The sequence below is a fragment of the Amphiprion ocellaris genome, chromosome 16 (genome assembly GCF_022539595.1).
Source record: "Amphiprion ocellaris isolate individual 3 ecotype Okinawa chromosome 16, ASM2253959v1, whole genome shotgun sequence".
In the NCBI taxonomy this organism is placed as follows: Eukaryota; Metazoa; Chordata; class Actinopteri; family Pomacentridae; genus Amphiprion; species Amphiprion ocellaris.
Genome location: NC_072781.1, coordinates 7,545,116 through 7,663,206, shown reverse-complemented (window position 1 = coordinate 7,663,206; position 118,091 = coordinate 7,545,116). Strand labels below are relative to the sequence as shown.

Sequence of the window (118,091 nt, the reverse complement as noted above, 5' to 3'; positions counted from 1 at the left end):
TGAAATAAAATCCGTTGTTTGCCTGTTGCTTGAATTATTTTACTCAAGCACAGTGGTACAAATCAAACTTGTTCCAGTTCAATGTTATGGGTTACATCTGTTTTCAAAAGCAGCTAATCATTTGCACTGACTGTGATTATGAGCTCTAAGTGATGCATTGTGATAGTGTTGTGGCCGTTGGTTTTATTTGCTTTCTGCATCTACAGATTGTCCTGGAGGTGGCAAGAGAATAAAGAAGGATGTACCCTGAAAGACCTGCACCAGATCTCACCAACATCTTCTCCCTGATATCTCCTGAGCTGCACATCCTTCTCATCACTCACTCAGAGTCCCACGGGAAGCAGCAGAGCAGCCTGGAGGTTAGGAAAACTATATATATCAATAAGATGGACCAACTTGTACCTGCAGTGCTGGTACAAGTTGGCTGGTCTGACGCTCCTCCACATATGACATGAGAACACATAATAAGTGTAAATTTAACATTTTACATGTACAGTTGAATAGTGTTTGAACACAGTTAATCCCTATTAAGCTGCATCTCAATCAAATTTGCAGATGATAGGTTGAAATTAACAAAAGATAGCTTGTAAAGCCACCATTAATTTAATAATCACTTAAAAATGCCATTGATTTCTGAATGGTAAACTCAGTGGGTTTGCTGTCTTTAATGCTTCGATAGTTTTAACCTCTGACTAAATAGAACAGTGTGATGCTGTTTGTCACTATTTGCTGAAAATATTACAAACAAGCAGTAGATGTGGGTATAAAGACACCACTATCAGCCAAGTCGGAACAAAGGCTACTAAATACTGCTTTTTAAATTTAATACCTTGTCGAAACAAGGGGTTTTACATTTTACGTGATTTTGCTTGCATTTTAAAATGTCTGTCTTTATGTCAGAGTATAGAAAATTGTTACTCTGACTAATACTGCAACAAAAGAAAAGACTGCTATTCTCTATCGCTGTATGAAGATGAAATGTTTAACTGTAACCTCATTTGTGATTTAATACACCATCAGGCTTAATTGTTGTGTAGATTAGATCTTGTACATTTGTACAAGTTCTGTGTTGTGGCTGTGACTGTGTGTGTGAGTGTGCTGCCGTGCCGTAGCTTCATCAGGTATAAGGAGAGGTGTTGACTTTATTCCGAGCCTCCAGTAACACCACTGACTCTGATAGTTCCCCATCCCTGTGGGAATTCATTATAAGACAGCTAGAGGCTGCTTGTGGATGGTTACTGTGCTGCCCGTATGTTAACTTGTCGCTATCGCGCAAGGCAAACATGTGGTGCAGCTGCTTTCTCTGGCTGTGGGCAACCTGGAGAGATTGATTGGTGAGCCTTCTGTTTTATCCAGGATCAGGGCCACATTCAGTAGACATGGTGCCTCCGGAGAAGCAGCCATTTTCCCCAGAAAATATGGCTCATTACCAGCGCAGACAAAATGAAGGTATATTGACTTTTTAACATCTTACAACACACCTATTCCTGAGCCGTTTAACAACGAGCTTTTGTTATCCTGGAAATCTTTACTTCGTTTTAGTCTCATTTAAACCAAACTTAAAAGTAGAATTTATCGTGACCTAATCGTGTCCAAGTTTCACAAAAATCTGTCCTCTTCTATTTCAGATTTACACACAGAGGCATGGGCATAAATACCAATACACACTCATTTGCAGCCAACACACACACACACACACACACACACACACACACACACACACACACACACACACACACACACACACACACACACACACACACACATTCCCTTCCCCCCACATTTGGTCCATCAGACAGTTTTTAACACAAACCATTGGCCAGTGGATGTGTCTGCTCTGCTCAGGGGCATAAGCTGTGTCCAGACCCTCAGCCTTAACTCTCCCTCACACACACACACACACACACACACACACACACACACACACACACACACACACACACACACACACACACACACACACACACACACACACACACACACACACACACACACACACACACACACACACACACACACACACACAGGCACAGCAAAGACAAACACAATCAATTATTCAACACTCTTGTTTTGGCTCCTGTGTTTTTTCTTATTATTTCTGTTCTGCTGCTTCTATAGCATCCTCTGGCATCCTAACAGCCAGGAGGCCAGATGAGTGAGATATGAGGCCTGATGACTTGAGGTCTGTGTATGTCTTTGTAATTTAGATGGCAGAGTATAATTTGCATGCACAGCCTTCAACATTGTCTCATTGTCTGAAGGAGATTATCCTCGCGGCTTTCCACTACTGAGGGTTGTCAAACACTTGGCTTGGAAGACAAACCTTTGTCTCCGTGTTTATTTCCCCCATGAGTGGAAATTTTCAGTGTGGTCATTTAGTGTAGTTAAACCTCGCGCCGAAGCGCACAGGCAGTCAGTGTAAACAGGGCACTGTGTTTTACTTATTTATTTTTTTATTATTTCTTTATCACTTGCACCTCTTAAGCTCTGTGTGTGCGCTGCGTTATGTATTGTATAGTTTCCATACAGGGACTGTCATTTTTCAGTGTGCAAATTTGTGCACTAGATGGCACTATGGCACTTATTATTCAATGCCAATAGATAATTTCCATTTTGGAGGGTAAGTGTGTGTATTGCTGACACAAGCGATGATCACAAACAGCTTGTTTTCCCTGAGCTGATGTTGATAGTATCATAAAGAACTCCATATCCAGCCGTATTTATCAACTGTACTGACCTTTAATCACAAAGCAGTTGTTTTGATTCAGAGTTTCACGTGGAATATGCATGGAAATACAAAGCTGGACTGGTGTAGATAAAGTTTTCAGCTAATCGCTAAGTCTGCTCTAACTTGACGGATTCAGGGATTTTATTTTTTTTTAATGGCTCAACCGAACATCAAACATAATATGCTCTCCTGAATCAATGAAAACAGAAAAGAATCGCATTGAGGGGGATGTATTAGATGCGAACCCTTGCAGTGATGATGTCCTTGTAACAGATCATATTGTAAATAAGATGGGTTAAATTGCACTTGTAGCTTCCCTTCAAACAGCCATGCTAGTCTCTCAGGGGGACAGAGAGTGCGGCAGACTCTTCCTCTAATAACGCTAGACAATGAGATCCCAGCTCATAACATAGGCCTCCACTATATAGAACAAGTAGTGGGGGCTTAGCAGCTAATAAAGTGGCAAGTCTTCAAATCCATGTCAGAAGAGCAGAGCGCCACGGGGACCTTTCATAACACTTGTATGTGCAGGTTCCAGTGCAGTGTAAAGGTTACACATCCACATTGTACTGATCTAACCTGATGAATTGCCTTAAGCCCCACAAATTTCAAGGCTGTGTTTCTTATTTAAAGAAGCAGAACTGAATAATTCTCCCACTCTCTGAAAAGATGACAGGCGAAGACAGGAGTGTGGAATGAATGTTTGAGATGCAGTACAAAATCTACTGTGTATACTCTTCTTTATTAAATGTGCGTGAAGCAGTGACAAATTTAAAAACTCACTGTTAGATTTAATTAAATTTAGCTTTTGTTTGATATCTGTTAAGCCTATTTTGACACAATTTTTGCAGAGGCAATTTTAGGTTTTCGCAAAATTATGATGCGCATCAGTTTTGTTAATTGAATCACGCTGCCCTCCGAGTTCACAAAACACAGTCTCAGTAATTAGCCTTGATTGCCTGGTCTGTGTTTCATAAATTGTCATTCCCGCTTTCTCTCTAGTGAACCTGTCCTTCACTTGAGCACAGACACTCCTCCAGCATTTCCACCCACTTTGTTTGTGAGTCTTTGATCCACAGTATTCCAGTTAAAGTTACACCCATGTGCTGCAAGTTGAAACTTTCAGTATTGTTGCTCAGGGGAACCTTATACCCGTGGCGCCTTCTGCTTTTGTCCTTCCCTTTAGCAACAGAACTCTCCTATGGTCCTGGACAAAAGACTACTCACGACACCATTTTATGATCTCTGTGATGATACCGTTTCCTTCTCCTGCTTGCATGTTACCTCGCTCGACTCATTTTAATCCAGAATGTAATGTCAAAAAACATCATTAGGGATTCTCCCTTCCCTTGAGACAATTGTTGATTTGGAGGAAGAGATGAGGAATTAAGAAAAGAGGCATCTTTTATTCTGCGATACAACAAGAAAACCAATTTAAATCAGTACTCTTTTTTTACATGCACAATAACATTAAAGTGTAAAAACAGATGCCACCAACTTGGAAATTGAATCATAAAACCAAAAACTAATTTATGTTTAAAAACAAATTATGTTAATTCACACAGCTGGACAACGCTATACAGTGATTCTCATACTGTGGATGATTGTGTTTGTGCACATACATAACTTGCATATAAATTTGTTTGTGTGTCAAGTCACACATGCACATTAAATATAACTCACTTAAAATAAAAAACAGCCTTTTTTCTATCACAACAGTGCAATCTGGTGCATAAAACACTTAAAGGCAAGACCAACAAATACAGTATATTAAAGCGGAGTGTAAAGTGCTGCAATGTCTTGCCTCTCCTGTCTGTCTAATCACTATGTGAGTGAAACATTCATGGTACACTAGATCAGTTCAATATTTAATTTCTCAACAAAGACTACATGATGGAACAGATGCTCAAACTTTGTATGTTTCTCAGGAGAGCAAAACTCACTTTCGGGGAGCTATTGAGTACAGAGATTGTGATTGTGTAAAAGCTCTTGTGTTGACTTCTCTGGGCTCTTCACCTATGCACTAAACGTACAGTCATGGATAAAAAGATGCTCAAACATACTAAGAGTGCGCAGTGACTCAGTGTTCAAACCACGGGCTGAATACATCAATTGTTTACATCCAGGGGCGCTGAAAACTCATGTGTGGAAGCACATTAGTGATGCACCGAGCCTGCCCTTTGCCTTTATGTCACATTTCAAGTGAAAATTTGACTTGGCATGTTTACATAGGATTTCATCTCTCTTTTAAACCCCTATGGGCAAGCTGAAGGTGAGGGGAACTAAGATTATTATCCCCCGTTTCTCTGAGAAGCTTTTCTTTATGCACACCCTCACAGATGTCGACATTTGGTTAGGCGGTGTACATAGAAGCCCCAGATTATCTAGCGCTTCAGGAAGTCTGTTTAGCTAAAGTTAGGAGTGGTTACTTTCCTGCACCTTTTCTAATTTGCTCTTGTGTTTTGTAACCCAGAGACCCCCATGCTTAGTCATACATCTGTGTTAAATAGTGTGCAAGAGGAAAATATTAGCGGTTGAATATTGCTGCCCATTCAAAACCGTAGGTCTTAGTTGTACTGATGTTCACATCAATAGGCTCCACTTGTGCAGATGTAGACCTAGTCACAGGAAGCGTAACAGATGGTGTACTATATGTCATAATGCTATAAAATCCAACAGGAATTGACAATTGAAATCCCACCCTGGAGTTTGCCTCTTTTAGCTTTGGCATAATCTTCTCAGGATTTCAATTGCAAAGTCAAAGAGAATAGTCTAGCACATGGGGACTAGTTATCTGGGGCAAATGCAGTCTAAGGTTGACAATGCAAAGGCTATGTTTATGTGCATCACACTTGCTATACTGAATGTTTCCCAGAGTGCAAGAACATCCTCCCCTGAATTCTATTCCTCTTCCCACGTCCCTGTGCTGCCGTGGAAAGTAGGCCAAGTGAGCACCAGGGCGTTGCTTTTTTAAGATGATCAGTTTGTCAGTGTGTTTTTGTGTGTGCTCAGGACGGCTATTCATGTGGCTTGACTCTGTAGAACAAAGACCAGCATTATACAATTTGCAGCACTTCCAATAGCAAGGAAAAGGGAGAGGTTGGAAAATAGGGACAGGACAAGTGTGGATGAAACAAAGACAAAAATTCTGGCTTGTACTCTAATTCATTTACTTCCTCTTTTCCACTTCTTTGTTGCAGCAAAAAGGTCCCTTGCCAGTAACACTCCTCTGCAGGATCATACTGTACTCTGGCTGGCATGGATTATTTTTAGCTATTGCTGTGCAGCTTTCACCTTGACTCCCTCCATCTTGACATCATAATTAACATTTCTGTTAATAGTAACACAGTTCAATATTAATAAGGATCTGTGGCTAAAATCAAAATTCAGTTGTGGAGCGGTAATGAATTGTGGTGCGCTGCTCATATGTGAGACACCCTGTCAATCTGCATCAAACATGGATCTCCTTAATGATGGTAATCCCTGCAGAAGTCATTTAGAGGTACTGATGCAACACGTTGAAAAATATACATTTTGATGGGAGTGACTGGAGAATTATTGGACTCTTGCAGGTGGGGCAGTATCACAGTAAGTTGGCAACCCCTCCATCACGGGGGTCAACAGGCAAATTAAAGTTCTCTTGAGTGCTGAGGCAAAGGCTGCAGCCTGTTTGGGCATGCACGCACAGCCACTGGGAAAAAAAGAAGAAGAAGAAGGAAGAGAGACCAAGGTTAAAGCTGATGCCTCCCGTTTGGAGGCCACGTTGCCCGATGCAACATGTGCCCACATCATACTTACTGATGAGATTTTTAAATGACCTTTAAAGCCAGATAGATTTTTGCACCTATTTTCCAGGTGCCACAGCCTGTTTGGCAGCAGGGCGCCTGGATTAGAAGAGCTCCCGATTTAGGGGCTGAATAATCAAATTTACCTCACTTCCATCAACGCCACGGAGAAATATGAGGCGGCGTGATAACTTTTTTTTCTTATTATTTAAATAAAGGATTTTAGATATGCCCACAAAACAGTGATGGACGCAATCAAGACGGGGCTGCGCTGTAAGAGCGAAGGTATCCTGGGTATTTGGTCATGTGTATTTTGGTCTAAATTTCCAGGGGATATTTTAGATGTTAATAGCCCTGAAGTGGTCTCGGTTTCTTATTTAATTTCTCTCGCCTTCTTTAAATGTAATTCGCCCACAGACTGCGCCGCGAGGCTCTAAACCGCGCAGAAACTCTCTCATCATTTCCACAGCAGAATGGAAATGCAAATTGTGCGCACGGGCAATGCCCTTGACAGAACTCACCACTGCACACAATTAACATGAGCACTCTGACAGAAGTTAGTGACGAAATGTGAAGTCACACCAGCAGTGCGTCAAATAAAACGCATGGCTTTTATTTTTATTTTTTTTCCTCCAGGCAATCCCACAAAAACGCACCTGAACGCAACACAAGTAACTAATAAAAATAATAACAACAATAATAATAATATGGTTTAAAGTAATTTACAAAACAGTAACATAATTTCCTTTCTGGGTCTTTTTGCTCTACAAATATGTATTTTAATTTCATTATTTTTTTTATTAGCAGGTACGTTGTTTTGCACATTTTTAGGAATTATATTCTATTTTTTGCATTTTTTAAATTTTAAATAATTTCTCCTAAATAAAAACAATTTCTGTCGCAGTGTGGGGGCCAAAGAGGGGGGTCTCCTAGATAAAAAACCCAAGTTGAGATTTTGCTATCTTGTCACTAAAGAACACAGCTGCCTCATATCGACACAATGATCTCAAGTGTAACCAACGAGGGGCGCTGTCCGTCTATCAGCCACAAACTACTTGACATGGATACAGCCTACATGATTGATCTCATCACTCTCAGCCGTTTGTGTTTTGCTCCTATAATTAAAAATAACGCGCAAGCTGCGTTTTAATATCATCTTTGAATATGTCACGTCAAATTCCGGACGTGCATTTATTAGGCCCTGCAACTGATAATGAACCCAAAGTTTGCAAAGAGGATTTTATTCCAATGCGCAATTGGGCATTTAAAAAAACAATAATAATAATAAAAAATCAAAATGCATGCATAAGTGTTGTTTAATTTCTCCCACTTTTGTGAAAAAATTAAAAGTATGTGCATAAAATTAACTGAGCTTTTATCATGCAGCTACAAGTGACGAAAAAATTAAAACAAAGGCTGCGTCTCTTCTTTTTTTGCGCACTAACTTGCACATGTCGCATACAAATAAATAAATAAATCTATACATTTCAAGTTCATGGAAAATCCTAGGTCTAAACAATGTTAGTTGCAGTAAACAATAAGTGGGCTGACTGCCTTTTTTTTTTTTTGCTCCATATGGAATTTGGAATGATGCGTAACTGTAGGCGTATTTGATTAATATTTAATCGAAAAAAAGGCTCACTTTAAAACAACCTCTGTGATAAAGCCGTGAGCGAACTTGCTTGCTGGGTTGCTAATAAGATTTCCTTTATTTCCCCCCCTTCTTCTTCTTCTTCTTTTTTTTTTGCCAATCAATCCATTAGGAAACAATGCAGGTGAGCATAATGAAAGTGTTGTCCCAATAAAGTGCATCGATGGACAGCTGGGCAGCGGCCGGCTGATTGACTTTGCCTTGACATCTGGGAGGCCCGCTGGCCCCTGGCACGCGTATAGGCTGATGTCGCCATTTACATGCAAATTTAAGGAGATCATGAGGGCCTCGCCCCGTAAATTCACACAAAAAAGAAGACGTCACCCTCAATACGGAGGAGGCTCGTCCCGGCGAGACGGGAGGTCTTCCAAGTCACCCTGCACATTTCTGTTTTTTTTTTTTTTTTTTAAATTATTATTATTGGAAACCACGCGTCCCGAGGAGTTTGGTTTTGTATCAGTGGCCAGGGCCCAAATCTTTGGGGGTTCATTCATTGTGGTCACTGAATAGGAGAATGAGATAACAGGCCCCCGTGTCATCAGCCGGTCATTTAAACGAGCATTCAATGCGGCCAAGATACAGAGATCAGACAAATAGTTTGTTCCCCTTCTTGTCACCCATCACTTACCTCCATCACGCAGCTGAGAAACTGCTTTTTTTTTAAATAAAAAAAAGAAAAGAAAATGTGCCTCTAATCCCACTCCCGTGCAAAGTTTTCATGCATGCAACCACTAAAACAAACGGGGATCAGCATTTCCTTTTTTTATTTTGATGGTAACATTTCACCTAATGATGAAGAGCGCATTTTCCACGGTGTAAGCCCACCACGCAGATGATCCCACAGAATGAGCTGAGACGGATTCAGGCTCCGCGCCTCAGTGTGTGGAGCAGCTGACTCCCTCTCTCCACGTCCAGATGGCTCCTGCACACAGATTTGCATTCATTTTCCTTTAATATCTTCTGAAATAGCGGGGCAGCTGCATTTGTTGTCAAATACGGTTTAAAACTCCCTTTCAGGACAGCATCGTTACCTACGTGACGGGTGTGGAGATCCATTTTCCCTCTCCAGTCAACAGTATCAGATCTAAGAGGATTTGTCTCAAAGTCTCCTAATTTGATAATCAGATTTAAATCGCCTTGGTGCGTGTAATCAGGGGTTAAGTTCTAATAAGCGACTTGAAACTGTGCAAAAAGCATAGTGAGTTCTGTGCAAAAAAGATATTTGCAATCTCGGTAGAACAGACAAAAACATCTCCAACATGCGCCTCGGTTTGTCTCATCTAAGAGAAAAATACAATTAACAAAGAGCCCACTTTTTCCTTTGAGTTTTCCCTGATATTTATTTTTTTTATTTGTGCCACAAATTGAAGCTTGGATTTCTCTTAAATATTATTAATAATAATAGCAAAAAAAAAAAAAAAAAAAAAATAATAATCTACACTCTCATTTTGTGACTGGGCAATTTGGCAATAGATTGTGTAGAGGTGAAAGCAACAGCTTATAATTCACTTATCTTTGGCAGCAGCTATTAACCCTCAGCACCAGCTAGATAGATTGCTCAGGATATAGCACACATCTCTCTTCCTCGCTCCCTCCCCTCTCTCTCCCTCCATCCTCTCCCCCTTTTCACCACTAATGAACCGAATTGCTTGCTTGTCCCTCTCGGACAGAAGTCGGACATGTAGGCAGTTGGCTCTTTAAAAATGATTAAGATGTTTCTGATTATTACTGATTTTACGGGACGTGCATGAAATAAGGAGGACACAGAAGCATGGATTTCCTCAAGTTTGTTTAATGCCATGAGACACTGATTTTTTAAATTTTTTTTAGTCCATAAAGGTCAAAAGATCTGACTCTATCTCCACATAAATGGCGCTGGAATATCACTGATTTATTTTGACGTTAATTGATTATCAAACTTTGCTCAGATTTTATTATTTTTTTAGCACAGCAACTAAAGAAATGATCTGATCTATATATATATATATATATATATATATATATATATATATATATATATATATATATATATATATAAAAATAAAAAGCTGCACAGCGAGGCAGCTGGAATGCAATCTTGCGTTTGTTAAAAAAAATTCCCAATGATAAGTTAATGCAGAATAAATAGATTTATAATCATGTCCCATCATGATTCCCTGCAAATCAGCGATCTATTAATTCCATTTTAATTGCAATAAATAATAAGCAGCAGCGTAGGGTTAAAATGCACCATAGAAATATATCAATTATACACAGAAACATGATCTGCCATTATTGAAATATGATTTATGGCCTGTCTTTCTCGCAGCTATTGAGATGCTTTCGATACATGAGTGAGCGAACGAGTCAATTTGTAGCCACATGTAATCAAATAAATATACCAAATGCTGTTAATTTCACTCCCAATATAGTAATTGCAATCATTAGAACAGCTCAAGTAATAATACTAATAATAATAATAATAATAATAATAATAATAATAATAAGCGATGAATCTTGAGTTGTTATTAGTATGTATTGTTATTTTATTAAAATTATTATTTTTCCTCATTATGTGTGATGGTTACACCCGGTTGAATTTTTGTCCATATCATTAAAAAAGTCAAACTCACCACATATAGGGCCTAAGCAAGAGGAAAAGTGGAGCGAATGAGTGTTCTCAGGCTTGCTGCACTATAGGGCTGGACCCGTACAGTGGAGCGCCACTGCCTGACAGGAAGCGTCAGCGCTCCATATATGGTCAAAACCCCGCCCCTTCAGCGTCATATTCTGACAGCGCCTCTCCCGTGGGTTTAGAGTTTTGGCTCCCGGGAAAGATTTCAGTCCTCGGGGAAAGAGGGCTTAGTTTTGCATGTTCCCATCCATCCTGCACGACGCGAAAGGGCCCCTTATCCACCTCTCCTGTGTACTAGGAACACCTCCACTGGTGATCAGCCTTTGCCTGTGTTTGTCTTGTGGAGAAGCAGCAGCACCTTTTTCAGGAGTGGGTTTTTTATTCAACAAGAAGTCCTGAAGGTTTTGGATGCGGTGCTTCAGGGATGTGGGCACTTTGAGAGCAGCATCACCCACAAACACAAACAACTGCCATCGATTTTTCTGTGAATAGCACAAAAAAAAAAAAAAAACGAGAGAAGAAAAAAACAGAGGAACAATAGCAACACAAAAAAAATCTTGTCTATTGAACAATTCACTTTTCCAGTCTGTGGATACCGCTCTAACTAAGTACAGCACTTTGAGAATTGTTCACATCGGACGGACTGAAGAGGGAGGCAAGACCTGTGGACCGGGTTTTCCCTCGCAAGTCTGAATCGGCTCTCGCTACTTATCCCGTGAAAAAAAAAGAAAAAACACAGAAGCAACAACCCTGAAGGATAACACGCTTGGACGTTTATTTCCCTAATTTCGCAGGAGGCTCTTTTTCACGCAAATTGTCCTAAATGTTTGGGATTCAGGAAACTATACCGCGGGGTGGGACGACGATGAAGGAGGAACCGCTGGGTGGACTGAACTCGGTCCGCTCCTGGATGCACACAGCTGGGGTGGTGGATGCAAACACAGCCGCCCAAAGGTACGCATGCCAAAAAGCATCTGATTTTTCTCACGCATTCCCTCCTCATCATATCGACCCCTCAATCCCCTGAATACTCTGTATCAATTACGGTCTCCCAATAAATGCCCCCCCTTCGGCTTTTCCCTTCTTTCATTACATCAGATTACCCATTATTGTGACAAATCAAGAAATCTCCCCCGTATACTCAAAAGCGTGCTTCTGCATCTCCAATGTTTCCATCAGCTTCTTCTTCTTCTCCTTCCCCTCCATCATCTTAGTATCCCCGGTGTCCGGTGCTTAACCGAGATGGTCTCTTGTTTTCTCCCCGCAGCGGTGTCGGCTTGGCACGGGCACATTATGAAAAGCAGCCCCCTTCCAACCTCAGAAAATCCAATTTTTTCCATTTCGTCCTGGCGCTGTATGACAGACAGGGTCAGCCCGTGGAGATCGAAAGGACAGCTTTTGTGGACTTTGTGGAGAAAGAAAAAGTAAGCGGTGTATTTTAGAAATACATGCAAGCCCTGTACATAATCAGCACATGTGTCGAAATTATGTTCTCTAGAAATGGCAATGGGTTACTAGAAGGGGGGAAGTCACGTGTAATATTGATTTTTTTTTTTTAAAAGAAAAACTCAATTCGTTGATGACTCTGGCTCGTTTTTTTGCAACTAAAGCCGGTGCTCTTGTTTTGCACAGAATATATATATATAATAATCAGACATGTGGCAGTGATGGGCGAGTTGTTTTATTCATGCTGATTCTCACAAACTGTTGTCTTCTGCAGGAACCAACCAGTGAAAAAACTAACAATGGGATACATTACAAACTACAGTTATTGTACAGCAACGGTGAGTGAAAGTGTCACTAATATTTTTTGCAAACACCTGCAAATATATGGAGCAATGAGCTGAAAACACACACCTAATAATAATAATGATCATGATAATAATATTAATAATAATACTACTACTAATAATAATAATAGTAGTAGTAGTAGTAGAGTAGAATAATTTTCTTTCTTGTCTGATCTCTTTATATTTTTTATTATTTGTCACTCAACTTTTTAGTTTTTTGAGGGGCAGCTCTCTTTTTTTAATTTATTTTTTAATTTTATTTTTTAAATTACTGCCTGCAATTCTTTAAAATTCTTTAAAATTAACAACTCCTCCTCTTCTTTTTCTCTCCTCATTCAGGCGTCAGAACAGAACAGGATCTTTACATACGGTTAATCGATTCCATGACGAAGCAGGTAAGCTGCTGTTACACTTTTTTGCCCCCCTCTCTTCTTTACTCACAGTGCAACCTGTGTAAAAACCTTAACACGCCGTGCAAATTGTCACCCCTGAGATCCCATACACCCTCTCGGTTTTTCTCTTAAAGAAAAAAAAATTGCATGCAAAATGCAGTTGTGGCACAAAATAAAATCAAATTACCGGTGTAATAAGAAGAGACAGCTTCCATTTTGACTGTTTACGTTTGACCATATCATATTGCACGACTCCTAAAGTCAATTTCACTCCGCCAGAGTTCTTCTCTGTAGGCTCAGTTTGTCCAACATTAAAATTTAAACACTACCTCTGCTCCATATGATCTGATTTGACTTTCCCTGCAAAGAGTCAGAGGTGAAGCTCTAAACATGTTTTGAAAAAAAAATTGCATTAAGTGCTATTTTATTTTAAATAAATATAAATGTTCCTGCTGGGGTGCATTTCCATCATCCTCCTCATATGAAAACACATGGAGTGACTTTTAACCCAGTGCCTTTTACGCGCAAAAAAAAGACCTGATAAGTGCGTTTTAATCCAGCCAACTTAATTAGAATTCGAGGAGTAAAATCAGACGTGCAGATTGCAGCTTCCCCAGCTCGTGTTTTTTTTTTAATTTTTTATTATTAAACAGGAGGTTTAGGTAGAGCCTTTATTCCTGGATAGAGCCGTGAAAAGCCTGGACCACTGGTCACAGACAACATTCCTGTGCGAATGATCCGAGTCAATGACGCAGAACAAGCAATTTATGGATTTCTGTTTCTACAGCTGCAAATAGCGACATAAATCAAACCAATATAGATAATCGCCCAGTTCCCAGAAAGAGGGGAAAAAAAGGGGAAAAAAAACATCAGGTCAAGTAGGACATCTTTTAGAAGCGAGAGTGATGCGACCTGGTTCAGATATGTCACTTTTTCTCAAAGTCATTGGCCTGAAGCGTGCCAGTAAAAAAAAAAAAATACTGAATTTATTAATGGCAGCACAACATAAAATTAAAAAAAAAATGCATCATGTTTAAGTCTCGTATTTATTTTGTTTTCTTGTGATTATGTAAAAAATATTGTGTCAATAACGCGCTGCTTTGCTTGCATTTCCACTTGGTGCCGGTTCAGTACGAGGGAGTTAAAGTGTCTATCCTTAGAAATGGAAGAAGGAGGGAGGGAGATCGAGGGAGGGAGAGAAGAGCGGCAGAACTGATAGCTCCACGCCATCTGTTTCAGCCAATGCTCAAAAATTACTCAACCGTACCGCCAGACACCGCTTTTTATCCACAGAAAGATCATTGTTAGCGGCTCAAAATAAACAACAGATTGCCCATTAACACTTTCCCCCAAATATCCCCAGATTATAAGCATATTGATGACACTTCTATTGGATCTCTCCTTATGAAAATCTCTCCCTCTCTTTCTCTGTCTGTCTGTGTGAGCCACAGGATATTACTGAGATTAATAAAAAAAAAATACAGTTTAATATTTTTTTATTATAATTATAAGTGCCATTAATTTTATAATTATATTTTTTATTATCACTGCCACTAAAATGCTGTTTTTTGCTATTTATATTACTCATATTACTTATAATTGTCAGTTTATGCTTAAATAAATCAATACAATGTATAACACAAGGGATTGCTGGGATTATCTTAATCATATTTCTTGCTTAGCCTTTGCTCTCATCTAATATATTGTCTAGCATCATGTGCATTCATGCCTTGAGTTATTTTATTAATTACAAAAAAAAAACAGTAGATGTGTTTGTGTAATTATTATTTGCAAATTCATGTAAATGAGTTTTAATAGACGGCTGTGTTTTCATGTCATTTTTTGTTTCAAAGGCCATAGTTTATGAGGGTCAAGACAAGAATCCAGAAATGTGCAGAGTTCTTCTTACTCATGAAATTATGTGCAGGTAAGCACTATTATTTTTTTATTTCTTTATTTTTTTTTCTTCCTTTGCTTTGTCCGTTTTGCAGATCCAGGCAAAAAGTAATTCCCCTCCCCTTCAATAAGTTTTGACACTCATGATGTGATGCAGCAATCCAGACTGTCCTGTGGTCCTTCAGCAACCACAGAGAGGCAGAGAGCTGCTGTCATTTCCAACTTTGATATGATGTGATTCAACTTTGATATGAATATGACAGTGAAAATGAACTGACTGTCTTTCCTCACTGAGGGCAAATTGACTGTATAATAAACAGCCACTGACAATAAGTTATGCTTTTTAAAAATAATTCTACTTTATTTTTATATTTTAAGAATCGTATGTCAGCATTTAAAGCCTGCCAGAGACAATGTGTTTTCTGTCATGCATAAACACTACATGCTATGCAGGATTCTTTTTTTCTTCTTCTTCTTTTAAGCACTGAGTCAGTTCTCGGTTGATCCCACCTGTCAACAATGATCAGCGAGCCTTTTAGTGTCATTTAACCACGTAAATCTCAACTGCTCATATTGCGCTGCTATTCAGCGGTGTCATTGATACTAAAAGGAAAAACGCCTTTTGTTGTTATTGTTGAGCTCAGCATGAGCTTTGTGAACATTGAATTCGGATACTGTCGGTTAACCTCTCCTTTGTTGCACCGGTGCATTGTTCAAGTTACTGGTTGAGAGCAAGTGCAGCATGAGAGCTGAGAATGATTTGTCTTTTTCCATGCATAAACTCATCACTCACGCTCAATTTATACATGCATCCATCACTTATTTGTGACACGTTGAATATGGCCGTGCTCTAGAGGTAATTTTTTTTTTTTGTCAAGAAGAAGAAGTGCATTTTGCTGTTGAATAAAAAACTACTACAACTGCTGCCTATTATCACATAAGAAGATATACATAATAAGAGGGGAATTGATATATTATCTAGCTGGATGTCTTTTTTTAGTTTTTGAATTATTTTTGCTTTAATACTTTGCAGCTATAAAACATATCTTTATTACTGCCTCTAGGAAGTCATGTAAATCAGGGATATTTAAATAGCGTGGTTGACTGACAGTAGCTTTGCACAAAATCTTTGTTTTGCTTTCTGCGCCATATGGCATAAATCAATCTTATTCACATATGTTTATATGTTTTCATTTCAAATGGAAGCTGGGATGATGTATTTGTTTATTTTTGCAGTTTTGATTCAAGTCCCAATCAAAGAAGTGAAAGGCAGCTAGCTATAGGCTTAGGGAGGAGATGGCTGAAACATGTGGTGGAAGATAGATTAGTGCTTTTGAGGCCATAATTGATAAATGCCCTGCAGAAATATTGGTTGAGGGTGGCACCTTGCATCTCCCTCAGAAATAGCAGCTTGGCAATTAGAGGTAAACAAAAGCTGAAGCTGTGAAAAGTGACTCCCCTGCCTCCTGGCCCAATCCCCACTCCCCTCCCCTCCAACACTAAGCCAAACAACACAACATGTTGTTTTCACCATTTTTATCAGCCATCAGCATCAATGGAATGGATAGATTGAGTGAAGGAAATCTCATGGCAATTTTTTTTTTCTTCAAAGTATCAAAACCGCTCAGATGCACTTAATAAATGTATGTGGTTTTGTGTGCATTATTTATTTATTTTTATTTATTTAACAAAGTACTGCTGCTCCTAAAACGCTGCTTTCTATGTTTTCTGCAGCCGATGCTGTGACAAGAAAAGCTGTGGAAACAGGAACGAGACTCCATCAGACCCAGTGATCATTGACAGGTAGGCTGTGTGCAGCTTTTTCCTCTGTGTTTGTGAACGAGGAATGAGTAAGTGAATGAGTGAGTGTCAGACTGACTAAATGGATGAGTGACTGAGCGGATGAGCAGGCACATGGAAGAGCTAGTGAACAAATTAGTTCCCTCCCAGTGTACCAGACGGCCCAGTTGGGCTGACTTGCATCTTCTAGCCCACAGTGTGGGAACTGTGGGTGATTCTGTGTGAGAGGCTGAGGGGCGTCTTTCCCAGGTACCCGTGCACTGAGGGGCGGTCACCACCTGGATAGGGTTTGTTCAATCACAGGTGGTTCAATCACTAGAGGATCATGCTGGGAATACACCTAATTAGCTTAGGCAACTTCACATTTATTTGGCTGGCTTCCTTTCTTTGTTTATGACAGTGATGCTTACACTGTCAATAGTTGTTTTCGATTGACTGTTTCCTTCTCTCAAGTTAGCTGCGAGCTAGATGCCATTAAAGTTTTGTTTTAGGAGGGATAAACGTTTTATGTCGGCTGTTTTGTTCTGCACCTTCAGGGAAGTTACATCTGCCACATTTATATTACCTTCACCACTTTGCTAAAGAGGGAGAATAAATGGCCCTTCTTTCTGGCATTGACATTTTTCTCACATTGTGAAACTATAGGTCTTGGTCAGTGTGAATATGTTTATGTGTGTGTGTGTGGTGGATATAGAGGTGAGGCAGGGGGTGTAGTTTGAGCGTCGATCTCAATGTAACTCTCACCACGTAGTAGGGAGAGACAGCAATGCTAATGTTTGACTAGCCGGAATCACTGTTTGCTTAGTGGAGAATGCCTGGTATCTGACAGAGGGGACAACTCTCTTATTAGTAATCAAATAGGGCTGAGCAGTTGTTGCTGCCACTCCACTCCAGCGGCTTCTCATGCATCAGGAAGTAGGAGCTGGCTGCCCTGGGAGCCTGGATGGATTACCAGAGCTACTGCTGTCTGAACTCAAACTCACACAGACACACATGCAGATAAACGCAGATACACACTCAGACGAGGACACGAACGCAGACACACAGACACCTACACACTCGCGTGCACGTCCTCGGACACGCACGTTTATGTTGTTTATGCTGTTGCTGTGGTGAATGTTTATATTTTTTATGACAGTGCATGAAAAACTACTGAGGTGTTTAGGACAGTTTAGGGGATTGAGAGTTTATTTTTCTTTTCTCTGGATGTGCCTCCACGTGGGTTTCTTAATTCATTAGTCAGGTGCATTTATTCATGGCGGGATGATAGTGCGAACATTAACATATAACTTGAGACGTCTACTTCGCCTGATTTCCGCTGCTTTCATGTTTGCTTTGTGTTGCTCTGCTGCCTTTTACTGTTTAGAGTTTCGCACGCCATTGTTCTTCAATCTGCGGGACAAAACATGTAACTTAAGTACAATAAGCAAAATGAATGCATGGAGAATTAAAGTCAAGAAGAGGGGTGGGAAAAAAAAGAGCAGGGGAAAAAAGAAGCGGATGGATATTGTAAGCTCAACTGGCTCAGGGAGGGCTCGGATTTTCATTGTGACGAGTCTGAATAGGAGTAGAGTATCCCTTTCCTTGCACAATGAGCAGCTCTGTTGAAACACAAAAGCATATGTTCCTCATTAGACCCTCCCATTGTCTCCATGTCGTAACTATGAGCCCGTCAGCTCACCCTAACAGACCCACACAGGTTCCCAGTGACTGAAGGAGGCTTGCAGAGAGGGGTGCTTGTGAAAGGTTCCAGGGTTTAGCAAGAGTTACAGACATGACCAGAGCACGCTGTACGGCTTGCTACATAAGATTATTTACTGCAATTACCCGGCTATTCCCGCTGTGCATATGGGTAAGCTTTTAGTTAAAGCTTCCATGTTTTACAGCCATTTCTGTTACATCTGTCATTTTCTCATGCACATCATTACAGGCACCTGTGCTGCGGTCGCTGCTGGCAGAAACTGATTATTTCCAATTGAGTAGAACATAGTTGAGTGACATAAACCTAGAGGAGAGGTTTGATTGTTGGATCAGGCACGTCTCATCTGTCTACAATTACAGTATGAAAACCAGCTAGCACTGCCACATTTCCTAGAGAAACAGTAGCATGGCCGAAACCTTAAGAAACAGATTTGGAGTGAATCATTGATGGCATTCATTCTCTGTAACATTTTCCCAGATGGTAAGAGGGGAAAGCGCACACAGCTAGCTGGCATCTAGTGAGACATTAACTGGCGTTCCCATGGATCTGGCATATCCAACGGAGTTTGGGAAACTTATCATTCCAAATGTGTCCTATTTTCCTGCGGTCAAGCCAGACATCTGTTTACCCTATTTTCTCTCAGAGTTTTGATACAGATTTTCACTCAGATTTTTGAAGAGGAAGGATTCTCTTTAAAAAAAAGTTGGTTAGATATAGGCCCAACAGCTGTCACAAAGTTTCAGCGCTGCTTGGTCTTTAAATATTTCAGCACTTACATTTGATGCCCTTGCATTATTCATACTCATTTTTTGGATGAAGAAAGGCCCTATTTTTGTTGCATTAGGATGAGTTTATATGTTTCGAGACTCAAGTTTCAATGTCTTTTGAAAAAGTCACTACATATTACGCTCTACAAAAAAAGTCTATTGTGTAGTGTGTGAGTAGCGTGCTTTTTTTTCTCTCTCTCTTTCTCCTCCGACATCAAGTCAGAAAGTAAAACTGTCAAAGTCAGCCGGTGGTTAAATAAAAGAAAAAGTACATTTATCTGGTGTCTAATTGTAGCGCTGTAGCTCTCCTGCATCGCTTTGCAGTTTGGTATAATCATCTCTCCTCTTTATAAATCCAGCAGTGCTACAGATGTCACATTTATAAGTTAATGGTGCTTTAAAGTAAGTGAGGGTGTAGGTTTATTTAGTCGGTAATTTGAGTCTTTAGAATTATAGTGATGAGGTACCCAATATCTGATTAGATGGTTTTCCCATTTACAGTACACGTCGTGTATCGCCAAACATAACTCAATTTACGATGACTCTTCTCGTCTGGTATCTGTCTTCGCTCTTGCATATTGACTTTGTCTTCTCTTGTGTGAAAGATTAGATACACTGCTCAGGCTTACACATGGATTTTGTAATAAGACAGCACATGTTGTTGAAAGAGGAGAGAAAATGACTCATTCTGCCTGTCAGGGTTCAAAGGTCACATTTTACTCTGGGAAGCTGGAGCAATTTATGCAACCGGAATTGAGACAGACAGAGAGCAAATGCGCTATCAGTGTGTATTCGGCCCCGTATATGAATTTAGATTTGAATGCATGTTCATACAGTTTAACATCGTGTGTCAGTTTACGCTGCCATTCACAAATAGATTCTGGACCAGGCCTAAACATGTCAGCTCCATTTATTCCAGCGGCTACGGCACTCCCTTTCACTTCCTGTCACAAAGGTCAAAGAGCACTGACCTTTGGAGTGCAGCCCAGCCACTGAATAATTCATGACATTGACTTGTTTTTCCCCTTATTTTTTCCCCTTGTCTCTTTTTTTGGTCAGCACACATGGTTGTGCTGTGGGAGGCTTTTATTCATTTAGCTCATTTATAAAGGCCTCACCGCACCTGTTCGTGTGTTAATGCAATTAAATTTTGGCCTAATGTAAATTTTGCTTAGCTTTCTGTTGTGTCCCTCATTAGTGAGCCAGTATTTTCTAAATGACTTTGCGTTATCGTTCATTTGTGGAACACCTACGAGGTCATTTCCCAGAGTGCACTTGACTTGTTGTCAAGTTGTTTACCAGAAACAAAAGACCGCAGCCTTAGAACGTCTCACATGTGGTTCCCTCGGCCTTCTAAGAAACAAATCGGAAAATTTGTGTGCTCCCATCTGGTTTTTGCAAAACCGTGATTACCTCCAAAAGCTGAACAAATGCCAGTATTTATAAGGTCAGCCCTTTATGTGGAAATGTGATGTAAATGAGAATCAGCGAAAGGGGACATTAAACAAAATTAAATTCATTGTCTCCTTTAATGTCATTTACATTTTTGGCTAAGCCCTGGACTGTCAAAGAGGATTTCTAAAACCATTTTAATTGCACATCAGCATTGGAAAAGAGGGTGTGTTTTCACTGAGCGGCTGCCTTGATAACCTGCAAGGAGAAGTCTGTTTATGAACTACCTAAATGACATGTTTTCACTGCATCTGCAGAGGGGCAATTAAGATGGCACACGGTAGGTAGTGTTAATCTAGCATTGTGCTCCCACCATCCATAATGAAAATGATGCAGCGGATGAGGGTCACTGTTGTTGTGATTTAGAGTTGATTGCTGCAGGTGTTCGTTTTTTTTTCTCTCTTTTTTGAACATTGTGCCATCGAGCCGTGGGACCTGCACTGCAATGTTTCCTAGGCTCTACGGTGGATCTTTTAAGGGTGTTAATTTTTATAGGAAATGCTCTCTTAATATATTTGCACACGCATGCAAACACCTGCAAACACACCATTTTTTGCGGCTTCATAATACATCCGTCCCGGCGCTGCGCTCATGGCCTCGTGTTGTGTAATTCGTGTGACAGATGTGAGTTTTTTGACGCCCATTGAGAAATGCGAGAATAAACTGGCCACCCCTGCCTAAGTCCGACGTGATGTTTGAGTGAAGCCTGTCTCTTTCCGAGCCAGAGTAGGAAGAGCAGGAAGTGTTGAGAGTGAAAGCTGTACTTGGCAGCTCTCCTTTGGCTTGCACTTGCCGAAAAATGAAACCCAGACCCTCACTGCAGCCCCAGAGCCAGAACCTCCTTCCCAGTGCTCCGACATCCAGGATTGGGTAATACTGTTCACTAAGCAAAACATTACCTCAAATTATTCTCGCCCTGTTTTCTATTCCCTCCTCCCTCATGTCGGTTTTATCGCAGTTTGTAAATGTCAAGACACGTACAAAGACGCACAGTATAAATGATATTTTCCAAATTATGCTCACATGTTTGGGTTCACATGAGTGGCGGCTGAATGTAACGTGGTGCCTGACGTTCCCGAGGGAGACCCACCTCACTAGGGTAGGATTCCCCAGTGGCATCAGCTAATGGCAAGACTTGACAACAGCAGAGAAGCCGGGGGTGTTGTGTTTTACTAGCGCTGAGCAGGGGTGATGACTTTAACATGTGTGCAGAGAAAGACGGAGATGTTTGTGCGGTGTGTGTGTGTGTTTCGTGTGTGTCTGCACGCGTTCTCGTGTACGTGTGTGTCTGTGTGTGTGTGTGTCACAGCACTTGTGCATGTGTGTGCGTGCTGTGCTAAAGAGAGAGGTGTGCAGTACGAAAGAGTGGCGCGGGCCAACAGAGCGACGGATTCGGCTCCAGCTTGACGGCAGTGAAAGACGAAACATGGTTCCACATGTGTTGAGAAAGAGCAGTCCATCTGTCCATGGAGACAACCCCTCCCCCCTTCACCACCCCCTTCTCTTTCCCTCTTTCCTTCTCTTCCTCTCTCCTTCTCTTGCTCTCTCACCCCCTCCAACTCTTTACTCCCCTGGTTCACTGCTGACAGAAACAAGGCCAGAGCTGGGGTGATGGGATGAATGCTGGGCCAAGAGCAACACTGGACCTTGTATACACACGGTTACACACACACACACACACACACACACACACACACACACACACACACACACACATACACATACACATGCTGAAGAGCAGTAAGAAAAGGTTATCAAAGATTTAAAAAAAAAAAAAAAATCTTTTGGTGTGTGTGTGTTTTTATATGTTGCTAAAGTTTGCTATCTTCAGTTACATTCGCTGGCTTGCTTCTGATGCGGTGTTCATGCGATTCAAATCCAGCTGTGGAGCAATGTAAGTAATTTATTTTGATATTATGAAAGAAAATAAATCTATTAAGATTTATTCACATTTCCCCAACACAGTGCTGCAATAAGCCACCGCGGTGAAAATCTTACATTATTGAAATTAAATCTGAGGTAAATAAAACATGCCACTCTTCTTCAAATATTTAGCAGCTCTCCTTTATAATTAAGCTTTGTAGCTGTTTTGAAGATGTTGTTTGGTTTCCTAAAGCATTAATGACGCAAGAGCTTTGTCAAACAGCTCCCGAATCTGTGAATCACATTTAGGTCACTCAGACCTGTGTGTTTTTTTTGCCGTTTTTTCTTTTGAAAAAGGGTCTCCTTTCTTTCTCTTGGCATGTTCTCACTCCCATTCAATCCTTATTAGGTTTCCCCTAATTGTCAAACAAACTGTTGGGTCAACCTCAGTCGTATCTGGCCGTAAAACAGCACATTAGGCCCTGGTGAGGGATATATGTGGTATTTCATCGGAGACGGAGTAATGCTGGGGTTTTATGGTTAAGTACCAGTTCACGCCCACGCCATTTGTTTCGCATTAGAGTGGAGGTTTTGTAAATCAGATCAATATGTTCGCTGAGATGTGATTCCATGTTGGGATCTCCCGAGTCGTTCTTTCCTCAAGTATTTTTCTTAGGGGACTGGTTGTCGATGCACACTCCTTCCCTCTCTCCCCCCCACCTCCCGGCCCGTCCTTCCCTTTTTCCCTACCTCTGTCAGTCCCTCCCTCCACCTCCACCTCAATCTATTTCCATTTTCTGAATGTAGCAATTTGTAGTGTGACACAGGCAAGATTAGGATGGGAAGCAGTCTGAAGATTTCATCGGACATGGTCCTGCTCCCGCTGGTGTGAGGTCACAGGACAAAGATGGGGGAATTCAGGGATAGGGTCATCAGTTACCTCGGGGAAACGAGCTGGTCTGCTGGCTGCTCTGTTGGCCCCAGGGGTGCCTGGGATGTATCGGAGGAGAAGCCCCAGAGAAAGAGCCCTGAACCAGTGTCATTTATTAAAAGTGACAAGTTATTTCTAACTATAGCTCTGTTTTTATTGTTTTACAATGCTGTCATTTGGAACAGTACCGCTCTGTTCAGGAATCACAAACAAGTGATGAATGAACCAGGTGACCAGGTTTTTTCTCTCTCTTTTTTTAACATATACACATGGTCAATGCACTCCAGCGACACATGTGCTCTCTCAAATTATATCACGTATTTTGTTGCTGCGCTAAATTAAATAGATGTGCATGTTTAATAAAGATCGACCGTACGATAAGTGTAATAAAAATATTTCACCATTCACCAGTTTTCTCCAGGACATTTGTTCAGTAAATTAATAACAGCTTACAGTATGAATCTCAAGCTGACCTCTGCATAATCAGTACCAGAAGTCCCACAGAACATGACCGCACTGTGGTAATGTGTGCGCAGAGAGCACAGCTTCAGCTTTTACTGTTTGACTTGGTTAGAGTTCCTTTTTTTAATGCCGGAGTTTCTTTATGAAAAAACATAAAATTCACGCTAATAATGGAGCATTTATTCAATGTTTGACCAAAGCTCTTCATTGAGGGTCACTGAGGTACTCTGCTCCCCCTCTTTTTTTTTACTGCCTGCCCCAACTGCGTTAATGATATATGACAGAAATTTCCTTGTGCTGGTTCAGTGGCAAGAAAGGTCCTGGCTAGTCTATATCAATCCATCTGACTTATGTTCCCATGTCTTGAATTACCGCTTGATGGAAACCTGCTGCGGGCTTCTCTTGCCAATTGAAATCAGATCTCCTCCACAGCCTGGTGTGATATTGATCCATATTCAACGCCCAGGCTGCAGATCGATCAGTATTGATTTACAATAAAAAACACTCCTCTGCTTGTTCAGCACTGCGATCGATACTTTAAAGCAAAGGGAGGGAAGAAAAAAATTCTAAAAAGAAGAAAAACAGGACTCTGCTTTTTACCATGCAGTGACCAGCTGGAATATATAAAAATGTGGGGAGATGTTTCATTTCATTAGAGGAGTGTGAGTCTAAGTGACCAAACCTTGACCACAACAGCAGCCCTGTCCTCAGTGAACAATGATCCTCTCCCACCATGTGAGACAAACCAATAAAAATGGTTTAACAGGATGACACTTCTATAAGGACTCATTTATTGAAGGAGGTGTGTCTGTTTCTGAATTAGTGGCACATCTGCACTGCAGTGGGGAGTGCTAAAACTGTCATATCAAATCTATCAGAAATTGAAATGGAATGCTGAAAGTGGTGGATCACTTTAGCTTGATTTCCGTGTGTTAACACGATGACATGATTTCCTCTGGTTCTGATATTAATCCGTGTCTCTTTCTCTATCCCACCCGCACACATGCACCAGCCCCCTACCTCCCACACGGTCATCATTACGGCCCGGTACAACGCCGAACACACTGGAACAGACTAAGACGACCCATTGAGCTCCATCCAGATCCACTTTCCTCGCTGTCACATCTTAGTCCTAATCTCTCGGACTTCCTCCCCTCTGCCAAATAACTGTTCCCATCCAGCAGGTCCCAGCATTGGCCTGGGCTGCCAACATCTGAAAGTTATTATCCCCAATCTCTGACATCCAGGAGTTTACAGTTATATAATGATGGGGAAAACCACATGTCCCCAGAGGCAGAGAACATTTTTGAGATGCCTCCCCATCTGTTTTAGGGGAGCTGCCCACTTTGGGCCAAACTCAGAATGGCAAGCAGGCAGATATTTTTTGTAATCTTTTATTTTCGACCACTGGAACAGGCCAGTCTGGGAGTCATTATATGGGGTGATAAAGCAAATCCAATTGGGTCAGGTTCCCCTCCACACAGTGCTGGTGGCACCAGCTCTCCCTGCCTCACTGCTCGTCCCTGACTGTGTAAGTGGTGGTTGTTTGTTTGTCCTAGAGAGGCAGGGCTGGGGGACTAATGCAAGCCCGGGGGCCAGCCAGGTCGGAGGCGACGGTAAACCCGAGCTGCCTGGTGCAGCAGTGCTCCCTCGCTGCTGGCTCGGCCTTGTTTGGACTGCAGCTCCGGTTTGCTTTCTTAGAGGGAAGCTGAGCCTCCGTAATCATGGAGCCTTTCGCTCGGGTGGGGAGCGCAGTCGAGACCAGAGGGAGTGATGACATAGGTCCGCAGAGGCTTGGCCCGGTCCACCCCTGCTGCTCTTAGCATATTTATTTTCTCTTCTCGCTGTATAGTTTAAGTCACACCATATTATGTTCGGACCTTATGCACGTGCATAGGCACTCAGATGTGATGAGGTGCATGGCGTAAAGCTGTAGGCTTTGTTTTTACTAATAATGCTAGGGATTAGTGACTTGCTGACCTCAGTGTAATCTTTATTAGTCTGTTATCCGCATACTCTAGTTATGAAGCAGCCCTACCTGAGGTGAGAGCCGTCATACAGAGAGTGACACTTCAGATTTGAGGGAAACTAGCAAAATTTCATGCTATTTTTAAGTCAGTAAGTAAAACACTTTATATCATGTCTGGATAAATGTGTATTCCTGTAAAAGCATTCCAAAATTTCACAGATTTGGATCATTTAAGACCTCCATCTTGCCCCCTGGGCGCTCCTCAAAAATGTTTTATTCAACATCACCACTCTGTTCTGTTTTGTTACGTTATTGAAATGGGTTGTCGATTCGAATAGAGTCAACCTGGTGGGCCAATCTCATTGTAGCCAGTGGAGAGTGAAAGCCATCTCTGCAGCATAGGCTCACCAGAACACACACAGAGATTGGACGAGGGGGGCAGTGAGAGCGAGAGTGCGTTCTCCAGATGGAGATCCCAGATATGGGGGAAAATGTCCGGGCCATTTTCCAGGGTTTCCATAATGGGAATCTACCCCTTGCTTACTTATTAAGTTGTGCACACAAGGAGGAGTGAGGAGAGAGATGGAGAGGAGAGGAGATAAGGGCAGGCGAGGCGAGAGATGGACAACCTGCGTGCCGTCACCTCTCTGTTGTAAGTGTCAAGCAGACCCTGTCGGAGAAATCACAGGTCATGTGGATAGATGATTGTCAAAGCTCCACACTGATATAAGGGTTCTCTTTTTTTCTTTGAGCCGCGGAGGCGCATGATAAGATTTGTTTTTGTTTTCCGTTGGAGAGGGAGAAAGTATGACGTTCGGGTCAGGAAGGTCGGCTCTGGGGGTCACGGGGTCACAGCCTTTTTGGTACCTGAGTAACCTCACATGGCTAAGCCATTTCTCAGGCTCCCTGAAATGATGGTGGGTGCAGAGAGGAGGGGGTAGGTTGAAGGGGTGGGGAGGAGAGTGATCTATCAGCGGCAGCAGGAGACATGCAGACAGCATGGCAGCTACTGCAGCTAAACAGAGTGAGACAGATAGGCAGAAGTCTCTCATACGTAACACCAGGAGCTTTAAGAAGACAGCGCTGAGTGTTATGGATGCTTGACATTGACCCTTTATACAGAGATAGTGAATTTATCAAGGTTGTAGGACAATGGTGTATTTGTTTGTAAATTATTTAGTTCACTGGGTGAAGTGCTACTTTCCTCACATAACACTTGCCACTCTTGTAAGATAAGAACAATCTGTTTCCATTCTTCCTTTTGTGCTGCTTGTCGGCTGAGTTCTACAAGCCTTAGAATTTAGGTGATCATATTTTGAACACTGTCAGTTCTATCAAGTCAAATCTACTTTAAAAAGAAAGGAGGGGAAAAAAAGCTCTGAAGCTTACATTTTTCTCGAAGAGAAATATTTGTGTACAGATAGGCCTGTCATTCTGTGAAACAACATTCATGATTCTTTTATTGGTGCTCAGCCATCACCCCCTCTCTTCCTCTGTGGAAAAAAGGGCTAGTCTACAAAGTGGCTTTTTGTCGTTTGAGAGAAGTAAACTTCATCAGGTCGACGGCGAGGTGTGCTTCACATGTCACTCAGTCGAGCTCCCTCCTAATGAAATGCTGCATACAGATTTCTGCCTGCGGGCTCAGGGGGATAAGACCGTGGTAACAGAATGAAACAAACCCCTTCCCATTCCCTTCACTCACACACAAACACACACACACACATTCAAAAACATACACGCACACACACACACACACACACACACACACACACACACACACACACACACACACACACACGTTTATACAGCCGGATACACACACACACTTGCTGGAGAGCATCCATGTGAGGAGATCCAAATCTGCAATTTATTCAAATATTGATATTTCTACTTGTCAGGAGAAAGGTGCCTTGAAATTTCCTCTGAGTACTCCTGTCAAAAAAATAGCAGGAAATATGTCAGATAATTCATAAATGGAGTTCAGCGCTGCAAAGTCAGTAGGGAACAGCAAAAAATATATATGCTTGTCAATGAAGAATAGGAGCAATATTACAGAGCCTGCTGCTCATTCTTCCATCATGTCAAGCAAACAGCTTTTGCAGGCCCATAAGTGTATGTTTCACAGCCTGTGTGTGTTTGTGTATATGCATGTATATTTGTATATGTCCCCGTGTATGTACATGTGTATGTATATTTATGCATGTGAATGTGTGTGCGCTTTGGCTGTGTTGTGACTCCTACTTAGATGTGTTTGTTATCTTTTTCCATCAAGACACCCCATTTCCCGTCCTGAAGCAGCCAATGGGAATGTGTCCGTTTTTTTTTTTTCTGCAGAGGTCCGTAACCGGACGCTGGCCTCCATGTGGTTTGAATTAGGGCCCCCGAAACTGTGAAGGACGCCTCGAATGACGTGAGGCACTTGCAGACCAAATTCCATTCTGCTGAATGGTGGAGAAAAGAACTCTCCGGAATCCTCCGAGATTTTTTGGCTCGGGCCCGCCAGCGATTAAAACAGGGCGGAAACCAATAACTCAATGAATCATGGGGCAACGTCCCATGAAATCTTTCACTGCTCTGTCACACCCTCATGCAAACCCAAATCAACTTCAACTCTGCTGATTAGTCTTTTTTCCCCAAAGTGAGAAAAAGAAAATCAGACACACGTCTTGTTCCTTTCTCCTTTTTATCGAACGGAACTTTCAACACTTGGAGCAGAAAAGACACCCTCTCCCCTCGCTTCCTCTTTCGGTTGCGTACCTCCATTTTGACAAAGTGTCGGCTTCCTGATGATGCATCGCTTGACCATGTTGTGCCAAGGCGAGACAGAATAGGACTCCACATATCTGCTGCGGTCATGTGATGCCATAGTTCATAGCAGTTGATGAGATGCAGTTTGGCACAGCTTGGGACCCATCTGGGAGATGCAGATACGCAGACATGAGAAGTATTTTACAGCAATGCATCTGCGCGCTTGAAGAGCTATTTAGCATATGCTGCTATACAAGAGAATTTGCTTTGCTGTTGCCAGCTGCAGATTAGTCTTCATTTTTCAAAAATCCGACAAAACAGCTGATCCGTAGTCAAAGACGGCACTAGGCGAAAACAGCGAATGTTAACGCATCACGTAATTTAATATGTCACTTAACTACGGGTGCATTGTGTTGAATAATTTTTTGATAAAATAAGAGAGGAAAAAAGGGAAGTCTATTTCCAGTTTTTCTTGTATCAACAATAACAATTTCAAGCAGTGCAGTAATGCTGCTGCCAGCGCTGATCGTTTTGTTTCTGTTAGCTCTAGGAGAAGTCAAAGCCCATGCTGCTGCTCTAACTCAAGTGGCTGATATGTTAGGCCATCTAGGGCATGGCAGGCGGTTGACAGTCCATGCAGCCTGTCTACCCACAGGACATCTCCACATAGTGTGTCCACAGTGGGGCCAGTGCTGTCATCTGGGCCCACTATGGACCACTGCTCTGCTGACAGTGAGAGGGTAAACGTTTACCACCTCAATCCCCCATTAACTCGGTGAAGGCACTTCGATCCTCTGTGAAAATAATGATATTGATTGGAGCTTGGCTCTACAAACGAAACGGTTGCAACTAAAAGAGGGATGGGCCCTTGCATTAGAATATGGGATTTTCGAGGATAAAAGAGTGTTTGGATCTTGTTATATTTTTCCTCTCCTCCATCTCCCTCTAGCTTTCCCCCACCTCCTTGTCTCCTCTCTTTCTGCATTTTTATGTGTGTGCATGTAGTGTGAGAGCCTGCGTGTCTCCTAAGATTACCCTCCGCTATCCCCGCAATCAAACAACAAATGACAACATCATTGCTCAGGCCTTTCAAAATACGACACAAAAAAGTGTGTTGTAGCTACATTAACTTGCAACAACCCCCTAATAGACCCTTGTGGGTTTTGTATCTCTCCCCCTTCTCTCTCCTCTCTTCTCTCTGCTAGGCTGTCACATATCCACCCCCCTCACAGTGCGAGCCTCCGAGCCTCGGTGGAGATCAGGAGCTCCCTGTCGGAGGTGCTTTGTCACGTAGCCCAGGGAGCGTGGAACTCACCCAGAGCTGTTGAACAAACACAAGCACAGGGGCTGTCAATAGCAGCTCCGCAAACTAATTGCCTGTCAAATGAACCACCCTCGTTAAGCTGCCCTCACACACACACACACACCAACATGTGCGTGCACTGTGACATTCATGCGCTCACACACGCACACACACACACACGCATGCATGCACACACTCCCGCACACAAAGCCGATTTGATTCAAAGAGTAGTGATACCTTGTTAGAAGAAAAGACACACGAGTGGCACTTCTCTGTTTGCCGTCTTGTTTCTGCAATCGTTACCGGCGTGTGTAGTGCAGTCACCGTGAGATTGCCTTTTTGTTATTATTAAGGGGAACATAGCATTGTGTAGCATAGCTGATGTAATCCAAACACATCCCACACACCCTACAGTATATCAGCTGGTGTAATATTTCAGTTTTTAAAACCACTCATTAGATGGTAGCAGAGCTCCATAAGCCAAATGTTATTGTTTTTGTGTTTGTTTTGCTTTTGTTTTCCCTGTAGTCATTAGGCGGTAGCAGTGGAGTGCCCAGCGCCTTGTCTGGGTGCCTGTAACAGTGCTGTCGGATTGACACAGCTGGGGAGAGCAGCTTGAGGCTGCACGCTCAGGAATACACAGGGGTGTTCAAAGCCCCTCTCTGAATCCTGATCAGAGCGCTGCCCCGGCCAACTGATGGCCTATTAAATATACATGCGCAGAGGTCAGAGCTGGAGGTCCCGGCTTCCTCCCAGCCATGTGCACTTAAGCGGAAGGGCTGGGCAACAATAAAACCTCCTCTCTCTCCAGCGAGCTCTCCCCTGACACCCTCACCTCAGTGTGTACGTCAAGTACAGTGCTCACCTAGCGCTATATTACAACTGCCTTTGTGAAAAGGCCAAATGATGCATTTTTTACATGGTTATTATATATTTATATTCAATAACACCAAGGACCACTCTTGTGTCTGTGTGTCTCCCGTTATTTTTTTCCATTGTCACTGATAAATAGCCTTGCTCGATACAAGCACACACAGAGTGTAAAGTGAGTCCATCTCCATGGCCTTTGTAGTTTACCGGGGATTGAGACAAGGAGGTAGAGGGAAGAGCCCCATAATGGCGAGTCATGATTAACATATTCAGAGTGACACTCTCTCTGTGTTCGTTCGTTAAGCCCGGTCTGTCTGACTAATGAAGTGGAGCGGCAGTTTATCAATTAATCCAGCACTGAGCCATTTGTGCTGGGGATAACGCTCGTGCTGGGCGTCACGGTGATCCGGTTTGGTGCCCTTTAACCTCCGCGAGTGTCCAACAAGGCAGGACCGTGTGACAATGACAGCAAGACACACAAGTCGGCAACCGGAGATCCACTAAACAGGATTTGTGCTCGCTGCTCGTCGGCAGAATGCAGAGAAAAGGGTGCGGATTGATTGGGTAATAGGATCATGAAAAAAGATCTCTACAAACTAACATTGGAGGTTTTCAGCATTCTCCGTCTTCGCATAGATCATAGCAAACAACTTAGTGCTGTCTCTATTAAAACAAGCTCTCCCCTGCCATTATCTTTCCCCCCACTGCTCCTTCCTCCATTTCACATTGTTTGTGTTCATTAAGACATGGGCGACCTGCCTTATCCACACATCAGACCTAGCTCTCAAGAGTAATTGCGATGGTCTCGCAGAGGATAATGTGGTTTAAACTCAGTATAGCCTGTCTATTAGGAGAGACATGATGGCAACCACAAATAATAAAGAACTATTTATTCCTCTCTCTGTGACGCTAACTAGGTAACATATCAAGCCAGCCCCGCTAAGGGTCTCTCTTACTGTCAGAAATGGCACCCTTCATCCATTCCCAATGGCCCTTGCCTCGACATCTCTGCTCTTCATTTTCTACATGAGCTTGGTCATAAATGCACACACACCTCATATATATTTGATAGTTAATATTTATCCTCGCTAGGGAAGTGCACTTTACATGTGGTAACATACGATTACCTGCAATTCTTATAGCAAAGAAACAAAATCGATATGGATATATAATTCATGACGGAGGGGCTATCAGTTTTTATGGCTCTCTATCCAGGCTCATTAAAGTTTTATCGTAATTGACTGCAAGCAAGAGTTTTTAAGGCATGTTTCTCCCTCACTTTCTACCTTTAATAATTAAGTAAAGTTTAATTGGTTGTATTTTGAGGCACCTAGTGGATGATAGGAGTCTCCCAAATTCAGAAACATGAATTATAGAGTGATATGTTATGCATTAACCTGTCAGTTTGTTCATTTGTTAAGGCAGAAAAGTATGGTCCCAACCCCCCAAATCACATCCAGAAATCGAATAACTGGCCGGGCCCTTCAAAAAATTCCTTTTTATGTCTTTCATTGCCGTGTTAATGTAGTGACATGACGCTGTCACTCAGAATGCTCCCATCAACCGCCAGGCCCGAATCGACTCCCCTGATTGGTGGTCAACTTGTTCTCTTGAAGGGAGATTGACAGACGGAAAATTGCACTCTCAGATTTCACCCTTCATTCGTTGCAGTTGTTCTTCCACTCGTCAACTCTCCGCCATGCCTGAGACAGACAGAGGCTTTATCCATTAGCTGCTGGCTTGGCGGGTGGGTGGGCAGATTGAGGCGGGATGGAGGAGGAGATGGGGGTAGGAAGACAATCCTACATTTGAGCACTCTGAGGGAAAATCAATCATGTCATCATAAGTGAGAAGTATGGATGAATTTCATCAGCTGGTTCCTGTCCTGTTCACGCCGCTGGCTTTCTGACTGGCCTGTCCCTCTGATTGGCTTTCTCAATGACCCTTAAATCCGAAAAGGGAGAAGATTTTGAAAACACTTTAATAAGAGAAATCGGACAGCAGTTTCAGGGTTACAGTTTCCCACTTTGCCTGCTGCTACACTGTGAGAAACCTCAAGTGGTTTCTCTTGACAAAGTGGTAATAGATTTACCATACGATTTTGTGCCAAAGCAGCATTAGGCAGTTTTGTAAGAAAATGTTTCTCAACTATTTTCCGTCCGCAGCAGATATGATGAAGTGTTATAAAGGGCAACATCACTCTGCCACTGAAAATTTATTTTTATAATTTTCCCCATCATCTCGCAAGGTCACCGATGAGCACTAAAAGCATCATAGGTATAGGGTGTGAAGCAATCAAAAATGGATGAAAATGAAGACATGGGAATCACAGATGAGAAATTGACAGCCGTTTACAGCCTTGTTGTTGATGTGAGTGACAGAGTGAGGGAGAAAGTGAGAGGGACGGAGTGAGAAGGAGAAGAGGGGGAAAGGGAGAGTTAAAGTGGTGATAAATTTAATGGAAAAATCAAATACAAAACAAATTCATTCCTCTAAACTTGATGCTCCAGTCGTTCTTTTCTTGGCCTGTGCTAAGCCTTAGAATAAACTGTCACTCCTTATCGATCGCATCTGAATTGTTACCGAGATTTCTGAAAAGTAGTCTTGACACACACCCCGCGAATAGTAATCTTGGGAGATGAGAACATCCAGACTGAACAGCTAACACCCCTGACTTAAAATAAAAGAGGCTTTTCTTTTCACCCCCTTTTCAAATCCGAGCTAATACACTTTGGTGAATTACAAATTCAGTGATAAATATGTTGCTGTGAAAGATGTGCCCTCGTTGGATTTTGTTGTCTTTGCTGGTAACTGTGAATGCAGCGGGTGAGGTGGTGGTGGGGCTTAGTATTTTGTCACGGGGAATATTTCTAAACAGCAACTGAGCATGAAATGTTTGTACACGATTTGTTTGCCATTTGTGATGGAGATGACATGATCAAAAAATCAATTCACTTCACATTTGATTTCCAGCAAGTGCTTAAATGACTGCTGTCGACTGCACCCACTGAAATTCATGTGTCATGGTATGGTTCATTATATTCCAATGGTGTATTAATTATGGCTATAGATAGAGAGCTCTGCTGTGAGCGGTAGCCTAGCTGCTATGTGCCAGGGGGAGCTAGCCTGAGGAGGAAAGCTCTGCTTGTATCCACTCATCCCTCAGCTGACAGGCCTGCTCCAGGAGAAAAGGATTTCTCCGGATTGAGTGCCATTTTCTCTTCTTTAACAAGGAAATTAGTGTGTAAAGGAGATCTGTCAGGATAAAGTGCAGCTTGACTGCTGCCGCCCTCCCCTCCTCTCTGTCTTTCTTTCCCGCCCTTCTCTCTCTTCGCCATCCTGCAACTCGCTCTCCACCTCTCCCTCGCTTTCTCTCCCTCTATCTGCCTCTGTCCTTCCTTTCTCTTTCTTTTCCTTCTCCCCCACTCAATGGCTCCCTCAGGGGATCTTCCTTGAGCATTAGCAGAACACATCCAATGTCCCAGCTACATGATTTCATGATATGATTTGTACCGGGGATTTGCAATAATCCGCAAATAAAGTTGAAAGTGAATGACTCTCAATAAGAGACGCAGACAAGCAAAACCAAACCTTTTAAGATTTTCTTTATCTGTAATGGCATGAAAAATGAATTTGTTTTGCATTAGATCATAACAATTTAGCAATGGCCTGAGTATGTTGTTTTGTCTGTGGCTTTTATGATCATGACTAATTCCTGCACAGGAACCTCAGTGATATACATAATGCATCATTCGCTCATTTAAATGTTCAGTTCCTCTGCAGTGGCAGAGAGCTTGGTAGCTCATTACACATTACCCATGTGTGCCTGGGAGTTGGAGTATGCCAGTTTCTCACTTGTAGTCAAAGATACGGGATCTGCTGCTTTAGCAGGATGTCATGAATTGACGATACGATTAAGCTCAGATGTCATCTCGACCGAACCGGCTTTATTCACCTCATGTTAATCCCTTTATTTTGTCTCAACATTAGTGGGAACTAACTTTTTTACCTTGAGTAGATGGACAGGGATGAGCCCCACTGGCACATTTTAATAAGTCTGCTTCAAAGGTGTAGGGTGAGAAAAAAAAAAAAAATCAAAACATCCTGGGTTAATTTGAAATGTACTCTGCATCTGTGATGGGAAACAGCCTCACAGGTAAGTAAGGGAGACAATTAGGGAATATCCGTAAGTGCAGGAGCTGCATACTAAAAAACGCAAATCACTATTTCCCCATCTGGCCCCTACTGTGCCGAGAACTGCAGCTGAGGTCCGATTTCACCCGTCAATCACGGCCGCCTCGCTGTGGGGTGTGTGTCCTGGTGAGAGAGCCTACCCCCAAGTCATTAGCACACACAGTCAAACTGTACTGAGAACTGCCCTGCACCGCTCTGCTCTGCACCACGGTTTAAATATCCCCAGCCTGTGACAGGATCAGTTTAGCGATCTGTAGGATTGATCTCCTCTTTAAAGTTTTGCCTGAGGCGACTCTAATTGGGAACGAGGCTGCCTCCCACTCCCCTCACTCCCTTAACTGTCAGTCTTGGCTTTGTTTACTGAGGACATGCCCAAACCTATTTACTCAATAATGAGGAGACGTGGTGGGGATGCTGCTGATCACATTGAGGCCCCCAGCGGGACTTCTGCATGCTGGGAAGGGCGGGAACATCAGTTCAGACTTTTTGAGCTGGTAAAAGTTAGCCTACGCGTCGCTATATTGTAGTGTGGGGGATATTTTTCCTCCTTGTTTTCTCATCTGGCTCTCATTCCTTGATTTGCAGAGCACTTGTCTACCTCTGGGAATTTATTATTTTTTCTCTGTCACACCATGCAGTTAGCGAAAATAGAACAGCATTTAAAAGACAGAGCACATAAGTAGTACCATTTTACACTCATATAATGCCCTCCATGTGCTTTATGCCATCTAGAAAGAACTAAAGGAGACCTAAAAAAGCCCACTCTAAACATGTGAGGTATCACCAGCGCCTTGTTGTGGAGGGGACTATTCATGATTGGAGTGTTTTGGCCTATTGGGCCATTTCCTTGTCTCTTCAAGTGAATTCCTTAGATTCTCGCTCTCATTTAGGTTGTTTTCATTTGCGCTGAATGACAAAGCCTTTGGTGTGCATGGCGAGGCTGTAGAGTCCATTGATGCCCATTGGGATTATGAATGATGAAGTGGAGAAGCTGCCGCTATCAGAGGGACACAACACTGCTCTTAATAGAAAAGCATTTAGAAAGGCAGTGGGGAGGAGGTGGCGGTGCTGGGGGCTTTCTGACACTCGACTGATAAGAGGCAGCTCTTCAGAGGTGGTAGTGTGTACAATGAAACACGCTGATGGGGATACAATGACACACATGTTGCGTCTGACAGGCGCATGATTTAGATGTGGAGTCAAAAAAAAAAAAAAAAAAAGGAAAAACCTGGACCACACAACAGAGAGTTTCATGACGCAATACCCCCGGCACAGAATTTGCAAGTCTGTCTGTGCATGTTTCTACTTATTGGTTTGATTTGAGAGAAAACGCATTGTCATTACTCATATCCGGCCCTGACAGATTGAAGAGGGACAGAGAGAGGAGGAGAGAGAGAGGAGTTAGTAGTGTAGTGGCACTGGAGTGAAAGAGAGATATGCAGAAAGGGAGAGCTGTCAGTTTGAGGAATGAGTCTGATAAGAGGAAGGGACTTGGCAGATGGGCAGAAGAAACCGGCAGCACACTTCTCAATTAAACATGTAAATACCAAAAGCAGACAGCGACGGGGAAGAGAAAGTTAAATAAACACAGCACCGTGCTGTGATTACAAGCTCAAAACACCACCACCTTTGCCACTTTCTTAGTTCCTGCAACTCCAAGGAACTCTTTAATCCAGCTAAACTTCTGCTTTAACGTGTTATATAGCTCTCATCTTTTTTTTTTTCCTTTTTGTTTTTTATTGCCTCCCGTGGCTAAATTGATTCACGCAGAGTCAGATTCTTTGGGAAGTTGCACGCCCACCAGGAAATCTTAATATAGATCTAATTGAGCCATTCATCCATTCACTTTGCCCTTTGTTGCAATTTCTGTATTTTAATATTTTCTAATAATCGTTGTCCATCATTTTTACATACATGCCCCCACTTTGCGCCCCCCCCACCCACGTGCACCCTGCTGTGAACTACAGGGAGTATCTTAAATACTTCTGTAGGCAGTGTCCCTGACATTAATAACAATGAGCTTGGCATAACCACAGTGCATTCTTAGGGTAGATTCACAGTTTGACATTCAGCCCAGATGCTATCACGGAGCCTCGGTGTTTAAGACCGCAGAGAAGACAGACATCTGTCACTTGTTACCTTTGAAGTGAATGAGAGAGGGATGCAGAAAAACACAGTGGACAAAAGGCCATTCTGACCACAGACCCTCAGTGTTTACAAACGGAAAGGGAGAGTGACAGGAGAAACTCAAGATGAATGGATCACTGCTGTTGATCTCTCCTCCTCATTCCATGTGCTAAGTTATTCCGTGGCTGCTACCTCAGCGGGGGGTGTAGGGAAACAGGAAGTTGAGAGAGGCAGGCAGAGGCAGACAGAATGCCTCAAGGACTGTGGAGGAGCACAGCACTGCAGCCTGCATGGGAAGAAAAAAAACTCCCTAACAACTTACTGTACACTTCTCTAACCTGGGGTACCAAACATTACAAATGTGAACATAATCCACATTTTAATGAGTAGATGATGCTATATTAAGGCAATATTTGCAATAGTGTTGATTTGCCCTGTTGAAATAAGCGCATCTATTGCACTAGCTGTTGTCTGAGCCGAGCGCGGAGTAGTAATTGAAGTGTAAAGAACTGTATTTTTATACAATTATTAGAACAATGGCCGTATTAATTTATCTTCTGTCATGTCTCCTTAGACCTGTTTCTATTTCAGGTTGCACGTCAAGTGAGAGCAGCTATATCTGGCTGGCAATTAAGCTGGTCCTGCCTCCCCTTGATGCTTGATTAGTCCGATTGATGGAGGAGGCCATATGTGGCGGTGTCAAAACTTGGCAGCCAGTCTCCATCCTCTCAAATGAGAGGCAGGCAATAAAGAGGCAGGCTGCCCAGAGTGGGTGCATGTATGCGAGGCCTGCAGCGCCACGATTCGAGCCCCCTGATATGTCGCATTTTCTCTGGGGGTCTTCGGGGGCGCTGACCACTCCAGCCAAGTTCTGGTCGGGGCAGAGGTGGCCACCGGCTAGGCGTGTCACTGTACCGAGACCCTCTGGGGCACGAGCTCCAGGCAAGGCGTTGGGGTGGGTGTGTGTGTTGGGGGGATGGGGGGGTGTAGAGGAGTGGTAGATGGGGGGGTTGGGAGGTTTAGAAAGCTGAAAGATATGGCCCCCTTCCCAATCTCGCTCGGAGACAACAAAAAGGGAATGCTTGAGAAGGGGAAGCAGCGGGAGGAGAGCACAAAGACAAAGGCGCGGGCAAGGTCAGTCTAGCTAATGGGCCTGAGCCGTAGGCTGCCTGGGGCTAGGCACACTTCTGTTCTCTCTCACACACTGGGCCTTCAAAGACCCTTCAGTCCACCCCTCTCCTTCTCTCCTCTCTTCCTCCATCTCTTCCACTTCTCTTTTACTCATTTCCCCACTTCCATTGGTGACACTTCCTCCCTTCAAAAGCTCCCGCACAGGTGCCTTTAAAAACACATTTTCCACCCACTCCAATTATTGTATCAACAATTGGGATGATGATGAAAAAAAATGCCACGCAGCCTTTCCAAAAAATGACCGGGAAGATATTTTCCCTCCCAAAACTACGAGGTTGTGAAAATTCTCCCAGTTTATCCGCCGTCACCGGCCATCATTAGGTCCGAGGTGGGTCCCTGGAAGTGCTAAGAGGAACTGTTGGAAATGAGGAGGAGGTGGAGTGTTGTTGTCAGGTTGGCTGGCTGGCGTTGCTTGGCTCCACTCGAGGGCTCCTTTAATGTGCAGCGGAGTAGAATAAGTGAGTGGCTGTGGGCACCAGCTGAGCTCACTCTCGTCTTCGCCTGGTAGCTGAGGGGTGAGCCGCTGCCACCTGACACTGGGCACACGGCTCAGGGCTCCTCTTGGCAACATGGCACAGCACACATGTCCCCTCATTTGGATGGAGATTCAGACACAACACACAAAAGCCCCCCCCCCCAGGTCCTCCTCCTCCTCCTCCTCCTCCTCCCTTCCCTTCCTCCCTCACTCACTCACTCAGTCTCTCTTTTCCCCTCCTGCTTTTTTTCTCCTCTTCCTTTAGTTTTTGACAGCATCATAATAATCTGGGTATCTTCTTGATCATGCCCCATGTTTTTTTTTCTTCCCTTCTTTTCTTCCTCATCTTCTCAGAGACGAGTTTGAAATTGCCTGCGTCAGGACTTTGCTAATTAAAGTCATACTTTCAAAAATGCCATAATAACTGTTAATTAGCTTGATGCTATTTTCAGCATAATTTGCTAATTAGTGGAAAACCTGTACAGCGTTTCTCTCTAATTACAGTATGGCTCCGCACGGCGCATCTGTGCCTTGACTCCAAATGATACCATTACAAAGTCCCGTATTACGCATTCTCTCAAAACAGTTAATTGCCTCCACAGATAGTGAGATACTTCAGTCAGCTGATTTTTATGGTAATAAATGGACAGGCACAGACAAAAACCACCCTGGTTCATATTTATGAAATATGAAGAAGGAAAACAACCTCCTTATGAGATGCATGGAGTTAGTTTGGAATATAATCTGGCTGGTTCTGTGATGATTTTGTGTGCTCATGCGTTGAGTTGCTGAGACTTTTAATGAAGTTTGATTTATTCTTTGTTGTAACCTTGCAAGCAAGTAAGCCATAACATTGCAATTAAAGTGAAAAAATAGGGAGTAATGGCGTCGGCCTCATGTAAGGTAAAGGCAAAGCTCTGATGGATTGTACCTTCAGAGGTGGTTGCCATGTAAATACAAGCGGCAACATAATGTGGCTGTGCCACAGCTTATTACTGGGAATGTAGCTACCTTGTCGCCCCACCAGTTATTTTCATGTAGCCTTGCAAGGGGAGAGAATTATGGACATGACCACAGGTTGACCCTGATACATGTGTACACTAGACACAAATTATGACTCATTAAGTGTGGTGAGGAGCGTGATTGGCATGACCTGTGAACTCAGGACGTCAGCTGTGCCCATCCTCCGCTCTGCCCCGCTTTTGACAGCCACCAGTCTGACAGGGCTAGCATCGGCGCTGGCTAATTAATGCACCACTTCAGAGACCCTTTCATTTATGGCTTCTGAAAGGCATTATTAAATTAATTAAACCACCAAGAGTTAGTCATTATGAAATCAGGAGGTTTACATGGATGACAGCGTTTATGAATTAAACATCCCCAAAGTTCCTCGCAGGAGATACCCCGAGCTGCATGCGGGTACCTAGCGCGACAGATGTTTGCCCCCCCTTCCTCAAGCTAACCTGTATTGCAAGCGATTTAGGTCTCATTTGGGGGTTTGAAAACTAAAGGCAGGAGAGAAAGAGGTTCAGGATAGCTAATGAGCAGAGAAAGAGAGGGGAAAAGGAGGTCACTAGCTCTGTTCATCTGTAGACAGTGCAGATGGTTGTGTTTTAAACAATACAACAATGGCGTACATCAATTTGTTGATCGCTAATAGATAGCTTGTCTCAGATGAATTGCAGGCTGGGATCAGTTGTCTGTGGGTTTTAGCTGAGAACTCTACATTTATAGCCTCGAAACATTTAGAAGAGCTGTATGCTGTTTTTAACTCATCATGTGATGTGAAAACTACAAATGGTTCACGAGATAAATCCCATAAACTTGGGCTTAGCTGGAGAGCAGAGGGCAGAGATGAGTAGCTCACTCAGGAGCCTTGACGATAGACTCCTTTTCATCTGTGGACTGAGATTCACAGATTATCTCAAGAGGCTCTCTATCTCTGTCCTCGTCTCTATTTCTCTTTTTCTGTTGCACCCTCCCTTCCTCGCCCCTCGATTCAGGAAGTTTGCCAGCTACTGTCTTTGTTTACAATGCCAAGGGAAAATGTCAGAGCCGTTGAGAAAAATATCCTTAGAATCTTTTTTTTCATCTTCTTAATCTAACAGTTTACTGAACTTGATAAGTGTCCTATCAACATGCTAATCAAATTACTTCGGAACCAAAATTGACAGTTTTCATTAATTATACAAGATTATTCTAATTGCAATTCAAATTTATTCATTCCGAACAGAAGGTATTCAGTAATATTTTACAAAATTTGCATATTAAATGGAGGGAGTTGTGCATTATGCATGGTAATGTATGCACAGTTTCTTATTTTTAACTTCACGGCCATATGTGGTGTCGTTGTAGGAGCAGGTGAAAAGTCTAAGTGTGTTTAATTTGCTTGACAAACATTCGGCTGGAGCTTGTCAAGGGGAGTATTGTGAATGCCAATCTTTATTCCCTCTTTATTGATTACCCCAAACTCTAAACATCTGGAGGTAAATGGCACTGAGAGAGATGAACTGAATCATGGGATTAGTACCTTCAATGACTGAATCACTATCAATTACTTCAATAGCATAATTCAAGTGTACTGCATAAAAGCTGCGGTACCTTGGTTTGAGCCAGGATTAATATTGCAATTTAACGTAACAATGGAAGCATGGGAATGATATGGAAGGCGTCCAACTTTTTTACATTGATGTCATAAAGCTAATGCCGTTATCTAAATACGAATGTATTTAATTCCTAATTTAGGCTTTGTTTGTAGAATGAAAAGGCTCAACGCATTAGGCACATGTTTTAAAAGGTAATGGATTCTGTGAGTAAAACAACCTTATTTATTCACTGAGACGCAAAACCCCCAATTTGCTCTTTGTTTTTATTTCCTAGAGCGGGCAGTGAAGTGCAAACAGCTTACTGGGAAGCTGTTTACTACTGTATATGACAAAGGGTGTGTGTGTGTGTGTGTGTGTGTGTGTGTGTGTGTGTGTGTGTGTGTGTGTGTGTTTATGGGGAAGGGGGTGGCTCTTCCAGCTCCACAGGCAAGGTCTTGTGTTGTAATGTAAGCGTAATAATTATCAAACAGCATCGGGGGCTCTGGGTACGGGCTTTAACAGGGGGAGAGCATGTTTGATATGTAGAATCAGCCCATAGTGCATCCATAGAGGGTGACTAAATCGCACGGTTCATGGATCACATTAGTATTGCTCTGCATCCACCCTCACACTATAGGTGATTTCCATTTAGACACACATTTCCACATGAAGATAAATATGACTTGAATCGTAATTTCCCTGAAGTAAATATAATACAAATACAACATAATACAGTGTCAGGCCAGGCAGGCTAATAGATTACTAGCGTGTTTTCCATTTGTATGGTAAGTGGTGAACCTAGGTGGTGGTCTGGCGAGTAACAAATTGAATGTTTAATCCATCTCAGTGCAGATTGAGGGTATCAGAAAGATCGGTAGTCGTTGGAGTTCTCCTGTGACTGGTAGTATATTAGATATTTTTACTCTTTAGGGGTTTGAGGAATGTTGCTGGATTAACAAGAGGTGCGAAGTGGTAGATAAATTCAATTTCTTATCTTTTCTGAAGTCGTCTGTTATTTTTCAGATAGGTATTTGAATTTGACTCGCAGCATTTCCAGTCACTCAGTGGTGTAATCTGTGATGTTGGATCACAATAACACGAGCTCTGTTTGAGTTAGATACTTATACAATTTTTTTATTGCTTTTAATTACAGAATTTTATATTGCATTTTATATTATAGCACTGAATTATTAACTGGAGTCTCTCACCACACATATATATATATATATATATATATATGTGAAAGTTATTATACTTGGCTTTATGTTATTCTTTCAGAGCCTCCTTCATATGTTAGAGAGATCTTTGTAGAGAAACCAGGACAAATATGCAAAAGATATGCTTCCTTAATGTTACCAAACATTCTCTAAGTACATATTTAATTCTTTAATAAATGTTTGCTCTGGCATTTTGGAGAAGCTAGATTAGCGTCAACTGCACAGCATCTCATATAAGTGTGACAAATTGATATTTTTATATAGCTTAATCTGTTTACTATGATGTTTATGCGAGGAATTATTACAAACTAATTAAAGAAATCACTTTGATATAATTAGTCAGATTTCAGGAAGCTCATTAGTAGTAATTTGCATGAAAAATAAGCCCTGTAGTGGTGCTCAGACCCAGCTATCCGATCTGTGTTTTATCTGGTTACACATCAACCCCCATTGTTTGTTGTTTGAGGCTGTCTGAAGTGGCCCACAATATTTTCAGTCATTGCCCTGAGAAGCGGCGGGGTGTCTTTCAACAAATTCCTCCCCTAAAGCAAGTCAACCTGTATGTGGAAGCAGACACACGCCTCTGTGTACATAAGGCAGGAGGAGTGAGCGGCAAAACACTGTCTATTTATCTGTCAGGTTCCTGACAAAGAACTGAGCTGACAAGTAAGGGTTTCCCTCAGCAGAGCAGGGGGGCTTTATTCACCGTACTTACATGCCCAGTCTATGCCCAGAGACTCATGTTATTTGCAAATCACACTCTTTGAAAATTCACAAACGGGGCGAGACATGCCACGCTATGGGTTTGTCAGCTGCCTTCACAACAGCTAGCTATATCGCTAACAGTGTGCGGTTCGGTTAGGAAGCAGCTTTCTCTTAGCATTTGCCTCGCTGTCACTTTTTCCAACACATGCGTTCTGTGTCTTCATGCTTGGGGTCTCTCCTCCCTCAGAGGCTTGCCATCTTCCCTTTGGACTGACAAAACACCCACACTCCCGCAGAAATAAAAAAAGGAAGAAAAAAAAGAAAAGACATTCCTGGAATTACATCATTCTCTGCCGAAGCAGTTCTTCCAGAAACTGATGCATATACATTATATTCTTATAATTAGATAAAAGCAGCTATTTAAAAATGAATTGAAGTTATTTTAAATGCGCTTTTTTTTCCAGGATACCCCTGTCTTAGGCTGTGGGCTTCAAAATGCTGGTACAAAAACAAGACCTGTTTATTCTCTATACCCTTTTCCCACCATGGGCGAAATCCTTCCCTAAACATCCGGACAGAGAAGCACTTGTGTGGCGCTGATGTCACAGACCTACCTGGCCTCCCTCTCACAAAAGCTAAGGTATCATTAGCTAGGCCCACACAATGGCCATTCAACCAAGCCACTGCGCTCCTCAGGACTTGGGAACAATGTTATTTTTTGTCTCAGAATTATAAAGACAGAGTTTTGCAGGAAACCTGACAGACAAAACCTTTTAGAGGTAAATGCTCCAGGCGGCTTTTGGGTTTAATCTTTTCCCATTAGCATTTCGCCCCCCCATCCCTCTCCCCTTGCTCACACACAAAGACCATATTTACAGGGTCAAAAGTAAAGGCTCTGACTCTCTGGAGACTGCTTTTTGTGTAGATCTTTACTATATATTTGCAACACTTTTTACTTTTATTTTTTTTCCTCAAGTGTTTCATATGAGTAACTGAATAGCTTACAAAAACCATAAACAGGTACATTTGTTTATGGTGATAATTTTTTTTTTTTCAGAACGGGAAAAAACAGAAACTATGCAACAGTCTTTAACTAAATATTGTGAGAAATCACACATGTACACAAGATTATTAAAAATTATTAACCTATAAAAGCAGTTTATATAATATAATAGTTATATTGTCAACAATACAACAGCAATGCCAAGGGTTCATATGTGCTACCTTTGTGTGTGTGTTTGGGCGCATGTGTGCGTGTGCGCACATTCACTTACACTTGTGTGTGTATGTGTGTGTGACTCCATGTGTGTGATTCATTCCAGGGCAGTTTTAGTCCTTATAAAATATTCATTTTGGTTGTGCAGGGCCCTGTAATTGCCATCTCTCACCCTGAATTATTTATACCTCGCACAGACTGACAAAGCTTTGCCATACGGCCCCAGATGAATCAGAAAGCAGCCATCTCTGCTGCCAACAGCACTGGGCTTTCACACAAATATGGCAGCCACGTCTCTCTGCCTGGCCTCTCTTAATTTGACATTTTCTTTTTCCCCCTGCCTTTGTCCTAGGTGCACAGAAAGGTTACCTGTTAGCTTTAAGCGCCGACCTGCTCTCTGTCTTTCTGTCTCTATCCCTCCCCTCTACCTACATGACAGTCCACAGTGGGTGTTTTTTTTTTTTTTTCCGCCTCTTCTGAGAATGCGTTAATGTGGTGGCGATGTCAGAGTGGCTGCCTCATGTTTCATGATGACTGACCAGTCCTGACAGCCACTTTAGATGTATGTATTATACATTAGTAATAATATGATGTAGAGATACACTTGCGTACATTTGAGCATGCATGGACAGACAGCAAAAAAAAAAAAAACACTGACTCACTGACCTATATGTAGCTTACACACACATACACACACATGTAAATCAGGCCTGACTGACCTGCTGGGTCCAGCACGGCTGCCTGTAAATGGTCAAAGCCCTCCTGCTGCTCTTCCCTGTACAGCTGTGTTCCTCTGCATCCTGCCTGGCTCTGATCACTCCAAGGTGCCACGGGAGAGAGACGGTGCTGTATGGCTCTCATTGTAAACCAGCTCTGGGGCCTTTCAGAACCCCACGTTGAACACCCTAAATACTACTATTCACCCAGGCCGGTTACTCCAACATATGCTTATCTTCCATCTCACTAGTGCAGGGAGGTGCTGACTGGTATTTCCTCAAGGCCCCTAGCTCCAGTGCTGACCAGTAATCAAAGCACCATATTTCTCCTCCCGCGCAAAAATAACCTGGAGATACCTCTATGCCGTCCAGCTGGTGAGCAGAGTAAATATTCCTGAGAGCCGTATTGTTGAAGTGCGTGAGTATTTTTGTAATGTCAGCAACCTCATGACTAACATTGTCATAGTCATTATGGGTAATCATCATCACCCCTTGTTTTTGTGGTGCCGGCGATGATTCAGTAATATTTATGAATTCCACTTTGGATGTAGATGATGTTGGCTCTACAGCGGCAACCACTGTTTGATTCGTTTTTACAACAGGGTCGTGCAAGACAAAACAATGCAGAATTATTTATGTTTTGTGTCTTATTATATTGTGTTCAAAGTCCTGGTAGCGAAAAGCCATATTCGGAGTAAAACAAAGAACAGCGTGCAACAGTACACAGCCTCAGCAGTATCTTGATGTGAGGGGATGGGAGAGGCAGAGAGAAAGCTCGGGGCTAAACATGCAGTATGTGGCGGGCTGGAGCTAAAAGCTGCATAAAGCACACAGCCTTAGTCCACTGTTAGCAAGTGATGGATAGTTAGCAGGAGCTCAGAGTCTTCGTCTAATCTGTTACAGTAAACCTGTGCCAAAGCCTGAAGGGAATCAGTGGGGGCTAGCTAGGAGTGGGTTTGACGTGAAACCATTTGTGAAGACGAGCGATTCTCTTAAGTAAGAAACTAACAGTGTCCGGAGAGAGAGAGAGGCAGAGAGATAGCTGGAGAGCGAGCGAGACAGGAGGTGAGGAGAATGAGTGAGAGTGCGAGAAAGGGAGAAGGAGGAAGAGATACCATAATGAGTCCTGTAGCCATGGAGTAAATGAAGAGGGATTGACAGAGTGAGGGATCCTCAAGTGAAATAATGTCAATGCCACTCTGCCCATTAGAGAGAAAGGGGGATGGTGGAGGAGAGGGTAAAGAGGGATGAATGGAGAGACACAGCTACATCTTACGTTGCAGAGGAAGCACATAAATTATTTGTGACACCCCCTGCAACACACATACCACCAACAAAAATATGAAATATGAAACAACAGAATGAACTGACAATAGGGGCAGAAAAAATAAAGAAATAAAAACAAAAAAGGCCTTGGAAATACCCAATAAATTCTCCGAGACATGTAGTTGGGATATTTGATGTCGAACAATAATAATCACGGTGACATCTGCCTTGCTGCTCTCGGAGGAGACAGGCAGAGGCCGCGAGTGGAAGGGGTTAATCTTCCAAACCCAATAAGGTTGTATAGTGAGGCACTTGTTCCCTGATAAAGAAGTGATAGGATCTGTGGGTCTGGTCCCTTGGCGCTTGTACAGGGGTAGAGCAAATATTGTTAATGTGCTGTGGTTTACTTCAGCTAAGGCGAGAAAAACAGCTCTGCTTGACGAGAGAAGACAGTGGCAAACCAGAATACGACAGAAATGACCACGCGGCTCAGTTCGGCCTCCCAGGGACTCAACCGGCATACATATCCGAGCCCACTCAGTTGCATAAATAAGTGTTCGGGAAGATTAAGATCTGTAAGTGTCTCTATTTCTCGTTTTACCTGCTCCGCCTTGTCACAACAGGGATCTGAATGCAGTTCAGTGAAGTGCCTAATAACTGGAGCAGTAGGTAGGGAAGGCAGGAGGCTTGACATTAAGACCCTGGCGTTTTGGAAATCCGATACGCTATTGACCCGTGTACTACTATCTCAGCATAGAGATCTGGTGTCAGCAGATTGTAGTCTGGTGTTGGGAGCCGTTTCTTACAGGGCTCCTGTAACAGGGGCCCATTGAGTCTGGGAGGCAGCTGGGGCCTGATGGGCTGGAGCTGGGTGGTGATCGATACTCACCGCCCTGCAACGGATGACCTCACTGTCATGGCTGCCGGCTGTGGACACTGCATACTAGTCATTAGTGCCGGGGCACCAATCAGGAGCTTAGAGTTGTCAATACCTGACTCTTACAGATACTGTGGCCATCTGTCAGTGTATTGTGTAACAGCCTAAGTAAATACGGGGAAGCTCTTTTGAACAATAAGAACAAGGTGTATTATTGAAGAAGAAGAAAAAAACCCTCTCAAGTAAGTAGTTTAAGAAATCGGATCGGTGAGGGGGGAAAAATTGAAATAGCTCAGGCTTAACTTTTAATTTTTAACAAGTCATTAAAAATAATAAAAATCTGTGAGAAGGATGGATAAAAAAATGAATGAAATTGACAGGACAGCTAGCCTCCGCTGTCAATAGAGCCTTCTTAATAATACAACATTATCCTTATTTGCCCTCTTCACTCAAATCAAAGGGATGGACATTTATGCATGAGTGACATCAACCCGGCAATTAAGTTGGCCATTTAAATGAGAGAAGGCCTTCTACACCTCGCCTGTTTGTTTTTTCCCTCTCTTCTCTTCTTTTTTTTTCTATTCCGCCTCTGTTTGATGATGGGAGAGGGTGAGCTAGAATTAGGGCGATGGGTCTTCCTTTGAGTGTCAGCCTAAAATGATCAGAGTAAAGATAAGAGGGTCTAGCAGCCCTCAAATCAGTCAAAGTGCCAAAGTCGGCCTTTTTCTCCTCAATTACCGAGTCTGTGAAGCCAGGGAGTGGAAGGCGCAGAGCCTGCTGCATTACTAAAGAGACAATCTATTTCCCCTTTGACCAGAGGGAGAGAAATCATTATGGCATGATTAGTAGCTTCGGCAGTGGGCGAGCATGGAGGTACTACAGGAGAATCGTATTAATTGCCTTAGACCAAGGCATGAGCAGGATTGTTTTAACGTTGATTTGTGGACCTGTATGACTAGCTGTCGGAGATAAAAGCTGATGTCAGGTCTTAGTTATACTGGCAGACTTCGGGCATGCAGACAGAGAGGGTTGATGTCAAAATGAGCTTCCCTGGCTGCCCTGGAAGTCTTTCTCTATATGCCTGTCGATGTCTTCCTCTTTGTCTTTCTTCACACTTCATAGTTTTCCTTTACGCCTCCCACTATCCCTCCCTCTACTCCCCCTCTTCCCTCAGATGGACTACACCCCACCCCTTCCCACACTCCCTTTCTCTCTCTCCTCCAACTGATAGCTGCCTTGGCCGATTATTTCATCCAGTGCGGTCCACTGAGAGCCTCCTCTCCCGGCTTTGGAAGAGCTTTAATTAGCCATGTTAATATCCCCTTCATTGGCCTTAATATCACTCAACACCTTCCTCCATCTCAGCGGCCACCAGGGTCCCCCTGTCCTGTCAGAACAGCTGATTATTGAGAAGGATAGCTTTAATCAAACCTAATTGCAGTTCATTCTTTCTCTCTATCCCCCTTTGCCCTCCATTGCCAACATCTAATGGCAGCGACGACTTGATATCCCATTAAAAAACAATTAAACAACCTCCTTTTGTCTCTGTGCGTGCCAAAACACCAGCACAAACTTCTGTAGATATTTAAGAAGTAAAAGAGAGAGAGAGGGGCCTTGTCTTAATTGCTCTCCTTTTCACCAAGGACCAATTTGCACTGTGCTCATGGAGAATCTTAACCAACTCAAATGTAATGGATGCTATAGCACTGCCACTGCTGTGGACTATGAAAATTAAGCTTATCTTTTTAGGAGAGAAATTGTGCTTAATTGCCTTCATAACAGTAAACATAAAGGAGCTACTTTATGATTGCGTGGGCACTCAATTTCTTGTGTTTATTGTTTCTTAACTTTTGGTTTCGCTGTAGTAGAAACAGTATGTAAAAGCATTAAAGTATCCAAGAAAAGAGACAACAGACTAACTCTGAAAGTAATGTGTTTCTTTTATGAAGTCAATGCATTGCCTGGGAAATATATTCTATCTCTCGCGCTGACATAAATTGTCTACCAACGGGTGATGCATGTACATGCTCGCGCTCTCTCTGACACACACACGCAACACACACGTGCAACTGTGCACACGCGCAGACAAATACACACCGCTGGTCTTACCCAATCTGTATGAGAGGCGACAGACAAATAAAAGTCGTATTTCAGGTCTGCTTTCCGCAGATGTCTGCTGCTCTACATTATGACTCTTTGGGGAAATAAAAACAGGGTCAGGGAATTAGAGTACATAATGGTCATTTTGATGATCAGCCAACAGATGCAACCTGAAAACACAGTGAACACAATCAAGCGAAATGCACTAATGACAAGTCAGGTTTTTTATGGCCTCACCACACACCGACAGGCAATCAGCATTCTGGCATGGGTTAAAACGTCTTTTATTGATGTCCAAGCCAAAGCTCCTTGGATGTGGAGTGAAAATATTTTCTCACCTCTCCTCTCCCTCCTGGGCCCTCAGCGAAGCACAAGGTATAGGAGTCTATCGAAGAACGCTTCTAAATGACCAGTGCATGTGTTAATGTGGCCAGGGTTAGAAGGGTCATTTCAGACTCTGATTTATGGCCTGGCCAGGATCCCACTGGGCGAACGAGAAGTCTTAAGTGTTGTGAAAGCGTCCTCACAGGCCACACAAGCCACTGTATTTAGCTGAATGAAATGGCCATGCAATCTATGGTGCAATCTATGGTAATCCAATGAGCCGCTGTGATTCTGTGAGCCAAGTTAGTATTACAATAGAAACCACAGTATTGCATATAGTAATGCTAATGCAATGTGATGAAAAATAAATATCACAGCAGTGTATTTATAATGAATCGGGGAAAGCAAAGGCGCAATCAGTCACGATTCTGTGGGGAGAATTTGCAAAAAACAACAAGTCGATTTCATTGTTTATTCTGTGTGGTCATGCAAGATTTTTACACAATGGACTACATCTGAGATAATTTCTCTTATTGGCCTTGTTGTTAATTTTCCCCGCTTTAACTATTTTATGTCCGTGAGGCCACATCTGATATACAACTCTCAATGCGCGGCCTTATCAATAAATTCAGCGAGACCCAAGAGAAAGCGGCAGAAGAAGGCAGCTTACAAACTAACCAAGCCCAGATCTCACTCAGACGTGACATTTGTTCAGAGACGATTAGCCAGGTTGTAATTTGTGGCATAATTGCCTCACCCACCCACAAGTACATGGGTGTGTGTGTGTGTGTGTGTGTGTGTGTGTGTATGCGTTATGCGTGTGTCTGTGTGTGTGTGTGGCATACGGTGGTCCCAGGAGTGTCCGCCTAATTGCCTGACAGGACTATAAGTTTTGTGGCGCGCTCTCACCTTGTTAGGTCCTTTATCCCTGATGCTCTTCAAACAAGACCTGGTCACAGGTGGGCCTCATTTGCTTCCCTATTGAACAGGAGAACTTTAATTGCACAGGGGGTGTCCTGGGATTAAAGAGGTGGGTGGAATATCAAGTGACTTCCTGTATGTTAGTGGCAGATGGGTGTTGGGAAAGACCCATGAACTCAGGTGAGAGGATGAGATCACAGAAAAGGCGATCTTGATTTTGAAAGAATAATAAAGAGAATCCCAGCTGAAATAGTGTCTCGTCGTATCGGTTTCTGCCTGGCATGATGAATGAATGAATGAATGAATGTGGAACGCCAAAGTGTTCGAGGAACCTAATTTAAATATTCTATCAATTTGCAATTTGGCCTGTTTGCTTTAATAGTTTTGGCTTGTTTTTTTTTTTTCTCTTTTGCAGATTCTTCCTTAAGTTCTTTCTCAAGTGCAATCAGAACTGTCTGAAGAATGCAGGGAATCCACGAGACATGCGCAGATTCCAGGTGACTATCTATTTCACACATAAGCTGTCTATTTTTGTCTCCGTCTTTCACTGTCTTACTCGCCCCTTTTTTTGCAGACACACACATACACACAGGTGTGCAAAATGCACAGCTACAGCTGCTACACTACACTAAGTCACAGTGACACAGATTCACATATGAATACATTTTATTATTGGCACTGAAGGAGGCAAAAACCAGAGAAAGAAAGAGTGAGGGATTTTGTGTCCTGTGTGCTCTGGACAGAATATTTATTAGGGAATACCATCTGACACAAATAAGGATATAGGATTTAAGAGTGCCATCAATTGTGTTCCTGACAGCTTTCTGAGCCTTAGCGCAGAGGGGAGGACGATCCAACCACATGTAACAACAGTGTTAACTCAGGATCTGTCTGGCAGCGGAAACGCATACCTTCTTGCACACACATATGCGCAAGCACACACACGGAGACGCACGCACACATATGGATGCATGCACGTACACGCTAGCGGCGCATATGTTTGCTTTCTCTATATCCCTCTCTCAGTCTTAGCCACATATGCATACACTTAATGTCACACATATGCAGTTCTCTATATAACCAGTGAAAACCACCTTAAGCCATCTGAAAACCATCACTAGTGCGAGCTGACAAAATGCTGCGATTTACACTAACAGGACATGACCACTGAGCACTTTTACTGTTTCTTTAACCCTCTTGCATCTAAAGTGTCAAGTAGGCGAGCCTTAAAATGATTGGCCCCCCGCTGATCCATTTATCCAATCCTCCATCCATCCTAGCACGACGTTTTCACCAAAAGCAGCCAGCAAGGTCAAGGTGAGACAGTGAGAGTTTAGTGTGATTTGTCCTATCAGGGTAACGACAAACTACAGGAGGGCGTCCGTCACTGGCAGCACTGTTCTGTGATAGACACATAAGCCAGGCATCCTCCAGGAGGAAGCCCAGACATGAAACAGACAAGACAGGGTGTCCCCTCCTGATGTCACCACCATCAGACCTCCCCTGCCTCCTCAAATCTTCCCTCAGGGTGAATGTGGACTGAAGCATGACAGCCACCAAGAGCTTTCACCTTTCACTTGTCTGTGTCAAAAGGAATGCAAGAACTAAGTTTTAGCATGAGTCTTTTTGTGAAACTGTGTTGTGTTTAAAACAACTAGATTTGGGATTTTTTAAAAACATGTTGTTGTCTTAACTGCAGTCCAACAGTTAGTATCCCATTCCTCCCAAATAGATTTCCCAGATGCTCCACCATAGGTGTTTCTCTGGCCAAAGTTGTGTATTTTGCATGCCTTCCACTCTGCTTATTACCCCCCAAAACCAGCTGGAGGCCAGAAAGGGCCCAATCCATCATCCTCAGCTTGGCCCAGCTCTGAACCTGCTCACAAGAATGGAGCTCTTTCACTTCCCCTTCTCTCCCCCCCTATACCCCCACCCTTCCCAAACCAACCCAGAAAAAAAAAAAAAAAAAAAGCGCCCCCCTAAATTCCACTGCTACACCGAGGTCACTTACCGGCGAAGCAAACCTGAGAGGGGCTCTCTGTTTCCGGCTCAGAAACACTTTGGCCATTCACATGTGGACTCACTGTTTGGAATGCGGTAGCCAAAAAACAACAACAAAAATAAGCATTATGAAATATGGAGTGTGGCTTGGAATTTGATCCTAGTAAAATGTTTGTTGAGTGATGGGATGGAGTACGGTTCACTTGCTAATGACTCCAGTAACATTTTAAAAGGGAGGCCTTCCATCCTCAAACAGATGGACAAGCTGATCAATAATTCCGAGCTTCGGCTATGATGACAGTTGGTAGAGTGGGTAAACGGAAATGGTATTTTAGTGATCGAAAAGTCAATTAGCTGTACACAAATGCGAGACACTAAAAAGCAGAGACAAAATGGTTGAGAAGCGAGGTAACTGTAATGCGATATGTCCAAAGAGTACAACCACTTGACAATAGCAATCAATAGAAGCATGCACCTGGACACAAAAGAATTTCTAAAGCATTAATGTATCCCAGAATTAAACTATCACTCTGTCGTTATTCTTAGCCTTACTTGTTTTACTTTTACTCCTCCTGCAGGTTGTCGTATCGACGACCGTCAATGTGGACGGCCATGTCTTGGCTGTCTCTGACAACATGTTCGTACACAACAATTCCAAGCATGGGCGAAGGGCTCGCAGACTCGACCCTTCAGAAGGTACGCCTCCTTATCTGGAGAATGGTAGGCACATTTTTACATCTTATAATTTGCTACGCTCTTTTTTTTCCCTCTCAGTTCCTTTCCAGACATCCTCCCATTTTTTTCATATCACACAACGTAGCCGCTTCTAGTTCCTTACGATCTTTTGTTCCTTCATCACTTCACTCCATTTTTTAAACTTTTTCGTTGCTTTTTTGCCTCCTTCATACCTACTTTTATGGCTTGACTGGAAATAGTATGCATCGCCCCGTGTGTTTAGCATTTCAGCATCGCCAAGGACCATGATAATACTCGGACTAATTCATGATTTCAAAATGTTATACTACTTCCAGTCTCCAAATGCACCTACATTTGTCCTAAAAGCTTATGTGAAACATGATCAAATTGCTGAAGAATTTGGCTGTGAGGTCAATTTCCTGCCATTGGGTTCTGCAGATTTAGCTGTGAGAGAGCTGGAACAGGGGGAGGAAGCAGAAAGACAGAAAGGAGGGGGGAGGGAGGAGGTGAGGGTGGGTTGATGGTGTGTGTGTGTGTGTGTGTGTGTGTGTGTGTGTGTGTGTGTGTGTGTGTGTGTGTGTGTGTGTGTGTGTGTGTGGGTGTGCGGAGTGGGTTATTGGGGGGAGAGGGGGGCGGCCTATGAGAAAAACAGAACTTACTGTTTTTCTTCCAACTGATTCCATATGATAGACTGATTGCCTTCTCAGCCAAAAGAGAGAAAAGAAGGACCACCAAACCATGGGAAATCCAAAAAGTAAAATGCACTAAACATAACCTTTTGACCCTCATGGCCTCTACTTGCAGATGGGAGCACATGCAGCTGAAAGATTGTAAGAAAAAGTGGGGAAAAAAAAGGAAAGGAAAAGAAGTGAACTGACTTAGGCCAATTGTGCAAATTGCGTATCTTCAGATTTCAAGAGCCAATTATGGCTGGGTAAACAGTTTATATACACCACTGACTAAAACAAGCTTCTCTACACATTAATGGGCATTAATGGTTCTATCACCAAAAGCAAATGTAATGTTTAATACAACAACGACTAATACAAAAAAAAAAAAAAGGACTAGACAATTAATATATCTCAGTGCTCTCCCGTCCTAGTGGGGGAAAAAGCTAATCTATTTGTTTTTGTCTTTATTAATGACTCCTCTACTGGAGAACAAAATCAAATAATTAAAGTCCTGCCCGGAGCACCAAAGTCATTATGTTCGCTGACGTTCTGTTTGTGTGTTTCACGTTTATGACACGATAGGTGTGGATCGCCTAGCAACCAGTTTCTTAATGAGGAGAGCAATTAAAGAGGTTGAGCCCTCGCCTCCATGTTCCCCAGCTCCCGTGGGACCCCCTGTGTTTTGTGCGTGCGTGCGTGTGTGTATGCATGTGTGTGTGTGTGCGTTGTGTTCTTTACAGGTTACCCCAACCCATCCTTTTATTCCCCTCTTCACCACACTCTTCAAAGCAGCAGAGTGACGCCCCGTAAAGCAAGAAAAGAAGCTATTGTCAACCGCCCAGTTGAACATGTCTTTGTCTAATAACTTTAATACACCTTCCCTCTGCTTAACCGCGTGTGCTCTCACAAGTCGAGATCTGCTTTTTTTTTTTCTATCTGTTTATTTTTCCTCTCCCTCCCAGGCTCGGCTCCATAACAAACTAATTTAACATGCATCAGCAGCGATTGCTCACTTTGTTTGAGTCACCTTTAACAAACAGAGATGTGACACACGAGAAAAGGAGACCCGGTCATAAAATGTAATTCCAGCCATGTCCTCCATAGTGCTTTGACAACTAGCAGGCAGACAGACAGCGTGCTTTAAATTAGCAACACATTCTTCCCCGGGAGTTCACTGGGCGAGAAGCCTCAGATATGTGGCTGGCTGAAACAGAGAGGCAGGCATCCTTCCTCTCAGCTCACACTTGTACACACCGCCTCCCATTGATCAAGAAGTGCTGCCCCCTATTGGCACAGGGAAAGGACTGCCGGTCGATGACAGACTGAATCTAGCCATGTGACATTTTTGTTCGCTTGTGTGTACTGTCACACAACAAGCATATTATGCATTCAGACACGAATGTGCTTTGTGGCTGCCTGTCACTCAAACATGTATAGATTCAGGCTCAAAGGTGCATAAACATGCTCACAAATAGCTGAGTCTTTCACACACAGCATCACTCCTACACACACACAACGCAGCACCGACACACACAGAATCTATCGCTTATTCACACACACGCATAAAGTCATACACACACGTTCCTTAGCTCAGTTCCACCATTATAGAGCCCCAGACAATATAGGAGACTCAGCATAGAGCCTGCAGCGCCTGCCTCATTTGCATGCCAAGTGGCTGTAATGCTGTTAGGGTTTATGCAATAAAGACAAGTGAATCCAGACTGCCGGGCCTAAGAGGAAGAAAGAGAAGGAGGAAAGAAGGGGGGAAAAGGATAGGAGGAAAAAGGAGAACGAGAAGGAGAGAGTGTGAGAGAGAGAGGCTGAGAGTGAGGGAGGGAGAGAGAAAAAGAGAGAGAGAGAGTCAAAGGGAACAGATGGCCCAGGGAGAGGTAAAAGGTATAATCCCATCAGCTGCACTATCAACCGACCATCTGGACATCCCACAGCACAATTACAACACATTTCAGCAGGCAGAACAAAGGACGGCTTCACGGGGCCACATCAGACCTGTTTGAGTGTCACAATACTAGAGCTAGGACCTCCTCTGCTCAGATCTCGGATCAGTTTTGACGTCCTCCACGGCTAACCCCAACCACAGAGAAAAAGATTAGAACGGATCACAGATCGGCAAGCCTACGGTCATTTTCGCGGCGTGGGGAATCTGGAAATAAATTCGAGCCCACAAACAAAACAGAGCAATTCTATGCTACAAAATTTTTAAAAATAAAAAAAAGCCGTCTATTAAAATGGAGTTAATTTCCTCAACTGTGGGCCAAAGTTTGCAAACACTTAGTGATGCAACACTCAGACGGGGCTCTTTGCATCCTCATCCGTCCACTCCTCATGATGCCTATCATCTGCTGAGGGGGGCATTGTGCGTGTCTGTCATCAGATCGCCTGCACTGACTATGTAATCCACTTCGCCACGGTCCCCATTCAGCACATGCTCCCCTCTCTGTCTGTGCATTGAGACATATGCAAATTTTCAGGCAGAAGGGTGGACGGCTTAGGGCCTCAGTCGCTGCCTCTCCATGGGTCCTTCTGTGTGTGGGAGGGGGCACTGGGATTTCCGAGGTGGTGCGTCTGTGTGTGTGTGTGTGTGTGATTGTGTATGCCTGTCGTAGGTTTTCAGGCTGCAGCTGCCCCCCAACAGTCACCGTCACCATCAGGCCCTCTTCTTTGCCTCCTCCTCCTCCTCTTTCCTGCCCCCCCCCCCTCTCTCTCATCCCCAAAGTCAATTTGTTTACAGTAATTTTGAAGGGTGAATTATTTGCTGTAATCGTCCGCACTGATGAAGGTCAGGCCCTTAGAGGGGGCCCAGCATGCCCATAGAGGGTTGGTCCTCTTTCAGACGCTCTGCTTCGCAATTAAGGAAAGCAAATGTCACTCCTCCAGGCCTCACAAATGAAAATCTGTACGAGGTGATTAGCATGAAGTCAACAGCGCCTGTTAAAGTCAGATTCCCTGTAGTACCAATGTGTGTGTGTGCACTTTATGGGCCGGGAGAGAGAGCAAACATGACCTGAACAGACCCAACAGCAAGGCAAACAAAGGGAGATGTCTTGTCTGAGGTGATCCATACAACAATGGCTGACTGTGATTTACTTACTGGATGGAAAGGATAATAGAGGTTTAGAACTGAGCTTGTAAAAGAGAAAAAAAGAAAAGAAAAAGGAACTTGCTGAAATAGTTGCTCACATTTTGAGGAGCAGGAAAAACATGCACAATTCATAGTGTATTAAAAGATATTGATGGAAATAGATTAAATTTGATATTGCTATTTTATGGCGAGCTGTCATGCTATTTCTGTTGTAAACACGGTGTTGTGCCGAACAACATATTAAGGTAATGCATCAAATGACAGTGAATGTGAGGCACCAGATCACTCAAATTAGATTATAATAACAACCCAGACTGTTGATGAATGGCGGAGCTACGTAGCAGAAGTCATGCCAGATGAAAAGCATTGTAATAAACAATATGAAATGGATTGAATCGATCACAAAAAGAAAGAAAAAAAAAAGCTCAATCTGAATAATTCATGAGTGCATTTCACGTTATGAAACTTGAAACTACACTCAGTGTGCCGGCACTGTACTGCACATTCAGAACAAAGGTAATGAAATAACATGAACCAGCAAAGCTTTAGCTTGTCATTTCCACTTTAACAGCCTGTATTCTTGACTCATTTAAGATGTGTTCAACTTTGAAATTTTACTGTACTTGCGGGTGCATGCTTAATCAATTCTGATAGCTACATTTGCCCTGACACATAATTTGCTCCATCAAATCATTTTCCTGGCGAGCCTGGCGTTTAGCCTTTGTGAAGTGGACCATTTGAAGGGTCTGCTTAACTACACCACTCCAGCGCGCTGATAAATGATTTTGATTCTCGTGACTTAAAGGACAAATCCATCATTTTTTTTTTCCAGGGGCAATTTCCATGATATGTCTTTGTGAGAGAGACATGGAGGGCTGAACGTAGAGGTGATGCAGTAATGTGTCTGAGTGGAAAGAGACATGCGCCCGAGTGTTAAAGCCTAGGTGCTGAATTTGCTCTTCTCTTTGTCTTGGATAAGCAGCCACCCCATGCATCAAGGCTATCAGCCCCAGTGAGGGATGGACCACTGGAGGAGCCACTGTCATCATCATAGGGGACAACTTCTTTGATGGCCTACAAGTTGTCTTCGGCACCATGCTTGTATGGAGTGAGGTATGATGTCGAATTTCAGATTTCATTTTTCAGCCAGTGTATAATTTTTTAAAGCTTTTTAGAACATCTGTTTTAAAGTGTTTTAAAACTTCAAGATAACAGTACATGCCCTGTAGCTTGTTAGTGCAGAGGGCTCATTATTTCTTCTTTTTTCCCCCTAATTCAGCTGATAACTCCCCACGCCATCCGCGTCCAGACTCCACCTCGGCACATCCCCGGTGTTGTGGAAGTTACGCTGTCCTACAAGTCCAAGCAGTTCTGCAAAGGTGCCCCTGGGAGATTTGTCTATACTGGTGAGTCAAAACCTTCTCTTTCCCCTTCTCTTTTTCTACAGGCTTCTGCTGTACCTCCCACCCTTTCCTCCCCTCTCTTTGGATGGAGCCCTTAGCCCTGAGTCCAGGCACTAATAATGAACTAACCAGGGCCCCGCTTGCTGAATGTTAAATGTGTGAGACCTGCACTGCTAGTGAAAAGCTGTTTCGCGGAGGGGCTCCTGCAAGTGCAACTCGATCCGCCTCTGACCTGCCATCATACAAGGGCGTTGCCAAGCTCTGTTAAACTCAAGCTGTCAGGATACCTCTTTCTGCCAATTCTCTTTATCTATCCTTTAGCGAGACAGATAATGCTCTCTCCTAATTTGCTGATTTTGTGCGCCAAAATGTGGTTTCATTTTTTTATGACTCAGATCAGAGGAGCATTATCTAGGTTAAGTGCATGTCTGAGGTTATTCTCATGTGCGTGAATTCACCGGAGAGAAAGTGTGAGAGAGACGTGCATTGGAGAGAGTGAGGGGAGTGTGTGCGTCACACTCTGAGTAAAGGATCTGATTATCTTGGCTAACAGAAGGAAGTGGTGGTCTTATCTGTCATCATTGGTGAGGAGACAGAGGTTGCGGAGGTCAGAGCCTGTCTGACCTGGAAGCCTCCGTCTGTTCTAACTCTGATGGGCAGAATGAAACGGGTGCGTCGAAGTGCTCCCACTTCCCCCCAGCGCTCCCAGGCCTCCAGCACAGCCCTGGCCTTGAGCACAGCAAGGCCAGGGCTGTGCTGGATGCTACCCCCCCCTCCCGCCCCACGAAATCCCCATCCAGACCCCTCCATCCTGGGGCAGCTGTTTCTCATCAAGTCCCCCCACTCTCTCTCTCTCTCACTCCCCAAACCTCCACCTCCACCGCTGCTACCACCCCCAGCTATCCGTCCCCTTCTCTTCCAACCGTGCAGTCTGGCCCAGCTCTCCTGCATTTAACCTCCCTAGCAGGAGCAGAGCAGAGGCCAACAAGGCACCGGGATAATGAAACAGGAGTGTAGTGTGGCTGCGTAAGCGTATGTGTGTCTATTTGTGTGAGAGTGAGTGAGGGGGAGAAAGTCTGTGCGCGAGTGTGTGTGTGTGTGTGTGTGTGTGTGTGTGTGTGTGTGTGTGTAGATGTGTTACTGCACAGCCCTGAGAAGGTGTATAAGTTAAGACATTAATGGCCTCTATAGCACCCTAGTGAAAGTGCCAGGTCCCTTAAGAACAGACCCCATTAGTCACAGAGGCTAAGCGGATTGGGATGATTACCATCAGGTTTTACTGGGGAAACGTGTCCCCTTCTCTCTATCTTTGTTGATTCCCCCCCCATTCTTCCTCTCTGTCTTCTCTGGGTTCCTACTCACTTCCAGTTAGTATAAAGATACAATTACCCCTGGAGGCAACGGTGGTACAATTGATTAGTGTGCTGAATTAAAAGAGAAAGTCACCAATAGACAGGTCCGGCTCCTCTGCTCTGCTATTCCCTGTGTGGCTCACCCTGATTGTACAAGGGTTGACGCTTGAGAGAATGAACCGTTAAAGAGAGCAGAACGCATAACGCCAGAATTAGGCATCACTGATTCCATATGTACAGTAATTGCCGGGTAAAATGATGTTACCTAGTTCTTGCGGACGTTAAAATGTGAATTGGCTGAAGCATTGAGTGCAGGAGAGTGGATCATGTATTTAAGAGTGAAACAGCTCATTTCAAACCACAGCTTTTCTTTCTGTGCTACAGCACTTGAACAAATGGCACTACATGAGCAAACAGATTTGAAATGACCTGGAGTTACAATAGCGCATTACGTGGGCCGAAAAGGGCATGTAGTGACACGGTGCTGTCTAAAAGGCACAGAATGTTCCAGTGTCATATTGGAGAGAAGCATGTGCATATCAAAGGTCTAGTTATCAAAGCTTACAGCTTCAAGCGTGACTTGAGAGCATGGCTTGAGAGGAGTGCCTTTTTAGACTTTTTTTTCCCCTTCTTCTTCATGTTGACTCTTCTTGCACCACCACCCTAATTGTGGAGATTTAACTCGCTCAATTTAAGAAATTATCACAAATTACCAAGAGTCAACACAGAGGAGACTGCAGTCAATTCGAACAGCAGAGGGACACGTCCTCACTCAGGTTAGCACCCTGGAACCGTTCCAAAACTCACAATCCATTCTCAGAAAGAGAGCACCCTGTAGTGTATGTCAAATAATCCTGTTGGCATTGACTATCGAATGTTTAAAACACTAATGAGACAAGCAGACATACCATATAAAACTTTACTAGGATGTAGTTACTGACCGCTTCAAGGAGCTTATATCTGTTCTTTAATTGGCACATTTTTAAAGGAATGACATGTTGCCTATTTTTTGCTATTTTACAGTCTATACCTTTTACCTTCCAAGAGAGTGTTGTCCCTTGGAGCTTGCTAGCTTGTCCTCTGTCTAATCCATGTATTGGTTATCCATTGGTCAGGACAGGACTGGTAGAACCAACTGTCAGCAAGGTTGTAGAAAATCAAAAGGAGAAAGTCCTGGCTGTACCTGAGTCGATACTTTATTATACTTTGCACTTTATTAGGCACTGAAAATAGCACATGCTGGCTTGATAAAATATTTTTAAACAAAAAGCCGCAATTTTCAGCCTCATTTGCAGCACCGTAACCTTTTTACTACGCAGTTACAGAAGTGTATGAAAGAGTAAATCATAAATAAAAACTTGACCGTACAATTTATCCAATTTAAGCTCCTAATTGCATCAGAGCTTTTGGTTTTCTATCTTGGCCAAGTTTCCATGAGAGCTCCCCTCCAGGGGCAACGATGCAGGCCCTTGGTAATATGGTTCTGCAAGCAGTCCTAACACACTCAGCCACTATTTATCCTAATCAGTGACATCCACATAACCAGGATTGCTTAAAATGAACCCCTTCCGCACCCCAGAAAACGCACATTTACCGGGACCCCATTTGTCATGGGTAAATTGAGGGTCAGTAAACTTCGCCTGTATCCTCCAGTGGGGATCCAGGACATGCATCATAACGTTAGGAGAGAATGATTGGCGAAGGCGAGCTGTCACACATTTGTCAGGGGGAAGGGAACATTATTTGCTAATTTCCCAAGCTGGGCACTGACAGGGTGCTTCGTCTTCAGACCTTTGGTGACCAGTATGGCTTCTCAGCTATTAGTACAAGTCAAGTGTTTTTTCCGTCTTTTTTTTTCTCACTGTAAAGCGGCAGTAATAAGAGCCATTCGTTCGACCTCACAAGACTGCAGCACACTGGGTGAAGGATTTTGGATGAAGGAGATGCCCCATACAGTGAGCTGTTCTTGCCAGGCCTTCGTTGTGGCCAGACAGCCTTGAGGGCTGATGGATCACAAACTTTCCTCGTCAAGGTGACGCTATCGACTCCACTGCACCAAAATCTGACAAAATGGGTATGAGGCAGTCATTCATCAACATAAGGACAAAGGGGTCATGTGTGCTTCACTCAATACTGGTGGAGATCAAGAAATGTCAGCCTTGTACGGGATGGAAAAGGAAGATGTTGATAGTGCAGAAGTGAGGTATCATTATAGATACGCTTCAACTACAATTTCTTATTTTATGAATGTAAAGAAAAATCTTCATTTCTCTCTTATATGCATGTACAATGGCTGTCCAAACAAACTGATCTGGCTAAGCTTTTTGTGCAGCAATTCAAAGATATAAATAGTGATATCCAGCTTTTAAATCCAAAATTAACCTCACTTCCTCTTCCACTATTAGAAAGAGGAACAAAATGTTATGTAGTCTTGGAGCCTCCTCTCTCCCCTCCAAAAATTAAATAAACAAGCACAGACGTCTTTATCAGAGCACATCAGATAGGGCCTTGTGCTGTCCAGCTCGTGAATTGAGCCTATCCTTACGTTTCCTCTACGCCCTGCCGTCACTTTGAAGTCCCAGACTCAAGCTGATCAGATGGAGGGCTTCCTTTTCATTTCCTGTCCTGCAGGGTTGGGTTTGGTACTCGGCTGGTCGCTGGTCAGTGACGGGGTGTGACCTACAGCAAAGATATGCTATAATCAAAGGCATTCAAGGAGGTATGTAAACAGATCAGCTTTTGAGGAGGACTTACAAACACACAGCACATACTGCATATAGGACTCGTATATTTACAATCTTGAAACCTACTCCGCACAGACTTTTATATATTTTTTAAAGCAACCTTTTTTAAAATAATTCCCCCTTACAGTATGAGGTGCTACAATGAGAAAGGATGACATAGGCATTTATAAATGTCATCGCCACAGTCAAGTGGGTTGTAACCAGTTGGCACAACAGTTTTAGCATGTGTCAAAGCATGTTATCCACTAGCCATATCCCCATACCTGCCTGTCTCATTACAACTCTGGTATTTAGCACTAGCTCCACAGGAGTGGAGCAGACACTCGTTGCCAAGTTAGATGGGCCTGGTTTGAAGGCCTTGTGAGCTTGTGTGGAGCGCGACAAGGTTCCACAGAGGAAGGTCCTTGTGTCCAATTAGAGGGCTGACGTGACACGTGCTTGCACTCCCCCACTGTCAGGCAGCTTGTCAGGTAGGCTTTGAGAAGCACACTGTGGCATTATTCCACAGCGTGTTATCAGCAAGTGACCTGTGAAATCCAGCTCCGGGAAATTGATTGAAATAAGTACTTGCAGTTGAGCATGTATTTTCCCCCCATTACATCTCTCTGTGAAATGTATTGTGGTTATCGTTCAAAAGAAAAATGAAAGTATAGGTGTGTGTTTTTTTCTCCCAGTAAGGATGGTATTCATTGATTTAATTTTAATTGGACCCACTTTTTGTTCTTCAGTATCGTTAGAGGTCTGTTTTGTAATGGCTCTTAAAATGGATTGTCCTCACTAAGTCACAGCATCAGTCCTCTGCCACAGGAAAGATAGACAGAGGAGGCGAAGGGGGGGAGCTCTTGATAGACGAGGATCTTTCCCCTCCTCCTCCTCCTCCTCGTCTTGCCCCATTTTCAGTATGATCCACACCCAACGGGCTTTAAAAGAACTCCAGCTCCCCCCGTTCTCTCCTTCCACCCCCTCCGCTGCCGCATTTTGATTGAAATTCATCGGCAAGTTTATTGAGAAATGAATGAGGGAGGCAGCACGGTATTGACTTTGAGAGGAAAACACAACTCATCTTGAATGAGGGGGAAAATGCGGCCGTAATTTAGCCGTCATCGATCTGTGCCCCGTCCATGTATTGATCTTCATTTTACAATATTAATTTGCGCTTGCAATCAGCTGTGAAGGGAACCCATTTGATTTCTGTTGGCCGGTAATGTGTGAAAGTCCGCCGATGTCCTTAGAGAAGTGGCACACATACTTTAGATGTCATCTAAGAGGATTGAACAGGTGTCTTTGGCCCTTTCTAATAATACAGCCGATATGAAGGGAGTCTGAAATTATGGATGTGCAATCTGTAACATTGCTCCCTTTTAACCGTGTTAATTACATTTTATCTGTTGCAGGAGCAATATCTGCTGGAGACTGTAACTGTCTAGGTTTTTTTCATCTGTATTGGCTCAAAGTTCATGAAATTTCAATGAACATTGATCTGTCTCCATTGATTTATCTTAACTGCAGATCTTTGAAATTTTAATTTCCTGTTCATCTTGAGACTGCTGGAGATGGAATCACTGAGTGATAACTGGCTGCAGTGGATGGAGATGATATGGTCAGTGTTAAAACAGATGAGGTTTGCTTTGCGTGGGTTTGCTGTGAAAATTTCAATTTGGGTTGGTTTGGTTTGGGTTGTGTTCTTTTATTTGAAAGATGGTCTCTACATCTGCATGCGTGTTTTCTTGTTCTCTCAACCCTGGAACATATCTACGCTGAGCAGCAGCAGCATGACTTGTGAATATCTTGTATGCGCAGGATTCAGTTTTAACTCTTTGCAGTAACCCTGAGAAGATATTCACTCTCTCTGTGTCTCCAGTCGACTCTGCTGAATGCCGGCAAGAGGAGGTCATTATGTGAGCTGATGCTGTAGTGAACTGCATCCATCTAACAGACTGCAGGTGCCTAGAAGGCTTCAGTTAGACTGTTTGACAAGTCACAAATGCAATAACACTTGAATGAACTTCTGCCTGTGCTGTTTATCTGTCTCCCCCTTTCCAACTCCCACTCCACCTCTAATTTGTGTTAAGGGGAAAGAAAAAAATAACTGCTCAATGGTGTAGGAGGAGTGGAGATAAGCTCGAAGCAGTTAAGTATAATTAGCGAAAGTAATAGCTGGCAAATGGCAACAAGGCTAGGTTTTTATCTCCTGGAAAGATAGAGTTATCGTAATAAGCTGTAATGGCTGGCAGGAATGCTAGTACTCTGTGCAAGCTTCCATTCAGGCTCATAGACTTAACAAGGAACAATTTCCCTTAAATTTACTGCTTTGCTCAAACATTTCCCTATGTTTATACCCCGATACTGTAAGTCAATACATGTGTTCAATCCACTTTCATATAGACCGAGGGCACACAGGGGTGTATTGCCATGTAAGCACTTCTGGCTGCCAGCGTCGGCCATGTTACACTGTTCCTGTAGAGCGGTTACTCATGTCCTATTTCTAGAGAACATGGAGAAGGAGCAGCAGACCACACTCAGATGCCATGTACACGCCATCCACTCTACATTTAAAGTAAAGTGGCCGAACTGGGGCGGCTGAAGGAGCTCTCGGAGAAAATGTGTTAGTGGCATGAAAGGATGGCAGATTAAGGCGTCAGATCAAAATAAGATTGGGAAGTGCACATTCCAAGCAGAGGAATTCCACTGAAGGCTTGCCACGGACGCCGGTGCGCAGGCGCAGTATTCAAAATTGGGAATGATATGGTCACAGCTGCACACCGAGTCATGCATTCCATTTCTTCATATTCTGAAACATGATCATTCGCTCTCCAGAGAGAGAAAATTATTGAAATATTCATAAAAAATGTTCCTCCAAACCTTCATGAAGGAGAAGCACGCTCCTCAGCGGGTCCATTCTTTTGTCACTTATCACGTTAATTTTGCTCACATATGGCGATAATTCCTTTTATTTATTGGCCCTTTAATTTGAAACATATTTGCTGTCACTTTGTTGTCTCATTACATTCGTAAAATCTGAATCATCCCAGAAATTAAACAAGCGCGAGCCATCTCTGTGTATGTAACACAAGCGGGAGGAAAAAAGATATAAGCGATATAATTGAACAAAACATGTAACCTGTCTAAATCTGAGGAGAAAATGAGAGAAAATGAAAATTCTATTAGTCTCTAATGTTCCCTCTGCCCCCCTCCCATGTGCTCTTCATCTCTCCAGCAAAGTATTCAAATGCAAGCCCTGCCTTACCTCCCCGTGTCTCTTTTTCTCTAATTATCCATGAGGTCAGTAAGCAAAATGGGGAAGAAGCCAGGAGATCAATACAAATTATCCCTGAGCAAACCAGTGCTGACAGTTTGAATTGCAGCATATGTTTACCCAAAATCAGGCAATTTATCTTAATATCAGGCGAGTAATGCAGCAGGGGTGAGAGGTCACACAATCTCTCCACCTCATAATTACCCGCCTCTAAAACAGGAAAGTGGTATTGATTGGCCGCGGGCCGGGAAGCGGGCGTGACTGGAACGTGCCAGCGACCCCCCTCCACCCACCCCTATCATACCTCCCCCTGTATCCCCCCCACCTTCCTCGGTCCCTCCTCCCCTCGGCTAGACTCCCCACCCAGTTCAGGATTTATGGGATGTGTGCGGAGGGTTTCATGTTTCCTTGCAGCGATTGAGAAGCCTTACAGGAGGGGTATTAAGAAGGGAGGGGTGGGGGTGGGGGTGGGGGGTTCTTCCACACACCCCAACCCCTCCTCTCTCACCATATTGTGCTGGAAGGACATGCAGGACCAAACAAATTTTGGCATGCACGGAGTCATGCAAGGGCACCGCGGAGCTAGATTTGCTCTTTGGAAGAGAGTAAAGTTTACGACAGAGTGTGAAGTCGGAACATAATGATGTGTCAGGGATTAAAAAAGACGCGGGGTGAAGAGGTGGGGGTAAAACGCGGTGGAAAAGGCTGCTGTCAATGTGTGTGGTGTAAGAAAAAGTAAGAAGAGCAGTCCCAATGATTCTTGTAAGAGCTCAGCAGATGAAAGGAAATCTTTGCTGGGGAGAAAAAATGTGCGGAGCGATGCGATGAATACACACATAACACATTTATTGTCTAGATTGAATATAAGTGCTCAGTATATATCATCAGCAGCTCTTACAGGATTATTGACATTGTCTGTGTCTGTCTGCACCAGTGTACATGCTATGACTACAAAACTGTCAACTCATCAACTGACAGCACCGTTTAGCGCTAATGCAAGTCTCCATCAGCTGTCAAAAGCATTTGCATGAAATCAATAGCAGATGGCGGTCTGTGTCACCAATTTCATTACGCCGGGGTTGTTACAAAGATCATCTCCATGATAGATGAGATGGCGACATGTCGACATGTGGAGATCATGCCTGAAGCTTGGACTGCAACTGCGGAACATTTGGCCAAGTTTTAATGCAATTTTTGCTTAGTTTTTTGCTTCCTCCATATCTTGGCATGTAACACTTTGCATAAACTGTAAAAAACTGTTGATAGAGTAGAGTTTAAGTGGCTCAGGATACCCTACCCTCCAGATCACATTCATCGTTATCCTTAGGTTTGCATTTACAGTAGGGCATCATTATCATTGGAAAGACACATCAGACAGAACACCTCTCCCAACCTAGGTCTCGTCCTGTACTGTACGTCTCCCCGGCTGTGTTCCCAGCATGCCTGGCGGGTTGTGTAGGCCCCAGCTGAGGCAGAGGACAGGAGAGCGTGATGTATCACCCTGAGAGAGCCCACTGACAGCCTCTGATGATGGATGGCCTGATTATGGAGTGCTTTTTACACATACACAATTTACATCACACTGAGCAGCGGGGTCTGGCAGGGCTGCCGTGCACGTACGCTCTCTCAACCGGGCACGTGCACTCACACACACACACACACACACACTCATATGTGTACACATATACGAATGTACGGGACCGCCAGAGTGCATAGATAAGAAGGGGGGTGGAAATAACAAAAGAAAAGGGGCAAATTTCCTTGCTACAGCCTTGTCATGTACAATCAATACGGCAGATCAATCCTTTATTAAGGAGAAGATGGCTTTCCCCCACATTCCAACGCAGACCTTTGTCGTTTCGGGACACATGATGACATGTCAAATCAGATTTCCAGCAGTGAATGTTGTTGTGGCGTGGGGTTTATTCAGGTGTGTCTGGCCTATAGGGTTGAATACCACTGTATTTGTCGGCTAGATCCTTGCTATCGATTAGCACCCTGCATTGTCCATGCTTGAACACATAATTGCTCCATTTGATCACGGTCGAGCTGACAATTACTGTATTCAGGTTTTGGCACAGGCGGTGCATGTGTTCGATTGTACCTCTGTGTGTGTGAGCACTGTATATGCGTGAGTAGGCACAGGATATGTGTCTATAGGTTGTGTGTGAGGAAGCTTGCATGGGTATTTAGATGAGAGGGGACAAAAGAAAGAGTGAGAAACACAAATGTTCGCTTTCCTGCCGTGACTCCCCGGCTTGTGCTTCACTGGCCCTGCCTGCCTCTGTGTGTGTGCATGTGTGTGTGTATGTGAGTATAAGTGTGTGTGTGTGTGTGTTGGGGGGGTTCGCTTGCTTTCACATTCTCTGGTGTTCAGCAGGTTCAGCGAGCTGTGCGGTGTTAATGCTGAAATTACATGCTGAGTAATGAGTGATGGGCCAAATTACAGGCTGAACAATGAATAGAGGCAGGCAGCTCTTATTAGTCTCCATAGAAAGCCATTGATTTATGAAGCGCCTTGCTCGGCGGAGTTACTCTCCTGAAAATGATATCTACATTGAGAAGTGATGTTCTCTATTAAGTCGTTCCTTCCCCCTTTACACTGCTCTCCTCCTTTCTTCCCCTCCTCCCCCCCCCCACGCTCCGTCTCTCCCCCTGCCCTCCCTCCTTTGCCTCCCTGCCTTCCTCGCCTTGTCCTGCCTATGAGTGTACACATGATTGTTTAGAATCAGGCGGAGCTGTAAGGAAGCCTTCAATTACCCATTAGGACTGTCAGACATAAAACGCCCTGCTCTCACCAAAGTCTGGGTTATGATTCATTTACTTTGTGCCTCTGATTCATCGCCCAATATGCCTCATGCCCCAGATTACTATTTGAGGGGTGGGAGAGATTAATGGCTCTATGGGATCCGCTGCCGTATTTCACAGGCCCAGTGTTGCAGTACAGTAGGTGCAGAAGGGTGAAATGACAGCAACTTACACTAGATCAATGTGTGGACAGCCTTTCACAGATTATTAAAGCTCTGTTAGATTAAAAGACCCCCGCTATGTAGTTTGCTGTAGTCAATATTCTCAAGCAGATAAAAAGGGGGAGGGTCCCTCTGAAGGATCCTCAGACTGATGTAGGTCATCATGGCTGTTAATGGAATAGCACTTGGTGACACAAGTGTCAGAGGAACCTGTGTCATTTTCCATCGCTCGCCCCCAAGAGCCGCTGATGTTTCATAAAGCATTGTTTCGCCCCTGAGGTTTCTATGAAATTAGGCATTCTGAAATGACTTTTGTACTGTAAACTCTAACAGATTTCTCAATTAGTTTCTCCCCGTCTCTGGAAAAATTAGCCCTGAAATTGTTTTAATTTCCATCTTCCCTTTCTTTTTTCTTGCAGCCCTGAATGAGCCAACCATCGACTATGGTTTCCAGAGGCTGCAGAAGGTCATCCCCAGACACCCCGGAGATCCTGAGAGGTTACCAAAGGTCAGTACAGTGTTTCTGCAGTGACACAGGGCTGTCTGGGTAATAATGTCTTAATACGACTGACTGTGACGAATAAACAAAACAACATTACCATCAAGGCAGACCACTGTGACCCTAAACACTAACAGCTTTGCTTCACATATGTGGCTTACCCACTAACCAGTGTGGTAATGGTATTGGTTTTGTGTGTGGAGAGAGGCGTAAACTCTCTGTGTGGTAAAATAGCTCAATCAGGCGTTTTCCTCTCCAGTAGTCTGTGGAGATGGTAATCTGGTCAGAAACGACGTCTGCACCCTCATTACCCCACTCATGTTTTCCTTTCATTTTCTGCAGCTCGATTTGGTTTAATCTTTTGTTTACAGAACCCTGTGCCGTAAACCCCCTAGTCTTACTGCAGCTAATAGACAAAGACTGCATGTTATTATGCTTTGGCTTTCTTATTGTTTTCTTTTGAACCTGGGTGAAGCAGTTGAAAGCCACATCAGTTTTAGACACACTGGTGTGGCAAACAAATAGGCTGCCACACTGAAAGACCTGAGAAGGTGCACGTGTTTTATTTTAATTCCCCTCCCCTGCAGAATCTCTTTGATTCTTTTATTCTTTTGCCTCTCCTTTGATTCTTTTACTCTTTCCATTTCCGATTGATAAAATCTATCTGTGTGTTTTCACTAATTGCTACCCTGCCAGTAACCATTTTGATGACTGACGTTCCAGATGTGTCAAGTGTAATAATATGACTGATTAGTACATTCAAAAGCCCTCGGCATGTAGTGAAGTGGAGGCCACCTCAGAGTTTTAATAATACTGTAAAACCTTTAAAGACCTTATCTATTAAATCCCAGCATGCAACACAGCAATATCATTAATGTCCAACGGACAATTTAATAAAGAACAGACTGTGTGGTAGCTATAGACGTTTGACCAAGGCAATGTGGAGAAATGGAACATCACAGCTAGTCCCTGCTTCAGTATATGAAGTGTTTCAATTAGACTCGGTCCCTGTGGAGACAGGAAACAACACCTAGACATGAAATGTTACTCTAATTTCAACTGTAAACGTTAGACCAAAAGGTAAAGTACATTTACCTCTAATATCCACATGACTTGCTCTATCTCCGCAGGCATCACCGGTCAATCTAGCACCACTGTTTCTATTTTATAAAGTCACACAATGTCTTTGTAAAATCCACATCTTTTGAACAAAGAGAGCAACAATGTTAAACAGCTTTATTACAGAGAAACCGTTACTTCTTTCCGTGAATGCAAAGCATTGTTGGCTGCGAGACAGATTTTGACACTGAACCCGAGATTAGTTTCCTGGGTGTGCGTATACTTAATATAGCACGGTCTCCCAGCCTTTGCATGAAACAATCACAGAGTGAGATGAAACCGTGCACTTCCAATAAACAACATAAATATTTGATTTGCTCTCTAATGGACCCAAATATGGGGTTCAGGGGGCATGTAAATGATCCCACCAAGTGATTCGTCATTGTTAAGCCTGCCATCTGAGGGTCAGCTCTCGGGGTCAAAAGCACATTCCCAATAAAACAGCCTGCGGCGGGCTGAGGCTGGCATGTACATTTGGAATGAGAACAGAAACGGCATATAGAGAACAGCCATTACAGGGTGCAGGTGAGGCAGGGAGACTCTATAAAAAGAAGATAAAGCTGGAGGACGCGCAGTGTGCATTAGCAGAAAGGCAAATCGACACCAGGCCCACTCACCGCCTCTACCCCCCTACCACCTCCCCTCCCATGACTTCACCCTCCAGTTGATAATATTACTGCGCTATTGATTTCCACCAGCCTTCTCCCTGGGACCAGTAAGACACGTGGTAATTGTAAGGAGACAGAAAGCCAATATGGGAGTGCTCATGGATAGCAAGGGATGCACGCTAATATTGTTGCTACACAGAGAAAAAAGGGGGGAAGCTGCCTCTGATTGAAGTTTACCTCGTAATTCTAAGACAACATCGTAGATGACAGTCTGACCCTGTGGGAGGAGCGGAGATATAAAAATTCAATGCAAAGTCCAGGGTGAATATGAAAGTAATAAGTGTGAGCAGTCAAGTGATGAGAAAGGAGATTGGTTTGCGGGCATCGCGTTAAGTGAAGAGAGACTTTGGAATTCACCCTCCTTTTTAAGATCTTGTTATAAAACAATTTTCTATTCATAATATAAAAAAGACAATTTATAATACCATTTTGTGCCCTCTGGCAGTAATGGACAAATAGACTGGATATCACATTATATCACACTCAATTTCTCTCTTCTGTAACAAATTAGATTCATTATGAAATTAAAAGTGGAAACTCAATATTGTTTTATTATTAAGCTGATTGCTTTGGATTCTTTTCTTTCCTCCCAAAATGAGCATAAGCCCATTCTTTTCCAATTCTTTGTGTAATCCACAAGGAGAAAATATTACAAATGTGTTCATGTCAAGCAATTACCCATGTATTTAAATGAATCTCTCTTCCTGTGCTCTTTGAAGTACCTTCATCTAATGGCCCTATGCTTCTAAATGCATTCATTACCTCAGGCTAGAGCTAACAGAGTAATTGCCTTACAGTTTTATAATGGCATTAGCACTCCAAGCTACATAACCTAGGCCCTCTTTTATTAACTGTGATAATATAAATACAACATCCATGTTAATCTAGTGCTTGAAGAATCATGTTTGGGCTGTTTTAGACCACATCTCGTCATTGTTAGCTGTTTTTTTTATAACACGTAATTTGTTTCGACTTCCTCTCAAAAAAATTTTTTTTCTCAGCAATAACATAAAGCAGCTTCTAAATCTTAGGTGATCTGTCATCCGAGCAGCTCCGTTCAAACAGTTGTGGAACGTGAGACCTTTGTGCAAAGCATGGCAAACAATAGAAGAAATCTGTCACGCATTTGTCACAGAACAACAGAAATCATTTGAAGCCTTTAATTGTTTCAATTTAACATGGTGTGTTCTGATATGTCTCCATGACAAGAAAGCCAATTACACTTATGCTGGAGCAGTATTGAGATTTACATGGAAATGCCCTCAGAACACTATTCCGTGTTAATCGTATTCACAGCGTGAGCTGATACGCATGAAAGCGTCTCGTCAGAAGAAAACAAACTTCTTCCTTGATTGGGTGCAGCACTTCTCATCATCCTCGGATATGACTAGGTTGCCACTTAAGCATAGCCCTGCGAGTCAGCTTGGTTAGTTAAGACACCACGCGGTAAACGACAGATTAAGGATGAGAGGCAATATCGTTTTCTCTCCTCCTTTTTCCAAGCTGTCCTTATGTCACTGCTGCAAAGTACCATATGGACAAGGAGGGAGAGGACGTTTTACAGAGAATGAAACATGGCTTGCGAACGCGACAGTCTTAATTGCTTTAATTGTTGTTTAAAATTGAGAGCCATGTAGGAGATCTTGAAATATGATAGAATAGATTATTGGTAATTATTAACTGCAGACAAAAAGAAAGAAAACCACTTTATCTCACTCAGCAAGAGAGAGAGAAATCTGTTCTGCCTGATGAGAACACATCAAGACAGCTGGTCCTCTCATTTAGTCTACCTGCCTCACGACAACCATAATTCTTTATTTGTATGCAAACTAGATGCATGCAACGTTGAGCATACACACCAATTTCAGAGGTAAATGCCCATTCTAAGAGCCACCCATCCGGTAACTTGGGGTGGATTAAGCGATATGTTTCTATAAGAGAGCATGGCATACGCTGGAAGTGGCTTCTACAGTGATTCATCTTGATAAATCAAGGGCTGTGGTAGATATGCTCCTCGGGATGAAAGGGCCCATACACACACTCCGTACACACTACATACGCTGTGCCTTGGAAATGCAGGCCAAGTCTTGGAGGCCGCTGTTTGAAGGCGCGAAGGCTGTGTTTACATTCATTTACGGCAGCTGCCGTCTTAATCCCACACTGCTATTGCCAAGTGATGGAACACTTCAGACAAATTACCGAGGCCCGCAAAAGAAAACACAGCGAATGTGGGAAGAAAACAAGCGCCATCTGAGATGTTTCTGGTGACAGATTTGCATTGCTTTTAACCAGGGTTCTAACAGCACAGTCGACAAATCTCTGCTCTACAGCAGGTGACAACGAGCGAGCATTTTAAAAACACACGCAACAGCCATGTCTGCAACTTGCCTTTGTCAGATTAAATGCACTCTAAAAGGAGGAGAGGGTTTTCATAGAGCATATTGCCTTCTGTATTATAGAAAACAAAGAGAGCAGTCTGGATGCTTGAGAGGGATTTAATTGTAAGTGCTGAATTCAAAGAGCAGATAAAGACACACAAACGGGCCAAACCCCACCTAGCTGAAAGCCCGAAACTGAGTGGGGGGAACAGGATCCGGGGCCAACTCATTTTCAGTGTTAAGAGCCAAAGCAACACAGCTAATCCGCATTGTCAAGCGGGGGCAAGCATGCAGACATGGATAAGACCACATCCTGAGCATCCGTGTCCCCAAGGCACAAGCACCCAGCTCTTGCTGGATGGGAAGTCATTTGTGAAGTCCTTTGCAACAGCCAGTCAAAGAGGTTAATTGAAAAATTCCTTAATGTCATTACAACAGAACTAGATTAACCCAGAGCTAATTCACTTTATTGTTCTGAAGAGAGGGGACTCAGCGCTGAACTCCAGAGCAAACGTGAAGCCCAGAATCAGGGGTGAGGTGTTGTTTTTAAAGGACTATGCCAGTTTAATTAAGATAGGGAACATTATTCACTGCTCTGCATGGTTGGAAGGAGCAAAATGGTCGCACCGTATAAATGCAGCTCTGGTGCCTCTTAAATCAAGGTGGCTTTTATTTCGGCGGTTGAATATGTAAACATTTCCAAAGCTCTCTGCGATCCTGCTGTGCAATGTTGCTTCTCATATTGTTTGTTGCTGTATGTACCACTGGGGTCTCAGACATAATCTGTTTGGGTCTTAACATTTACTCTTCCTGTTTTCCTCATCAGGAGGTGTTACTGAAGAGGGCGGCCGATCTCGTCGAAGCCCTGTATGGAATGCCCCACAACAATCAGGTCCGCATCCACGCAACTGCTTTCTGCTCAATATGAAACAACTGAAAATTTACTGATAGTATCACCAAAGGGTATTTTCACCACTATATCTGGAGCAATGTAGGCTACATGCATTGTGAGTTAACCATATGGCCATGAACCATGCATCAAAGAAAAAAAAAGCACAGCTATAAAAAAACCATAAATAACAAAAGCTCTGCCTTCTCTGCGCTTCTCAGGAGATCATTCTGAAGAGGGCAGCTGACATCGCTGAGGCCCTGTACAGCGTTCCCCGCAACCACAACCAGATCCCCTCTCTCGCTAACACAGCCTCCCACGGCATGATGGGAGTCAACTCCTTCAGCAGCCAGCTAGCAGTCAATGTGTCTGAGTCACAAGGGAATGACCAAGGTATGTGATTTAGGGTATGGCTCCATAACTTCTCCAATGTGCGGTGCAGGGGCCTGCTGAGGGTCCTTGAGGGGATTTCAGAGGGCCTTGCAACAAAATGAGAAATAGTTAAATTTCACTCCTTTTTTCTCACTCATTAAAATGAGAGAATCGATAGAAATAATGTTTTTGAATACCGGATCCACCGGCCCCATCCTCACAGGCAGTTAAAGGGTCCAATTAAGTGCCAACTTCTTTTCTTATTAAACTGACATCTGCAGTATGTGCTGATATAAAAGGGTTTGACTGCAGCAGTAAATTTCCATTGTCATTAACTGCAATCAGTGAACATCTCGCTGGTAAATACTATCCAGAAGGAAAGAAATGAATGAATGTCCCTTTTCCATCTTCCACCCGTGTTATTCAGTGGGCTACAGCCGGAACACCAGCAGCGTGTCCCCCCGGGGCTACATCTCCAGCAGCACCCCACAGCAGTCGAGCTACAACACCGTCAGCAACAGCATGAATGGCTACGGCAATGCCGGTATGAACCTGGGAGTGCCAAGCTCCCCTGGGTTCCTCAACGGATCCTCTGCCAACTCCCCATATGGAAGTGAGTAGCTTGCCACTATTGCACGCTGTAGTAGCACTAAGCTGCTGCTGATTTAATTCCAGCTCCCACATTCGTTTTCACTTCTATGAATCATTTCTGACGGGGTTATAATATTATTGATGGCGATAATATATTATTGCTCATTCACGGAGGCTTGTTTAGTTTTAGTACTTCGGCGAACACACACGTGTGGCCGAGGAATCGGAGGAATATTCGTTTTTTTTTTATGTGTATTTCACAATATGCCACCTGTATTTGTTCAACCGGACAAGATGTTGATGGTAGGGGCCTGTGAGTACTGATCGTGTATCCCCCCTGGCAGTAATACTATCCCAGCCTTACCTTAACTGCCCTCTCCCTCTCGAGCACTACTCACAGCACGTTCTCACTCTCACCCTCCCTCCTTCCCTCTCCTTCCCTATCGTCTCTGCAGTTAAACAAAAGAGCGCCTTCGCCCCTGTGGTCCGACCCCAGGCCTCCCCACCCCCCTCCTGCACCAGCGCCAACGGCAACGGACTGCAAGGTGAGCCCCCCTCACCCCCTCATCCCTTCCCTACGGACTACTGGTCAGATACCGCTGCTCAGGCCTCTGTCCGGTTTGGTGAGGGATTAATCATTACAAATATATGCATTTTGACAGGCCAATTTACACCTTTCAGTTTACATTCAAGCACACACACACACACACACTACACAAACACACACACACTCTCACACAGGATCGCAATTGTCTGTGCAAACACTCGCGCAAACGTACATCCTTGTTGCCCTTTCATACAAATGATCCCCTCTGATGTCGCAGGAAAAGACCTTCCCAGAATTGTTTTAGTAATTATGTTTATTAGGTTTTGTGCATGTGTCATGACCAACATGATTGCTTTGAAAACAAGCTTAGCCGTAGTGTGTGCCCCAAGATTAATAACATTGGGCTTAATGAAGTGGGAAATTAAAGTTCATCTTGCTACACGTTCATACTTATTAATACATGTTGTGCAGAAATTAATGAGCAATGCCTTGCCATCATCTGCGCTGGCAAACTTAAAAGCATTTCAACCATGACTCTACAAATATACTCAGAGCAATATAATAATATATCATCCCAGCACTTCACTAGTCGCCTAATTGTTAAAACGTGTGAAAATACTGAATATATAAACTCTCAGGGTGAGGTACAGTTGCTAATGATATCCTAAGCAGATGGTCTTGGTAAAATAACGGAAGCTACCTTTGATCTTGCCTAATCTCTCTTGGATAATGACGCAGAGGCGCAACTTGGGGGAAACGTGGAAACGCAGGACTAATGTGCTGTACAGTGCTGGAGAGTGGAGGATAAAGAGATGAGGGGAAGAAAAAGGAAGGCGATAGGGACGAATCTGAGGGGAGCGCGAGGAGTGTCTAGTACTGTAGCATTGTGGCATTGTGGGAAGTGACCGTGTTGTTGCTCTGCCGTCACCACGGCCGCATCTCCTGGGAGTCTGGGCCACTGTTTGCCATTACCCCAACGCCAGGAGAAATATCACACATAGCAGGACTGGCGTGCTGGGGGCTGAAATGTCAGAGCAGGAGGGAGGTTTTCAAACTCTCCCTGTTAGGAGGACGTGCAAGCAGCAGGCTGGCGGACACGGCAAACACTCACAGGCACATACGCAAACAGGCACATTAAGGCATACATTCACGCACTCGTGCACCGTCAGATGGACACAGGCGCACACACATGCATTAGCACACACACGCATACACAGACACACACCAACACATGCATGCACTGAATAACAGCATTTTAAGAATTTTTCATATTTATATCCATGTCTGTGTTAGCCTAATCGACTAATGTCCACTTTCTTTCTGTCTCTTTTTGTCCCCAGCCATGTCTGGCCTGGTTGTCCCTCCAATGTAAATGCACTTTTGTCATCTCAAGCACCAGTCTACACACTACCACTTAACAGGACACCCCCCCACCCCCTGCCCCACTTCCCCTCTCAGCACACTGCAAAAACGCTGGTGTAATGTATAGTCAACCGCTTGTTCTGTTTTTAAAGACGACGAAGAAAAAAAAAGAAAGAAATGTTTTTCTTTTTGATGACTTTCACAACCTGCAGAAAAAAAGGATTTCATGAGGAACGATATTTTTTTTTCTGTGGGATCTGGTTTTTTTGTTTGTTTATTTTCCCCCCCACCCTCCCCATTTTATCACCCTCAAAGAGGACACGGGATGATGAAGGGTTTATTTTCTATACCTGTCGGGTTACGCTTCGACCTCGGATATGTCCAATCAACCACACGCTCAATACTGGAAGGGACTCTGTGGACTCACCATCTGGTTGTAAAGTAAAAACACTGATGTACAGTACATTTGCCAATGAACTTGTTTGCCTCAGAAATTGTTTTTTCTGTTTCAACTCTCTTTTAATAGATTCACAACAGTTGTGTGTCTTTATAATGTGACTTTTTGTATTTTTATGTGTGAGAAACATACACAGGGGCCAAGACAGTTTGAATTTCAACTGGAAAATATATGAGATATATAATGTAGAAAATTGATCATGAAAGTGCAACAAATACGAGTAAAAATGGGGTGGGGCTGGGTGGGTAAGGTTGTATCATGTCTCATTCCTGCATTTTAACTTAAATTTTGTAATTTATTGTAGCTAGAAATCATCTTCAAAAGTTAAAAAAATCCTCTTTGATTCAACAAGCACACTGATGTGTACAAAACACTGCTCTGTTGATGAATATGATGTACTTCCATGTCTAGAGCTTCCTTTTAAGCAAGTGTGTTTTGCCATGTTTTTCAACTTTTTTGCTAGCACTGTATATTAATGCATTCCTAGGCTACTGTGAAGTCTGTTTCTTGTTGATGAGGAGCAGTCTCCCCCTTCTAGCTCCAACTCCCCTATGTGTTTTATATGTGGTTAAAAATTGTAGACTATTGTGATATTGCCAAACTTGTGCTAAATATTTATACATCTGTCTTTTTCATGTTCTTTTAGATCAACAAAAAACATTTAAAAAACAAAATTAAAATCCATTGAGAATGTAGGAGTATAGTAGTTCATTGTCATATTTCTGTTCAAACACACACTTGCGCTCACTGAGGGAAATTTTGTAACATATCAACTATAAATAATGTATTTATCTCTGAAATTTTGTATATTGCTTTTCATTATGTATGTATTAATCGTCATGCCCTTAATATAGTGATGCAGCACAGATAATTCAGCCAAGAACTGTTGCCTTCATTTGCTTTCTTTTTGTATTTGATGAAATGCAATGTGCATATATTTCATGTGTATCCTCAAAATTTGTGTTACTCCGTCAAGACTCTCTGTCCATTTTTTAAAGGGGAAGTCAAACTTCATTGTTTATTTTTATATTGATTTTAAATTATCTATACAGACCATTTTGGAGAAAACTTTGTTGGTTGTATTGTCAAATAAATTGTTTGTGACCCATATGATAGTTGTTAAGATCCAATAGAGACTAATGTGCATGAGGGACAACCTTGGAGATAAAAAAAAACACTCCATTTGTGGTTGTATTTTTTTCTGTTTTGTAGAATGTATAGAAGTCATTTTTACTCACCACTTATGACTCTGCCACATAGCTTACATGTGTTTACAGGGAAGAAAAATTTAAAAATGTCAACATTTGGAATGGAAACAGAAATGAATAAGTGATGTTTTATTAAAATTTTCAGTAAAAACACAATAGCACCTCAACTGTGGACTTCTTCAGCTCTAAGTACAGTTTGGCTGGCAGACAAACTGACAATCAGGAACAAGAAAAAGACAGTAGAAAACTTCTGAGGACAAACCTGTGATTCGTCTGTAAGATGTAGTGTTTAGACATTGCTATAGAGATAATTGTTTGAAACCTGTGGAAAAGTGTAACATCCATAAAAGATGAAAATGCTCTTTACTCATATTCTTTCAAGCAAAGCACACTGACATTGTGACATATTCCTACTGGTCTTTGTATCAGCATATCCTGCATCTGTGGTGCTTCAAAGGTTCATTGTAGTCATTCATAAACAGTGCAAGCTTTTTATTCAAAGCACCCCAAATGGGGCTCATTCAAATCCCTCATTTCATTGCATTAAGCCACCTAGTTAATAAAGAATCAATACATTGAAAGAGCAAGGTTATCCTTTGTCTATAAGGGCTGGTATCGTTTTGAACCTCTTATAGTTTGAGTGCTGAAAGGGGGGCCATGGTGAAATCTATACTCATCAAGTGGGTCAAACAGAAGGATAGAAGTGTTTGAGGGAAGAATAGTGGCTCTCCTTAAAAACAACTGAGCATCTTATCTGGCATCCTGAGTGGTCGCCGAGAGCAGGTCACAAAATGTCAATTTCTCATCAAGGCAACATTGTCCGAGGCCACCTCTGCCTTTAATGCACAATTAAACGACAGCAGCCTGAGTGGCAATCAGCATATCACAAGCTTATTATGTCAGCCGGCATGCACAAGATCTGGCGGCACAGGAGATAGTCGAGGAGCTGCTGATAGCGCAAAGGACAGATACACTCAAAAAGAGCTATTTAATTTTCAGCTGCCTTGTGCTTCGAATCATTCCCTCGATAATCCGGTGCGTCTGATAACAATAGCCACACATCTGCTTCCTGACGTTGCACTATCTGTTTCAGATACGTAGGTTCGGGTGTATTGTCTTGTTTACTGCTGTCTCTATTACTCAATGAAAGAATGTTGCACAAACTGTACATTTATTTATGAAAGGAGAAAAAAACAACGGAGCAAAAACAGAAGGAAAGAAAAAAATCTAAAGGGGAAAAGTACGATAAAAAAAGACAAGTTGTTGCCCATTTAAAGGGCTCTGAAGCCTGGCAGGCAGGCTGGAGGTACAGTATATTGTCTCAGCAGGTTTGTCTGTACCCAACAACCAGCCACTAGCTCTGCCACACCATTCAATCATCGTGAGAGCCTCTTTTATTGGAGAACTCTAATGGCCACCCTCCACCATGATCTTAATGTGTGCATTAAATATTTATAAATCCTGGGTCAATAATGCCCCATAACCAGAGCCTGACAGACCCCCACCATACCATGTGGCTGCCTCGCCTCTCAAACACAGGCAAAGGTCAAGGGGTCACGCAATCAAAAGAGAGCGAGGCTCACCACATCCATATGTTGCCACTCTTATCAAGACTTTCCTCAGTACTGGTTATCTGTCAAAGGAAAGAAATATTGAAAGCAATATCGATCTTAACTAGCCTTGTGTTGCCGAGGGCCACTCTTCAAACATCTGCTCGTGCATTGTTATATTTCAAAAAAAAAAGAAGAAGAAAAAACTCCTCTCAATAATATAAGCCTGAGCGGTAATACTGAACATCGCTGTGTGACGCAGGCTGCCTGAGCATGACTAATAACCGCGTTATTAACAAGCATCACTGGAGATTTTAAAAAGTTGATATGTACGTACGGAATATTTCTTCATTAGCGTCGAGTTAATTGCGCAGCCTGGCATGTACATGGGTGACTCCGTTTTTCTTTCTTTTTTTTTTTTTTTTTTTAAACGTGACCATATCCAAGCTGCGCTCCTGTGCTGTTCAGGTGAAAGATTGTGCTCCGGTGATAGCACACACAAAAGAGCGGCCGGACAATGAGCCAGTCAATGGAGAGCTCCAGTTGAAAGAGCCACAATGGCCGTGCATGCTGGGAATTGGGCTGGATGATATAAAGGAATGAAACCTTCATTGAGGCCATGGAGGACAAGCATTCAGAAAAGAGGTTTTGTTTGCTCTTTATCAATCTGCCGTTTCCCATGAGAAAAAACAATTCAAACTGACCTTAAAAAGAGAATATTACCTTACGCATCTGCTCCCTATGTAACTCTTATTGAGAGGCTTATACATTCACTTTTAATGGCATTATCACGTGTTGATGTGATAGTACTTTTGTGCCAACGCGGGTACAGTATCGAGACGGGCTGTAAGAAACGGAAAGGTGGACGAGTTTATCTTCTCCGCTCGATGGCCAGTGCTGAGAAGTACTTTTTAAGGATTTGCTCTTTGGACAGACAGGATTTGTGTAACCGCTGAGTGATGTGTTTTGCGCAGGGAAAAGAAAAAAAAAAGTGGCTGCAACTCTCGTGAAGTTTACACACGAGTAGATATTGCTTCTATGACTCACAAAAAAAACTGCACAACTGGAGATCATAACTTTGAGACGGAGCAAAACGGGGAGTCTGACCTTTTTTTGAACAATTCAACATTTGAATCAAAACACAGAATCTGACCCTTTTTAAAAAAAAAAAAATAGTCCCACATTAGCACAGCCTCTTGTCTGTGAATCTGTACATCAGATAAGACACTGCTCCCCTGCTACTGTACACCGGGAGTCAGCTTTGCAAGAAAAACTCTAGATCCTCACAAAGATTTCCACTTCACTCACTGCAGTCAAGAAGGATGAGCAAAGTATCCCAGTGCTTCAAAATCCATTAAACTTGTATTTGGGTGTCATTTGATACTTCATCAATGTTTCAGTGCATTTCAAACCCACAAATGCAGGATTTACCCCTGGTAGAAATACAGTGTTCACCATATTTTGCTTCTATGAACTTCACTTAGCCCAAAAATTACACTGTACAGATTGCCTGGTCACGGAGTGCTAGGCTACAGTGATAAAATAATATCACTTGAACTGTATTTTCTGCCACAGTCTCCACCACATAGAGCTCCTTTCATAGTACTCCTCTGTAGTGCTTTGTCCAGTAGTTCTGGATATGATATCATCTATTAATAATGTATTGGCAATGGATTACATAAAAAGGGAGCAGAAATAACATCCAATATTCATGCCCCCTGAGCTTGACTGTGTCCAATCCGTTTGGCCCATAAAACCTTAGCCCCATTTCCATATCCGCTGTGGGTCACAACAGGTCTGCCGCACAAAGGCTCACAGAACAGCTCAACTCAGGAAAAGGGCAGTAAAAATCGGGTGGATTTCTGAACCCTTATGAAACAGCCCCCCTTCGGAAAAAAAAAAGTGAAAAAGCCCTTTTCCGATTTCAGCGCCTGTGAAAAACCTGGTACTGTATTTCCCTCTTTAATTGTGCCACTTGAGAAATTGACGTGCCTCTGAAACATGGCATGAATCTCACAGTTATTGCAGTCCCCTTGGCAGGGAATGTTGATACAACATCTGCATGCTATAGAAAGTAATGGAAGTAGCAGAGGTGGCAGCTGCAACTCTACAGGAAGTGTGCCATTTTCAGGCAGCGCTGCTGTGAGAACCACTAACTGCCAGCCTGGTCTTGCAGGCAGCTCTGATTGCCAGGACACTATGACAAACACGCAGGGGCTGGGAGTGTTGCATCCTGGGGGATGACAGCTTCTGTTTGATTGTCAATAAGGCTCATTAGCAGAAAAAATGGAGAATGCGAAAAGAGATTAAATGGCTTGAGACAGGGTCCCCCTCATGTTTCATTACAGGGGATTTATCAGAGCCTTTATTTCATCAATCCTACAAAAAAAAATCACTTATTGCTTCCTCCTAAAAAAGCAAGCAGGTAAATTAATATTTTTAAAATTCTATACAAATTGTAATGAAGTATTTTGGCAAAACAGACCCAACAAATGCTAATCAAGCCCTTTAAACAGCATCCACACCTTACATAAACCTCTTTCCTCCTGCTCGGAGCGACTCTCATCTTAAGAACAGTGGCGGATGTTTCCCTCCATCTTAGGGAGGAACGGCCAACAAAGCAGCGTGTAAGGGCCTTTCCCTGAAGAGTCCTTGTCACGCCGCGCCAAACCTCTGTGATTATCGTTGTTTTTGCAGAGAGTGTCCATGCCTGCCAATACCGCTGTTCCATAAATGAATTTGGCCCCTCGTCAACGAATTACCTAACACGCAGAACTGTGTATGTGTCACATCCAATTCCAACTCACCGGCTTTGGTGGTGTGTGTCAGCTGGAGGACTTAATCATCAATCGTCAATCATAATAAGCGAAGCACACTGATAGGGATTCTTTTTTTTTTTCTTCTTTCTCCTACACAGTTAAATAAAGTGTAAAGGGAGAAGTTAAAACTGACCTTGTTAAATTGGGACCACAATTTATATTCCTAATTTAGTGTATGGATTAATTAGACTTGGCAAGTGTGTGTATCAGTTTCCATGTGGCAGAGCTTAGGAGCTATATCCACTTGATCAAATCATTGCTCACTTTCACAAGGAAACTCTGGAATGATATCTATCAGTCTTATCTTGATGTTTTTACTCTGAACAGACTTTGCATATTTTTAGCTGCATACTTTTAATTAATACTTAATTGGACAGTTTATAAAAAGGACTTTTCCAGCATTAGTCGCTAATCAATAACCCCCATCTCACATCATACAAAATTAATCACTATGACCTGTTATGAGGCCTTAATGCAACCACACACACACACACACACACACACGCGCGCACACACATACACATGTTACATGCTAACTGGCAAAGCATGCATTTTGCACAAGGCAGAGGAATCTGGCTCATATTTTCCCTCTCCCTGATCCAATGCACTCCTCTCCCCCGTCATATAGATCGGAGTCTGCAGGGGCCAGAGGTGCTGACAGAGCCCAGATGCTCCCAGTCTGTCTGGGGGACTGGGGAGACTGGTGCCATGGGGTCCTGGAGCCTCTGAAGTGCCGCCCCTCCGTCAACATGACCAAGGCTAGACCTGCACTTTCTCCAGGCTGAGACACTCTCCTTACCACGCTGACAACCGCACTACATAGTCACAGATTGATACATGCAGCGATACACACTCGCAGGCACCCGCTCTCACGTAATGTATGGCCGTTCATCAGCCGTTCCTAATTAGAGACCCTCAGACCAACGCTTGAGTTCACAAGGTTACGACACGCTGATGCAAGGTTACAAACACACACACACACACACACACGCACTCACATGCTGATACCTCTCAGGGTTTCTTTTAGTTTCTCATTTAATCCTGCTCTGTCTCATCACCACCGTACTAAACTTGCTCTTGTCGAGGGGAGTCTCTTTGTTCTAAAGAAACACAAATGTTAAAAAAAGCGCGGCACCATACGAATCCTCTGTCCTCCTGCTTTCTCTCTCAAAACACAAAGATCATTACAAGAGCATCAAAGTATGCCATGTTTGAAATGGTATTTCTCTTTGTAGTTGTGGCGTAGCATGGAGTGTGTTGGTATTAGATGCTGCTGTGGCAGCTGTCGTGGCTGGCTGCGTGGTGCCTCGGTGTCAGGGCCTCTGAGGCCAGGCTGTCCCGGCAGACAGACAGAGGGGGAGGAAACCTGATAGTGCAGCCAAGCCCCAGTCTAATGTCTGTCTATCCAGCTATCTATCCCTGTGTCTATCTGTCTGACTGACTGTTGGACATTGCCTATCTGCATGCCGGATACTCCTCTGGCTTCCCAGCAACAGTGCACTGCTTGCAGCTGAGTTAATATGTTCCAAAAGTTTTACTTTTATTTATTTTAAGTGCACAAACTTCTTTGGAAGAATAAAAAAGCAGCTATTTATGAATCACTGATGCGGCTGCGGGATTAACTTCTGCTGGGTCCCCGCTAAGCTTGCGACCTGTACCAAGGGGTGCAGGTTGTGATGACATTAGAATTATGAGCCGACATGTATGAAGAGCAAGAGATGGAAGCACAGTGTTTGTATTTGATGTGGGGGCAGAAAATTGTTCTATAATGAGGAGGGGTGCCAGGATATGAGATGGGAAGTAGGGAGTTGGAGACAGGATATAAGTTATGAGAAGGAAACTAATGTTAGGAAATGCAGAGGCTGTTGTTGTTGTGGCTGTATAAGCTAAAATGTATCTTACTACTATCGGCCATGATTAATACAGCCCGGCCAGGTCAAAACCCTACACTAACGCTACGGATGCCACCAACCATATCCTCGCTCTTTCTGGGGCTCAAATGAGTGTGTGTCATATGTGAGAGAGAGTGTGTATGTGAGGGGGTTAATAAATGTTGAATCAAACGCCGCACGAGACACTCACACTCCTTAAGGGTTGCCCATTAGCGGTGTGTGGGTGCATGGGGAGTTTATCAGTGTCTGGGTGATTTATGAAGTCAGACTCAATATCATCCACTTCACCCACACACATATGGACATACACATGTGCACACACCAACATGCGTGGCCACGAGCTTACGCACACACACAAGCACACGCACGTGCACTCCTGAAGTCTTTCTCTCTGAAATGGAGGCAGATATTAGGCCAAAATTAAAGGTTTCACAGAGATTAACAGTGCGGATGATGAGATCGTCTCAGCCTCCTTTAATCTAATTCCTTTTTATCTCTGAGCCAGCATGATATGGAAGTGGCACGCATGGTGAAAGTACAACAACAAAATAATACAGACATCATAATAACACTGCTACTAATGTTGATGAATACTAAAATACTACGAAAATGTAAAAAATGAGCAGATAAAAGGTGTGAAATATTTTTAAGAGACTTCTTAGGTACCTAAGCAAATTACACGGCCAATTACAGGCAGCGCATGTGATGCTTTGATGCTGGACTTGTTTTTTATCATCAACCGCAGAACTCTACAGACATCAGTATCTCTGGTTGCTAAATTCATAGCATTCCATAGAATTTACTTAGCCACAAGCAAAAAAGGAGGGTGCTTACAGTGCACTTCAGAGTGCGCCTGGCTTAAATGGGACCCCTTGTGGCTGTGTCACAGCTCCCTTCGTTAGGGGGCTGACTGTAGCCTGTAGTCACCACAGGCATCATTAGCCCTCTGTGAAACCACAGACTGAGTCTCATTCTTCATCTGCCTGTCTGCTGCCTCAACATTTACGCTGCGATGGTGCTCCAATGGCAGAGTAAGTGAGTCCAGCAGCACGGCAAGACAGCCACACAGAGCTGATCGGATAAGAAATTCAAAAATGCAGCGAAGTTCAAATGTATTCAGTGAGTGGGCCACTTGAATTGGTTCTGCAAAGGTTAGAGCCGAGGTTATTTTTGGAGGGTGGATTATTAGGCTACCTGGGCTGAGCAGAAGAGGAATAACTATGGGCAAGTAAGGGTCACTCTGGAGCTTCACTAGACAGTGAGGAGAATCGAGAATTTAGTGGAAAAAAAGACTAAACTGTCTTTGTTACAACAGATCATTGTGACGAAATGCAGACAATAAAAGTACAGGACAGATTCAATTAAAGCATCTGATTTTTGTAAACACACACCAACACTGGTGCCCTCTCCATATGGTCTTTTTAGCAAAGAATAATTTATCCCAAAGGGATTAAACAGGGCTGTGCTGAAAATAAAATAACACATAAACATTTAAATTACAGATTAAATGTGCAGAATGAATTCAAGGTTGAAATGTTGATTTCTGTTTCCCGTTCTGTACTGCCCTCTAATGGAAAACACTACTCAGAAATAAAAGAAGGAGCTCTTACATACAGAGCAGCAGCAAGGAGAAAGACATACAGCATAATTAATTATGAGCTGAACTGAGCGAATGCGATATGAAATCAGTTTTAAAATTAAATACAATTAAAGTGATGAAAAAGCATGATTTGTCATTTTCAAACGTATTTATTTAAATGTGTCTAATGTATCAAAAGTACAGTATATAATATGTAAGACATCTCTACTCTAGGTGAATTATAAGGCGAGAGCAAACAATGAGATCTAAATGAAGACAAAACAAATGCTTCACTACAAAGCTTTGTAGCCGTAAAATTCAGAGCCTTTATCACTGGATGTTGAACAAAGCATTCACTTGGCAGGAAATTAAAAAACCAACGAGAGGTACAAAGACTAATTCTGCTTAGGAAAAAAACAACAACAACAACAATGCAAGAGACATATTTTTAAGGGAATAATAATTCTTTAGAAAAACCATTCCAGCACTATCTGGCAAACGCAACGGAGACCCACGGGAGCATATGTTTGTAATTCCTACTGTTCTCTGTTTAAGTTATTTTTGTACATTCTAATTCTGCAACAACTCTGTATCACATTAACTATGCAGCATCTCTATTCTTAGATTTAAAAGAAAAAAAAGGAGTATAAACTGAATATTTACAACTAACTCCAGTTGCTGAACAGTGTGTGCCAAGCTTGCTAAACTTTATGGCCCTGTTTGTGTTCTTAAAAAAAAAAAAAAATCTCGGCCTTGTATGTGAGTGTGTGTGTGTGTTTGTGTGTGTGTTTGTGTGTGCTGAATGAAGGACAGTTGGGCTCTGTCATGCTTTAGCCTTTCCCTCTCTGCCTCTCATGGGTGAGCAGCCATTGTTTGAGATGGTCGCCCTTGCCGCTCATGTACGGCCCACTCTGTCCACTGCTCGAAATGACTCTGTGACAAGGAATGAGGAGGGGAACCTGGCACAGACAGACAGAGAGGAATTAAACTCTGAGGAAAATAAAAAGTGCAATTTTGCAAATATTATGCAACATTTTTACTCACAAACGGCCACGTTTATTAAATATCTGCGTCTGTTTTTCTGTCATTTTCTTTCAATTTTTAAAATTCATTTAGATGGTTGCAAAAAGCGTGTTTTCAGTGTACAAGTTTCAAACTTTAACAATGTAAGTTCCTACAAAGCTATGATGGCTTAGTATAAAAAAACTAATACCCGAATACAAACAGAAATACAGACTAGATCTTTAAAAATCAACTGCTTTCTTATTCTCAGGCTGACATTTATTGTCACAGCAACACAATAGTTGTGAGGTGTTGATACCAGACATGTATTATGTATGAAAGAATCTGACTTACCACGTAAACGATGTGACTTAAAAGTAACCAACATGCAGAAAATCTAAACTGCACTTTTATTTTTGCACGTTTTATATCCATGCACTGCATGAAAACAAAGTGCCACACCAGAAGTGTCTGGTTTGATCCTGCACAAATCCACATTCAGGGTGATGGCTCAGTCTTTGGGTATAAATGTTTTTTACTCTTTAATAGTGAAAAGCAAAGAAGCGATCAAAAATTAATGGGCAAAAACACCAGCAGGATGAATATTCAATCGAGAGGGTGTCAACATTAAGATCTGATAACCCTGTGATCATTAAAAAGAGGAAGTCGGTGAAGCGTTTACTCTTGTTGCAGACGACTGCCAGGGGGGTCCCGAGTTCTTTGTAAACTAAATGGCTGGAGAAAGATTAAACAAGCAAGCCTAAAACACTTCGATCATTGTGAATTCAGAACAAGGAGAGTGGCAATGGTTGGAGTGAATCACAGCAATTAATTCCTTTAAAATATTCTTAATGTTGCCCTCCTTTTGTTCTTGTTACACTAAACAGAAAAAAAAACATCACAACCGCTGCTGTAGTGTGACTGTATTTCTCCAATTTAACCGTGTTTCCCTGACTTGATGGTTGCACCTCAAGCCTTTTATATGAAAGTTGGACATGCAGTGTGTTTCAGTTCAAATCCATCATTAAACCCGCTCCCATATCAACAGCAATAAAACTTTCCGAGTCCCAGATTAACCTTGCAGACAGAGAAATACTGCTCGAGTATTCGGATCAATACTGTTCCCCGGGTTTGGAGGGAGAGCAGGGTACCCTCAAGGCCTTCGGATCTGCCTCTTCACTTGGGGGGAAAAGAGCACTACACCAGGCTTATCAATACTCAAATCCTGGTGAAGAAGAAGTGCCACAGAGAGGCGAGGATCGATTGAGCACACTGAGCTTTTCACAGCTGAAGCCCGAGTGGAGCAGTGCTGCTGACAAGTAATTGACACTGACAATCTGACTCTGGATCTGTATCAGGAGCTGAGGGCTCAGGCTCCCAGCCTCCCTGACGAAAGGAAAGAAATGTCTGTAAAACATGAGACTGAGAGGTATTATACAGCCATCCAGCAGCAATGCCATTGGCTAATGTAAAGTAGAAAGAATCAAGTACATTGTATTAAAAATGCAAAAATGCTGTATTTATGGATTATTAGCAATTATTCGGTGTTATAAATTCATTACCTTCACAATAAATTCATTTTTTTCCTACTTCAATAACAAAACGGCACCAGAGGAAAAAACACAGTACTAAGATTAGGATGTACACAAGCTATTTTGCAGCACATATGAGGGAGAACATCTCACTGGCTGCATTTCTGTACAAGTAGTGTTCTCTGCCTCACAGAGCACACCGGTGGTGCCCACAGCACTACATGGGCAGAGTTAAACAGGCTTTGATCAAAGGGTTTGATCAAAAGAAGACACACCACTTGCCCTCTAGCCCTCCATTTTGTACACAGTGGATTCATGGGCAAAATGATGCGGGCCAGGTTTCCTACAAGAATCGGAGATTTGCAGCGAACATCTACAGTAAAGACTTGAGAGAACAGGAACAAAAGGTGTGGGCTTAAAATCGTGCTGTAGGTAGACTTTCACTCCTCAGCTGTTCTCAGAGGGAGGCGTTTATTTCGCCATCGCACATATTCGAACACACCCACAGTTTAGATTACATATCCTCCATCAGGGAAAACTTTTTAAAATGTATTTTATTGAAAAACTCCAGTGGTGTGCATAACTAGCTTTCTGTGGGCAGCGCCTCTTCAAGAAACTGAAACAAAACAAAGGGGCTGAAAATTATTCAGTATACTATCACTTTTGTTTTGCACTTTCTGTATTAAGAGGTTATTTGATCATATACGTGTAACCATATCCATAGTGTGATACCAATGAGCATTATTATTATTTGTATTATTTGTATTTATTTATTTATTATTCACTTTTACATGCAATTACAGAATAACATATTCATGTCAAGCCTGTAATTCTATTACGACTCGCCTGTGGCTGCTTCTCATAATCAAAGTGATATTTTAATTTATTTAATTTAATTTTAATTTAACTTTAATTCTAAAGCAGACAAATACTAACAATATTTTTTTCATATTAATTTATTTGATGATTTTTTTTAAATCCCTAAATAAATAAATAAATGTCCATCCCCACCTCCCAGAGCCCAAGGTGAAAGTTTTTTTTCCAACCAGTGCTCCCTAACCAAGTTACTTACATGATTAATAGAGCATCAAAATAGTTGCAGATTAATTTTTCTGTCAAACTAAATATTAATTAACTATTTATCACATATTAAACACTGTCTGACATGACGAAATGGTGTCTCCACAACTGGTTGACAAATTTCCTATTTATTACCTGTGAAATTTGCTAATTAACTGTCGATTACAGGCAGTTTTAGAATAAAAGCAATCACTTACTGGCTGACTAAATAAGGTAAGTAAGAAAGAAGCCTGTCAATCACTGTCAGCCACACTTACCGGGTTCATTCTCATGGCCCCTCCCACCGCACGCGCCGCTTTGGGGTTTCCCGCCATCTCAGCGAGGCGTTTGTAAGAGACCGTCTCTCCAAACTTCACATCCCTCTGAAGTATCTGCAACACACGGCTGGAGAACGCATCTTTTCCACAAAGCAGAGGACAGAGAGGAAGAGACAGAAGAGGAGAAAAGAGAGAGTTACTCATTTCATCAATCAAACTCAGACAGCCCGACTGAGAGGCTGATGACAGGAAGACTCTTTAAACGTGGATTACACTCTTTTGAAATTATCTAGTGTTTTGAAATGAAATCAAAAGTTTGAGGCATTCTACATTTAGAGTCATTTAATAAATGCTTGGTATACAGTATAATGTCCATCCTGGACATGCACCATTCCTTTTTTTTTCTCTTTACAATACTCATTAAACACCGAAATACATAGAAGTCCCTCCATTTGACCTTAGAACTAGTATTAACATGCTACAGAAGCTGACATGAGAAAATTATTCCTATGGCAGAAAAATCTAGGTTATGCTTTGAAAGGTCACAGCTAAAATTAAAAAAGTTCGCTCCTTCATTTAAAAGGATTAAGAGAGGCCAAAAAGACTGCAAATCTGCTCCAGATTTTTAATAATAATAATTTGAATGTTGCACACCATTTGTGGCAGTGGGATGACTTTGAGGTTAATCAGACCAATTTGTCCTTTTAATTGCTTTCTATTCAGAGTAGATTCATTATATCATCTTCACTTAAATGGCGGAATTCTTCAAATCATCCGCAGCTTAACCAACCACATTAACGGCTTTGATTTCATTAGCACTTTAGCAGTAGCATTATCTTTTTTTCTGGATTACCAGGCAGTGACTGAGAGGCATGTTTGTCTAGCTGTGATTGCTAAAGAAAAGGGGGGAAAAGTATTTGAAGCATCTCGAAACCTTAAGACACTGATGCACTGTGCTTGTGTAGCGAGCGAAAAACACTTTTTTTTTGTGCCCAAAGAACAAGACGGAGAACAATAGTCTCGTTATCAAGAGGGGGTGAGATTCTTCTAGTATATACATGTACTCAGTCATGAAAATTCAATTAGTGATCTCCCATTCTCTCTCATTTATATGGTCTAAGAGAGCACATGACAACTGATCTATGTGAAATCCCTCTAAATTGGCATTGTGTGAAAACATGTCACACCCCTGTCTCTCTTCTACAGAGTGAACATCCTTTGCTCCCCAGGCTCCCTCGCTACCTTATAGTCACTCTCTGCTACACAAAGCCACGCGAACAAGGCAATTTGCCTAAACTGGGGGGAATAAGTGTAAAACCTAAAGGGGATACATTTGATTGATGCGCACCCATGTGAGTTCTTTGTCTTGAACAAGGCCCGTAGGTACTGTTTAATAATTTTTCAGGTAATAATCACGCTGTCAACGAGATGACGGGCTCTTACGCAGACAGACTTAATGTTATGAGGAGATAAGATACACCCCTGAAAATTCTTTTATGCTCTCCTCTCCCTCATAAAGCTCAGATTTGGCCACACGATGAGTGTGCTACATCGCTTTGTGGCTGGTGGGTGAGATGACAACTTGCCCAGACTATGGCGATGACAAATCCCTGTTGATGCACACGTTATTGACAAACAACCAAAGTCAGTGTCACACCAGCAGACGCCGCTGAGCACTTTTGCCTACAAACAGACCGAGCAACAAGCTATGGCGCTGTTTACACCTTTTACAAATCCTGAGCAGCTGTTTCTCCTGGAAGCTTTCGCATCTCCAACGGTTCTGGACAAAACAAGTGTCTGTGGTTTTATCTGCCAGCACAGAGGTTAAAGAACTTTGCCCTCATCAGCGTTAGTGACAGAGACTTCATGCGGGTCACTCGAGGTGACCAGCAATGATTTGGCGAGCAGTCCCCCAGCCCCATAGTTCATAAAGAGCCTAATACGGTGTGTCTGGGGTCAGGACCCTCTTTAGATCGGGGTGCAGTGATGTCAATTGTTTAAATAAAAGTTGAGAGGAACCACTTACATGTTTACAGACATCCCATAATTATGTCACAGGCCATTACCTGCCATGAGGCCAGGTGATAGGGCCACTGCAGAGGCAGAGATAGATTGGCCCAGAGTAAAATCGAACGCATCCAGTGATTATGAGGCTATTGACATGTATGATTGATCCGCTCATAATTTTGTATATGAGAGCAATTCGAAAGACCAAAAAAAAAAAACAAAAAAAAAACCCCACAATAAATTGAATTCCATCAGCCCTGCTAATGATAGATTTGCAGAGATGACTTCCAGCTGACAGTCACCTCGTACATGGTTGTGAGAATAAAAAGACAATAGTGGAAATGCAGCTACCTCATTATCCTTTGTGTCTAATGGGAGGGAAGACTTTGACTCCCAGTCAAAGTGTCTCTTGAGTCTTGAGGGATCCATACTTTTGAAGGCTGACGGGGTGCTGATGATTCTCTGATTATTCGATATTCTGAAAACGTTCATTTCCCTAATTCCTCTCCACATCACAGGGGCAAGTCCTGGTGAGTGTCTCATCTCGCCCTGCGCTGTGCACAGGGGGAGGTTCAGGCTCCTGCAGGAACACAGTCATTTGGGCTTTGAAGAGCGCCCTTCCCCCTCTTTGCCTGGCCCCCTCCACGCACATTCCCTGTGCCGCTTACCGAGACTAAGATCCTCTCGTCTGTTACATATGGATGTATAATTAATGAGATAAGAATATGCATCGTTTTAAGAACCCACGTTAGTGTCTGTGTTTTTCTGAGGGAGCAAATGTGAGTGCACACACACACACACACACACAAACATACACGAGCTAACTGAGCATAACACACGCATGCACTCACCATTCCTTTACCCCTGTCGACCAAACTTGCGTGTGATGTTGTGCATGACAATCAGTCAGGCAGTATAGAAAACCGCACCTCGCATCTCCTTTCATGTCACCTCTGTTTCTCAGGTATGTCGTGACAGCTAATATGAAAAGTGGCTTGTTTTGTCAGAAATGTGTAAATAAACATGGCAACACTTCAAGTGAAGGTCACAACTCAATATTACATGACAAGTGCTGCGAGAGCGCTGTTGCGTTCAGGTTCTCCCACAAGATAACTGAGCAAACAAAAGTTGGTTGTCACAGATTGTAATGACCTGATTAAACTTGTATTTTTTTTTTCTCCCAGACAGGCAGTGGCTGCACGACTGGATTGAATAGGAATTTGTACAGCAGTATGGCAAAAACTAAAGCTGACTATTTGTGAATTAACAAGCAAAAAAAAAAAAAAGAAAGAAACATAAGAGGAAGAAAAACCTTCAATTTTTCTCCCTCGAAAGACAAATACTCTTGATGCTCACATTTAACATTTTTATACTGGCATGGCCTATGGTTCTGACTACTGAGAGCAATCCAAGCCTAAACCCTGTATTTACGGAGCCCCAAAACAACAGGCGAGGGAGAGAGGTGGAACACAGCACAATCACCTATTCAGATCAGGTACTAATGAAGAATTCCATCTATCCTGAAATTTAATTAAAACCCCAAAGACTTCAGATGAGATGCGATTTGAAAGAGCCTGGGGCTGGTACACAAGCACTTGGTGGCGAAGGGAATCACACTGAAAGTTGATATCGTAATTGGTCCTGATGTATTTCTGCATTGCCTTTGCGGGAGCGTGGGACTCATAGCTGTATACAGGGTCTCGATGGAGTACCTGCTCATTGAAAATGCCATCACTCAAGCACTGCAGATCTGCATGAAATTAGAGAGCAACTAAGGCCTGATTGCAGGGGAAGAGAGGCACAATTGTTAAATGCATATATTAGAGTTATTTTTTTCTGTGTAGGTGTGATTCTGGGTGTAAATGAGTGAAAATCTTTAAGTTAAAATGCAATGAGCATCTCAGTGTGACAAAGAAATTGCCTGTAATTGTTTCGAAAATGACACATTTCTGCCTATGATTTTTCAAAAATGAGTTGTCAGGCTATAGCATTGTTTGCTTCCTCAAAACAAAAGCACCAGGGATAATTAATTCCTCAGTTTCTTTTTTTTCCTCAGCACCCTCAATCATTCACTCCGCAGCCACAACTACCAGTTGAAAGGACACTAATTGTCCATTTTTGGGGTGCTTTCATTTTACTCGCCCTAGGTGACTGGTCAAGCCAACAATAAGCTCATTCAAACTTTACCACCATTCACATGTTCTCATTAAAAAAAAAAAAAAAAAAAGAAAGCTTCCTGTCTCAAAATGTCAAGAGTGGAATTCGATCAGTTTCAAAGAATGTGCCAAGAATCATGGAAAGGCTTGCCAAGACTAACACGCGTGGTAAGAGCTGCCACAGATTACTGAACCAAGTTACAGCTCTGTGTTCTGTTCTCTCTCCTTCGCTCACCCACTCACTCACTTTTCCTCTGCTCTCGCTCTCTCCGCCTCGCTCTCTCTCCCTCTCTCAGCCATAAAATACTTCATTATAACACAGTGAGCCAGTGAGTGTAAGTGATGTAACTGACAATTAAGAGTGAAAGCCTGATCCCAGTCATGGCTCTGCAAATATTTATCCATGACAGACCTCCTTGCAGGGCGGGGTGGTGAAAGGCAGGGAGCGGGAGACTCCCAGCGGTCTGCGGCTCACTGAAGTACGCCTGGAGCCATTCAACGCAGCGCTGCAACTCGGGGCTCGTTTCTGCCGGGCTATCGTTGACCACACGGCTCAGTGGGGCCTCGCTGCTCCTGTGAGGGATATAAGGCAGGATGGGGAGGTGAGGTGGGGATCAGAGGAGCAATCATAATACCAGATTCTTGGTTGAACAGTGCTAAAACATGTCACAAGAGTGTAATAACATGCCACGGGTGACACAGATGCAAGATGACATAATTTGCTGAGTGAAACTAAAGCTGTTAATCAAGACGTGTTTAAAATCCAAAAGTTATACATTTCGCCGTTGCCCCTGTCACTCGGCTGTGACAAATATCAGAGCTGTGAAAGACACGGTGAAGTTCAAGAAAACAATAAAGGCAGTAATCCAGACATTTGCTACAGTACATATACATTTATATGAAGTGCAGAATGATAGAGTATGAAAGAAAACACTGTCAGATCATACGGAACAGTGCTAACACTTTATTTCAAACGACCGTAAGGAAGAAAAACCAGAAAGGAGGGGAAAAAAAAAAAAGAGTTCTCTAAAGTAGTCAGAAAAAGTTAAGAGCACAGCGTTAACAACAGTTTCAACTGTGCTTGGGTCTAGTTTATAGTTCATGACAAGAATAAATGGATTTTTTGGCCAGAGCGGTGCTGGCCAGCAAAGCACTGCACTTGGACATGCATCTTAGCATGAGTAGATGCTTGGAGGAATTTGCCGATGGTTGAGTTGGCATCACTTAACAGCTGAATTTCTCTCTGCTGCTGACCACCCCCCAGGTCAATGCAAGCAGACTGACCCATATTTGACACTTAAAGACCCTACTGGGAAGGTCCTCTCTTAGCATGTGCATTACTCCAAAGTGGACCTCAAGCTGTGTTGTGGATCTAAAGCAGGCCGCCAATTCCATTAACTGGTGTACAGGACTTATAAATAAATAATATCACCATTTAAGTGCCCCTTTTTCAAAATTGGCTTATCCTGTATGGTATTAATAATAGACATTTACTTTGTTAAACACACAGACCGTCTCTCTCCTGCCTGCCGTAACAACATGGCCCTAAAGTGTTTTTACACTTCTGCGGGTCACAGTTTGAGCAGCGTTTTATATTGGACATGTGAAGCTGAGGTTTACTGGAGTGTTATGACTGAGAAGGTCAGTTTTCAGAGAACCGCTCTGCCTGCTAGTTTGTGGCTGTGTGATGAAAATCTCCTGGGTGCCGTTTAACAGTGGGTGTAAATACAGTAAAAGGTGTAAATACTCTCATTTCTAAATAAACCACACAGCAGTTTATAGTTGAGTGGTGAAAACTCGGAAACCCACCAGCGGGTTCTGTGCTGAGACCCGCTCAAACAATGGCCATGGCTCATGGCAATCTCTGTCGGCATGGGTGAGTGCCCAGCCAGCCCCTACTTGTCATTGTCTCTCCTTTCTACCCCTCCCTCCCCTTCCTCCCCCCCAGCTCTCCCTCCTCATTTCCCCCTCTCTATTTCTCTATCCTCCCACTCCAGCTCTTTTGGCTCACCACCACCGACACCCCAACCCACCCTCCCAACCATCCCCCCACCTCTCTTTCTCTCAGCTAGGATCTTCAGGCCACTGTTCCCTCTCTGCACCCCCCCACCACCACCACCACCACCGCCACCCCCTTGCCCTCCACCCCCCACCCCCCCCAACACGCATCCTCCCCTCCCACCCACCCCTACACCCCCTCTTTCTCTCTGAGAGGATGTTCCAGCCGCTGCACACTGACAGCTCGGGGATATTGTGTGTGGAAATGTTCCTGTTGGACCCGCAGGCCCTTACAATCTACCGGACAAAGGCTAGAGCACCTTTGCTTAAGGCTTGGCACCTTTGACCTCCAGCTCACACTTCAGACTTGTCACCGTGGCTAATTTTCCTCTCCCCTTAGCTTATGGATGCGCCCGCTTTAAAGGTGTTTGAGTGATACAACACTGACAGTAGTAAAAGTTAATGCAATGCAGTACATGTTATGGCTGGTAAACAACAGCGAAATAAATAAATAAAAGGAGGAACAACATCAGTCGAGCTGAAGTCTGTCACCTCTAGGTGCAACGGGGGATTGTTTTTAAAGAGCATGTGGGCAGTGGAGATGTAGCTCCTGCACTGGCAACATTTCCAGTCGCTTCAGTGAATCAGAAATCAAGCAGCATCATGTGATTCTTATAGAGTCCAGACTGGCACATTAGAAACTGTGCCCTTCAAATGAGAGATTAGAGATGTGTAATAAATGTCGGACTAATTACAAAGAAACTCTCGAAGGAGGAACAATCTTTATATTGTCCTAAAGTTACTGCCATCCCCTGTATGGAAATCAAGAATTATAATTAGTAGTGATTATGAAGAGTACTTCAATAACTGTGTGTAGCAAGTGTGTTTAAGTTTGAATAAACAATCCAAATTAAGTTAAAGGAGAATTATTATTTTATTATCTTCTGATCACATAAATCATTTTTTTCAATGTCCTTCAGCAATTTACAATTTCATCACAGGTGAGGAAATAAGAAACTAATTCCAAACTAGCCAAGGATCTGCTGCACTAAAAAGAATATTTCCCTTGATAGAAGATTGTGATTTGAGAAAATTTCTAATATTGTGCTCCTGTCACAATCAATTTCCAATTACCATAAATCATTGTTGCGTAAAGTGGGAGTCATTTGGAGTTCTACCTATTTTCCAACTCTAATATAAAGAATGAATTGAGCATTTATATAATGTTGGAGGTTATTTCATTCATCCTGGAAGGAACAATCAAAGGAGACAAAGGGAAAAAAAAGAATAGCTGACATTAAATTCATCAATTTCTTTTGGCATATTCGGTATCTCTAGTTGCACTTGACTTCAGTGAGACTTTTTCTATCAGCTGCAGACGTAAGAATGAAACAGGTTAACCACAGGATCTAATTGAAAGGAATCTGGCGAAGGGTGTAATGGTATATTGCACAAAAAGGGGAAAAACTCAGAACTCATGCCTCCATCCTGTGAAGCGTGATGGCGCTCATCCTGACTCGATCGGCTGTCACTTTTGACACAGCCTGCCAGAGTTCTCCTTCACCGATCATGGGTAACATGGCGGGTCAGAGGATGAAATAGAAAAGGCCAAGAGCAGTCCAATATTTTCCTCAGCCTTATAGCTGCAGATACTTAACTCAGAGACGTCAAAGACTCAAGAGAGCATGAAAAAAGCCTAAAATGACTGTCTAAAAAGGGAAAAAAATACAGCATGTCTCTATGAATGTCAAGATCCTGATGGTCTCTGAGCCAAAGGCTGTGATACAATTGTAAGCTACTTGCTCAATGCAGCTCGTTCAACCATTTGAAGATCATTCAGATGCCTATCTAGCTGCTGCAGCACTAAAGTCGAGAGCTTTCGGAGTGGTAAGCTGTAAGGAATGCTTCCTATTCTGTTCTGGGGCGCACGTTTTGTGCTCCGCTGTTTCAAAATAAAAACAACTGGGCCGGATAAACTGCTCTCTAGATATCCAGCAACTCTTATTAGCGAATGTCCACCAAAGAGGCCGCAACACTCAATCCAATACATAAAGGTGGTGGTAAAATACTGCGGAGTAGGCAACAAAGCACACAACAATTAGGTCTTCTCCCAACTGGCTAGCCACAGGAGTCAGTGAAGGCATGTATTACCAGAGCCTTAACTCTTACTCCATTATGTAGTGTATCCACACCCCGACGCAGCAATGTTTATCTACAACAGACTACTGAGCAGTTTCAAATAGCATTTTTAGCCTCTATTCTCAAGTGCCACAGTAAGAGATTCCAATTACCCGAATGGTAAGGAGCCAGTGAGGGAGGCATAAAGTACATTAGGGATCCCCTGTAACTGCAGGGACCTTTTAGAGCCTCAACTGAAGAGGGCCGGGAGACTGAGGGGACAGTGACCCTGCATGGATAGCCTCTGTCAAAATTTGACCACGTCAAGCACAAAGGCATTATGGGAATCCAGTGTCACCAAGTCCTAATTACTGTCTGTGTTCAGAGCAAATTACTGCCTTGTTCCTCTGATTAGCGAGGAGGCTAATCTTCACCTGTGTACGCCAGCACTGCTGAGGGCCCTTGAGTGTTAGCGCTTCGTCTTCTGTAATTTATTTTTAAATCAGTGCCCGCTCCCAAGAGTTTTGAGTGTTTTGTTGTGAACCGCTTACCATGATCCCCACCACCGCCCCCTCACCCCTAAATCCTTGACTAAATCCTTGTTTGGTGCCGCAGGAAGATAAGCAAGAACAACACTTGGGCATAATTGACTCGTACTCCTCTCCAAGATGTCAGAGCGGAATCATCTCTCTGCATATTGCCTTAGTATGTTACACACTGTACACTTCTGCATGTTGCAGATATAGAATCCAATCAAGTTCTAAAACAAACTAGCACAACCCTCACGCTGGAAAAAAGTTCCCGGTCGACAGCAGGGAAAGGGGGGAAAAAAAAGAAACTGCAGGAGCTGCTTTTAGCTGCATCTCTACAGTGAGCGGTAACTCTCATTTGGCTCCCAACCTCACCCTGGAGGTTCTGCTTTAGAAACCACAACATTTGCAGATTTTCATCTGAGTGAATGTCAGTGTCTCGTCTGCATGGGGCGGTTTACAGGTAGTGTGTTACACAGGTGTTGGTTTACACAGGAAATGGCACATGCAGCCTGATTGGGACGGTCCCGAGAGACGGAGGCATAAACATAGAGCACAGATGGGTCCAAGGGCCAGTGGGAGCAGCACCTTAATGAATACGCAGCTGAGTACTACACTTCACAACATGCAAAACAATATTCTAAGGCCGCAGTAAAAAATAGAACAAAAATCATCTGAATATCATTACACAATGAATTATTCATACAATTTCTAAAGGGACTACGCCAAGCAGTCTACTCCCTGCTTTATTGATGATTTCATTCAATATCTCAGCAGATCACTGTTTGTATGACAGAGCATTTTAGTTACAAATGTGAGCAGTTTATTTAGCACACAGCTGTCTCTATATACATTAAATCTATAACTAGCAAAATAATAATTTAAATTGATTAAAATGATTTTAGACTAAATATAACAGATCCAGAGAGAGAAAGAAAGACGGAAAAGAAGAGAGAGAGAGATTACAGTTGAGGGGAAAAAAAGAAGTTGTTGTTATGGTTCCCGGTGTGTGAGCACATCATGTAAACAGGCCCCAAACAGGGAACACATTTACCATACTGCTATTCAGTGCGAACCAGGACATTGATTCACAACACTACATGAGTGTGAGAAAAACGATAAATGCATCACCTCAGATATTTCACACTAGCGTTGGTAGTGTGTAAAAGCTGTTGTGACAGCTTGGGTATTAGGGCTGGATAGATGGAAAATGTCTGGCTGCTTATGAATGCCAATGTGACTGAGGTGACGGGTTTGACACAAAAACACTCCACCTCAGAACAATTAGGCTGTTCTCAGGCCCCATCCAGTGTTGTCAGTGATAATGGAAAGCTGTGAGGATAACTGGTGATAAATAGACTTTAACACCCTCCTCCTTAAGAGCAATGCAGTCCTGCAGTCCTCTCATATGCTTAACTAATCATGACCATGGCCGGCAAATTCATACAAAAGACTAATTACTGTTGTACTTCACTTCAGTCTCAAAGGCCTCTTATATAAGGACTTGGGGGTTCTCTTGCCTCTTTTCTCCTCTTGATGGGTATTTTTTTTACAAGTAGGCCTCATGCTAGACAAAAGCGTTTAAAAATTGGTGATTGCTTTCATCCGCTTTAATTACATTCAGAAATGGCATTTCTGCCACATAATACACCCCTATTGTTTCAGAATTATCTGGCTTGGGGAGTAAAATCTACAATATTTGACGATGCTCCCGAGCTAAATCGCCTCTTGAAATTGAAATATGCTGCCGAAATACAAAATAAAAAGCCAGCCTTTGCTGCTGATATACTGGAAGCTCCTTGGCTTTCTGCAGAATGCTATTATTATGCATATCCAGGTAGAAAGTTAATTAACCCAAAGCTTAAGCTAATTATGGTAGCAGAATGCTATCAACCAAACGCTTTCAGTCTGACAGCTGTCCAGAATTTCATTTGCTAATCATTTGTCTTTTGCAGGAGCATATGGTACATTTCCCCGCTATCACAGCAACAACAAACAGATGAAAATCATTAACTAAAAACAATGTGCAATGTGAAAAATCAGACACAGATTTATAAGGCTTTGTGTCAGAGAAAAAAGGGGGATTTATGGCCTGGGAAATATAATGATAATTTTTGGTTTTAGCCACTTAGGATTTTAGGCAGATCACGTGACCCAAGTGTGTAGGGAATTCAGATGCACAAATATATTGTTTATATCTATATGCAAATGAGACAGAATGTTTATCCGTGTAAAATTAATTACAATTTTCTATAGGAGCATATGCAAAGAGCTTGTTCTTAACAATTTTTAGCTTCTAGCACATTTTGTGCCTGTTTTTTCAACACAATATTTTTATGTTGTTAAAAGTAGAAATCCCTCAGCTCAGAATTAAATCAATTATTTTCCAAGAAATGTTTCATGCATTTTTTTTTCCTTTTCATAAAAACACATCATACTGGCTGTTAAAGGGTGATTGATATCAGCATTGCCTTGCGACATTATCAGGCAATAAAGGCTACTCAGGTTCTAATGCAACATGTCATACACAGGCTCCTGTAGTACATTTCTATTGAGGACCTCACAAGCTAAATTGCTTTTTTCCTGCTCCCCCACATCTCAGCCAGCTTGACAGACAAATTGATCAAAGCATTGTAAAATAATATGCTCACAAAATGTCTCGGGGCAGGAGTCCAGCCCTTTTTTCATTTTTCACCCTAATAAAAAAGTGCTCCATGATTTCCTCTGTATTATGTGTCTGTGCTCTGTGTGAAAGAGCCAAGAAGCATCATATTTCAGATAATAGTAATCTCCTGTAAACAAAATGCGTATCATTTTTCTATGAACGCTGAGGCCATGCTAAAAACTAAAGGGGGGAAAAAACTGGTTAACAGGGAGGCTGGTGCGTAGGGCCCCAACAGGGGTTGTTGAGATGTAATGAATTTGTTCATCTGATGGTGCCTTCAGGGCTGTCGTTAGACTGGCAGAGGAGGTTGATTTCAGGAAATGTTCCTAAGATCAGTTAGGAAGCAAAAGGGGCTTGAGACGTTTCTATTAGAAAGAGCTGACGGTCATGGTGTGTAAGCAATACTTCAAGGGCGTTTATGTAGCTATAATGGCATTTATCAATAACTATCTATCAATGCCACAAATGCTTTTGTTGCTGCTCCAGCTGTTCAACACCAACCAATAGTGAATGTGAAAAACACAGAGAGCAAACACAGTCGTGTAAGCCTTCAAAGCTTTGACTCGCTCACAGATATCTGCTGTAGGACTCCCTTTCTGTTATGCATGGACGTTATCTATTTCCCTTATCCAAAATACGCTCTTAGAGATCATTTATCACACTGACTTCCTAAGCCTGTACCTCACCACATCCGAAGCTGGAAAGAGCCTTGTTTAGTATGTCATAAATAAATCAATGGAAATGCCTGATCTGAACTATTACTGCTACAGGCAGGCTTTTGTGAGATCTACATGTAAAGCCGGTTGCAAAGATAAGCCTGTATTTTGTCACTTTATCTCGCCTCCCTTAATGCCTGTTTACATTGCGTTACTCCATATATCTGAGGTGGCTCTAGTTCCCCTGTCCTGTGACAATAACAACACATTCAACTCGCAGTGATAAAATCTAAACATTTTTGCTAATGATTTCTTGCTCACACACCTTTGAGAACATACAGTGATGTGATCGAAGCTTCACTTATGACCGACGTAGCAAATGATATTAAACTGAGAAATGATCTAGTGATGCGAATCATTAAATTCATTTGCATATTCCTACTGAACCTGAACACACAAATTAAACCCTGTTCACAAGGAGACGGAGAAAGGTGCTTGCGCATGGTTACAGGACATCTTCCATAATCAAAATTCCATATTATTAATTTTCTCACTTCAACTCATTAACAACAAGTGGAATGTTTTTACTGCTTGATGAATTTTAGGAAATAGCAGACAGTCAAGAAGGAAACACATGTTGAGGTATAATATACAAGGTCATTAATGGGTTTCCATAAATTAGAATTTGAACATACATTTTCAAAAGGATAACTTCCTATCCGGGTGCATTTGAAAATGGTTTCATTTCCCAAACCATTCAAGTTTGTCAAATGCGAATCTGCGATACATGGATATTTAATTTCAATCTAATCAAAACTAATCTGAGATGTAGGATGTGGACCTGTAAAAATAAGGAATAAGTGCTTATTAACGCTGACTTTAATCAGTTTCAGTCGCTTCAGTAAGGCTGCCAACATTTGAACAATTTTGAGGGATGGGCAGGCCAGGAAATGCAATCACGTATTACATTTCTGAGTGTCAGTTGACACTCCAAACTACTGCATACAACTTGAAGGAAACATAAATAAACAGGAGAGAGCAGTCCATGCTCCCTGTGGCCTTTACTGACCCTACAGACATCCGTCCTAATCAACTCCCTTGTGGGTAATAAACAAGTTATTTTTCTGAAATTTCAAATATACTGCAGGAAGAATCACAACCACATGCCATCAGAAATCTAATTTCAAGCCCAACTGTATTCTAGTGCCCCTCATATTTCTAGTGCCTGCTCATATTTGCCCAACTTTCTCCAGGATATTTCTTGTGGGATCTACAAAAATGCCCTGCTTCCAATGAGGAATGGTGGTACTCCATCACAGGAGTGGATTCTGTCTGCCTGTAAATTTCACACCTTTGTTTATCACGTCACCAGCCCGGCTGTTGTACAGTACCTTTCAGCAGGTGCGACATCCATTAGGATCTGGATGGTGTGCACACCATTCTCACATCCACTGACTTGGATCGTCCCCAGGGGGCTCAGCAATGAGATGGTCTTCTGAGTGCACTGGCTCTCCCTCTGCTTCTTCATCTTGCTGCCCTGCTGAGGAAGTACAAATTACACTGCGTTCATTGACATATTCATGTGGCAACTTTCACAATTTCCCACACATATTTGCATTGAATGATCTATTGAAAACCTAGCGGCCCACCAACAGAAGATGACTTACATATTTGAACACCTAGCCTCCAAACAATGTCATGATGTGACTTGATCCCTACATTACTATCCAATATTTCTTTTGTGCATGGAAAAGAATACGCCTATCTAACCAATAAATCGCCCATTTTTTCCCCTCTTTCTGTTCTATATATCACATAAATGAGAAAAACAATGCAGTCTGTTCCCTTGTCTGGTGGGGGATTCCCAAGATAGCTCGACATTATTTTCAATCCGTCATTTTTGGTTGATGGCCGGGATGTTTTTCTAGCATTAAATTTGTTCCTTAGGGTGCAACTCCGATGGGATTCTGGTTTCCAGCCCTTAACAACAGCAAAAACGTGCAGCTTTTCTGACGACTGAGATGGATACTGGCAATAACCAGACAGCAGTTCCTTTTTTATTTTTACTTTGAGGGAAGGAGAGATGATTGACTATGTTATATGTGAGTTTTTGAGAGATGGGGGTTATAATAAATAAAGGTCACATTGATTGTAAGAGTTTCAACCAAGGAAACCTTTCCTTTCTGGAACCTTGCTCTGAAAAGTGCAAAGGGTACAAATATAATGGCTTTCTCTTTTTTCGTTTTTAATAATACACATTTAAGGCATTCATAATTTTTAAACTCTTTTGTTTGTACTTTGTAACGTATGTAGCAGCATCTAATGATTCTTTTCATAATTAATCATCTGCTGACTATTTTCTCAATTAATCATTAAATACTTTATTGCAAAAAGTAACAGAAAAAGTAACCAAGAAGAAGTGTTGCAGGGTGATGTTTTCAATACTAGGATTCAAAGGCCATGAGATAAAACTTAGAAGAGTAGCAAATTCTATTACATTTTGTAAAAAAAAACTGACACCAGAGAATGATTGAAGTTTTTGTTTATGAAAACAGAATAACACTTTCTGCTGACTGACAAATCTACTATATGCACAGGCTTGGTACTTTGAGAATATTCTCTGCTAAACTTACTTTAAAAAACTTACTTTAAGGAAATCCTATAATTCTCAGCAACCAAACTTTCAATACATACTACATATTTTAATGTGGCATTGATGTTTAATCAAGCAAGAAAGACAAAATAGAAAAACAATCAATTATTTGCAACTAGCAACTATTACGATAATCAATTAATCCTTAAATTTTTCCAGGATAAGTATCTGATTTCAGCTTCTCAAATGTGAATGATTCCGTGCTTTTCTTTGGCTTATGTGATAGTAAACTAAATTTTGGGGAGCCGTGCAATTGTGATATTATCAAATAATTTTATATACTAATCCATAATAAAAAAAATAATATTAATAATTGCAATCTGCAGCCCTAAAACAATCAAACAATGAAGAAAATTGCTTCACTGCTTATTGCAGACTGTAACTTTAATTTAAGACAAGATATCTTTTATTTTTAGATTACCCCTTAGCCCCCCACCCCTCTTCACATACACACACACCACCACCACCACCACATCTGTCATGGTATGTGATCACAAATGCGTCTGCTTCAACTTTCTTGTTTCTACTCTTGCAGCTCTCACTGTATTCATCAGGGGTTTTCCTGAACTGACAATAAAGGCGAGAAATTTCTGAGCCAAACAATGGTACAGTGCACTTTGGATAAGCGCTGCACACACTGTCTGCCATTTAGCAAGCTGGTAATAGACTCATAGATAGAATAATGGACTTTGGCAATAATGGCCTTGCCTAATAGTCTGCGCTGATTAAAAATAATGCTATCATGTTTGTTTCTGTGCCGTTTTCGGCGCACTAGACTGGTCTAAGTGACTGGCTGAGTGTTTGGATGTTTACCCGGCTCTTCACGGTGAGGAACAACAAACAATAAGCAGCTTGTGTTGTTAAAAACCACTGGCAGCGTCCTCGCGCTCGTCAATCATGTGACTTGTTTCTCATTAGACTAGTTCCTGGTCAAACCTGCGTGATTAATTGAGTAGAAAGCGCAGGTGTGAAAATGCAACATGTGTCCTTAACGTGCCATTTAAGATGGAGGAAACACATACCGAAGCGTAAACGAACAATGTAGCGGCTCTTCGAGTGAATACGTGTCGTAAAATTACCCAAAATACACATTTAATGTTGCGTGTGCGCTTAAAACGTCAAAAACACATGCAGGCGTTTGCATGTGAAGGCCTGCGCGAACTTACCCACAATATACAGCTCGGTGGTTTAAGGACACGGTAATTTTTTAAACTGTAGTCTTTCTTAGAGGACGTTAAGCACAGTAAATGAGCCCTGCAGCTTGCAAATAAAGCCCTCTGCATGCGTACGGTGCCTGTGCGATGCCCACGCGTCTTCCCTCTGCAAAACAAATGTCCGACAAGTCTCTTCCTGCTTCTCCTGGCGCGTGGTCGAGCCGGCCAATCACAGGCGGCAAAAGTCCGCTCCCCCTCTGTAATTGGCCCTTTGAAAGTTTTCGCCCCGCCCCCTGCCAGGGACTGACACAGCGGAGGATTGTCTAATAGGTCTCAAGTTGGGATTTGGGGTCCTTCAGGGGGTCCCCAGCACACCGAAGACTAGTAATGGTAGTGATTTAGATATTTGATTTGCTTGATATTTTTACAGCTGGAAAAAATATGATAATGCATATTTTGAGAATTAATTTTTCTTATCTTTCCACTTATAGCTGAGACATTTATCCAGTTCTGCATCTCCAGTGACAGCCCCCTCAGTGAGGCCTTTAGGGTCCCAGGCATAATGTTTGTGGATAAAAAACACCTATGTGACTGCAACAGCCAATAACATCTTATGTATTACCAACTAATAAAGTCAGCATGTTATTATGAACAACATATGGGGCAGCACTCAATCCTTTTATTAGAGTTTTATGCAGTTTAAAGGAGAGGGAGTTGCCTTATGTTGCCTGGAGCAGTCATAGATTAAGTAGAGGCATATATTTCAGTCATTATAACCAAGTGTGTGGTATCAGTCATGGATTTTTTTAAAGTGTCTGTTGTCCTCTGCAGCTTTATTTTTATTTCTGTGGTGCCTTCAGCTCTCTGCATGCCTCCATTTGGAATGTGTAGGCCGGCGTGGGCCTGTGGCCCACACCCCATCTCAGCGGTGAGGGTGGGAGCGGGGGAGAAAACGCCACCCCTGCAGAGACCATTTTGAAATCTGTGAGGATTTCCGTGCCATCTGGACCCGCTGCCAGTCTGCCCCAGATAGTAAGGGTTGGCAACGGTACCCGACGGTGCAATATGGCTCTCTCTTTAATGAACTACTAACTGTCCCCCGTTTTAATTGATGTGACATTTGAGCCATTTATCTCTGACATTTCAATGAAGGATGATTCTCAGCCTTGCCATTTACTTTTTTGTGCTATTTTCTAAGAGTCATTTGCATTTTTCTGCTCTAAACCTGCTTTTTGTCTCTCATTAGCTAATTAGAGAGCAACATGCACAATTAATAAAAATGAACATAACCTAGTTTGATATAGGCTTGATGAGGGATAATCAGAAAATCACTGTTTTCTTAATATTCATCAAAAATGATATGAAGGGCTACCTGTGGTAAAAGGTGACTTCGATAAAGCCTTGTAACCTTTACCCACATACCAACATGTAGCCTACAGTGTGGGACAACTTATGTTCGCAGCATGGGGAGAATCAAGCTCAATTAATCAGCATATGATTGCAGTAAGCAGCCCCCTCTGCTGGATCTTCTGAGCCATACTGTTTGAAATCATTTTTAATGCTGCATTCAGTGGCCAAACAATTATCATATGTGGCAGTCAGAGAGGATTTTTTTTGTTTGGTTTATTACATTTACTTAAAATGAAATGCCTCAAATGTGCAATTTTAAATTTATTTGAAGACAGCTTTTACTTTTTGTAATGTATTTTTTTTAATTGTATGCTAATTTTAATTGCCACTGGCACATCAAAGCTGTTTTGCACATTTTACACGTTATTTTTAAAGTCACATATATTTATGCTGAAGAGAACAAATAATTTATTTTAAAAACAGGAAATATCGTAGCCATTATGTGTTGAAATAAACAGCCTGAAGTGCGTGTGACTGACATAACAACTTGCTATACTAAAGGTTCCAGGCTCAATTGTTTTCCATAATGACACATATTTTCAATCTTTTTAAGATATCCTTTAAAAACACGGTTCCACTGATGACGACTGTTCCTTTGATTGTGAGCGGCATCATTGCCAAGGTGTGGTGCCCTGTCTGTGTTGGCAGCCGTGCTGATATCTTTTGTTTGGGACTCAAAGAGCTCCTTTTCCTGTTCAGTTTCCCTCACTATTTTTGTTTGTGTGAGGTGTTGATAGACTTATATGTTGCACAGTTTCCTTTTAGTGTACAGCACCAGATGTTTGCGAGAATAACAACCCAAACCTTTTTTTTAAAAATCATAATGACAGAAATTGTTTATTAGCAGTTTTGTCCATCCGGTAACGCATGATTGTCACAGCTCAGTCTTATACCGCCTGCCTGTGTCTTGCTCTCTTTTCCTGTGTTCGCAATCTTACTCTCATGTTGGCGTGGGAGGAGTTGAAGTCATTTATGATATCAGATATTCTCTAGGAGAGCAGGAAAGTCCTGACAGACTGAACAACCGCCATCCTCTCACACAGTGGTGTGTGTGAGTGTGCATTTTAATCAGGAGAAATGGCTCTGTGGGCCTCACATTGCACGTTGAGGAGGTCTGGGTGTTCTCATTGTGTGTACCCATTGTACAGTAGATGTTATGTCTCTTCCTCTAAATCAAACCATGAAGCAGGCATGAAAAAAAGCAACCTGTTATTTTGTTCTTTTTACTTTGACACTTTGTTATTCCACTCCTCTCAAAAGAATTAGCCTGATCATCATATAAGCAATTTCACGACCACAAAGATGTGACAAAATTTCTCTGTACCCTCTAGTGCCCACTTATTTAGTGTGCCTGTGTGCCTCTGTCCCTCCATCTCTGATATGATGTGGCTTCTCTATTTTACTGTTGACACAGTGCTATGAATGTCTGAGCATTTTGCAAATGAAGAGGCTTGAACTCCTGACAGGCAGTGTCGCCGGCACCATGACACACTGGCCCGCACATGCTGTGCGGCATAATGATGACATTAGGATCCAGTGATAATATCAGGACGCACTTCAGATAAATGACTGATAAACCAGGGGTTGTGCCTCTCGTATTACACGCTTGACAGAGCAGCTAATCAGTGTCCAAGTGACTGCTATTACATAAATCATGAGCTCGACTTTGATGCATATTCCATCGGTGTTCCCTATTCATCACGTCATCTGGGGGAGACTCTCTGGATGACTGGCTGCCGGGCCAACACACATTTTAAGAGCACATTATGTTTTCATTAGAATTTGATATGATCCATTCCAGTGTTGATTTGATTTTACGTGCTCGGGTCATTCGATAGGAAGCTACCAAGGAGAGGGAGTGTATTGTTATACCGCGTTTCCTGTTACTCTTACTGACCACATTTATTGTAAATACGTGTGATGATAAACAGCACTGTTACTTCATAAATTATGAGATTTTACTGTTAAAATTCTTTTTGCATTTTTATTTAACAAATTGAATCCATGCTTGGGCAATTTTATAGAGCCGTCTTAATATAAAGATTTCAGCAATCTGAGCAGAGTGTCAGAGTGTTTCGTTTAGCAACAAAATCCAAATGCATTCAGAGATGAAGTTGGAAGGGAGATACGGGGTGTTGAAGTGAGTCACCATGTATGTTTTATTCTCCAGTATTGGGGTCAGAGGATGTGAAGGTGGGGGTGTTAATTTAATCCCCATTCTTACCCAGAGCATGGCCACACTCTCTAAGGAGCTTTATCTCTGACAACTGTGTCAAATTAGAGAGACCACGAGCCCCTCATAAAGAATATGTCTGTCAGACTACATTGTTCCTGGCCTCTGAAATATACGGCTGAGAGAGACAAAAATAGAAGATAACACCGTAGTCCCACAGTTGGACTTGAACATGATGAAATAATTTTCAAGCCATGTGATCCTGTCACCGAGACAAACCGCTAATAAAACTGATGTCCACATATTATTCTGTAGCTTTCCATGCTTTTGCTATTCATAGATTTTAATAAGTGTTGCTGTGTGCAAACAGCCTACCTGTTCTGGCGTTATTGTTAATATTTGTGTGGCCTGCTATTTTTTTTTATCTTTTATGCTAATAAAATGCTTGACCAGAATTATTTATAAAACTTTATTGGACGTTAATTCATTGTAATTCAGCCTGGCCGTGTATAATTGATGGGAGTGTTACATTCCATTAGCCATGGTACATAACTCTAGGTCAGTCCAGTCTAATAAGTGCCCATCATTTATCTCCCTGGTATCATCGCTGTACCACAGTCAAACATGTAAAACAACTCTTAATGTTCTCCCTAGTCCCCTATGGGTGTTTCTCCCTGTTATCATCATTGCCTCTATTCTAGGGGGACTTCCTCTGGAGACAACATTTTCATAGACCTTTGACCTAAACCATATTTTCCATTTGAATGGTCCGACTAGTGAATATTTACAAGCATGTTTAATGTATAATAGATCTCATCTGTGAGTATCAGGAGCCATTTTCTGCTCAGTCAGGTTCTGGCGTTGGCCTTGGCCCCTTGCTTGAGGTAATATTGACCCCTCTTAAAAACAAAATGACCTGCACCTCATTTAGGCCAAGTAGTATGCATACGTATTGCACAAGTCCTAAGGGCATACATGTTTATAACAAGGGAAGCTGGCGGTCTCGAATGTAAACATCTTAGCACTGTAATATTATTGTATCAGTAAAGTCCCAGAAGGTGGTAGATTTAATAATGTGGGTGGATTATATAAGAGAGAGAAATAAAGCAGTAATTTGAAATTGTTTGGGGACCTTTTGTGTCAATGGTTATGGAGGCTAAGGGACAACTCCATTCCCTCAGGCCACTGTTAAAAAGGCAATGACTTTTCTTGTACATGCACAGCATTTTGGAATCTACATGCATTACTAGCACCACAGGCTTTTATCATGTGATTAGTAATACATAATACATTTGATTCTATTACCGTGCACGAGGAAAAAAAAATGAATGAAAGTGGTGAAAGGAAGAACATGTTGATGAATAACGTCTGCAGTCAAGTGCTTGAATATACATTTAATAGTGAAACAGATCTCGATTTGCTTCTCGGGTGCTTATACAACCACAGGGTTTTTAATCTCTTTCTTGCCGATGAAAGTCCCAGTAATTGCTATATTTCCCTTTTTGTTTCAAGGACCTTTGATGATCCCTTGGCTTGCATCAGAGGGCAAAGTCATTAGTGGAGAAATGAGCTCAAGTGAAGAGAAAGAGATTGCGGGGCTCCCAGCATGATTGGAAACTTTGCCTCACATTGCATCCTAATTTGAATTCAATTTTCAATGTTCTATATCCCCTATTTAGCATTTGCAAACAGTATATGAACATTTAATAGATGACATAACTAATTGTAATGTAGCTGTAAGCGGACATAAGAGCAGTTTTTAAAATATCAGTTATTGTGCAGTTTTTGCCAACAATTCTAATTTAACCTATGAAAATATATTTTATATCACTACATGTGTGTTTCATAGGACAGTGTGGGTATAAACAGATAATTAATGACAACACTGTATATGTTTGTAGATGTTTATAATAATATAACATTTGTCTATAGCAATGTTTTTTGTTGATAAATACTATACATTCATAATTATTCTTTTAATGCCCATGTGCAACTCCCTTATAGTGCATGTTTGTTAATTGTATATGTATATACTGCTTAGCTTTGTTTATTATTATAATCTTATTATTTCCTTTTTGCATATAATATAAATTGTTTGAAAAAAACCCTCTCTTATTATTAATTTAAATTCACTCTTGCAGTTTATATTGCAATTTATAATTTAGATTTTACATACTGTTCCAGATAAAATGGATATCCATATTGCATGTTAAACACAGATGCATTACATTTCACAGTAGCTAAACTGGCAATATGTTTTATGTTATAATGCTGCAATCATCATCAAGTTGTTCGGGGAGGGAGAGGGGGGTGCAGGGACATGTGAAATATGAAATCCTGTCAATCAAACTGCGGTATACAACACGCTGTTGCGGTTGGGTGACAGTGGTTCTTTCATGTAAATCACAGACATTAGAAATAAAAGACAGGCCTGTTGACTTGTTTCATGCTGGGAATCGGTGGCCCAGCATGTGTTGCTCTGTCTGTGCTTCACTCTCCTGTGGAACTGCTGTCCCCTGGGTCCTAGCACTGCTCCCTGGGGTGCACTGCATATAATTACCCACAATCCACCCTGAAACAGCTCTCATTTACAGTAATCAACAGTCTGCACTTCAAAGGATTCATGTGGCATCAGACACCAAGAACCAGTGTGTGTTATTACAAATTATTATTATTGCCTCACAGTTACCTTTATATACTGGAGCTGATGACTGTGTTAACTAAGGAGTCTATGAGATTCCTGTGTGTTTCTTTTCGCCCATTAAGGGCTGATGAGGGCAGAGATGATCTGCTATGTGCTGTTAAGAACTTCAAAAGCAGGCTTAGTTCAGTATAAGGTCTGAACAACAGCAGCAAAAGCATCAGATGTCTAATATTATACAGGAAGATGTGAGGAGAAATGGGGGGTATGCTTCATCAAGGGCTTAAATTTACATGACTAACAAATTCAGACTGCAAGTAAGAAATGCAAGATCATTTGATCATTTGGCAGACATGATGGTGGTCTGTGTGATAATGGTCATTATCATAAACCGGAGCCATCATTAGGCTTGATTTCAGATAATGGTCAGTATGGAAACCATTTTATGCTAAGAAAAGCCTCTCCCCATTAAAGACATATTAAGTGAATTAACTCACATCATGAGTAGGGAGCCACTGTGTGGTATTGCCTGCGACATAATGTGCTTATAATGCGAAGTGATTCCTCCTGACTGGAGACAAGTCAGCCAGTTTACATTCATAATAATTTGCAGTAACCCTGGACCATTCAGCGCCTCACTGCAAATAAAAACATGCTTTGTTTTGTTTTTTTGTATCTGTAGAAATCTTTGAAATTAAAATATGTGATAAAAAAAAGATAATATCTGAACTTTTAATATATATATTTTTTAAAAATGTTACATAATTTGTGATAGGTAAGATAATATCTTATATATTAAGATAAATGGTCTTTGTCCCAAATATCACAATTATATGTTTAAATTTCAAATATTACTGCATTTTAAAAAATGCATTAATGTAATATTACATTTTCTAATAGGATATTATTTTTCTGCATTGAAAATACAAAGTATTTATAGAACACACAAAGCAAGCACATTTTATGTTGTATGAAATCTGTAACAAATTGACCAGATTTGTTGAAAATGACTTGTATAAATGCTGTATGTCAATTAGTAGTTTAGAATTTGTATGTTTTACAGTAAGACTGGCACAGATTTGAGGTTCTTCTTATTTGTTCATGCCCAAGATACAATAGATAGCAATTCAAAGATTCCTCTCCCATTTACCTCCTGGCAAAATGGCTGCTGTGCATCCAGAGAGACCACCTTCAGACATGACATCCTCGGCTCTCTAGTGGGAAGAGCAGCGTCCTCCACAGAAGCTGCCTCTGACCCTCTGGCACTGCTGGGCCTCATCATTGCCGGTCCATTAGGGATGCTGGAGCAGGTCTCCAAACGGGCACGGCTGCACCACATTACTCCTACCCCTCGCTGCTGGCAGGTCCCCTAGTGGCCAGGTCATGTCATGGCATGGGTGCCCTGTGAGTGAGCTTGTACCAGGTCTGCCCTTGACATGCCCCCCTCCCTCCTGCCCCTCCTCCTCCTTCTTCTCCTCCATGGAGAAGGGAGAGCAGACCGTCCGGATGGGGCACTGGGGGTGCCAGCTGGTGCCAGCTGCGAGGGGAGATATCCAAGGTGGCGGACACCTGTCCTAACTCGCGCCCCCCAGCTCCCACAATGCATCTGGTGCGGCCCTGCAGACCCATCGTGGGGAAATGAGGCGCTAACCTTGAGGAGAAATGCTCCCAGCGTCGCATTAAGAGAGGCCCTAATTGCTGAGCACTAGCACTGCCAAATGACATTAGGAAGTGCTGTCGTTTACTTTAACATAATGGCTCAGCGTGTTTTTTGGCCAAACTTCCTTTGCTTCTCTGAGGTGTTTCACCACAGTGGCCGTTTTGGCCCTGTCATGACCAATCAGTGCAGGACTTGAGGAAGACAGCGATTCTTGAGGATAATAATTCTAAAGACATTTGAGAGTTGGGCATTCGAATTTAAAACTGAACTCTGGTGGTGTGAAAAAAAATACACCGCGGAGGTCCACTCTGCTGCTCCATACCATGAACTCACTATACCATGTAAATGGCTGCCATTTGTGAAATAGCAAGTGCATTTACTGTACAAGCTGGGTGAGCGATTGTATTATTTATTCCCTTTTTTATCAAACGGCATGCTTGTATGGCTTTGTCGTTTCAAAGAAATACTAACACAGTCCACTCAGTGTGATTAAATTAAACAAGCATGCTCATTACATTATGCATACTGTAATAAGAATAGCCCTGACCGGTCTGTAGCAGTATAGCAGGCTCCACAGAGAATGATCACATGTTTCACTGCTGTACTAGATTTTTGGGGCACCCATTAGCAGAACAAAAATCACCTTTGATTTAATGAAAGGTCCTCATTTGCTTACCGGCTCCCCTCACTTACGGGCACATGGTTAAATTAAGCTCCCGCATCACCACCCCACCCCCCATCTTTGCCTCCATTCGAAGGAGACATCGTCCCTTTCCCGCAGTATAATGCTGTGATGATTCTATGATCTGGTGTTTCAAGTCTGCGGGAGTGTCAGAAATCCACTGCAAGGTGCTTCTAATTGCAGATACACCTCAGCACTTGAAAGTAATGAATGTGAGCATGGTGAAACCTCCAAGGATCAAACGCTAGTAATACATCATCAGTTCTGAAAAGGGTAATTCGTTTCCCTTCGCCAAGCAAAATATTAGAAGTTCAGATAGGGGGTTTTATTATTAATTTATTCTTCCCCCAATACATGATTTTGTAATTGAAGTGCTATGAATAAAGTAACCCATATATCTTAGCGAGCCACTATGCATCCGTTGACTAGATGTGGGATTTGAGTGTGTAAATATTGTCTGTAGCAAGTCGCAACAAGGATGATTCTTCCTCAAATACACTTTGGTGATATCTTTGATTGGATTTTGAGCCATGTATTTCCCCAGATCATAACAAATCACACTTTATTGTGTGTCATCTTAGATCTATAGTGTTATTTACTGTACTTCTAGCAAGCTTAACTCCCTGATTTTGTTTGAAGTTTTGTTCAGATAAAACCTCACACTGTTTGGCAGGTCTTTTATAATTGTTTAAGTCTTAAATTGAACAGACTTCACATTAAGAAGGTATTTGTAGCATTTCCGTTCCCATACACTCAGCAATGTGCATGCATACAATCCAAATGTTATTTCTAAACTTTGCTTCACCTGATCCCTCTGAAGAGTATCACTTCCAGTCACCATGGGGTAATCGTGCCACAGGGACCCAGTCAAAATAAGTCCGGCAGTTCACTAGAAGACGGCCTCTTACTACTGGTTGACCCTTGCGGCCACCAAGCTGTTGACCCCAGGAACGCAGGGGTAAGAAGTTCAAAGCCCAGCTGTCCGTGCATGATCTCTTCGTCTAGGCCATGGTCGTGCACCGCGGGGGCCGCTTCCACCCGCTGCCTGAACCCGGTCTTCCCTCAAACAAAAATCAGGATATGCTATGCTCCTTCAATGGTGCTGTAAACTGCTGAAACTCAGTTGAGCGCAGAGTGTTTGTGTGTTCGCGGGATGTAATTTACAGCCTCGTGTTGAATACGAGCTACCAACCTTGTGCAGGGACCAGTGTTGCGGCTGCTCATGGCATCTGCTCGGATGGCCACTGAGGAACGAGCATAACAATGTGCCATTCACGGGCCAGATGATGTCCAACTGCGAAGAAGAGCTTGGACAGGAAGGGCAGGAGAAGGGTAAAAACGACAGGAGAGGTTGATCGACTTTACAAGAAATACTAAAAAAACACACGAAAGACACTGGCTGTATCAAAAAGAAATCACCCCAGTGAAATTCATTTCATGGCATGTATATATCACATACTTACCGTCGTACAGCCTGTCACTGCATTACTTACATAATCAATTCTTTGTTATTTCAATGGAGAGACAAATCAGAGTTGCGGTCTGCAGTTAAAGCCAGGTCTCAGCGACCTGTCATCTGTGGTGTACAGTTAGGAGGTGGCTAACCCCAAGGGGAGGAGAGAAAGTGCTGGGGGGTCTGAGGTGTAAAAACCAAGGAATTTCAGGGGCTGATAAATGAGGCTCTTCCTAACTGCATATGGTATGTGTTTTAAACTGACTCCCCCTCGGCCCTCCTCTTAGCCAGCCATCCTTCATGAAGAGTTCAGGGGCCCTCTGCTGTACATGGGGGCCCTGTTTTGTTGCCAAGACAGGCCCCCTGCATAGACTGCATATGGGACTGTATGACGTCTGGCTTGGCTGGCTTTCATGGATTGTTATGGTGGTGTTATGAAGGCTTCACATTGGGTCATAGTTAATTTACACTGACTTTGTAAGCTATTAGTTTTACAAAGAAAATGGTTTGTCACTCAGGATATACACCTGCTACCTGAGAATAACAGAAGTAAAATTATAATATTTCGAAAAGGAAAACTGTCAAAAGGCATAGAATTAAATGACATCTGTCTGACAGTTTCTTGATGTGATCTTGAAGTAAGGACAGACCTGACAACAGCTTTTAACACCACCTTCCTTTAAATAGAGTGTGTGCTGTAAAAAAAAAAAGAAAAGAAAGAAAGGCAGTGCATGAACATAGCACTATGATGTTTCACAGCATCAGCAGCAGCACTTGTAAATTTTAACTAGTGACAATAATGTGACCTTTTTGAAGCAATGGGCACTTAGTATCGGTCATTTCTGCACGTTATAGCCGTCTATTGGCCACGGTGGTTGCTCACTGTCCTGCTCAGTAGTCTTTTAACCAGCCAGCTGGACATATATGCCCCCCGGTTATTCCACCGGACCTTTACCTCCTCGCTTATAATAGCACCCCACTCTCTCAGTCTTTCGAATGTATTCTACTCATTGTTTACTGTACATGCGGGTCCAGAGTAATAATAAATAAGGAGCGTGTGTGCCGTGCCAACATGATTGATTACGACAGGGAGGCAAGGTCAGGATGGAGGAACAGGCTAGGGCTGTCCGACTCATTGAGTTAACACTGTATCCGTATTGTATGAATGTCACCAGCGATCCTGTGATTTATTACTACAGCCACTGCTCAATTCTCCTTTTCTACCTCCCCCCTTATACCTGACCGAGATATAGGATATGAAGAGAAGTGTAGACAAAATTCAGTCTTTCGGTGAGGAGGTTACATCTGTGTTGGAATATTTTAATTTTTTCAAATGAATCATCTTGCTTGAATTGTTAATTAGAAAAAGCAAAAACTTTGGCTTTTTTAAAATACCCTTTTCAAACATATGTTAATATATTGTTTTTATACGTTAAGATATTTTTTCACACACATATTAAAGAAATTATATTTTTTGTTATTTGTATAGATCTTAACATATGAAT

The 118,091-nt window shown here is 42.5% G+C and overlaps 2 protein-coding genes across 12 annotated transcripts; one reads left to right on the top strand and one right to left on the bottom strand.

The window, feature by feature from the left end:
• Positions 1-4,114: 4,114 nt before the first annotated feature.
• On the bottom strand, positions 4,115-106,775 carry mgmt (O-6-methylguanine-DNA methyltransferase). 4 transcript variants are annotated; one of them, XM_035947011.2, is made up of 6 exons: positions 106,580-106,775; positions 104,152-104,297; positions 95,206-95,366; positions 90,631-90,770; positions 8,951-9,086; positions 4,115-6,419 (listed from the first exon to the last, which is right to left on the bottom strand). In XM_035947011.2, the coding sequence occupies exons 1-6, from the start codon at positions 106,694-106,696 to the stop codon at positions 6,358-6,360; spliced, it is 762 nt and encodes a 253-aa protein (XP_035802904.2). In that variant the 5' UTR covers positions 106,697-106,775; the 3' UTR covers positions 4,115-6,357. The 4 variants fall into 4 exon arrangements, with proteins under 4 accessions (XP_035802904.2, XP_035802903.2, XP_054874281.1 ...); XM_035947010.2 differs by having other exon boundaries at positions 104,152-104,300; positions 106,580-106,773; XM_055018306.1 differs by lacking the exons at positions 4,115-6,419; positions 8,951-9,086 and adding an exon at positions 62,507-62,539 and having other exon boundaries at positions 104,152-104,300; positions 106,580-106,770.
• ebf3b (EBF transcription factor 3b) lies at positions 10,985-79,075 on the top strand. 8 transcript variants are annotated; one of them, XM_035947006.2, is made up of 16 exons: positions 10,985-11,732; positions 12,046-12,202; positions 12,499-12,562; positions 12,908-12,963; positions 14,814-14,887; positions 16,591-16,659; positions 51,053-51,134; positions 53,217-53,358; positions 58,088-58,218; positions 58,385-58,511; positions 69,249-69,337; positions 74,320-74,385; positions 74,604-74,775; positions 75,182-75,367; positions 75,801-75,968; positions 77,233-79,075. In XM_035947006.2, the coding sequence occupies exons 1-16, from the start codon at positions 11,602-11,604 to the stop codon at positions 77,262-77,264; spliced, it is 1,746 nt and encodes a 581-aa protein (XP_035802899.1). In that variant the 5' UTR covers positions 10,985-11,601; the 3' UTR covers positions 77,265-79,075. The 8 variants fall into 8 exon arrangements, with proteins under 8 accessions (XP_035802899.1, XP_035802898.1, XP_035802900.1 ...); XM_035947005.2 differs by having other exon boundaries at positions 58,085-58,218; XM_035947007.2 differs by having other exon boundaries at positions 10,986-11,732; positions 53,217-53,334.
• Positions 106,776-118,091: the final 11,316 nt, after the last annotated feature.

What these genes read in the sequence shown, in the direction of transcription:
- ebf3b (XM_035947005.2), top strand. Translation starts at nt 11,602, where the DNA reads ATGTTTGGGATTCAGGAAACTATACCGCGGGGTGGGACGACGATGAAG. An exon ending in TCGATTCCATGACGAAGCAG is followed by an intron (nt 12,964 to 14,813) that starts GTAAGCTGCTGT and finishes TTTGTTTCAAAG; the next exon opens with GCCATAGTTTATGAGGGTCA. An exon ending in ACTCATGAAATTATGTGCAG is followed by an intron (nt 14,888 to 16,590) that starts GTAAGCACTATT and finishes TGTTTTCTGCAG; the next exon opens with CCGATGCTGTGACAAGAAAA.
- mgmt (XM_035947010.2), bottom strand. Translation starts at nt 106,696, where the DNA reads ATGCAGAGGGCTTTATTTGCAAGCTGCAGGGCTCATTTACTGTGCTTA. An exon ending in GATGTCGCACCTGCTGAAAG is followed by an intron (nt 95,367 to 104,151) that starts GTACTGTACAAC and finishes TATCCCTCACAG; the next exon opens with GAGCAGCGAGGCCCCACTGA. An exon ending in CCACCCCGCCCTGCAAGGAG is followed by an intron (nt 90,771 to 95,205) that starts GTCTGTCATGGA and finishes TTTGTGGAAAAG; the next exon opens with ATGCGTTCTCCAGCCGTGTG.